The 142,184-nt window shown below is 49.3% G+C and overlaps 1 protein-coding gene across 1 annotated transcript; it reads left to right on the top strand.

The window, feature by feature from the left end:
* Positions 1-49,139: 49,139 nt before the first annotated feature.
* PDIA5 (protein disulfide isomerase family A member 5) lies at positions 49,140-141,920 on the top strand. Its single transcript, XM_065876366.1, has 17 exons — positions 49,140-49,280; positions 70,898-71,024; positions 73,923-74,010; positions 83,442-83,525; positions 83,787-83,832; positions 87,746-87,838; positions 90,806-90,866; positions 95,700-95,767; positions 102,296-102,387; positions 102,482-102,553; positions 108,864-109,000; positions 125,593-125,663; positions 126,200-126,360; positions 130,476-130,606; positions 134,910-134,980; positions 141,083-141,217; positions 141,690-141,920. Exons 1-17 carry the CDS (start codon positions 49,233-49,235, stop codon positions 141,768-141,770), a joined length of 1,566 nt encoding a protein of 521 aa, XP_065732438.1. The 5' UTR covers positions 49,140-49,232; the 3' UTR covers positions 141,771-141,920.
* Positions 141,921-142,184: the final 264 nt, after the last annotated feature.

Here is a 142,184-nt window from a genome sequence, read left to right as displayed (position 1 = left end):
AGCTAACGCTTGAGGACCATGGGGAACATCTAGCTGCTGGGGGTGTGGGTGGTGGGGCATTGAAACTCAGCCCTGGGTCCTTTAAGGCTATATAACAAGGAGACATGCACTTCTAATCAGGGATCTTGTCCTTTGCCTTCTGTGTCCATTCTACCACCTCAATCCTCAATGAAAGTAGTGAATTTGTTGACTCTATGGTATTGACCTGAATTGATATCTTCTGGGCTTTCCCTGTGGGATAGAGGAGGGTGGCCAAGATTAAGAACTGGAGTATCATGGTCAATGTTCAAAAGAACTGGACCCGAGAGCATCTTCTTCCCAAGTGTACACACTCCATCCACCAATCTACAGCCTTGCCAGGCTGATCCTCTCTAAATGTCTGCTAGCCCTCTGCCCCCTTGCTGGGGCTCCCCTTCCCCTTTTCAGACCCACACTCAGGGATCAGGGCTTTCTGGATATCCCTTGGGATTCCTGAACATCCTATGTGAGCTTCCAGTTTTTTCTCATCCAATCCCTGCATAAGGCTTTACTACATCAGGGGAAGCAAAAAGTCATGGTTGGATTATTTTTTTCTTTTTTTGTAAAGAATAAAACTGGTTTATACCCACTGGGCTGGGTGGGGAGGGGCAGGAGACCTGAGTTCCAGTCCTGCCTCTGAGTCTGGAACCTTGTATCAATGTAAAGTGCTAGATTTGTATAAGATAAGATGGCCCCCTGACCTCAAGGAACTCATCATCTCACAGTAGAATCCTAGTGGGCCCTGAGAGTCAGGGTGAGTAGGGGGCCAGCAGGTGACAGGTAGGAACAGGCTGTGGGATGTTCCAATCAATCCCCAAAGTACAGGATAATATGCACACACAGAGATAAGATCACTTAAAACTGTAATTTCTAGATCTGTTGTCTGTAGTGTGATCAAGTGGCAAACTCCCTCTCTCTCTCTCTGATATTTCATCCCCCTTCCTCCTCGGTTGGTAATCTAGATTTGGGGCAGGGTACCGGCGGGTTTTTCCAAGCTGCTTCTTAATCTGCCCCCCTTTTCCTAGTTGTGAGGTCCAGTTCTCAGGCTCAAATTCCCCTCTTCCCCTTCCTCAAGGTCATCTATCCTGGTTCAGAAAGGGTGAGAGCCCACTTTTGAAGGAAGAACGGGGGCGGGGGGGGTCAGTGCGGTAAATGAGAAGGAATGGAAGAGAACAGGCTAAAAGATGAGGGAAAGTAGAGGCGGGGAGGACAGAGAGGCGGGCCAGAAGGGCCTGGAGGGAGACGCCGCTGCCGCTGACGAAGGAGCCGAATGAGGCCGAAGTGGTGGGGATGGGAGGGGGAGCGGAGGTGCCTGAGAAATGTGGAAGGAGATTGGACTCAGAGAAGGTAGGATCGTGGTGGGGTCTAGACACAGGCGAGCTTCCAACCTCCCAATCCCAGTTCCGCTCAGTCAAGGGGCCGGGAAAGAGCGTATCCCGAGGGCGGGCAGCCCTTCCCCGCTCCGGCTGCTCTCATCACCACCGCGGAATACCTGGAGAAGATCGCAGGGGTGGGGGCAGAGTAGGGCAGTTACCTTTCCTCCTCCCAACTCGGGGCCCACTGCAGCCCGGCACGGCGGGGCAGGCGGAATAACCCGAGGACTGGGGACCGAGGGAAGGGGAGGAGGCAAGGAGGGCGCTTCAGGTGGCTCCTCCTGGTTGTTTAAACTTTGCGCTCGAGAAGGGGCCGGCTCTGTCCTCCCTCCGCCGCCCGCCCGCGGCTCCGCTCGTCCGGGTGTTCTCAGCCTCGCCTCCATCCTCTGCGGGTCCTACGCCCACTTCCCTCTCGGCTCCCGCCCGGCTCGGATCCCCATCCCCTCTCCTGTCTCCATCTCTCCCTGTGCCGGAGCGCCCCCCGCTCCCTCCCTCCTCACTGGATCTCCCGCAAGACGTGAGCGGAAAGTGAATGGGCAGCCCAACCACAAAGACAAATTACCATGAGAAAAATAAATCAGGAAAGCGCCGTTCGCAACCCGCGTTCCCGCCGCCGCGCCCCTCTCCGCCCGCCGAGGCGGGAGCGCCGGGCTCCGGCACGGCTGCATCTGGGGCTTGGCGGGGCAGAGTTTGGGCTCCGCAGGGCCCTGCCAGGAGCAGGGGGTATGGTAAGAATCCGGTGGGGACCCCCGCAGGCGGCGGCGGAGCAGGGACGTCCCTGAGCGCGAGATTTCACACTCCGGGCGGGCCACGCGTTCCCACGCGCCTCGCCGCCTGCGCTCTGCCTCCACCGGGTTTACTCGTCCGCCCTCTCGGAGCCTCCATCTCGGCGCCACCCTCGGCGCCTCAGCCCGGCTCTCTCCCAGCCTTTCAACCGTCCGTCCCCTCCTCCAGGCCCGGCCCTAGGTCCCCTTCGCGGCGTGCAGCCCAGACGCACCGACAGCGGCCGGGCCAGGGCCCCGTGCAGCCCGGACCCGGAGCCGGCTGACGGCGGGAATGCGGCAGCACGGAGGGAGCCCAAGCTGAGGTGGCAGAGGGCGGCGTGGAAGCGCGGGGACTCCCTCCTCTCTGCCCGCAGCCTCCGCCACCTGGTTCCAACTTGCCAGCGGCCCCGGGTCCCTACCCCTCTACCCACCCGAGTTGCTGAAGTTTGCAACTTGCAGCCCAGCCCGCGCAGGGGAAGCGTCCTGTGCTCCCGGGACTCACCTCCGGGCTGCGGGCGCAGGTGCCCGGTTCCAAGCGGCTCCCGACTCCCGGCTCCCGGCGGCGGGGAGCGGCGAAGGCGACCCAGGAGGGCTGGCGGCCGGTCTGGGAATGGGGCGGCCGCGCAAGAACGGCCCCCGGCCCTCACTCCCCGCTCCAGTGCAGACGCGACCCGGGCCCGCGCCCGCCACCCTCGGGTTCCGCCAGCAGCCGCCGGACGCGCCGCCGACCCGCCCGGCTCAGCGGAGCTGGGCTCAGGCGGCAGCCCTCGCGCTCCAACTAGCTCCCGACCAGGCGCGCGGCTGAGAGCGGGGAGGAGAAGATGAGGGGGCCGAAGGAGGGAGGGAGAAGAGGTGGGGGAGGAGTTGGGAGCGAGCGGAGAGAGGGAAGGGAGCGGGAGAGAAAAGGAGGAGGGTGCTGCAGAGGACCTGCCGCGGCTGGCGCGCCACCCGCCAACTCGTGGCGCGCGGAGGAGCGCGAGGGGGCGCCCTGCACCTCCGCGGCCCCGGGCTTGGTCCGAATCCCGCCCTTGGCTTGCCAAGTGTGTTTACACGGAGGGTGGACAGAAGTCCCGCCCCGCAGCCGCCGTTTGAGCGGCGAGACCCAGGTCCCTCGAGCACTTGCTGCCTTTTTGCCACGTCCTGCCTTACCGTCCTCGGCAAGCCCCGTCTCGAACCCGGCTTTCTGCCGGGGCGTCAGCGCACCAGAATCCTGCCCACCCAACCGCTGGGGCCCGAGGAAATTCTCCCTTCCCCTCGGCTCCCCAGTGCCCCAGCCCTATCAGCTAGGGACGATCTTCCTGCCTGTGGATTTGAAGGGGGAAAGAATTGCGTACAAAACAAGGGAAATCCGATATAAATTGCAGTCGAAGGGAATGAGATGAGGCTGCTGGGCTGGACTGGAAAACCAGAATCGGCCGGATAAGGGTTAACTTTACAAGCTGCGCGACCTTGGGTGAACCTCTCCAAGCCTCAGTTAATTCAGCCGTAAACTAGGGTTGGTGATAACCTACCCTACTGAGCGATTGGAGTAGGGGCTACAGTGAATAACATGAGGAACGTTGGGAGGGCATCCAATAGATTAGTGAGCGGGGCAGCCGGTGGAGGGCTCTCAGCTGAGGAGGGAAGGTTTAGCGCGACCACACCGAACAAGGCTGAATTGTTTACAAGTTTAAGTATCTAATGTTTCTGATGGCTAGAAAACCTGAGGGAAAGACAACGGGGCAAGCTGCTTCAAATCCTATCTGCCCGGCTGCAAGAGGGATGGGAAGAGAGCCCTCTGCTGAACAAAGAATGGTATTTTAAAATTTTTTTAAAAGGTGACCTAAGAAAAGAAAACGAAAGAATGAAGGAGACAAAGGACCTGAAATATTAAACCAGGAGAAGTATGATTATAAGAGACAGCTAAAGAGAACTGTGAAATAAAAATAGGTAAGTTGGAAGAAGGAAAACATTAAACGACTTTCTAGACTATGCCAGAAATTGAAGAATTAGAGTGAATCATTTTATGCAACAAAATTCTGGATAAAGGAAATCCTAGATAAAACAGAGGAATGGAGACGGTAAGAAACCTAGAGAAGCACCCTCCTACACACACACACACACACACACACACACACACACACACACACACCTCTGAACCAAGGTGAGAAGTAGTTTGGCCGGAATGATGGGAAAGAAAAAAAAGAAAGAATCCAAGAAAGGAGTTTATGAGATGCTGTAAAAAGGGAAACAGTGCACAATCTCAGAAATAATGCTTTTCTAGGGCAACAGGAATGCTGAGATTCATAATGTGCAGAATGGAGAGGAACTTGCAAAGGGAAGACACTCTGAACAAGAGGAGAGAGTTGCAGACAAGAGGGAAAAAGGAAGGAAACGGGTATGTCGGGCATATAAGTCTGGTAGACCATCCATTTAATAAGGGGGTAGAAATCAAGTTGGAAGAGGTAGTGCAGGCCATCGAGTCCAAACCTATCATTTTACAGATGAGGACAATGAGATCCAGAGGGGAAGCATTTGTCCCAGAGTTGCAGGCTGGGGTGGGAGCAGGTCTCCCGATCCCCAGTCTGGGACCCTTCCGCTGCTGTGAGTGTTGCCTGACCCCCCCCCCCCGCCCTCCCCCATTCCCATTCCCTACAGAACCGTGGGGACTGTTTTGTTATTGCAAAAATAAAATGTGTATAAAATATAGACACCTTTTAATTAATACAAAAATCTGAAAATATTCTATATATATAGCAGGGGAAAGGTATGAGCGGGAGAGTTTCCCGTTTGTTCGGTTGGGACAGTAGACAAAGTGCCTTCTGAGTGGTTGTCGGCAGCAGCTGTCTCTTGAAAGGCTATAAAAATCTTTTCCATCCTTCACCATATTCTCTCACCCTCCCTCTCTTTTTCCACTATGTTTTGATTGTCTTTTCCTTCTTCTCTTTCCACCATCACTTCATGCCCCTTCCTGGCTCTCCCCCTCCACATTATGAATGAGTGTGGGAGAGAGTTCAGTGCAGGAAGAGAAGAGGGGAGACCCCAGTCTGGGGACACAGCCCAGGAACGCTTCCTCTTCAGGGGAAGCAGGAGCCAAGAAGGCGAGACACCCAAAGAGACACAGACAGGGGAGCAGACATGCTTGGGATGCTAGGCTAATCAAACCTAATTGCATCCTACAGTATTCTATTGACTAACAGTGATTACTCAAGAGCTCTCAATACAAGAGAGCTTCAGAAGTCCAAACCTCAGGAAGGGACAGTTATTTTACTAGCCTGGCTTATCACCTGCTTCAGGCGTCCCCAGAGTTTGGCAAACCCTGAATCGTTTACTAGGAACAAAACCTGGAGCGTTGACCCCATCACCACAGTGTCACCACCACCTTCCGTCACTTTCCTTAAACCTCTGCAATAACCTGTACAATAATTACTTCTATTAGGAGCAATTCTTCACCTACCAGAACAGTGTTAATTAAGCAGAATGTAAATACAGTAATTAATACAGAATTATCCAAAACAAACATGCTAAAGAGCAGCAAACATAGGGGGTGGGAAGAAGTTCTTGGAATTTACTCTTGATCTAGAAAATTCCAAACTTACCTTCAGCTAAGGTACCAAGAGATTAAGAAGGCCAAATTCTCATGCTCAAAGGTGACAAACCTGGGAGTCCACCTGAGGGCATTTTCTGGGAGATCTAGCTGCCTCTGAAAAACAAGAGTGCAGCCTCTCCCAGGAGTTTATGTAGGGGTGTGTGTGTGTGTGTGTGTGTGTGTGTGTGTACCCACCTGTGTATAGCCCAGGCACAAACACAAATCGGGCCTTGCAGCAAAAGGCAAACAAGCCACAGCCACTCATATATCAACAGGAGAGAGAGAATTGAAAAAAAGAAGACGGCAATCACTTATAATGTCCAAATCGTTTTCTATTTGGTCCCAGAATCACCCGCTCATTGTGCCTGGGGATGGAAAAGAAAAAGGGAAATTCCCACCCCAGAAGTCATTGTCAATTTGTGAAACAAAAGCCCCTTAGGTTAGAGGAACTGAAGTGTCACTAAATGACAGCTTTGCCATTGTCCTGAGCTGATGTGAGAGAAGAGGCCTTCCTTCCTTCTTCCTCCCCAAACACTTAAGTGCCACTCAGTGCGCTCGTTGGAGAGGTCATAAGAGGAGAGAGCCAGAGCCTCACAGTCGGCCAGCGAGGCAGCCTGAGTCACAGCAAATGCAGGACCAGAGCACTGCGGGCACGTGGAAAGCCAACAACCAGCTCCACCCAGCAGGGCAAGGAGGTCTTCACAGTCCAGGGCCCTTCTAGCTGAGAATGGAGAGGGGGCAGGAACTTGCCAGACAGAGAAGCGGGAGGAAGCAGAGTATTCCAGGCAGAGGGAATAGCATGTATGAAAGCATAAGGCGATATAATTAGATTTCTGTTTTGGAAGAATTACTTGGCCCTGGTTAACAGATTCGGAGAGAGCTGAAGCAGTAAATGTGAGCAGGTGCGCTGTTGGAGGAAAGAGCACCGCGCCCGCAGTTAGGGCTCCTCAGTTCTGAGACCAGCTCGTCTGCTGGCCACTAACGAGCTGGGTGTCCTTGCACAAGCCTCTTAACCTCTCCAACCTCAGTTCCTCGTGGCTAAAATGAGAGGGGTCGATTGGCTGCTTTCTAAGGTCCTCCTGGTACAACATTCTATGATTCTAACTCTCCCTGCAGACACTTCTTTAAATTATGTCCTTTACTATGTTGATGCACTGAGTCTTTTCCATGTGTTTAGCACTTCACAGTTTACAAAAGTCTTTTCCATACAATATCTTTTGGCCTTCACGCCATGTGAAGGAGATAGTCACACTGCTGCCTGAGATGGTCTTGTCCAGCCCCGGGGCCTGTAAACACCATCTCTCTGCTGATGACATCTAAGTTTCCATTAGCAGCTCTGACCTTTCTCCTGAAACCCAGATGCAGAGAACCGACTGCCTGCTGCCCTCCATGTAAACATATAATAGGCATCTCGGACTTAACTTCTGATTTTCTTTCCCCAAACCAGCTCCTCCCTCAGACTCTTCCAACCTAGTAAATTAAAACTCCAGTCTTTGAATTCCTCAAGGCGAAAATCTTGAGTTTATCCCACACTCCACCTGTAAACCGTCAATAAGTCCCATTGAAATATGTTCAGAATCTGGCTACTTCTCACCACCTCCTCCTCTAGCACCCCAATTCAAACGACTCTCTTCTCTCACCTGGATGTCTGCTCTGCCTGCTTCCACCGTTGTGCCTACAGTTTGTTCTCCACGCAGTAGCCATCCGCAGTCAGATCCTCGCCCTCCTCTGCCAAAAAAAAACCCTTCCATGGCTCCCCAGCTCCCTAGAGGAAAAGCCACATCCTCTCCAAGCCCACGAGGCCCTTTCTGACGTCATCTCCTACTGCTCTCCCCTCCTTCACTTCTCGTCAGCTTTCCCAGCCTCTCCACTGTTTCTGGAACACCTGAAGCTCCCACCTCCAGGCCTTCGCACTTGCTGTTCTCTCCGCCTGGAAAACTCTTCTGTCAATGTCCACATGGTCGTTCCCTCTCTTCCTTCAGAGTCTGCTCAAATATCAGTTCATTAGCAATGCATTAGTATCCTTTCAAAAATGACAAACCCCTGTCACCCTTTATCATCACCTGACATTGTACATATTATCCATCTGCCCTAACCAGAATATAAATTCCACGATAGCGGAGACATTGCCTACTTTGTTCATTGCTGTAATCCTAGCCCACAGAATGGTACTAGGTAAAAACAAGTGCACAATAATGATTTAAAAGTGAATCATTATTATTATCCCCATTTTCCAGATAAGGAAACTGAGGCATAATGTTACAGTTTTCAGAGCCGAGATTTGAACTTAGATTTCTCCATATCAGTGTTCTCTCCAACTGATTATCAGTTAACATCTGCATTTGCACTTAAAAACTTGCGATAGAAGGTGCATATTAGAGTAAAACATATACTAATTGTTTTCCACCCAGTTCACCACATGTGTCCATTGACCCACACAGCAGCTCTCCAAGTCAAAGCACAGTGGAACGTGAGCTCTGAAGACCCAGACCTCTAAATGATCACCAACCCGACATGAGCACGTTCATTCTGGCATCATTTTTGTTTCTTGTGTTATAGTGCTAATTTTTCTTCTCATCTCCTGAGAAAATAAATTCCCTTCCAGGCCTTCACATATTTGCTCTCACACATTCTCTCAGGCAGCATGAAGATCAGTGTGTACATTCACACACACACACACACACATGCACACATACACCATTTTCACGTCTCCTAAGTCAGGGGTGTGGTGAGAGAAGGCAGGCTGACTTTGTAGTTTGTCCTTGGAATGACACCCAGGGGTGATCACATCTGGCTCCCCAGACGGTCAAGAGCACCTCTTCACCTTCCTCTTTCCTGCTTTTCTGACAAACATGTCAGACTGGGGCTGAGGATGAGTCAGGAGGAAGTGAGGTATGGGAGATCAGAAGGAAGGACAGAGGCAGGGCTGGTCCCCCGGATGACACCAGGCTTCCTGGTAGATGCTCCAGATAAAGGGCCAAGTCAAGTGCTCAACCCCAGGCAAGGGGGCAGGGGTCACTCTCCGGACATTTGGACGCAAGGAAGAACACAAGGTGTGGCCACCCTTCCTGAAGACATTTGAAACAAGAGATCTGTGTCTGTGATTATCTCCAAGGACCATGGTGAAGTCACAAAAGTCCCAGATGGATCAGAAAGGATGGGTGTTGGCCAAGAAAACCTACACCAATGTCCCCAGAAGGGGATCTGAATCTTGTTAAGAAGAGAATCCCAGGTTGTAACCAAGAAGAGGCCCAAGCCTGGCACTTAGAGGACCCCAGCAGGGCCAGACCTCTAGACAGGACGTAGGGAGGCATCTGAAGGAGAACCTGCAGCCTGAGTTGGGGTAGAACACCTCTAACATGGTTGAGAGGTCCGAAAAGACTCCTTTACTCTGGCCAAAATGTCTCTCCTCTGGTGTTCCACGGCCTGTGAAATCCATGGTGGGGAAAAACTAGGTAGGCATAATGCCTTAAGCTGACCTATAAATTAACAACCCCTTAGCAGGAATGCGCGGTAAACAGTAATTCCCTCCAAATTACCTACCGAGCACACCACTGTGCTGGCACCATACAACGCATCCAGAATCCTGGCCCGTGGAGAGCAGTCATTCAATACTTTATTATTGATTGAAGGTATGGAGGGATAGTGGGAGGTGATGCTGAACTGTGAGCAGAGCCAGATTAGGGAGGACTTGAATGCCATGGAAGGGGTTTGGATTTAATCCTACAGGCCAGGGACTTCCCTGCTGGTCCAGTGGGTAAGACTCTGCACTCCCAATGCAGGGGGCCCGGGTTCGATCCCTGGTCGGGGATCTAGATCCCGCATGCTGCAACAAAGTTCCTGCGTGCCACAGCTAAGACCTAACGCAGCCAAAAAAAAACCAAACCTAGAGGCCAGGCAAAGAGAATCATCTGGTTTGGAGCAGGAGCCTGACATGGTGAGATGGGAGACAGTGGGTGGGCTTGAGTGAGGGAGGCCAATAAGAGACCATTACAACAGTCCCTGCAACTCCCTGAGACCTTGATTAGGGCACACATGACAAAAATAATGAAAACCCTTAGGTAGGAATCTAAGGGATTGGAATACAGAATAGGAGGCTGAGATGGAGAGAAGTAAAAAAAAATAATAATAAGAGCAGGGATATGGACGCCCAGAAAAGTTGGGGCTGTGAGCCAAGTGAATAATAAGGGAAGACGTGATGAAGAGAATTTTGCCCCTGTCAATACGGCTTAGCACTGGCTCTGCCCCAAGTCTGAGAAATGAAGGGGGTTGGGATGTGTCCTTAATACATCCTGGTGATGCTGCAGGCAGCTCAGATCTCAGATGTTAGGTGAGAAGCACCACCGATTCTCAGGAAGAGGCAGTATGCTCCTTCATTTCAATTAAATACTAATTTTCCCACTTCTGTTATTTGCTCTGCTCTGCACTGAGGCTGGAGAGGACACAGAGGATGAGCGATGCTTAAGGGATGGTCATCATATTAGGAATGCGAGGTGCATGTAAGAAGTAAATATCAGGTGAATGCCAGATTGGCCGCTTCAGGCAATAAACACCAGAAAAGTTCTGGGGAAAGAGAGAGCCCACTGGAGCTGGGTCCAGGAAGGTTTCTTGCAGGAGGTGGGAATTGCCCTGGACCACACCGAAAATGTAGGTGTGGAAAGGCACAGGGGAAGGAAGAGACACACAGTGGAGCTCTTTGTGAAAGTAAAAAAGGAGATAAGGGAGAAACAGCTATAATCTACCTAGGCTTTTAAAATCTTTCGACAAATTTCTTTAAGGAACGCTTTTTTAAAAGGTTAAGTCACCATGGGGCTAAAGGAGGGAATGATGTCTCTTTTATCAAGAGACATGTGTAGACATACAGCGGAATATTATTCAACCTTAAAAAGGAAGGAAATTCCGACACATGCTACAATATGGATGAACCTGGAAGACGTTATGCGAAGTGAAATAAATCAGACACAAAAGGACAAATACTGTATGATTCCACTTACATGAGGTGCCTGGAATAGTCAAATTCATAGAGATAGAGAGGAGAATGGTAGTTGTCAGGGACTAGGGTGATGAGGAAATGTGGAGTTAGCGTTTAATACGTATAGAGTTTCAGTTTGGAATGATGGAAAGTTCTGCAGTTGGGTGGTGGTGATGGTTGCACACAATGTGAATGTAATCAATGCCACTGCACACTTAAAAAGATCGTGAAGATGGAAAATGTTATGTATATGTATTTCACCAGAAAGAAAAAAGAAAAAAAACCAATATATGTAGAAAGATCCATTTTATATATTAAAAAGTAATATTAAAAAAAGTTAACATGCGAAATGTTCTATTATGTATACTTTACCACCACCACAACAAAAGGATCTACTTCAAGAACTGATCAGATTTAACATCTTTCGAAATGTTCTGGACGGGAAAGTCCCCTGACAAGCCTCCCCGTGGCAGATGACCAAATGTATTCCAGTCACGGTAAACGGAGGGGCTTTGACAGCAGGAGGCATCAGAGCTGTGGTCCCCAATCCTGGGTGGATAATAGACTTGCCTGGGGGAGCTTTGAAAGCTATCTGTATCTGGACCCCAGCCCCCAGAGCATCATATTTAGCTGCCCTGGGGTGGGGTCTGGGGAACTGGTGTTTTTCCCAAGCTCCCAGGTGATTCTAATCGACAGCCAGGCTTAACTGCAGAGAACAGAAAGGTTGAAAATCTCAGCCTCCCTGGGCTCGAGTCTAGGGTCTGCCATTTGCCAGCTGTGTGATGAGCCAGTGCCTTTATCTCCCTGTTTCTTAATATTCTTGTCTTCAAAACTGGGTAATAGTAGCCCCAACCTCAGAGGGTTGCAGAGAGGATTAAGAAAGACACTGCACACTTAGCACAGTGCCTGGGGCCTTTTAAGAGCTCACTAAATGTTAATTATCATTGTTATCAACTGAGTTTGTTTAAATTGGCAGAAAAGGAGCAGATGGGTTTAACGTGGCATGTGCAGATATGCTTAAAAATAAACAAATCCAAACTCTGTGCCTAATGTCTCTGTCAAAAACCAGGAAAGGGCCTGTGTCTTTGGAGGCATTTTTGACTTCCAGTGTATGAGTTTGAAGTAATGCTTTGCTCCAGAGGCCAAGAAAACACATACCGGGCATCAGCAAGGGGTGGGGAGAGACGGAAAATAACTGAGCCCACGCCCTTGCATTTCTCTCAACACCGTACATCCTCCCTTCCTTGATTTGTGGAGAGTTCTAGTCCCTGAACCTCTGAAGGACTGTACTGACTGACAGTGAAGAAGGAACGGAGACAGAACAATCAAGGGCTGCAGAGGGAAGACAGGCCATAGAGGTTGGGATTCTCCAGCCTGGAAAAGGACACGATGGAAAGCAGTAAACTCATGAATAACCAGGAGAATGTGAACAAGGACTCATTCAACCCAAACACTTGCTGGAGGGGGAGATGAGTGATGAACACTTAGAACAAATAAAAGAAATGGGTAATAAACTCACGAAACACGTTATGCCAAGATGTAGTACATGAAGGAAATATAAATGAATCCACAGAAGGTCTGGACAAATTAATGTCAGAAATGTAAATGGATGCCCAGGGGAGCTGATATATACCCACCTTGAAGGTCGGCCTCAGAGAAGGCAGTGGGCATGTCCTTTCCAGCAACGGACTGGAGAGATCGTGGTCTGACCAGCATGTGCATTCATTCCAATTTTCTTAGTGCCGCTAGGGAGGGATTTGGCAGAGGGTCAGGAATGAATATGAGTGTGCTGTGTTCAGGGACAGTAAAAAAAAAAAACAAAAAAAAAAAACTGGCTTGGCTGGAGTAAATGGGCCATGTTAGGGAGTGAGAGGGCTTTGTCTGGATATGCAAGACTGGGTTAGATTGTCAAGCGTACCCAGAACCAGTGCTGAGGGGCCGAAACTAGTCCAAAAATCACAGAATGGGGACTTCCCTGGTGGCACAGTGGTTAAGAATCCGCCTGCCAATGCAGGGGACGTGGCTTTGAGCCCTGGTCCGGGAAGATCCCACATGCCGCGGAGCAACTAAGCCCGTGTGCCACAACTACTGAGCCTGCACTGTAAAGCCCGTGAGCCACAACTACTGAGCCTGCGTGCGTGCAGCCCGTGCTCCGCAACAAGAGAAGCCACCGCAATGAGAAGCCCACGCACCGCAGTGAAGAGTAGCCCCCGCTCGCCGCAACTAGAGAAAGCCCGTGTGCAGCAACAAAGACCCAACGCAGGCAAAAAATAAATAAATTTATAAAAAAAAACAAAATCACAGAATGTTGTAGCTTTTCTAGTCCAAGCCCTTCTTTTAAAAGATGATAAACTCCCGCTCAGGGAAGTAAGTTAACTCTTCCACTATCCTATAATGAATGCATTAACAGCAGAGCAGAGATGAGAACCCTGAGGTTTTCCAACCATGTGGGGGACGGGGTCTGGGAAGGACTTTGCAGAAAGACCATTCCTAAATCAATAACCTTGAGCAAGTGTCTTAACGCGTTGGAGCTGCTGTGGAACAACTCCTCTCCAGGCCACATTAGCCCGGGTGTAGAAGTAGAGACTTGGCAGAAGTCATAAGCTGTATTTCTCGAGCTCCACGCCCATTAGTTCTGTGGGAATTTAGCTTTCCCCAAATTCCTCCCAGTTAATCCTTACAAGCCCCAGCATGGATCTCAGTCGAGTCCTAGACCCAGGTTCTATCAGCTGCCCTTGCTTCATCCCTCCTCCTTGTTTCAGTTGTTTGGGGTAATGTCCCCCTCCTCTCCTGATGTCCCATTTGAGTGCCCTTCTGGTGTCCAACAATGTCTCCAAGTCAAGCGTTCTGGTGTTTGTGTAGAAGGCATGGGCTCCCATGGTGCAGAAACTATGGGCCTTGGTTTTCCTCTCACTGTTCTTTTCTATTATTTCTTTTCTTTTTTTTTTTTTTTAGTATGTGGGCCTCTCACTGTTGTGGCCTCTCCCGTTGTGGAGCACAGGCTCCGGATGCGCAGGCTCAATGGCCATGGCTCACGGGCCCAGCCGCTCCGCGGCATGTGGGATCTTCCCAGACCGGGGCACGAACCCGTGTCCCCTGCATCGGCAGGCAGACTCTCAACCACTGCGCCACCAGGGAAGCCCCTTTTCTATTATTTCTTGAACATGGAATTGAAGCAACGTTTGGTGTTTGTTTTGTACTGCAGCCATCATGTCTTAGGACCGAGGTGAGGGACAGAGGACGGTCTGAGTGGCACACTTGCTGTTGCCCTGAAAGCTGGCCCTCACCCCTAAAACTAGTTCATTGCCTTTGGGTTTTTCACAGCTGTATCCCTGGTGCCTAGCACAGTGTTGGATACACTGCAGGTGCTTGATAAAGGTTTGTTGAATGAATAGTGAACAGATTTCTCTCTTCCAGTGGATTATTTCTTCAGACTTAGAAGATTACTTTTTTCCCAGAAGGCTCAAACCAGTCCTTGCATCCTTGTCCGTCTCATTCTCCCAGAAGTTTCCAGATGGTTTTGTCTGAATGATAGGGTAAACATGACTTAGGCTCCAGCTAGGATCCTATAAATCTAGGATGCATGCAATGAGACAATGTAGATAAGCGTGTCCAGCATAGAGCCTGTGATATCATAGATTACTCAACACCATTTTGTCTTTTCTTTCTTTTGCCTAACTAGGATCACTGGCTCAGAAGGAGGGAAAACATCAAAGCCTTCACACAAAGAAACTGATTCAAAATGAAAGCAATCTGGAGTCAGGAAGATTATGGTATAACCACATCTGGCATAAGGTGGGTTGTTCTACTCACTGAACATTAAAAGGGCTATGAGGATTTTATTTATTACAGTTTTACTTTAAACCTCATCTATTTCCAAAGAGGATTGAAGGCAGGTAAAAAAAAGTTAGAAAACAAACACATATAAGAAAAAGAAAGAATAGAAAAATCAATATATCAACCAGCTGCTGGGGTACCTGTGATAAAAGAATGGACAGTGAAAAGTGAAGATGCGTGGAGGCTGCAACTGTCCATATGAGCACAGTGACAGGTCCCAGGGGCAGGAACCAGTGGCTGCGGAGGGCAGAGATGGTTGTCAGTGGATCAACGTGCACAGGTTTGTGTGTTTGGGGTGGAAACCAAAGAGGTACATCTGTGGGAGTTTCTGCGTAAGGGGGAAGTGATTGGTGTTTCTTTAATCATTCAAAGAAGTAGAAACCTGAGTAAAAGAGATACATTGGTAGATTTGAACCTGGAAATGAAAAATAGTAGTGTTTTGAAGAAGGCAGCTCGTACAGATGCGACAGAATGATATTTGAGATGTTAACAACTGTTCTTTTCTTCTTCTCTTTTTCCTCCATCTCATTCTGGCCCAAGGCAAAGGAAGAGAAAGGCTCCTGTATTTTCTAGACCTTGGGAATGGCATGAGAGGGCACGTCTAGGTCCTATGAGTGGGGCAAGTTAGCTGAGAAAGAGCGCCAGACCAAGCCTCAGCACTGGAAGTGGTGTCTCTTTAGGCTGAGGGGACATGCATCAAAGGGATGTGGTCTGCACTGTTCCCAAAGCAAATCTGATGGGGATGTGACCACAACTCAGGGGGCCCCAGCACTTGCACCGTGCAGTCTCCATTCAGAGGAGAACTAAACATTACCCTAGCCAAGCCAACTCTGAGACCCGTAGAAGATGCAGACACTGACTTCTACCTCACCACCCCACTGTCGGGGGAGCATTTGCAGGATCCCATCTTCCTCCAGGAACTCAACACCATCCCCAAATGGAAAGGAAAAATCATGTTGAATTAACTAAGTATTCAATAAAAAGTGGCCAAGAAATACTGAGTCTTATTGAATTCACTTGAAAGTGACTAGAATACATTTCTTGCATCGAGCAGAATAGGGGCCTGAGGTCAGAAATGAACTTGAGTTATAAGAAAATGTAGTTACATGTTTGCACACCCTAGTCTGTGGATGTGAAATTTGTACCTGCTATTCTGGTTTTTATTGGTACTGTTGCTATAGTAATACATCAATTAACCAGAGAGCATCCTTCCAGGAGATGTAAGCTCTACATGGAGATGAAAGCTATTTCTAATGACAAATAGTCCCTGGACATGGAATGACAATGACAACCGTAAAAGTAGAAAAGGTCTACAGAGCTCACACAGAGACTGGTTGATTTGTATGCCAGAAGCCCTTATATTTTCTTCTCTCTTCCATCACTTCTGAGTTGTATGAACTTGGGCAAGTCATTTAACCTCTTTGAGACCAAGAACTGTGGCAAGAGAGTGGTGAATGTGTTTGGAAACCGTGATGAGCTGCGCATATACAACACGTGATTCCCTTATTAGAGGACTACTTCTGGCCATGCTGGGTTGTATTTGCCTCTCAGTCCCTAAGACAGTGTTCGGCATGTGCTTGTTCGTTCTATGTGTGTTGAACTGAACTGAATGGGTTGACAACAGCTGGAAAGGTCAAAATGCTCCCTAGAAAAGTGACTGGAAGAAGAGGGACAAGGAGAGAAAGGAGAATAAAAAGGTCAGGATCCAGAGCAGAACAAACAGAGCAGGGAAAAGGGGGAAAGCCAGGCAGAAGCACTTCAGAGCCAGACCCACTGGCTGTGTGACCTTGGGCAAATTAACCCATCATTCTGGACCTCATCTGCCAAATGGGGATAATAATAGCACCTACTGCATAGGGTCCATGTGAGGATTAAATGAGTTAGCATAAGTGATGTAGCTGGTGCATGGGAAGAGCTTCGTGTTAATTATTTCTATTATTCAATGTGTCATAGGGAATAAGAAAAATGGGTACTCTCACTAATAATTAAAGAAATGCAAATGAAGACAAGGTACCATTATCACCTGTTGGCAAAGAATTTTTTAAAAAATTATTTGCGGGGCTTCCCTGGTGGCGCAGTGGTTGGGAGTCTGCCTGCCAATGCAGGGGACACGGGTTCGTGCCCCGGTCCGGGAAGATCCCACATGCCGCGGAGCGGCTGTGCCCGTGAGCCATGACCACTGAGCCTGCGCGTCCGGAGCCTGTGCTCCGCAACGGGAGAGGCCACAGCAGTGAGAGGCCCGCGTACCGCAAAAAAAAAAAAAAAAAAAAAAAAATTATTTGCAGTTCTTGAACTCTTCACATTCTATGAAGATATAAAAGAAATTGGGGGATGGCGACTGGGGAGGAAAGATTAAGAGGATTTCTTGGGAGAGAACTGTGCTGAGAATCACACACGCACACACACACACGCACACACTCACACATATCATCAAGGGTAGGATGCCAGTGCCCATTCCGCAGCTCAAGCCTGGTGAAGGGGCATACCACAGGACTCATCTCAGGGGGCCTCGGCCTGCAGCAGCTTAAAGTAGGATTTTAGTTCCCGGCCAGAGATTGAAGTCAGGTCGTGGCAGTGAGAGCGCTGAATCCTAGCCACAAGACCAGTGGCCAGTGACAAGGCCCTGGCCCATCAGCTGTGTAGAAATGAATTTCCACAGAGAGGTGGAAAGTAATGAAACAAGTAAAGTGTTTATTTGGAGGAAAAAGTGTACGTGTGGATAGACACATGGGTGAGCTCAGAGAGAGAATCTTGCCCTCGTGGTAGTGTGAATCGCTATTATATGGGGCATTTCTTCTGGGTTTCTTTTGGCCAATCATCTTGCTTCGCCTGGTTCTGAGTTCATATTCGGTTTATCTCAGGGTCCTCTCGTGTGTGCACGCGCATCTCTTAGCCAAGATGGATTCTAGCGAAGAGGCCTGTGGGTAGGTTCACATCACTCCCTTTCTGACCTCCTAGGAGCATTTCTGCACATGTGTAGTCAGGAAGGTCTCCTTGACTTGGAGAATGAGGACCATGTGGTCTTTTATCTCTTATCTGGGCAGAGCTCAGCTTCTTCTCCTCTTCATCTTGGAGTATCTGTCCACAGGGGACAAACTCCAGCTGTTCAGCCAGGGGCCCATCTGTCTCCTGCCTCAGGACCACTCAGAAAACTAAACATGGGACCCCCTACAGTTGGAGGAGGGGAGCACGGGAGACTGGTACCTGCTCCCACGAACCTAGAGGGCAAGAGAGGGAGGTTGGCTGCTTGGGAGGCTGAGAGCAGGAGAGTTGCAAAGAGACCCAGCAGGGAAGTCTCAAAGAGTACATGGAAGTGCCCACAAGAGAGTCCGTTTTTTTTGTTTTTTTTGGTTTTTTTTGAGAGTCAGTTTTAAATACGTGCTGTGCTATGAGAGCACAAAGCCATCTTGTGACAGTACCCGTTAAAGAAAAACTTTCTTTTCCTCCTTCCCACTCCTTCTTCCTCTGCTGCGACCACGAAGGGATGAGAAGCAGCAGGTAGTGAGAAGAGAAACTAGGCTGCCCACTCTCATTGCCAAAGGCAGGCAGCTTGCTTGCAACTGATCCCAGCTGGGGCAATGGGGGCAAGTCTTATCTTTGAATGAAGATGAAAGTGCTAAGAGAATTAACGTTCCATTACTGACTTTAAGGTTGTGTTTGCATCTTAGAGTGATCAGAGGCTGTTTCATTATTTAAAAGCGAGTAGAGTTTGTACATTCAGACACGGGGAATAGATTTCCTCTACTAAGCAGGTTTAATGAGACATGCGGAGCAGGAAAAAAATTGTTTTCTCATTACATCCAGTGAGTCCTCTTTACTGACGGTGCATTGTTTTCCGGCAGTGCTCAGGTGGTGCTGTGGATGGCTGCACTGGCCTGCCCACTATCCAGCTCCCTCTGGTAGCAGCACCCTGATTTCCCTGTAGGGAGTGACTCTGCTCCCTTGCTGCAGTTTTGGTAGACATGTTAATCAAGGTGCCCACTCCCTCCGGCTAAGAGAAAGGCATGTATCCAAGCTAAGCCAATTAGGCTTCCTCTCCAGACCCTTGGACCTTGAGGACGGAACTGGCATGCTGGGGTTAATTCATCCCAGCAGCTCTGATTAGCTCCTCTACCCAGATCTCTGGAACTTCCCTTGACTCTTTGAGCTTCCCCATGTCTGTCAAATAAATTCCTTTCCACATAAATTAGCCATTGCCAGTTTCTGCTGCTTGCAATGGAAAAATCCTAAGTGTCAAACTGGAGGGAAACCACATGTGCCAGAATAGAGCTGGCGACGTGACAAGTGTCATCCTATGAAGGATTCCCACGTTCCTCTAATGAAAATGTCACAAAATGTCTCAGCTTTTGTGGAATGTGGAGAGTTTAAAAGGTGGCAGGTAGGTAGGTAGGTCAATAGCCAGGCATACAGGTAGATATGGATAAACTTTTTATTTTATGTATCATATAGTCATCCTGTCTCTGGCCCAGTGCTAACTGAAACAGCAAATGCATTTGAATGAGCAAGTGTGGTTGATGGAGTCATGTATTTTTTGAGAAACTGCTTTAGCGTTTCAAAATGAGACACAGAATTAGAAGGTTATACCACGTTAGTGAAAAGTAACCACTGTCCTGAAGCTATAGACCAATTTTGTGGCTTTTTCAAGGAACTCTTTTCTGAATACTGTCTCTCTTGAGCAGTTTTACAGTGTTTCTGAAACCAGTTTATTGTGTGAGGCTTAATGATCTCCCTCCCAGTACATGTCAGTGAATCAAATGTCCTGGGGTTTAAGAGAATAAAATAGATTAAAATCAAGAAACGTGTATTGAGCCCTGTAGCAGACACTGTTGGTGCCCTGCCCAATAGCCATCCCCCCGCCCCCACTTCAGTTTAGATATCAGGCAGTCATGTATTTTAAGGATAGGTCACCCCAACCCCAATCCAACAAGCAACCTTAGTCATTCAAAATGATTCTATTTATTTTGTTAGTGATTGTCCTTGTAAAGGACATGTGACTGAATTTCTGTCCAGTGAGATATTAGTATCCATTTGCTGAGGAGAATATTCCAAGAGAAGTTTCTTAGTCTTAAACAGAGGCACAGGAAAGAGACTTCCCCTCTTCTGCCTCTAAATGGTGATATGTGAGGATGTGATGCCTGGAGAGAGTGCAGCTATCTTGTGACCATGAGGAAAGCTAGCTAGCATACTTAGGTGGCAAAAAGGAAAGATAGAAGTTGGATCATTGATAATTTAAGCTAATTAACTGACCAACCCTAAAACTGCCTTACCTCTAGCCTTCTTGTTAAATCTCTTTATTGTTTCAATCATTTTGAGTTGTTTTCTGTTATTTGAAAGCCTATTACCTTGGGCAGTTTGCAATCTCTTTTTAAAATGTCACAGACTGGATCTTTCAAATATATGGCAACAGTTGCTCTCAAAGATATTTTTCCTAACTGGTACTGTTAAAAAACTAAATTCAACTAAGTAAACTTTTTCTGATTGGCTTTATTCAATGATTCATGAAGCAGGCAGCATCCCATCTAGCAAATAGAAATCTCTGAAGAGCTACAGAAAAGGAAAAGTTTTTAACATCAGAGAGGGGGTGGGATAAGGAAGTCATAAATGAAAAAAGGATTTTTTCGGGCAAGGTCACCTTCCTTGGGGGTACAAAAGGATCTGTTAAGCAGAGTACCTCACTCACTGGTGCTGACTGGGAAATTTCAGACTGATGGGTTAAGATTACATTCCCGGGGAAAGTAGGGACTGCAGTTAGGTTAGGTATTAAGCTTTGGTGTGGTGACATGAGCTTAGCACACGTGATTCCATTTTGGTACCTGTTGTTTCTTTCTTTCTTTCCTTTTCTTTCTTTCTTTTTTTTTTTTTTTTTAACAATTTCCCCTTTGCGATCAAACTCTCAGCTTAACTGAGAGATGTGAACGAAATTTAAGCTATTGGCATCACTCCCAGCTACTACTCACAGCTTTTGTTGATCCTTTGTGTGTTATCTATAGGTCATGACATCTTTGCTTAATCTCTGTGACATTCACAGGTCATGGCTCCGGTTTTACAATCCTTAAGCCGGTCATTCTCTTGGCTTCTTTTCTAATGTCCTAGTCTTAGGGAGATCATTTCCTGGGTGGTCAGTGGTTGCAAACATGCATTTAAAGCCTTTGAGAGAATACAAAGCGCCAGAGAGAGTCCTATGATCATTTATTATAAGCAGGATAATAACCAATGTTTAGAGTGTTCTTTGGAGACAAGATCCCCATCACCCAAACCAGTCAAAATCAAATAAGTCAAAGAAAGCCCCCATTGAAGGAGTCACCTTTTAAAGCCAAGTGGCTTGGTCAGTGATCTTATGTAACTGAGCCTTAACTTCCCCAGAAGAGTTAGCCCAGGTACAGCAGGCGGTGGTGGCCACAGCACAGATACCTCCTTGCTCAGCTCAAAGATAATCAAGGGCTATTCTATTATCAGGAGCAGCTTGGCCACAGAGTCTAAGGATTTAGGGTGGTGGGGAGGCAGCTATTGCTTTAACAGTGGATTCTGCAATATCTTTAAGAATTAAGGAGATGTTTCCGATCGTAGCCTCATGTGTAGTCATTCCTAAACAGGGAAGTAGGGACCTGTCAAAGGAAGTGTATTCTGAATTATAGAAGCCTCCTAGTAGGTCCTTTCTAATTTGATGATGTAAATTCAGGGGAGTTGACCAATGATGTGTCTCTGTGTAAACAGGGGCATAATTAGATAACCTAAGAGGCGTGGCCTGGTTAGGCACCAGCCATCGAGGCATTCATAGACCCAAGGAGAATGATAACCACCACAGACAAGGATAAATCCTGTCAGGGTACAAACCACTTTCACTAAGATGGCACTGTTAATAGATTCATTTGCAGAGACTGTTGCATTTGCCTATTCAAACCAAAGGTCAGTTAGGTTTTTCCTAACCTGAAATAAAAAGTTGTTCTAAATTCCATAGGTTACCCCCCTTATTGTTATTATTATTATTGCTAAGGGGGGTAACCTATGGAATTTAGAACAACTTTTTATTTCAGGTTAGGAAAAACCTAACTGACCCATATCCCCTTAGATATGGATGATGGCATTATATTTCCAGGCCAATACCAGAGTAAAGGAAAGAAAGGGAAGAAAAAATGATTTCATGTTTAGTTTAGGTATGAAGTCTTGATCTGGCATCTTGGGAGGAAGCAGTCTACCTCGACTATTTCTCTTCCTAGTTGATTTGATATGGATGTCTCTTAAAATTTGTGCAGGACCAGATGACGGGGGAGCCTTCTTCAGCTGTGAGATGTACATCCAAGGTTCAAGTCCCTGAAGTCTAGCTGCCATCTGAGTAGTGAGGATAATTTGGCTTAGTTCCTTCCAAGAAAATTCAAGGGCAGTCTTTGTTTTTACTGATTACAAATCAGAAGGGTGGGAGAAAATTGGAATCATTAGTTTGGAGAGTCATAGCCTGATATTTGAGGAAACTGGATTTCAGAATCCAGTCCAATTTATAGATATATAACAAAACCTCAAAGACAATTAACAGGACTAGAATCTAATATAGACAAAGATGCAAACACAATTTTTCTCTCTACAATTATCCCTATTTCTTTTTTCCAAGGACAATAATAATAAAACAATTTGTATGCATTAAATTTGGCTTGATTATTTACATAAATACAGCAAGAATATTGATTGACCATATAGGTTATTTTTAAGATGGCTTTGCTGGAACCTTGTGAGCAAGGTACCAGGTTGGTTTTCCAAGAGGCCTTTATTGGCTCCAAAAAGTCAACTTTAATTCCTTAAAGCTGAATTAACCATATCTGAGTCTATGCATGTCTCTGTCAAATATCACAATCCAGTCAAAGCCTTGGTAATATAGCCAATGTTTCACATTGTGTTCTGTTACAAGGAGAATAGATTTTTATTTGAACTTATGCAAATGACTGTGTTGCCATGAAAAAAATATGTAAGAGTTTCCAAATTTTGGCAAGATCAGGTAGGGGAAAGTAGTAAATGTTTCATCATTGTTCACAGAGTTATATCTTATCGAATTGTTGCTAAGCTTTAAGAGAAAAGAGAAAAAGGTTTTGTTAAATCTGGAAAAATAAAATGTAAAAGAATCAGCAATGTTTCAAACAAAAAGTCATTAAAAATTATGTAATCCTCCTCAGTTTATTCAGTCCATGTTATTAATTCTTGTTCTGCTTGAATCCATTTTTCCCGTTAGTTCTGGAAATTTTTACCCAGCTCTGTTTTATGATCTTAAATTTATCATAAACTTGTACTTGTCAAAAGTCCTTTCCTTAAATTTCCATGAAGATGAAGTATTTTTGTAGGAATGCTTTTGTAAAGGCATCAGAGTAAAACAATAAATGTCTGTAATTGACAAAAGATTTTTAAAAAAATGCCCATTGTTAAAGATCTGATGAGAATTAATTATAATGGAACTGATGAGGAAATTTGTTGTTTCTGTGACACACAGCACTTTAAAATGATAACTGGAATTATGTTGATAACATCATACCAGGTCATATCAGACTTTTGGAATTTTACACAATGTCTGGAACACTCATAGCATGTAACTATACAAATACAACATAAAGAAGGCTTAGTATTACATCTTATTTGGCAATGCTTCCCATGTAATTTTACATATCAAATAAGCTGAATTCAAATTATCAAGTAAGTTTAACATCTCCTTTCCTATAAGGAGAGAACAAATCTTTAGAGATGTTCTGGGGCCCTCTGGAAAACCCCAAAACTAGTTCAAGGTCAGAAAGATTTCACCTGGAATTTGATTTGGGGAAGTTTGTCAAAAATATCAAAAGTTTAAAAATACTTGCCCAGGACTTCCCTGGTGGCGCAGTGGTTAAGAATCTGCCTGCCAATGCAAGGGACCTGGGTTTGAGCCCTGGTCTGGGAAGATCCCACATGCCACAGAGCAACTAAGCCTGTGCGCCACAACTACTGAGCCTGCACTCTAGAGCCCGCGAGCCACAACTACTGAAGCCTGTGCACCTAGAGCCCATGCTCTGCAACAAGAGAAGCCACCGCAATGAGAAGCCCACGCCCTGCAATGAAGAGTAGCCTGCACGCTGCGACGAAGACCCAACGCAGCCAAAAATAAATAAATAAATTTATATTAAAAAAAGGATAAACAGGGGAGGTTTGGGGACTGGTAAAAATGAACTTTGAATTGCTTCTAGAGCTGCATTTCTATTTTTGTAAAGATTTGTAAGGTAAGGACAGTAGCTTTTAATTCCTCAAGGAATTAGGTTGTAACTTAAATGACATCATAGGGGATTCCATTCACAAATCCTTTTACAAGGGCTTTAAAATTTTTTTGTTTCCCTACAGGTACATAGTTTCATTTTACCTTAGTGGAGGAGGCCTTAAAAAAATAATCTTATCAGACTCAATATCAGCTTCCAATATCTGGCTAATTTCTGACTGCAGAGCTACTTAAAAATCCTTTTAAGTATAATCTTGTCAGTTTTCAACCAGGATAAACAGTAAATATTTCTGGCAGTATTGAATAACCCCTTGGATTAAAGAGGGGTCCCCAAAGAGGGTGCAAAAGAAATTTTATTTTTCTCTTTATCGGGTACTACAGACAGTGTTTCAGGAGCGCTGACTCTGCTAAGAATTCTTATCCTTAGCCAGCTTCTGCCAGTTCTTGCAGGATCCCAACTACACATTCTGAGTGGGGTTTAAGTGGAGTGTACAGCTCTGATGCTTACCAAAATTTGGAAAAGTTTTTTATTAATTTCAATTTTAGTTTCCCCTTGGCTGTTTAAAGGGAATATCATAGTAATTTATAAGCAAAATCCCTCAGAGTCTTGTGAACTCTGGGAGAGGCCGATACAAGAGCCCTCCTTTAAAGGAAGATATGAGGATGTCTGTAAGACTATTAACTTGGCTGACTTTTGTTTATGGTCTTGTAGTCTCTTCAGAGAGGAAAGACAATCTGGACAGAGATTGCTAGAACGAATACTCAAGTAAAGGATGATAGAGGGGAGCAGTAGGAGTTGCAACAATCTTATAGTCTTTTTTTTTTTTTTTGGCGGTATGTGAGCCTCTCCCTGTTGTGGCCTCTCCCATCGTGGAGCACAGGCTCCGGACACACAGGCTCAACGGCCATGGCTCATGGGCCCAGCCGTTCCATGGCATTCGGGATCCCTGCGTCCCCTGCATCGGCAGGCGGACTCTCAACCACTGCGCCACCAGGGAAGCCCAATCTTATAGTCTTTTACTTTAGGTACCTCTTGTATCTTTAATTTTTTATTAGCCTTTTGCAACAAATCTTTCAATGAAGGTATTTTGGAATTTTGAAGCCTTTTGGAGCCTTCTGTATACAAATTAAAACATGTATCCCATTCTGTTAGTTTGATTTGCAGGCCCTTGCTTTAAAATGTACTTCTTAAATGATCTTACCTACTTGGAACCTTCCTCATAGTAGTCACTGTAGTTCTAGGTTGTAATTCCCATGAGGGCTGGCAACAATTTGGTAGGACCCTTGGCCACAAATGAAGGTCAACCCACACTTCTGTCAGCCATATCTAGCTGCAAATGGGGTGCAGCCCGCATTTCTTTTTTTAAAAAAATATTTATTTGGTCGTGCTGGGTCTTAGTTGCAGCAGGCGGGCTCCTTGGCTGTGGCGTGTAAACTCTTAGTGGTGGCATGCATGTGAGATCTAGTTCCTTGACCAGGGATCCAACCCAGGCCCCCTGCATTGGGAGTGTGGAGTCTTATCCACTGCGCTACCAGGAAAGTCCCCACAGCCCACATTTCTGCCAGCCATATTTTGGGGACCCCAACCTGACGATTATCAAGCCAAGTTCTCAGGACACAAAATTCTAGGTTGTCTTTAGTAAGATTTTAGCCATTTTCTGTAGTTATTTATAGCTTCCAGGACTGCAGCTCTTAGACATAAAATAAGCAGGTGTGCTGAAAGGTGGCTCACTTAGCTCTTTGGATTTAAAGATTCCATTTCTTAAAAATTATTTATTTATTTATTTAAGCTAAGCCTTTGCATCTCTTGAGCCAAACTAATACCTAAGAGGGGTGTGCTGAGGGGTTGAGGATTATGCTGTGTTTTACAGTGTACTTCTTGCATGGACATTTTCTTGAGATTGGCAGGTGACTTAGCGTCAATCTAACCTGTTCCGTGACCACTTATCCTAACACAGGAGTCTTTGGGCAAGGTGGCAATTGCTCTAACAGCTCTTAAATGCTTGACCTGTGCCCATGAATTTTTGCAGCTTCTTTGACTTCTGAGATTCCCATTAGCAATTAGCCTTTATCTACATAAAACCACAAACAAACATGTGCACCTTAATATATTGGCAGTAACCGAGAGATGTTACTACATCCTAGTCAAGAAAAGGACCTGTGGGTACCACTACCAATTCCCCCCCTTGGAACCTTGGACTGGGGAAAGGACTGAACCAGCGATTTCAACAAATGGGAACTGCAGACTAGGAGCGCCGCATAAATGGGGAACTGTGCACTGTCATTAACAGTTCTTATGTGGATCTTGGGGCAGAATTAAGCTCTGGGGTTTCTACTCAAAAACCTGGGAACTGTGGTCCGAAATAAATGGTAGGGTCTGAGCTCCAGGTAGAACTGTCTACCAGCTCAAGCTGACCTGCTCTACAAAGGAAAACTAGTTAGTTAGATCAGGAGCTCAGTGCAAAGACAGTGGAGCTCAGAACCGAGAGGAACTTACCCCTGGCTCTCAGAAATGTCAAGAAAGACAGGGACCTCAAAAAGAGGTTTGAGGGTATCACACCTGTGTTTCTCAGTATCTCTGAACACCGTCAGATGTTCACTTTGCTGCCACCAAATTTTTGCTGAAAAACAAAATTCAACGGAGTAAATTTTAAAAATCTAATTGTCTTTATTCAGTGATTCATGAATCAGGCAGCAGCCCATCTAGCAACAAAAAGGAGCTCCAAAGAGCTACAGAAAAGGAAAAGCATTTAAAGGCAGAGAGGGGATGGGACAAGGAAGTCACAAAGAAAAAAAAAAAAGAATTATTTCAGGCAATGTCACCCTTGTTTGGGGGACAAAAGGATCTATTAGGTGCATTGCCTCACTGGTGCTGACAGGGAAATTCCAGGCTGAGCAGTTAAGATTACATTCCTGGAAAAGGTTGAAACTGCGATTAGATTAGGTATTGTCCTGATCTGGTGACATGGGCTTAGCACAGGTGCCTCCATTTTGGACCTGTTTCTTTTTTTTTTTTTTAAACAGTACTAATATCCTTCTGAACCTTATATGAAAGATTACTTGAGAACCACAGAGCTATCTAGGTAAGCAAAGCTACCTTATTACTAGATAATTATAAAGTGCTCTCTGAGGTTATTGTCTGATGATATTTTTACCAGCTTCCCGCCATCTCCGTCATCCCCTCCATGTTACTTCCCTGATCTAACCTATGGACCAGGGAAATATTCTGAATATGAAATATTATTACAAAACAAATGTCATGAGCAAGCTGCTCTAACAAGTAGACACTACAGAGGATTTCTGCAGCCTTGTGACAGTATTAAAGATATGGTTTTCATATTGCTTGTGCCTAAGAGTCTGTTGAAAGTCAAACATTAAAAAGAACTTGAGGAGGGCTTCCCTGGTAGTGCAGTGGTTAAGAATCCACCTGCCAGTGCAGGGGACATGGTTCGATCCCTGGTCCGGAAAGATCCCACATGCTGTGGAGCAACTAAGCCCATGCACCACAACTACTGAGCCTGCGCTCTAGACCCCGCGAGCCACAACTACTGAGGCTGCGTGCCACAACTACTGAAGCCCGTGCGCCCAGAGCCTGTGCTCCGCAGCAAGAGAAGCTGCCGCAATGAGAAGCCCGCGCACCACAATGAAGAGTAGCCCCCGCTCACAACTAGAGAAAGCCCATGTGCAGCAATGAAGACCCAACGCAAGCAAAAGTAAATAAATAAAAATAAATAAATAAAGGTACTTTAGCAAAAATAGTATATTTTAAAAAAGTACTTTAGCAGTATTAAAAAAAAAAAAAGAACTTGAGGAAATTGTGACCAATGGCATATTTGGAGAAAAGTGACATCCGATGAAGAGGAGGAGGATAATAGTGATGCTTTGAATAAATTTGTATCAAAACACTGCTGCACAATTTCTTGGCAACGGTGAAAGATAATTTTCCTTCACATCCAAACACAAACCTCCTACATGTGAAGGCACAGTGAGTCCCAATCTAGTTCACGATGGTAGAGATGCAGAAATAACTGATACGGTTGCCACAGCTGCTGAAGGGTTAAAAGACATGGATGGCCACAGTGAAGAGGAAAAAGCTATTCTGGAGGCCAGAGCAATCACTGGGGAGAAGGCGGCTCTGACCTTTGATTCACTAATTAATTTTGCAGAAAGGCAACTTGCAGTACATTGCCCCCAAGAGCAGGCAGGATACAACCTTCACCTAGCTTTATGAGAGAGAAACAAATAGCCAAAAAGCAAGCTACTTTGGGGCTTTTCCAAGAGAACAATTTACAGGGAGTTTCCTGGGGTCAGTGATCATTCACCCCTATGGGCCATCCCATCTGCTACAGTTACCGCAGTGCAGGGTGATGGCCACAGTTTGGGTGGCTGACCAGAGACTGCACGGCATGGAGAGACGCCCAGGCTTGGAAGACACCTAGCTCCTACCACCCTGCCTCCAGTCTCCTCCACCTTTACCTAGTAGTGTGACCTTGGGCAAATTCTGTATCTTTTTTCAACCTTAGTTTTCTCACTTAAAAAGTGCAGATAGGGCTTCCCCTGATGACACAGTGGTTAAGAATCCGCCTGCCAATGCAGGGGACACGGGTTGGAGCCCTGGTCCGGGAAGATCCCACATGCCACGGAGCAACGAAGCCCGTGAGCCACAGCTACTGAGCCTGAGCTCTAGAGCCTGTGATCCACAACTACTGAGCCCACGTGCCACAACCACTGAAGCCCGTGCACCTAGAGCCCATGCTCCGCAACAAGAGAAGCCACCGCAATGAGAAGCCTGCGCACCACAACAAAGAGTAGCTCCCGCTCGCCACAACTAGAGAAAGCCCGCACGCAGCAACGGAGACCCAACGCAGCCAAAACTAAATAAAAGTAAAAATAAATAAATTTATTTTAAAAATAAAGTGCAGATAACAGGCTCACCCACCTTAAAGGTTATTGTAAAGATCAATGGAGATAATGTGAATATTGTCAGTGCCTACTGTTTCGTGAATCCATACTCCTTTATCTGGGGATCCCTCCAACTCCACCAATAAAGTTTCCAGGGTGGTCATCCTATTGTTCTGAGATCCACACCAACCAAACTGGGCCAAATGGAGCCCTATCCCTGGAAGTTTAGGAACTGAAACAACTGAAAAGAAGGGCTAGTCTCTTTCTGAAGCTGAGGACCTATAAATGAAGAACCACTTCCTGGGGAGGGTGGGAGGGAGGGAGACGCAAGAGGCAAGAGATATGGGAACACATGTATATGTATAACTGATTCACTTTGTTATAAAGCAGAGCAGAAAAAGATGGTCAGCAATGAGGGAGAATATGAAAGGAGGAGCCCAAAGATAAGCAGAGAGAAGAAGGAATTTCCTTGGGTACCCCCCAGCCCCCAGGACTCCAGCCTAGTCCCAGTGAATGCCTGGTGCTCAGACTCCAGTTAGAGACACCGTAAATCCCTCTGACTATCTCCATTTTGCCTAGCTTAGCATGAGTCCTTTTCTGATACTTACGACCAACAGAGTTCTTCATAATACGGTGTATTATACAGCAAGGGTTCTCTCTCATTCAACAAACATGTCTTGAGTGCCTGCTCTGGGCCAGGCATGTCCTAGACAGTCCAGTGGGGAATACAGGCATTCACAGATGATCACCCCCCAAATATATAACTCCTGATTCCATTCCCTTGTGTTATTAGAAAAAGTCTAAATTATGTTCCATACAGACACTTAAGAAGATCGAGAAGCATTCTAATGGGGTTAAGGGTCAAGTCCCGGCACTTGGACAGTTAAACTTCAGTCACGTGGAAAATGTATTAATCCCAGCAGCATATTCCTTCCTACCAGATGAGTCAAGCCTCACTGTGTATCCCTGGGCCTCACATTTCCCATCATCACCTTTATTGCTCTCTTTAAATCCTGGGATTTCAATTTCTCTTCCCCTCAGAGTGATTCTGCTTTTAACAACTCCAGACCTTTCTCCCTGTTATTCTGTAGCCTCAGGCTGGTGCATCCACATCATATAAGAGAGACACCTCTCCCGAGCGGAGGGCTGCGCACTGTTGTCACTGATTTATGGCTCCCCGTCCTCTGCCTGTTGAGGAAAATCACTTTATCAAGATGAAAAGTCCGGGTGTGCGTGTGTGTGTGTGTGTGTGTGTGTGTGTGTGTGTGTGTGGAACAGGGCTTCCTGTTTGGCTTCACGCAATCTCCTGCATATTCCAGAGGCACTTACATTTGCAAGTCATCAGGACTATATGTGAGTGATGTGGAAAGAAACTACCAAATATTGAAGAGAGGTGTGTGATTTGCCTTACATTTATTCAGTTATGCTTTTCAGGATTTAAATGTGGGGCAGGGAAGGGGAGAGATTCTGAATGTGGAAATAAGGAACAGAGGTAGCCTGCCTGCAGAGGTTTTAGGGGAGATACTTTTCTGCCTCTTAGTCTGCCATTTAATGCTGCTGAATGCACTTAGGGTTCATTAACATCGTCTTCATTGTCATCAATATCATGCTCACCACGTTTCAGAGCCGGAAGGTTCTGAGCACCCTTCTAGTTGAATCTGTTGTTTCACAGATGAGGGAACTGAGGTTCAGAAAGGAGGAATGATTTGCTCAAGATCAAACTGTGAAACTGGGGCAGGGGCTAAAAACCAGATCTTTGTTTGTTTGTTTGTTTTTTCTTTTTTGCGGTATGCGGGCCTCTCACTGTTGTGGCCTCTCCCGTTGCGGAGCACAGGCTCCAGACGCGCAGGCTCAGTGGCCATGCCTCATGCGCGCAGCCACTCCGCGGCATGTGGGATCTTCCCGGACCGGGGCACGAACCCGTGTCCCCTGCACCAGCAGGCAGACGCTCAACCACTGCGCCACCAGGGAAGCCCCAAAACCAGATCTTCTGACTTCTTATCCACTACTATCAAGCTTTTGTGTTGGGTGAAGTGCTGGCTGAAGCCTGAAGCACTAGATTTTGGCCTCAGCATGGTAGGTGAAGACCTGAACATTAGGATGCCCCAGGTCTCAGACAGACATGAACAAATACACAAGGCAGAATTTTCTTACAATTTGTTTCCATCTAAGTAGCAATGTAAAAACTTCGAAAGTTGTCATCCTAACACAATCTATGTTAGCATTTTGTGCTTTTCCTTTATAATTTTTTCCTTTACATTCAGTTTTCTCTGCATGCAGTTGTGATCAAAGTGTATCCATACACTTGTACCCCCTGTTTTCATTTAACATTATGGCACAAGCAGTTTCCATATCATTGCTTTGTCTTCATAGCAATAATTTTAATGATTACTTAATATTCTAGCAAATAGTTGTACCACAGTTTACTTACCCATACCTGTATCACTGGACATTTAGGTTTCTCCAGTTTTCCATTAATACGAATAATGCTGCAATGAACATCTTATGCATATAGCCTTTCCCCCATATTTATGTTACTTCTCTAGGATGGATTCCGAAAGTGGAATAAGTAGGCCAATGATTTTGAACAGTTTTATGGCTCTTGATACATATTACCAAATTGCCTGCTAAAAGATTCTTACCAGTTTACATAAACGATTTTGAATGAGTCACTGACCAAATAAATACTCAGCAAGGATTGAATAAGAACCACTTCCTGGGGAGGGTGGGAGGGAGGGAGATGCAAGAGAGAGGAGACATGGGGATATATGTATACGTATAGCTGATTCACTTTGTTATAAAGCAGAAACTAACACACCATTGTAAAGCAATTATACCCCAATAAAGATGTTAAAAAAAAAAAAAGAACCACTTCCTGTATGCATCATGCACGCATGCTGGCTAAATGCATTCTAGGTTGTTTGCTGTGGGATAATCCTACCTCTCTCGTAGGGTTGAAACAAGAGGAAGAAAGTAAAGGCCCTCAGGTTTGCCATGCCATTTTTATCTCCAGGCTTCTGGGCTGTGGTTTTTGTGACTGCACAGTAGAATCACTTGAAATAATTATCATACTGGATGTCTTGGGCGAGATCACAGAGATTTTGGTTTAATTAACCTGGGGTGTGGTCCAGCTCTGAGATTGTAAAGTTCCCTAGGTGATTCTAATAAGAGAGTGAGCTTCCCCGCATAGACCCAGAGACAGGCAGGGAGGCTGAGAAGGTCAACAGAGGCAATGACCCCGAGAGATGTCCCCAGACCTACTTCCTTCTCTGCTTCCTGTGCCCTAGGGAGACCTCAACCCACACCACTGCTCCTCCCATCCTGAGGGCGGATGTGCCTGGCTGCATTCAGCTCCCACAAGCCCTGACTTTGGAGGCCCAGGAATTCCGGTGAGGAGGGAACCCAGAGGAACACAATGTTAGGGACAATTGTAGAGTCTCCAATCTGCCAGCCTGAAGGGCCTTAAATGGATGGGAATCTTGAATGTCTAACTTTAAGGGATTGGTAAACATGTCATAGTACGTTCACAGAGTGGAGTATCACACAGCCATTAAAGAGTAGATTTGTGCTAAATGCAAAGATCTGCAAAATACTAAAGGAAAAAGCCAGGTACAGAAGAGATGTACAATATGTTCTGATTTGGAGATAAAAAGAACCTATTGCATGCATATTCACTTGCATGAGCACAGAAGGTGTCTAAGATAGATAAGAAATGAACAGGAGTGGTGGTCTTAGGAGGATGGGATGGGGGCATTGGGAGAGAGAGGATGAAGGGGGATTGAACTGTTCACCTTAGGCCCTTCTCTACTGCTTGGATTGTGTGCTTCAAGCATGTATCACTTTTAATTTTATTTTTTAAAAATATTACAAGGTTTTTGAATAGCAAGGTGGCAAGAAAGAGAGACAATAGTAAAGAATAATAATCTCATACATTCCTCATAGCAAAGTACACTTTTAAAAGTGCTACCACTAACCCTTTTGAGATGAGTTGGGTCAGTATTATTCCCATTTTATAGACAAGGAAACTAAAGCTCAGAGAAGTAAAGAAATAGCAAAAGCATCAGGGCCTGTCAAGAAGTGGACTGATGTCCAGGGCTCTGGACTCCCAGCTTCTGACCCCCCAGCATCCTTTTTACATTTCCATACTTCAGAAATAAATCCCAGAGGAGCAGCATTCTGATGTCCCAGAAACTACTAATTTCCATTGGCCACGGTTTTTCCTGCTCCCACCCTATACATAGTGAAGCCCAGAGTAGGGATCTAAGTGTGCCTGAGGACCCATCTCCCAGAGGAGATGGGAGGTCAAGAAGTGCTGGGGAGCTAACCTTCCAGGAGGCCAATGGCAGAGATGAGGCCTAAGAGGCAAACAGCGCTCTACTCTGGAGGTTTTACTGTTACAGCTCCTCTCCTTCCAAGGGTGTGGGTTGAACAGAGGAGAGAGGCAGTCTGAAGGTGAACTGGCTGGAAGTCACGTGGGGAAAGGAGGAAATACAATAATTGAGAACTGAAAATGCAACACGAACCATGAAGCTTACTGGTAGCCCTTCAGGGAGCCACGACCCGGCTTCCAGCCCAACCCCATCCAAGTACCACCTGAGTCTGGGCCTGGATTCCGCTAGGCCAGGGGTAGAGCCCTTCAGAGCAGGGAAGAGAGACAGAGATACAGAGAGAGAGAGAAAATAGGTCACAAATTCCATCAGAGTCCCATAAAACACCACACCTAAGAGAGAATCTTCTAAGGATCATCTGTGTACCTGGCTTCCACACTGTACCTTCTTCACCTCTCCCCACTATATCTGGAGTGCTTGGGGAGGTGGGAGAGATGCATCTTCCTAACCTCTGTGTCCTCTGCGGCACCTTTCCAGCTGGTTGTATAAAACTCCTCTATAGGGACTTCTCTGGTGGCGCAGTGGTTAAGAATCTGCCTGCCAATGCAGGAGACACTGGTTCGAGCCCTGGTTCAGGAAGATCCCACATGCCGTGGAGCAACTAAGCCCGTGCGCGACAACTACTGAGCCTGTGCTCTAGAGCCTGCGAGCCACAACTACTGAGCCCGCGTGCCACAACTATGGAAGCCTGCGTGCCCTAGAGCCCGTGCTCTGCAACAAGAGAAGCCACTACAATGAGAAGCCCGTGCACCAAAATGAAGAGTAACCCCTGCTCACCGCAACTAGAGAAAGCCCGCATGCAGCACGCGGCCAAAAAATAAATAAATAAAATATAAATAAATATTAAAAATAATAAAACTCCTCTAAAAATGTATATCAAAGTAAAATGGAATGGACACCAACAAAGATGGTGACGGCCAATATTTACTCCATTTTATTAATCAATTTATTAATTTTATACATTGTATAAATTAGATGTATTATATATAATAATGTTATATTGCATCAATTTTATAAATTTCTATAAATTATAGAAATTCTAGAAATTATGAAAGAAGCTAACCATTATTGACTCCATTTACAGATGAAGACTGAGACCAACAGAGGTAAGGGAACCTGCCTAAAGCCACACCAAGAGTAAGGGGAGCCAGGCCCAGCTGGACAGGGTGACTCAGAGTCCTCCAGCTCTGCCACTGCCCATACCACTTTCCAAGAGCAGCGCAATTCTCAGACAACATGTTGAATCATAGTTAAGCAGTAGGAGATTTCCGACTGCAGGATGGGGCAGTTAGAGTGATGGTTTCAGAGGTGGCTTTGATAGGGGAGGATACAGGATCATTAAGTGAAGAATGAACCTAAGGGCTATGTTCATCTGATGAAAAATCAATCAAGCCACACTTCTGAGTTGTGCACTTTTTTGTATGTAGGTTATGCTTCGATAAAAATTAAATTGAAACGAATGAGCCAGCAAACAGTCCCTGGTGCTCCTGGTGCTGTCTTATACAGAAGGATGACTGGTTAATTCTTCTCCCCCGCGGGGTGGGGAGATGGCAGGTGTTGGCTTTTCTGGAACCTCTCCCTGCTTCTCAGCATCCTCCACACTGCCACCGAGCTGTCATCCTGAAATAAAGGCCCAATCAGGTCCTCCTCTGCCTACAGTTCCTCATGAGCTTCTTGTGTCCTCCAGAATAAACTCCAGATTCCTTGGCAAAACCGGCCATGTTTTGTGCCTAACCAGCTCTCCAATCTAATCTTTCAGAGGAGACGAGGCATAAGACCCTGGGTTCTACCATCTCCTGGCTATGTGACTTGGGCAAGTCACTGAACCTTATCTGTAAAACAAGAGTGATGGCAGTGTACAGAGATCATGGTGAAGATAGCAGAGATTATGCACGTGGAATGCATAAAACAGTGTCGGGCTCCCAATTACTACTCGGTAAATGTTTGCTATCACTTCTCATTTTTCACTTGACTACCCAGACACAGTAGGTTATTTCCCCACTATTCTCTGATTCCTTATTGCTCTCTCACCACCCCTAAATTTTCTTTACTTATCCCAGTTCTCCTCTCTGAAGAATAGCTCAGCTGTCACTCCTCCAGTGGAGCTCCTTCCGGCCCCCTCCACCCTACTTCCAATGGGGGACTTCTCAATCCTCTCTCACACTCTCATGATGCTTTTTTTTTTTTTTTTTTTTTGCGGTACGCGGGCCTCTCACTGTTGTGACCTCTCCCGCTGTGGAGCACAGGCTCCGGACGCGCAGGCTCAGCGGCCATGGTTCACGGGCCCAGCCGCTCCACGGCACGTGGGATCCTCCCGGACCGGGGCACGAACCCGTGTCCCCTGCATCGGCAGGCGGACTCTCAACCACTGCGCCACCAGGGAAGCCCTCTCATGATGCTTTGTCTGTGCTTCCACTAGAGCACTAATGCTGTGGTACCTGCCATTAGTGCTTTCACAGGGGCCCTTCTCCCTTGCTCTAGTGTCAACATCTTCTTGCTCATCTCCAGGAACCTCCCAGCGACTGGCACTCTGCGTGTTGGAGATGTTTGTGCAGCAGGTGAGCCAACATCCCAGCCCTTTCTCTGAGGCATGCCCACTGTCCCCAGCAGTTATTTTGGGCAGTGTGACTCCTTGTCCCCACTGTCCCCTCCAGCAGCTGTTGATAGGACCAGGGATGAGCAACTGACCCAAGCTGGGCTGATCAGGATGTTTGGTCCTAGGAGTTAGAAATGGAGGGGACATTTACTGTTGGTCTGCCCCAGTACTGCCCCAAATCTGTTATGAGTTGAATTGTGTGTTCCCACCCCACCCCTACTAAAAAGTAATGTCGAAGACCCAATCCCCAGTACCTGTGAATGTGACCTTATTTGAAAATAGAGTCTATGCAGATGATTAAGATGAGGTCATCGGTGTGAGCCCTAATCTAAAACACTGGTGTCCTGGGACTTTGCTGGTGGTCCGGTGGTTAAGACTGCATGCTTCCAGTGCAGGGGGTGCGGGTTCAATCCCTGGTCGGGGAACTAAGATCCCACATGTCGCGTGGCCAATAAAATAACTAAATAAATAAAGGGAAATTAAAAAAAAAAAACACTGGTGTCCTTATAAGAAGAGGAAATCAAGACACAGAGACAGATACATACAAAGGAAAGATGTGAAGACACAGGAGAACCTGCATCTACAAGCCAAGGAAGGCCTAAGGCTACCAAAAGTGAGGAGGGAAGCGTGGAACAGATTCTCCCTTGCAGCTCACAGAAGAATCCACCCTGCCTACATCTTGACTTCAGACTTCTACACTCCAGAGCCGAGACAATGAACTTCAGTTCTAAGTCACCCAGTCTGCAGGACTTCGTTAAGGCAGCCCTAGAAAACTAACATACACTCCTTTGGTTGAACTTCTGCTCCTGTCTCAAGCATATGGTTCAAGAAGAGGGAATCTCCTCTCGTCTTCCCTTGCTGTGGTGTCGTCATCATCATTACTGCTGACACAGAGCCTACTTTGTGGTAGACACTACTCTAAGCGCTCTAAATTTAATCTTAATAACAATCTCTGAGATGGGTCCTGTTGTTATTCTTATTTTACAGACAAAGAAACTGAGGCACAGAGAGGTTACGTGCCAAGAGTCACACAGCTAATATGTGACAGAGCCAGGCTTTAAGCCCAGGCAGTCTTATTCCAGAGTCTATGCTTTCTGCTCTACCCTTATCTAGTGCCCCTGCCACCTAACCCATGGATGGAGACATGCCCTAAGCTGCATCAGTTAGAGCCCACTCTAAGAATTTTTCTTGAATTAGAATTTGTGGAGAAGAGCCAGCCTTCTCAGGTGGCAAGATTAATCAGGTGTCGTTAGTGTCCTTTAACATGTGGAAGGAGCGGGTCTACCTTAAGCAAAGAACACTCACAGGCATACACGGGAAATGGAGAGATAAGTGACATTCAGTCCCTGTAACCTTCTGTCCAGAAGGCCTTGCCCCAGCCTGCCCTTTCCAAAGCTTGTTTATCAGAGCCCATAAATTACACTTTTGCCCAAGCTAGTTGTGTTGGGTGTCCATTATTTGCAAGCAGACGATTCCTGACTGGCACACCGGCAAACTGGAAACGGGGACTGAAAGACTCCATTTCCACTGGGGACTGGTCTCTTTAGTGCCTTGGCTCCTGTGAGGCAGGCAGGCATCTTCTGCAAGGGGCTGAGTACCCGGGAGAGCTGGGGTCTGCAGGGGAGGTAGAGGAGCAGATGCTGAGAAAGGCAGAGTTCGGATGGAGAGAGAGCACGTGGAGTCCTAAGAGTTTTTCAGGTCTGAGGCTTGGCTGCATTCCTGCCTGTGGGTTCTGCGAGATCTCCCCGTAGCCATGTCATCAGCTCCCATTTTCAGTTTAAACTGACACATGTTGGTTTCAGTAGGTTGTATGCAAAGAATCATAAATAATTCACCTGCAGCTGGTACTTAATACTGTTGAATATAATAGAAGGTTTCTAAGTGAAATGATAGGATAAGGACTGTTCCTTAGGAATACTGCTCTGGAGGCTGTATGTAGGAACAATTCCTTTTGGGGAACATGGATGGGAAGCAGAGATAATAATAGAGAGGTGCCCGCAGAGGCCAGTCTGAGAGGTGAGTAGAGCCTGAGTGACTGGAGAGAGATGTGGGGAATACCAAGGGAAGGGATGTGGTGGACTCAGCCTCTGAGGGGATGGGGCAGTAAAGGAGAAGGACCTGTCAAAGGGGATGGGAGTTTAAGCCTGGTTTCCGGAAGGAAGGATGGTACCATTAATAGAAGGAGGGCAGTCAGGAGAGAAGATGAGTGGCTCTGAAACATTGACATTGAGCTGAGGTGCCAGTGACAGAAATAATAATTAGGTTCAGGAGAGGAGCCGGCTGTAGAAGCAGAGGCTGGGGGTGGGTCACTCTCAGCTGAGGGCTGGAGCCGCCAGCGATGCCAAGGCAGCTGGAGGAGAGCACAGAGGAAGAGAAGGCAGCAGGCTCCTTACTCAGCAAGTGAGAGAATGAAAACCAGAGAAGGAGCAGTCAGGAGGTAGGGCAGAAACACAGCATGGGCAAAGTTGAGGAAACTGAGGAAGGAGATGGTTTCCACAAAAGAGGACGAGCTCACAGGAAACCTATAAGGGAGCAGGGAGTGGGTGATGAGGGGAGAAGGCGGACGGCAAGGCTTGCAGGAGAGGTGGGCTGGAAGTAATTGAGTGCCACTATGGTCTGCAGCTGCGTTTGCCTTCTCAGGGAGTGGTGAGAGTGATTTTGCAGCTAGGAAGATGTTTGGACAGCCTGCTTGAGTGAGGAAGGTGAAAGGTCCAGGAAATAAACTGGGTAGGCTGGTGAGATCATGAGAAACCCAAATCTGAACTACCCTGCCTGATAAAGGGGGAGGGTGAGAGGCTGGGGCTGTGGATTGGGGTTGAGGGCGAAGATGTGAAGAAGTGGTTCCAGTCATGGCTCTTGGTTGTAAACAACAGAAACTGGCTAATTTATGTAGAAATAGAAATTACTGGAAGGCTTTTCGGTGGCTCACAGAATCTGGAAGTATAATAGCTATTTATGCTCCATAACAAATTATGCCCCCAAAAAGCAATGCACATTTATTATCTCCTACTTTCTATGGATCAGGCATTTGGGAGCAGCTCAGGTGGGGCTTCCGTTAGCTGAAGTTTGACTGGGGCTGGGGAGCTGCTTTCAAGACGGCTCACTTGCTTGGGTGTTGGCAGGAAAACTCAGTACTTCGCTGGCTATTGGTAGGAAGCTTTTTTCCCTTATATATGGGCTTTCCCACGAGACTGCCTGAATGTCCTTATGGCATTGGAGCTGGCCTCCCCCAGAGTGAGGGATCCAAGCAAGAGTGTAAGGAGGAAGCTGCGATGCCTTTCATGACCCAGTCTTGCAAGTCACACACTGTCACTTCTACCATATTCTATTCATGAAAAGACTAAGTCTAGCCCATCCTCAGGGGAAGGGGAATTAAGTCCCAGCTCTTGAAGAGCAGAGTATCCAAAAATTTGTGGATGTATTTTTAAATGAAAACCATTATAGGACAGTTGGAGGATTAGACTTGAAAAACAGGCTAGAAGCTGGATATCCAGGACCCCAGCCAAGGTCACACCAAGGAACACCTGGTTAGGGGTGGATACTGTGGGACCTGCTGCCCAAGCATGGGTCCTCCTCTTCTAAATATTCCCTGCTTTTTTGTAGCACTTGCTCCAAAGACAAAGTCATTGGCTTAAGCAGCTGATTGGCTGATTTGGATGACAGAGCCCACACCCTGCCTGCAATACGGCCTTTGGGGCTTCTGTAATATGATGCAGGACCTGACTCTCACCAAGACCTACGTAGTTGCAGATCCCCCAAACACACACACCCCATAAGAGCAATGCCCATCACAGAAAGACTCCTGTCTGATTCTCCAATGGGGGTCCAATAATTCAATTCTGACACCAACTCTCAGAGTTGGCATAAACCCCATAGGTTAAGGGCTCAGTCCCATAAGACTGCCCCCATTTCAGATGCCAGCCAAAAATGGAGTCCCCAGGAGACCCACAATTCTGCCTGGCTGACTAAAAATTTGGCGGTTCCCACAATCACCCTCAGGTTTGCTAATTCACTAGAATGCAGGAAAACACGGTACTTACATTTACTAGCTTATTATAAAGGGCACCACTCTGGCACAGCCTAATGGGCACGGTATTTATGGGGAGGGCACAGAGCTTCCACGTCCTCTCCAGATACACCAAACTCCCAGCACAACAATGTGTTTGCCAATTCGGAAATCTTATTGTTCAAGAGTTTTTATATCTCAGTCTCCAGCTTGCTACCCCTCCCTGGAGCTAATCAGGTGTTTGGTCTTTATACGGACAGGTCCTATTCAGAAGCTTTCTAAGGGTTCCACCCTGAGTCACTCATTAGCATAAACTCAGGTGTAGTCCAAAGAGGCTCTTTGGGAATAAAAAAATGCACTCCCGTCACCACTCAGGAAATTCCAAGAGTTTCAGGAACTCTGTGCCAGAAACCCAAGACAGGTGATGCAACAGATTGGTTGGGCGGGGGGTGGGATGGGGTGGTGGTGGTGGTGGGGGGGGGGGGTGGGCAGGGACTCTGAGAAGCATTAGCCAGAGGAGTTCCCTGGGATGGAGTGCTGCGGGCTTTTAGTATTTATTCCATTTAGGTCATTTGCCATCTGTGGTGTTGCCTAGTAGTTGCGTGGTGATATAACTGTCCTCTGTAATCAATAAATCCTTCAATAAAACTCTGCTATATTCTTGTGTTTGTGCTCGCCTTGGAGAATCAAAGGCAAGGGGGCTGCCTCATGTTCGTGTCAGCACAGGGTGGAGAGAAACCAAAGTGCCAGTGAGATTCAAATGCTTCAGTGGAAACCAGATATTGGAGCTCTTATCCTTGACACTTCCCAGAATCCCATCCTGGATTGTTCCAGGGACTCTTCAGAGGTATTTGGCGGAAGAAGGTGTTGGGTTTCCCATCACATGTGTGACGAGGTTTTGAGTCATTTACGTGTGACTATCAACAGAAGGGTGAGCCCACAAGGTAGAGGATGAGAGGACATCCTGGCTTTTGACACTTGGCTTTAAATACAAACTTGAAGTCGTTAGTAATGTGAATACTATTGTTAAGGGAGAAAATGGTATCATCTAAGGTCAACTCTGGATTTAGTTTTAGCAAGCCAAATTTTTTTTTAATGAGCTCGAGCCTGGGGCCCTGTAGTTGAAGCCATTTAGAGAGCTAAATCCTGAGAAAAAAAGGAGAAGGTGAAAAACATACAGAGACATCAGGGATATGGCCCTCTAGGAGACCTGACCAGAACAAAGAAGTGAAAAGCATAACTTCAGGCCGCCATGGTCTCACTCCGGGGGTCCAGGCCAGGGGGACATGGCTAGGTAGAGTGTTGGAGGCTTAGGGGGAACACAGTCACATGGGGAAGATGACTGTTCTAAGCGAAGGCCAAGGGGTTGGCTTGCGGGGCCTCAGGTTTAAGCATCCTGCTAGCTGGAGCCAGGACAGACAGGTGGAAAGGGGTGTGTGAGACAGGTGGAAGAGCTAAGGATCAATGCCGGAGAGGACAAGCAGGAAGTGCTCTTACTGAGTTGAGGACTGGGCTTTTTAACGTGATGTTTTCTTAATGAAATGTCAGAGGGAGGCCCTGCAATGAGTCTATGATGAATGTTCAATCAATGCCCAATAATGGTTATTAATTATTATTCAATAACCAAGCACACTCTTTCCAGGCCTGCCGTAGAAACAAGGGGCTGACAGAGACACCCTTAAGCTGTCTATTCTATACCCCTGTTTTTATTTTCATTTATTTATTTATTTTTAATAAATTAATTTTATTTATTTATTTTTGGCTGTGTTGGGTCTTCGTTGCTGCACACGGGCTTTCACTAGTTGCTGCGAGCGGGGGCTACTCTTGGTTGCGGTGCGCAGGCTTCTCATTGCAGTGGCTCCTCTTGTTGCGGGGCACAGGCTGTAGGTGCGCGGGCTTCAGTAGCTGTGGCATGTGTATTCAGTAGTTGTGGTGCACGGGCTTAGTTGCTCTGCGGTGTGTGGGATCTTCCCAGACCAGGGCTCGAACCCATGTCCCCTGCATTGGCAGGTGGATTCTTAACCACTGCGCCACCAGGGAAGCCCTATACCCCTGTTTTTAGAAGGATGTACTCTAACCCAGGTCTCTGAGGATTCTCTTTTTGGTCTTAAAATAACTTGGCCTGTTCTGCTGTTTGTCCATATTAATGTTGAGAAGGTTTCCCTTCTTCCTTGTCAAGCCCTCTTGTTAAAGTTTATTTTAAACATTTAAGGAGCCCCTACTATGTGCTGGGCACTGGCCTGACCACTGGGGGACACAAAGAAAAACAAGGTAAACCAGATGCAGTCTTTGTTCTTAAGAGTTCATATGTAGGAACCTAAAAAAATGGTACAAATGAACTTATTTACAGAACAGAAATAGAGTCACATGTAGAAAACAAACTTATGGTTACCAGAGGGGGAAGGGGGGGGATAAACTGGGAGATTTGGACTGACATATACACACTACTATATATAAAATAGATAACTAATAAGGACCTACTGTATAGCACAGGGAACCCTACTCAGTACTGTATATGGGAAAAGAATCTAAAGAAAGAGTGGATATATGTATATGTAAAACTGATTCACTTTTTTGTACAGCAGAAACTAATACAACATTGTAAATCAACTATACTCCAGTAAAAATTAATTAAAAAATAAAAAGAGTTCATATCTAGTGTGTGTGTGTTGAGATGCAGGGGTTAGGGTGGTTGAGGAACTAGACACTAGAGGAAATTATATTATGAACAGGGCTATCAAAGAAGAGAGACATATTTATCCAGTACAAATGCAAGCTAGATATTTTGCATATATAATCTCATTTAATCCTCAGTATAGCCCAATGGGGAAAGTACTATTATTATCCCCATTTTACAGAATGGGGATCTGAAGTCATGTGACCTCTCTAAGGCCACACAGCTAGTAAGTGGCAGAGACAGGACTCAAACCCATGCCTTTCTAAGGTCACAGTTCATATTCTTTTGTGTGTGTGTGTGTGTGTTTGTGTGTGTGTGTGGTAAAATATATACAACATAAAATTTACCATTTTAACCATCTTTTTTTAAAAACTGAAGTCTTTTTTTTACTTTATTTTGAAATTTTCACATTTTCTTTCTTATAATTTAAAATTTTTTTTAATTGTGGTAAAATATACATAACAAAATTTACCATCTTAACTATTTTTAAATGTACATTCTAGAGTGTTAAGTACATTTTCAACCAACTGATTGATTGTTGTGCAACCAATCTCTACAACTCTTTTCATCTTTTAAAACTGAAACTCTGTATCCATTAAATAACAACTCCCCATCCCCACCCTGCAGCCCGACTCCTGGCAACTATCACTCTGCTTTCTGTTTCCATGAATTTGACTACTCTAGGTATCTCATATAAGAGGTCTCATACAGTATTTGTCATCTCGGAGACTGGTTTATTTCACTTATAATGTTCTCAAGATTCATCTATATTGTAGCATGTGTCAGAATTTCCTTATTGTTTAAGGTCGAATGTATGTATATACTGCATTTTATTTATCCATTTATCTGTTGATGGACACTTGGGTGGCTTCCACCTTTGGCTACTGTGCTGCTCTGAACATGAGAGTACAAATATCTCTTTGAGACCCTACTTTCAATTCTTTCGGGTATATAACCAGAAGTGGTATTGCTGGTTCATATGGTAGTTTTATTTTTAATTTTTTGAGGCATCATCATACTGTTTTCCACAGCTGCGGAACCATTTTGCATTCCCACCAAGAGGGCATAAGTGTTCAAGTTTCTCCACATCCTCGCCAACACTTGATTTTTTCTGGGTTGGTTTGTTTGTTCTTTTATAGTAGCCACCCTAATGGATGTGACGAGGTAGCTCATTGTGGTTTTGATTTGCATTTCCCTGATGATTAGTAATGTTGAACATCTTTTCATATGCTTGTTGGCCATTTGCATATCTTCTTTGGAGAAATGTGTATCGAAGTTCTTTGCCCATTTTTAAATCAGGCTGGTTTTTGTTGTTGCTGAGTTGTAGGAGTTCTTTTTATATTCTGGATATTTACCCCTGCCAAAAAAATCCAGAAAGCTTTACTTGATATGAATATTTTATTGAGGGAGAAATAAACTGATCAGGGAGAAATAAACTAAACAGGGAGACTTTAGAAGTTTGCTTTCAGCAGTTATGGCTCAGTTTATAAAGCATGAACGAGGGGTACGTTGTTTTCTGTTGTTGACTGGTTCCTAGAAACTCATGTTCCTTTTCATTGCATTAGCTTGTTTGTTTGTAACTAATTAGCTAGGAAGCCATAAGATCACACTGACATGAAGAAAGTTTAAGCTTTGTTTTTGGGAAAATCAGGACAGTCTTAAGTTTTGGTTATGTGACTGTGAGTGTTGTGTCTCTGAGTATATTCAAACTGTGGTCTCTGTTTTGGTTTTCTTCAGTGCCTCTTATTGGATATATGATTTGCAAATATTTTCTCCTACTGTGTGGGCTGCCTTTTCACTCTGTTAATTGTGTCGTTTGACGTGTAGAAGTTTTTAATTTTGATGTAGTCCAGTTAATCTATTTTTACTTTTGTTGCCTGTGCTTTTGGTTTCATATCCAAGAAATCATTGCCAAATCCAGTGTCATGAAGCTTTCCCTCTATGTTTTCTTCTAAGAGTTTTATACTTTGGGCGCTTACATTTAGGTCTGTGACCGATTTGAGTTAATTTTTGTATATGGTGTGAGGTAAGGGTCCAACTTCAATCTTTTGTGTGTGGATATCTGGTTTGCCCAACATCATTTGTTGAGAAGACATCTTAAAACATCTTAAAACATCCTCCATCTTAAAACATTTTAAAGTCCACAGTTCAGTGGTACTAAGTACATTCATATGGTAGGGCAACTAACCCCACTCTCCATCTCCAGAACTTTTTCATCATCCTACTGAAATTCTATAACTATTAAACACAAACTCCTCATTTCCCTCTCCCCTCAAGCCCTGGAAACCACTGTTTTACTTTCTGTCTCTATGAATTTGTCATGGTCCATGATCTTAAGGACCACATTCCACACAGGAAAGTGTGGGAGCACAGAGAAGGGACACTTAGCCCTGGACTGCTGGGGGTGGTGGTGGGAAAATGATGAGTATCGGAAGAAGCTTTTGGAGGAGGGGATGCCCAAGCTGGGTGGGTATCAGCCAAGTGGGAGTACGGGTGTAGCGGCATGCCAGCAGACTTGATGAACAGAGGCAAAGGCTTGTGAGCAGCACGGGGTGTTCTGGTGGGACTAGGTGCTCGCCCAGGTGTAGGAATTACTAATGATTTCCCAGCTGTCTCTTCTTTAGTATTCTCCTCTCCTTCCACCTTCCCTACTCAGAGCTGACTTCTCTTTCTCTCCATCTCATTCCTCCTCTTTTTTTTAAAAAAAACTGTGAACTACCTACTCAAATATAAGTTAAGGACAGCATAACCCATGAATGTGTGTGATGAATTTTTACAGAGTTAACATACCCAGGTACCCTGTACTCGGGTGGAGGAGAAGAACCTCAGCACCACAAGAGACCCCTTCCTGTGAGTACCCACACCCTTCCCTCAAAGGTAACCACGATCCTGACTTCTAACAAAACAGAGACCTTTTGCCCTTTTCGTAGCTTATGTAAGTGGAATTATACAGAACATATTCTTTTGTGTTTGGAAGTAACATTCCTCCCATTTTGTTCTGGCCAATTCTCCTCCATGCTTGAATGTCAGAACACGGTCATTGTGCTGGTCCTCATCTCAGTTCAGATGATGGAGAGGAACTGGCTACACAAATATAAGGTGGCGTCACAATTCACCATAAACCGCAGGACGAGAAGTTCCTCTGGCCGGGCCCCGTGGGGCTGCTGCTGGAGAATGGATGGTTCCCATCGAGGGCTGTAATGGAGGAGGGACAGCACTTGCCCTGTGCTATTCTCCTAATATTTCAAAGAGAGTGAAGCTTAGAATTGTTAAACATTCCCAGAAGGGCCATAAATCTCATTTTAGCTAGTTTCAATTTCAGGATGAAATGGCTTGTTTTCTTGGCAATTTTTATTTTTCCCTCTCAGTCCCCTGCCCTCTGGTTGTCTGGCTCATAGACCCATGGCTTCCTTCCTTCCTTCCTCTCCTGGACTCTTTCCCTTTTGGCAGTTAATTTCTGCAGAGTTCAGCCCTCCTCTGGACCCAGGAGCTTTTAGCCAGTCTTGGACTCAGGAGATACATACAAGAGTTACAAGGGATCCTGAAGATTAGCTGATTCACTCTAACCTTCAGTTTTTGAACTTTAAAAAAATCAAGATATGATTTACATAAAGTGTACAAATCTTAGCATACAGCTCAACTAATTCAGCTCAATTAATAAATTAATTTGTATACATGTAGACTCATGTAACCATCATTTAATCAAGATCTAGAACATTTCTCGCACCCAGGGGTTTGCTCCTATTTCTTCCCAGTTGATCTCTTCTCCTCCCCGTCCCCACCACGGGAACCCCCATTTTCCTTCTATCACCATAGATTACGCTTACCTGTTCTTGAACTTCAGATAAATGGAATCATACAGTATGTGCTTTTTTGTGTCTGGCTACTTTTGTTCAACATCAGGGTTTTGAGATTCATCCATGTTCTTGTATATATCTGTAGTTCATTCTTTTTTGTTGCAGAATAGGATATCATTTACTTATTTACTTTTACAAGGACATTTGGATTGTTTTCAGTTTAGCCACTGTATTAGTTTTCTAGGGCTGTCATCACAAAGTACCATAGAAGGAGTGGTTTAGACAACATAAATTTACTTTCTCACAATTCTGGAGGCTAGAAGTCCAAGATCAAGGTATCAGCAGGGTTGATTTCTTCTGAGGACCTCGCTCCTTGACTTGTAGCTGGCCATCTTCTCTTTGTGTCTTCACACAGTCTTTCCTTTTCTTTGTGTGTCCTAATGTCCTCTTTTTATAAGGACACCAGTCATATTGGATTAGGGCTCATCCCAATGGCTTCATTCAACTTAATTACTTCTTAAGGCCTTATCTCCAAATATAGTCACATTCTAAGGTACTGGGGGTTAGGACATCAATATGTGAACTTGTGGGGGAGCAGGCACAATTAAGCCCTATTACGAATAAAGCGGCTATGAACATTTTGGTACATATTTTATACATATACTGTTGTCCAAAGTGGACGAACCAATTTACACTCCCATCATCAACGCATGGGAGTACAGGTGCTCTATATCTTTACCAGCCACTTCATTTTACAGATGAGAAACAGAAGGAATTCCCTGGTGGTCCAATGGTTGGGACTCTGCGCTCTCACTGCCGAGGGCCGGGGTTCCATTCCTGGCCTGGCGCAGAGTCACCAAAAAAACACAGAGAGGAGGAGCTGAAAGGCCCACTTTCCCATATGCAGATCATGAGCTTGAGGATGCAGAGCATGCAGAGGAAGCCCTGTCTCCCGCCTGATTCAGGAATTTCTGAAACTCTCCAAGACATCACGTCATTCGATCAGCTAGTTATCAAAAAGAACTCTGAGAACCACCTGAGGCTCAGGTCCTATGCTAGGCTCTGCAGTTAGGTGGCTAACAAGAGAGACATGAACCTACGTTCCACTTGTAGCAGGAGACCGTGGACACACCAACTCAACGAGTAGTGGCAGATTGTGGCAAGCGCTGGCAAGGAATCAGCAGAACCTGAGCTAGAGGATAAGGGGCTTGGGGGTGGAGGTCCTTTAGATGGGTTGCTCCAAGGGCCTTTCTGAGGATGTACATGTAGGTGAGCCCTGAAGGGATTCGAAGGTGGCAGTCAGACCAAGGACCAGGGAGAGTGTTAAGGCAGAGAGGATAGGAAAAGTACTAGCCCTGAAGTAGGAACAGCTCTGATGGTGGGGGATGGGCAGGAAATGATGGTTTGTGTAACTGGAGCCAAGTGGACAGCATAGGGGAGAGGCAGGAGATGAAGTCTAGAGGCCAGGCCCAGACCATGCATGGCTCACAGGTCATGGGGAAGTGTTTGGATTTCATTTTATGGGCAATGGGAAACCATTGGAGGGTTTCAAGGAAATGGCTAACAAAATCCGACTGACATTAACAACTGCATTGTAGGGGGTGCAAGGAGGAAGGAGCAGGCAAATGGAAGGCGCAGTCTTGCCCTTGAGTGGCTGAGACATGTCAGTGACTTAGACTTGGGAGGTGGCAGAAGAGTTATATTTTGGAGGTAGAACTGACAGGATGTGGTGATGGGTTGGATGGGCCTGTTGAGAAGTGAGGATGAATCAAGGATGACTTCTAGGTTTTGAGCTTGGAACCTCCAGACAGTGAGCAAAGGTCTTCCAGCTATAACCTATCAATCCTAGACTGTGCACTTCCTTGTCCATCTCACTACTATATATCTTGAGCCTCAGGATGTAGTAGGTATTTAGTAAAAATTCTTGAATGAATAACTGATTCCACACATGAATGTTTTAGCACAAGGAATGGATTCAATGATGGTTTTTTCTTTTAAAAATTTTTTTATTGAGATAAAGTTCACATAACATAAAAGTAACCATTTTAAAGAGTACAATTCAGTGGCACTTAGTATCTTCACTATGTTGTGCAATCATCGTTTCTGTCTTTTTCCAAAATATTTTCATACTGAGCAGTCACTCCCCAATTCCTCCTCCCCCCAGCCCCAGGCAATCATTACTCTGCTTTCTGTCACTATGAATTTGCCTGTTTCTGGATGGTTCATATAAATGTAATCATACAATATGCATACTTTTGTGTCTGGCTCCATTCTTAGCATAATATTTTCGAGTTTCATCCACATTGCTGCATACATCTGTAGTTCATTCCTTTTAATGACTGAATAATATCCCACTGTATGAATATATCACATTTTGTTTATTCATTTATCTCTCAATAGACACTTGGGTTGTTTCCACCTCTTGGCTATTGTGAATAATGCTGCTATGAACATTTGTGTACAAGTATCTGTTTGAATACCTGTTTTCAAGTCTTTTGCCCAGGAATGGAATTGTTGGGTTATAAGGTCATCTCTGTTCAACTTTTTGAGGAAATGTCAAACTGTTTTCCAACAGCTCAATACAGTTTTCTGAATGAAAAAAAGAAACAGTAGGAGGGAGGCAGGGACGACGGCTTTTCCTATCCTCCACAAGCAGCACCGGACTCTGCCATTTCCAGGCTGTGTGATCTGGGTCATATTAAGTTCTCTGGGCCGCCACCTCATCCTCAAAGTGTGGAAAATAAAACTTACCTGAGCTGAAGGAGATCTTGTTTCTAAAGTTCTAGGCACAGAGCGAGCCCCCCAAATTAACTGCTTTCCCTTACTCTTTGACCCTGACCATGCCGCACTCCACTCAGACTTCTACCTGGCCTGGGGGCCAAGTTCACACCCGCGGACCCCTGCTCAGCCATGCTGCAAACTACAACTCCCAGCACGCACTTCCCCCCGGCAGGCTCTGCCAGCGCGGTGCGCATGCTTTGGCAGACGTGGCACCGGGAACTCGGAGGCGGGGAGCGGCTGGGAAGTGGCGGCGGTGGCTGCCCCCGGCGGAGCTGCGGTCGCGGGAGCCCGAGTGGGGACCAGAACCGGCCGTGGGCAGCTGCGGCGGGGATGGCGCGGGTCGTGCCGGCGTGGTTGCTGCTGCTGCTGGCGGTCTGGGTGAGGCTGTGGCGCTGGGGTCCGGGCCGGGACGGCACGTGCGCCCGGCGAGGGTCCGAGGTCCCTGCTCCCGGCCCTCCTGGGACGTGCGGGGAGATACCGGGCGCCTGGTTGGGGGCGTGCGTGCCGAGCAGGCGGGGACCCGGTGGCTGCGGGGGAGGCAGCGGGGCGGTCGCCGTGCACTCCCAGCGGGGTGCTCCGGGGCTCAAAGGTCGAAAGGAGCCCGGGGTGGGGGACCCCGGGGGCGCTGGGCGATACCTCGCGGGGGTGGGGGGTTTGCGCCGCGGACACAACTTTGCAGGGGCGCAGGTCAGGTGCGGCCGCGGGCTAGGGCCGGACGCCGGCGGCTTGCGGCGGTGCTGTACCCCAGACTCCGGGCCCTGCACCTGTGTGAGTACGGGGTAAGAAGGGGGTGGGTGCTTGCCACCAGCACTGCCGGAAACCTTGTTCTGGAGCCAGCCACCTAGTTCTTGGTTTCGGCTCTGAGCAGCCGCGAACCTCCAGTCACCACGTGGATCTCCGCCAGCCGGCCAGGCTTGGCGGGGCCGGGTGGGGTCACCGCGGGGGAGTTAAGCTCCTTCACCCAACTGAGGCTGGCTGGAACCTCAGCCACTTTCTGGCTTGTGACGCGGCCTATCGTTTAATGTACCTGACTTAATCTTCTCATCCATGAAATGGGGACGCTTTAAATACCACTCTAACAAGGTTGCCAGGAGGGTCGGATGAGAAATCAGAGGACGTAGCTCTAAACTGCAGAACCGTACAGGAGTGGAGAAGGGGTGGGCCAGGGTGATGGGAGTGCAGGCTCTCCGGAGGAGTTTGCTACCCTTGTGGGGTGGGGGAGGAATGCCGCAGGGCATCCCTGAGAGAGGTTGGAATGGGTGTGTCCACAGCACCCAGGGCCCCGGGTTTGGCCTTGGTGTTGCTGTGGGTGTGTGATAGGATAATACGGCCTCCTTCCACACCTCTAGTATAACTTCTGGTCTGCCTTATTTTAGGACAATCTTGGCTCCTTTTTTACCTGAAGTTCCTGAAGGGAACCTCCTGCTGCTGGCACTGTCTCCAACCCAGATTTTACAGGTTTTTTCTTTTGGGTGTGGCGAGGATGCTGGACGAAACGTGAGGAGAAAAAAATGGAGTGTGGCTTGAGTTGCTTTAAATACTTCCATCTCTCAATACCCTGACCTTCTGGGTTCGCCAGTGAGGAGTGGCCCTGTATTTTCTAGTTGTATGAAAATGGGTGGGAAAGGAAGGTCCTTGCCCCTTTAGATCTGACCATTCTCTTGGAGAGAAGCGAGGCTGGAGTGGGGCAGTGTCACTTCCCCGAATCTAGGTGTGTTTGATCTGTTTGTATTCTGTTCCTGCTGCCGGTTGGTCTGGGCTGGTTTCTAGGCCAGGCAGGACTGCTGGACTGTGCACAGGGGGCCATCTCCAGTGCCACCCGCTATCACGTCTTTGCACTTGGGCTGTTTTAGGAGGTCCTACTTTCCTCTCTTCTTCCCCTTTCCTCTCCCTCCTGTGAAAATAAAAGGCTTGAGACTCAGACCAGAAAGAAGTTTCATTCGGCAAACATTTATTTATCAACTCCATTGTTTGGCTGGCACTGGGTTGGATTTTGGGCAGGGAGCAAAACACACATTGTTCCTGCCCTCTGGTGTTGCCCTGCGTTGGGCAGGGGAGTCAGTCCTGTGAGCAGATAAAGACAGAACAGTGAGTGCTGATACTTGAAGTTCTGGGAGCACCCCTGAAGGGGAGCCATACATTAATTTAGAGGGAGGTCACCCATGACTTTCCTAAGGGATGGGTTGAGCCCTCAGGAGGGGCTGTGGGAGTCCTCTAGGCAATTGAGGTCTGCTGATGCCCTCCACCTGGAGGTGTGGAGAGTGGATAGGTTTGCTGAGAGCCCTAGAACCTGGGAGGCCTCAACAAGGAATTGACATCTTCTCCTTTCCCCAAGCCCAAGATTGACTTAGCAGGTGTGAGCCTGAGGTGTAGGGTCAGTGATGAGTGGCGGGTGGACACCAGGGTGGGCCTTTGTAAATATAAACTCTACGTCCATCTGATAAGGGTTCCGAAGCTCCTGGGAGTGGATTGGGTTTCTTTGTCCACTCAGTATTTACTGGGGGCAGATACGCGCAGAGCACTGGGCTGTGACCCAAGAGATACAGAGAAGTGTAAAGGGGTCTACAGAGATTCATGGGCAGGGGTGTACACCCACCACGTTTTTTACAACAGCAAAAATATGGAAGTGGCTTAAAAGCTTAACAGCGGCAGCATGTTTAAATGATTTCTGGCCCTATCCATACCACGGAAAGTAATGTTTATAAAGAATATTGGTAGTTACTACAATGCTGGGTTTATTATCAAAATATGTTATGATGCTATGAAGAATATCTAAGGACATGGAGGAGTATTTGAGTGTGATAACTAGGGGAAAGGCAGGATACAAAACTGAATCCCAGGGTGGCTGAAGATAGCTACAAAAGCGTTTGAGGGATTAGCAGTGCATCAACATGTTTATAGTGATTGTTCTGGAAGGTGGAGGTGTGGGTGACCTTTGCCTACTTCTTTGCTTATGCTTTTTTGGTACTTACCAGGTTTTCTATATGAATGTGCATTAGTTTTTGATCAGAAAAAGTTAGTAAAGGAACTTTTAAAAAAGTTTCTTTGGGGACTCGCAGCCTTCCACACTCTGGGGTGGAAACAGCGCTAGTCAACACTTGGGACAGGTTAGTTCCAGCCCTTCCAGGCTGGGTGTCTCTGCCCTGGGCCTGCGGCTGGGGAGGCCAGGCTGTCCTGTCCCTACCCCTGTAGCCGACTGCCCCTTCCTGCTGTCCCACTCAGCTCCTTCCTGCAGCTGACCCTTCCCCAGGGCCATCCATGCTGATTGTTGTATAGTCTCCATCCAGAGCTCGCTCAGAGTGGAGTAATGTCAGAGCTGGAGAGGACTCAGCCTCACCCAGCTCAAGGGTTCCATCGTCAGGCTGAGGCCTGGAGCTGGGCTGTGATGAAGTTTGCACTGGTTCACGGACAAATTGGAAAAATAACAATGGTGAATGGCTTTTTTTTTTTCGTGATTCCAAATATTTCCGGTTTAAAAACTTCATTTCTCTGACACGGTGTCCATATTGAGGGAGTGCATGTGGGGGGTGGGGTGGGGTGGAGGAGTGGTTTATAATGTCCTTTTGAAAAAAATGAAAGCAGTGATAGTATATTGTGATTTTTTTAAAAGCCTTTAATTGATAAAATTTATTTTAAAATATATAATACACATTATATATTTTTAAACTTATACTTTAAATACATGTTTAAAAATATATCCTGCCAATCTGTGAGCTTCAGAGGTCTGAGAACTACTGACCTAACTCAGCTCCCTGATTTTAAAAGAGAAAAGTGAGGTTTTGAGAGGGAAGGGACTCACCCACTTGAGGCCGCCTAGTTTGTAAAGACAGAGTGGGGATGGGAGCCAGGCCCCTGAATTACACATCAGCGTTCTTCCCCCTCCATCTCTGTCGTGCCAGCTCCCACCTGCTTCCCTCCTCCCAAGCCACTGCTCAGGCCTCTGCCCCAGAGGGTGGCGTGAAGCTCAGAACTTGATGGCACAGTGGGTAGGGGTGCAGGAAGCAGCAGATGTTTGCCCTGTTCTCTCCTGCAGAGCTTTTAATGTACACGTATTTAGGCTCTACACCTCTATATATTTAATAGGCTTTTGTGGGCTGGCATGAGAGCCTAATTGCCATTGATAATGCTGCTTGGAACCTGGAGTGCACTTTTCCCACAGAATTAAACACATTACAGAGGAAGTTTTAAAACAGAACTGGCACACGAGTTGGAATGACTGAGTGCTGTAGGAGTGGCAAACATAGTGCTGTGGATTCGGACCAGGGTCATGCTCTGGGGCACCAAGGGGCCAGAGAAGGGCCGCAGCTCATGCCTCACAAGGAAGGCAGACTCTGAGCTCTGTGACAGCGGGGATCCTCCCTGTCCCAGCACCTCGCCCAGACCTGGCATGCAGTTACCCCCAGTCTGTGTTTGGTTGAAGGAATTAGTGTTGCAGGCAGGGCAGGCAAGACAGAAACGTGGGCAATGAGGAGTGATGGGCTGGGCTGGATGGAAGGGAGGATTTGAGTGTGGGGTTGGGGAAACGAGGCTGGAAAAGTGAATTGGAAAGAATCTTAAATGCCTGACAAAGCTTTTGGGACTTGATTCTTTAGGCAATGGAGAGATATGATGAAAACGGCCCTTTTAATAACAAGAGCAGTTACGCCACAGTGGAGGGTTGGGTTGGAGCGGGAGAGACTGGATTAATTTTCCCAAAACAACACTTTCTTCCTCTTACTTCCTTCTCTGTTATCTACGAGATGTAGTCCAGTGCGATGGTATAGAAAGAACATGGGCTTTTAGCCAGCTAGACACTCAGGAGCTATGTGACCTTGGGCCCTGACTGTTTTCTTGTTGTCAGTGGTGGTAATGATATCCATCTTGCAAAGCTGAAAGGATCAGAAATAATACAGGAAGCACCCAGCACACTGTGTGGCACGTGGACGTGCCCAATAAATAGGAGCCACAGCAGTCACCTCAGATCGTTGGAGAAGGGGCGCCCGGAAGCCAGTGAAGGGCCAGAGCGGGTGTGAGCAGAGGCTGCGAGACACGGCTGGGGGGCCCGTGCAGCCAGGACTCTCCCCGTCACAGTCCCCTGGAGCTGAGCTCCTGATGGCTCCTTGCCCCTCTGCACTGGGCCGCTGCAGAGCCTCTGGATGGGTGTGTGTGTGTGTGTGTGTGTGTGTGTGTGTGTGTGCGCGCGCGCACGCGCACAGGCACGCGTGCATGCGGACAGAGGAACTGAGGATTTAAGTGCTGTGTTTCCCCTTTCTTCTGAAAGTGGATCCTCTCTTGAGAATGGAGATACCAACCACACCGCCTCCCTGGAAGGTATGCCCCAGCTTTGTGGTTTTGTTCTGTGGGGCTCTTGTGTCTCCCTTGGTGATTGTGGTAGGTTTTGGAGGCTAAATGACAGTGGACCAGAGAGTGCGCATGGGGTGTAGGAGAGCCTAAGTTCTCCTACGTTGCGGGACTTCCATGGTTTACTTGCCCCCCACTTCCTTTTCCCCCTAGGGAAACCTGGTGTCCTAGGTTTCAGTGGGAGAGGGAAGGAGCTCTGTTCCTCCTGCCTGGCCCATCCTGTGGCCCTGACCCAGGCCTCTGGCTACCCATTTGACCTGGCAACGAGAATTAGAAGACCCCTGGTACATTTGTAGAGGGCTTTAGAGTTTGCAAAGCATTTCCACATATTTCACACCTGTGTAGTTTTGAGTCCCACATGAGCTGGGTGAAGTAAGCTGGTTGAGTACTGTTACCCCAAAAGAGGGATGAGTAGGCTGACAGAGCAGGAAGAGAGAGACCATTGATGGTCATGGCCTGGAAGGGGAGGACATAGGCAGATGAGTGGGTCGCCTGAATGTTTGAGCAGCCTCCTTGGCAGGTGCTATTTTCTGAAATCGCAGCACCAGCCATTTACCTGGGGAGTCCGTGAACCTTGCCCTTTAGCTCCCTGATGGCCTGAGTAGGGGCCATAGCCAGGCCCTCACTGACCATCCTTCCTGCCCTTCTCATCACCCTCCTGCATGGCTCTAGATAGCTGTCCCCTCTGACCACCTACGTCCAACAGGGCCTCTTTCCACACACCAGTTTATGACCACTTCTAAATGATTAGCTTTGCAGTCATGCAGTGCTGGGGAGTCGGGGTTAAACACTCAGGAGTATGGGATTAGAATAGCCTTTTTGCGTCTTTTTATCCCCCAAGGTCATACTGAGCCCCCAGGTGGATGTGTGCTCTGTTCCCAGATGGCCTGATGGTGAGCTTGTGCCCTGCTTCAGAGTTCCCCACTCCTCACAGCTGGCTGGGGCAGGGGTAGAGAATCCATCGCCCCAAAGAATCCCACCATTTGTCTAACCCCTTGGCTCGAGCAGATGTCTTTAATTTGTGAGCAGATCCTTTAATCCTTCGCGTGGAAAGTATTAATGGGGATCTAGGTCGAGGGCCTTACATTGGGGCTTAAAACATTAGGGTGATCTAGCTTCTGAGCCAAGATGTGGGCTTGGCTGGAAAGCTCTGTTATAGGGCCAAGTAGGGCAGGCTCCCGAGGAACAAGCAGGTTTGCTGTCATCAAGGGGTCTGACCCGCTGGGTCCTGGGCGGAGTGTTGTACATGCTCCTCATTTCAAAGAAACATGGACCACTATCTGCATGTTGCATGTGTCACAGATGTTCATTTATTCCACAGATCTTTCTTTTTTGTTGGTGTTTTGTTTTTAATTAATTAATTAATTTATTTATTTTTGGCTGCATTGGGTCCTCGTTGCTGTGTACGGGCTTTCTCTAGGTGTGGCGAGCGGGGGCTACTCTTCCTTGCGGTGCGCAGGCTTCTCATTGCGTTGACTTCTCTTATCGCGGAGCACGGGTTCTAGACACGCTGGCTTCAGTAGTTGTGGCACGTGGGCTCAGTAGTTGTGGCTCACGGGCTCAACAGCACAGGCTCAGTAGCTGTGGTGCACGGGCTTAGTTGCTCCACTGCATGTGGGATCTTCCCAGACCAGGGCTCCAACCCGTGTCCCCTGCATTGGCAGGCGGATTCTTAACCACTGTGCCAACAGGGAAGCCCCCTTTTTTTTGTTTTTAACAGATACTTCTTGAGAGTATTTTATGAGCCAGACATACTATACCAAAGCATTTGGGACAAAATATAACTAAGATGGACACCATCCCTTCCTCCCATTGCCTAGTGAGAGAGCCACTAATTTATTATTTAATTCAGGTAGTAAGTGCTGGAAGGAGGAAGATAAGGTGGTAAGAGAATGTGTAACAGGGGTCCCTATCCTACTGCAGGGAGTCAGGAAAGGCCTCTCTGAAGACTTATGGACCCTTTCTTAGAAAAATGTTTTTAAATGTATAAAACAGAATGCATAGGATTACGAAAGAAACCAGTGATATTGAAATATAGTTATTAAAATGTAATAAATTGTGACAAAATAGTATGTATTTTTTAAATGCATCATATAAGAAGATCTAGCGGCAAGTTTGATAATTTCTGTAATTTTAAGTAGTGATAAGCATAGACAGTGTTTCAGGATATCTGCAGCAAACCTCTTGTGATGAGAAAATGTGACTTCTGTTGATGGTAAAGTCACAGACACTGCAAGTGCTACTGTAATTAGTTACCTACATTTATAATAAAGGGAAGGCTAAATTTCAGTGAAATTAGTGAAAATAGAGATGTGATATTTCCCCATCCAAATTCATAGACCCCAGCGTAAGGAAAATTATCTCCAAACTTGGAAATAAAAGATGATCTAGTGACTTTCTGATGTCACACTGGAGCATTGTCTAGGAAGCCCACCTCAGCGGCATCCAGTACTTTAGGGAATGTCACTTTGTTTATTATTCCTGAGGACCCATACTCTGTAAAGTTAGAAAGGATGCAAATGATTTCTGTTTGGTAGAGAAGAGAGATCCTTCAGGACATTAACCGGCTTGGTATCTCATTTAGCAATCATATCATACCTGTTTTTCATCCACCACTTGTAAGTTTCTTATAACTACTTCTTTTTTTGGCGGGGGGGAGGGGGGGGCGTGCTGCACGGCTTGCGGGATCTTAGTTCCCCGACTAGGGATTGAACGCAGGCCCCCGGCAGTGGAAGCATGGAGTCTTAACCACTGGGCTGCCAGGGAATTCCCTATAACCTCTTTTTAAAATCTTTTTATTAACCTTTTTCTTCTTATATCCTCTTTTGACCAAGCTTTGTCATTTTAGTGGGTCCCTTATTAATGAGTTAATAACCCTTTGAAATGTGCTCAGTCTTTCTTTGTATGAGAATTGGGTTTTTAACATTTGAGAATTACACTTGACCCTGGTTTAGAGCCGCTGAGTGAGCAGGATGTGAGGGTGTGGCGCTCAGAAAGGAGGTCTGGGCTGAGGATGTTAATTTAGGGGTGCTGCTCAGGTGGGGGACCCCAGGGGAGGGTGTGGGGCAGGAAGAGAAGATGGACTGAGTGAGTGAGCCCTGAGGAACTCCCACATTTGCAGGATGGTGGAGGTGGATTTACAAAGAAGATAGGAAGGGAGACCAAGCGAGTTCTGCCTGGGTTCAAGAGGCTGAGCGAAACGAGAAATGGAGGTGCCCGTTGGGTTATCCATGTGGAGGTCATTGCTGGACCTCCACCAAGAGCCTCTTTGATGGTGGGGGGCTGACAGCTCTGACAATGCTGAGGAGTGGGTAGAAGGCGGGGAGGGAGATGGAACATTCTGGCTGTGAGGGAGAGGGGAGTGGTATGGAGTCCAGGGAGGGGTTTTTTAAAAGATGGAATAATGGCCTTCCAACCTGGCTGTGAATCCAACCGCCTTAGGGAGGTATGCGTAAAAATGGATTCCTGGGCTCTCCAGATCCACGAGGTGATTTTCTTCAAGGGGAAGGCCCAGGGATCTGTATTTCCAAAAAGCTTATACTTATTGCTGTTGTCCAACTACAAACTGGAGACATTTACAAGTTAACATTAATTTTACGTGGTGGACAGTATTTTGCCAGCCAAGGTTGCAGCTTTGGGCTGAGTGGTGTGGCACAACTTCTGCCCATGTTACAAGCCACATACACTAGTGACACTGTGAGGCATCACTTGGCTGAAGCATGTGCCGTTTTTGCGTTTCTCTGCAGGCGTTTAGGAAAGTGTGCACGAGCGGGTAGCAGAGAAGATGGCTCAGGCAGTCATCGAAGCTCTTTCTCGTTGGTTGTGCTCAGTAGCTAGATCGGAAGGGAAAGCAGACTTGCTGGCCTTTCGGGTCTTGTTCTGGGTGGAGCTCTGGGGAGTGGAGAGACCTCGAGGGATACCAGTGGGAAGTGTGCACATTGATGGGCAAAGAGAAGAGCTTCTAATCTGTGCCCAGAAGACCTCTGAGTCCCGGCTCTGCCCTTTTAGACTTCACCCAAGTTGAATTCCTTAAGTTCTTTTTTTTTTTTTTGCGGTATGTGGGCCTCTCACCATTGTGGCCTCTCCCGTTACGGAGCACAGGCTCCGGACGCGCAGGCTCAGCGGCCATGGCTCACGGGCCCAGCCGCTCCGCGGCATGTGGGATCTTCCCGGACCGGGGCACGAACTCACGTCCCCTGCATTGGCAGGCAGACTCTCAACCACTGTGCCACCAGGGAAGCCCTCCTTAAGTTCTTTGAACCTCAGTTTTCACATCTGTAAAGTGGGGATGGTACCACCTCCCACACAGATTGTTTATAGCAGTTTTTCAAACGTTTTTACTGCAACTCCTGGAAGAACAATTTTGCATTTTACATTATAATCAAGTACATATATGTCTATATGAACATAACAGATGCAGATTTTTCACCCAAAACAGTCTTGCTGCTTATGGTACAGACTGATGTTTCTTTTTCTCTTTAATTTTTAAAAATTAGTTAATTAATTTTTGGCTGTGTTGGGTCTTCGTTGCTGAATGCGGGCTTTCTCTAGTTGCGGGGAAGAGGGGCTACTCTTCGTTGCGGGGCGCAGGCTTCTCGTTGCGGTGGCTTCTCTTGTTGCGGAGCACGGACTCTAGGCACGCGGGCTTCAGTAGTTGTGGCTTGTGGGCTCTAGAGCGCAGGCTCAGTATTTGTGGTGCACGGGCTTAGTTGCTCCGTGGCATGTGGGATCTTCCCAGACCAGGGCTCAAACCCATGTCCCTTGCATTCTTAGCCACTGTGCCACCAGGGAAGCATGGATGTTTCCTTTTTAATGTTATTTTAAAAAATGCTGGTGGTAACCCACCGAGGTGATTTTATGACTTGGCTCTTGGGTTAAGGCCAGAGGGGTAGAAAATGCCGGTTTAGACCCTCAGCTTTAGGGGACTGAATGATATACTGTATGTCAAAGCACAGATGTACCTCATGAGTCATGAGCACTTGAATTGTTATTTTCTTTTCAATTAATGGAGCTTTGAGGCAGGGTTGGGTTTCCGGAGTGGGAATTCACCTGCTCTTCCTTCGTCCCTGCTACCTAATTCTCTGCTCCCTCCACCAGCTCTTCCTCGTTAGCAGGCCTGGCACACCAGGCTGGCAGCAACCCAGAGCCCTCTTGGCTCTAGAAGAGGTTTTCCACAACATTAAAAGCTTTAGGACTTAAGTCCTGGTTAAATGCACTGCAGTTGCAATTTCAGGATAAGAAAACCTGTTTTCATAAGCTCTCAGATCAGTTGTCCTGCCTCTGAACTCTCCCTTGTTGACAGCCACGTTTGTGCTGTGGAAACAGGTGGGAAAACTGTGTAGCCCATGTATAAGGTGTGGCTTTTAAAGGAAGCAAAATATAAGACGTGCAGCTGGCTGTGCATTTATAGGAGCAAGCAGTGAGACGTGTGTGGCTCTAGGAATCGGTCTTTCCACTTCATCTTGGGTCTGAGTCACAGCTCTCTTACCTACTTGCCAGTGACGTTGAGCAAGTTTCTAACTGTTCTTTGTCTCCACTTCCTTATCTATAGAATAGGTATAATGAAATTACCTACTTAATTCACTTGCCAAGAGAATGAACTAGATAGTCATATGAGCAGCTTAGCTGGCTCCTGGTCACGCAACAAACACTCTGTACTTGCAGCTCTTATCATTATCATGGCCGCATCCCTAGGCCCTCGATGTAGGGATTAAAGAATCCTCTCTTGGGTTCTGTGCCAGCCAAGCGCTTTCCTACTTCTCTCTTTCTTAAGCACATTTAGCTCCTCAGCTGTAGCTAGCCAGGGGTCCACATCCCAGGGCCAGGCTTCTGTCTTTCTGTCACTCTCACACATACACAGACACACACACACACACATACACACACACACACACACGCACACACACACACACACACGCCATCCAGGCGGTGCTCATTTTTATTTCAAAGCCTGCTGGGTGGTGGACATTTATTTGAACATTGGGAAATATCAGTGGCGAAATCTTCAAACTAGGTTTGAGGTTAGGCCTTATTAGCTCCTTGTGAAGGGGGTATTTAGCCGTAGTGCTCGGTGACAGATGCTTAAAATTTGCCCATTTAAGGGGCATAAATTACCTATATTTAAAAATTAGCATTTCTCCCCCGCACCCTCACTCATCAAAGCCATTCTAGGTATGTGTTGCATGCAAAGTTCTTTGCAGATTCTGTATAATAGTTCTTATTAAAAAAACTACACCATGTCAGGTGAGCAGAGGAGAGCAGTCAGTCAGCTGGAAGTGAAGAAGGGCAGATAAGCACTGCTCTTACATGGGAAAGTGCCAGTGACACTGGATAGATGGCCGAGGATTTCAGGAAGCCTGTGGAAGAGGTGGGGGCAGTATTTGGTTGTATTCTAGGCATCTCTTTTTTTTCTGTCTTATTTTAGGTGTTTTCCCCCTAACTCTAAGTTTGAAATAGCCTTAGAGAAGAGCTGCAAGAAGAATATAAAAGATTTCCATCTGCCCTTCGGCCAGATTAACATTTTATCACATTTGTTTTATCATATTCTCCCTCTGCATATATAAAGTTTACAGACATGACTCTCCTTTGCCCCCATAAACACTTCAGTGTTTCCATTCTCTTACATAACCAGAGTACAATGATCAAAGTCAGGAATGTAGTGCTTGGCTCGGGACTTAATCCAGAATCACATGTTGAACTTAATTGTCATATCTCTTTAGTCTCCTTTAATCTGGGCCAGTTTCTAAGTCTTTGTCTTTCGGGACCTTGACATTTTTGTTTGTTTGTTTTTGTTTTTTTGTTTTTTTCCCTGGGTGCGCGGGCCTCTCACTGTTGTGGCCTCTCCCGTTGCGGAGCACAGGCTCCGGATGCGCAGGCTCAGCGGCCATGGCTCACGGGCCCAGCCGCTCCGCGGCATGTGGGATCTTCCCGGACTGGGGCACAAACCCGTGTCCTCCTGCATCGGCAGGCGGACTCTCAACCACTGCGCCACCAGGGAAGCCCGGGACCTTGACATTTTTGAAGAATGTCCCTCAATTTGGTTTTGGATGTTTCCCTTCAGTGCATTGTATCAGGAGACATAAGTTGATTTGACCCATTACTGGTGGTGTTATTGTTGGTCCCTTAGTTGAGGAGGTTTCTGCCAGGTTTCGCAACTGTAAAGTTATATTTTCTTGCGTGGGGAAATACTTTGAGATTGTTAATTATTTCCGTGACGGTAATCAAATGATGGTAAATTTTTTTTCTTTAAGTATTTCTATTGGACATGCCTATTATGGTAAGTTAGAAAAATACGCACAAGGACGAAGCCTTACTTTGGTGCATTTCTTCTTCCAGTTATTTTCTGAGCATAATTTTGTGTATAGTTGTAATCATACCATGTACATTTTGAATTCTATTTTTAAAAACTTAACATTAAGAAAATATCTTTTCATTGCACAATCTTTGAAAACATCATGTAAATGCACGTTTTATTCTGTTGAGTGGTTTACTCTAAGTAATCACTCCCCCGCTGTTGAATATTTAGGTCGTTTACAATTTTTGACTCTTATGAGTAGGACCGAGCAAGTCATGTATGTGTCAGAATCTCTGCTAATTTCCTCGGGACACATTCCCAAAAGTGGAGTTACAAAGTCGAGGAGCGTAAATACTTTTAAGATACTTGATTAATTGTGCCAAATAGCTTTCCAAAAGAATTGTACTGGTTTAGGCTTTTGCCAGCACTGTATGACAGTTGGGTGCCGTATTTTAAGAGATTCACTAATGGTGTTTCTCAGTTTTTTTAAGAAAACCATGATCCAAAAATCAAGATTTGTGTTGAGATTAATTTCCTATATTTTGAATTATGAAAGCATAGGTATTTATTTCCAAAAGTAAATTATAGTGTAATATGGCACGTTACCCTCTTCAGGCTCTGCCACCGTGCTCCCAGCCTTGGGGTCAGTCACATTGGGAACCAGGAACATGGCGGTGTCTAGGGCAGATCATTCAGGACAGTGAGGGGCTTGGGGGCACGTGAGGAGTCGGGGAATTTCACCGACAGAATCCTAAGAGGGAATGTGTTTGCTGTCTTCAGAGTGTGATAGGCTGGCAGAATGGCTTGGGAGGGGGAGGAATTTGACTTTCTAATGATTGGAGCCATCCAAAATGAAATGGTAGGACACCGATTTCTATGTATTAACATGTTTAGTTTCCACAGCCTTCCGGGCTCCTCTGTACTGCGCAGCCTCAGGAGATTTTGAGGCCTTGGCTCTGGAGGGCCACCTGGAGGCTGGAGAATGGCACGTGAGGAATGTTGAGAGGAGTCTTGTATCTGGGAAACCAACCAGCCCAGCTCAAGCCTGTGAACCACAAGGAATGTCCTGGCCTTCTGGTGGCCTGCAGTGGTCCCCTTACTAGTAAAGGGCTGAGGTTGTGGGGAAACTGGAGAGTTACTAGCTAATTTTCCCTTCACTTGTGGGTTGCTGCCACCAGGTGACCAAGATACTGTTAGGAACAGGCATAGTGCAACTCGGGTAATTAGGAGGAACACAGTAAATCAGATCCTTGATAGTCTCGCTGTCTCCTTCCTTGTAACAGTTTATCTAAAGTATAATGCACGATTCAATGATTTGAAATATCCCAAGTGGAGCAGATGTTAGTATTTCTTTCTAGTTAAAGCTTTTGTTTCAGTAGGCACACAAGATCTATTTGCATGTGTGCCAGAAAACCCAGAATGATAGTGCCTTAAAGCGACTGTTTATTTCACTCGCATAGAAGCTGGAAAGGGGTGTTCTAGGGCCAGTATATCCATCTGTGGTATCAGGGTCCCGGGTACCTTCTATCTTGATAACTCCACATTTTTAGCAAGTCCTTCTACCTCATTGTCTCAAGGTGGCTGCTTGAGTTCCAGCCATCTTTCCAAATTCTAGCAAGCAGGAAGGGGGAAGAGGCTAAGAAGACTTATACCAGGTGTCTATGAGGGACAGTTCCTAAAAGTTGCCACATAACACTTCTGTTTACATGCCAGGGGCACTTGCTGCAAGGAGGACTGAGAGGTTTGACTTTTAATGTGGGTGGCCACATGCCCAGGGCAACTCAGCAGTTCCTTCATGAGGTGTAATTACCTCACCGTACTTCTCTGGTAGTGGTCATGAAACTAGGTTTGCAGAATATCACAATTGGAAGGGACTTTGGAAATCACTTTCAACCCCTTCATTTTACAGAGAAAGGAGAGAGGAGACATGGCTTGTCCAAGGTCACATAGTCAGTAAGTATCAAAGCCAGCACAAAACTTGGGTCTCTGACTCTTTCTAACAAACCTCTAGCTCTCAAATACTCAGCCAGCTGGATTCTCTGACCTTGGGTTCAAGTCATCTGTTTTTAACCTTATTCCTGGATCCCTTTACCACTAGCTTCCTAAGAGTCTAGACTTAGATTCTGACATTTCAAAACTATTTTGAGCAAAATGTGGGCTACACTAAATTAAACCAGTTTCTTCACAGCTCCCAACATTAGAAGGGTATCTTTTTTCAGGTGACAGAGCAAAAAAGGTCAAGTCCCACCTCCACCCTTTTTCCGTAATGTTAACCTTCTGTCTTCAACTCTTTTTCCTTTAGCAAGTTGCTTTGACATAATAGAATACCTCTGGCTTCATGATCTGCATTGAATAGTGAATCTATAACGACAGACAGCCTCCCGGGCTATAGAGAATGTGAGGGTGCTGGCATGCGCCCCAGAGATCTGGAGCTTTTTAAAGCTGAGGGTGTAATGTGGCAAGGACTGTTCTCCCTGTTATTTTCCAGAATTGTATGACTCTTTATGTCTAGGCTGGTGGTGATGGTGGGTGAGGTTAAGTGAAGAGAGGAGCTTGTGAGTGTGGTGTGTTAGAGGGACAGCGAGGCAGAAGGGAGCCCGGACCCCTGTACACACCTCTGATTAATGGCAGATCTGGGCTGACTGCCCCAGGGTCCCGAGAAGGGTGGTCGACAACAGGGTGCTCTAGGCTTGCGGGAAGCAGAGGGTTAGTGCAAATCCCTGCTGGGACTCTCCTTGCCAGGGGATTCTGGAAGATTTGGGCTTTTCCTGGCTGCTTTGATGGGCCTGGCTGGGGAAGGAGGTGCTCCTGGGAAGGAGGTACTTCTGGGAAGGTGGTCCACTTGGGTCGCTGCGAGTCCAAGGAGCTTGTGGGGTGGAGGGAAGCAAACACCTCTGGCCAGGACCCGAGAGGCCCGAGCTCTAGTCCGAGCTCTGCAACTTGACCTACTGTGTGTGACCTTGGTAAGTAAGCTAACCTCTCTGAGCCTCAGTTTCCTCATCTGTAGGATGAGGCTAGTGCCCGCTCATCAGGTTATTGTGAGGGGCAAATGGGCACAAAACCTGGAAGGACCGTCCTCCATGTGCTGTGTGGCCCGTTGGTTGCTGTGCTGACGGGTGATCCTTTGAGGTTTTGATGCTGCATGTGTGTACGTGCGCATTTCTTCCTGCCTGGATGTGCTGTTTTGCCTGATTGCTGGCAGGGCCCTGGAGAGGAAAAGGTGGTGCCGTTTCTCCTCTTGCCCTTGCTCTGTGATTTGTCTCACTAATGGTACTAATACAGATAATTACCATGATTGTGTACTGTGTGCCAAGCATTATGTTAGGTTCTCTATGTACTTTTCTCCCCCTCCTTTAATCCTCAGCCAACCCTGCAACCGCGCAGATATCAGTATTATCTTCACTTTATAGGCAGGGAAATGACACTCGTAACATCTGAGATCATTTAGCTATAAGTGATAGTGCCTGGCTTTGACCCCAGGTCTGTCTGACTCCAGAAGCAGTGCTCTTTCTGTGGTGTCTAAGGGGTGTGGGGAAACCACAAAGGGAGGAGAGGAGCGTGAGCCTCCAGGCTGGAGGACCATTTGTCTGGTGGGCCCTGAACAGGGCAGAAACCTGTTAGGAGAGCACTGCAGGGAGTCTGGAAGGTGAGGGGGAGAAGTCAGTGTCCTCGACCTCATTGCCTGCAGCCGTGGTGGACCAGGGTGGAGGTGAGGACTTCGTGCCAGGCACCCTGAGTGGGCTCTGCAGAGCACCTTGCACTCTGATGGGGGAAGGGGCTCAGGGTGGAGGGGGCTGCTTCTCTGATGGAGGGGCCCAGTGTTCTGAGGCGGGTGTAGTACTATGACAGGGGTTGGAGGCTGGGGGGACCGGTACTTTGATGGCGGGGTGGGGGGACGGGCACTGACTCTGATGCAAGCAGGACCTGGCTTTGGGGGCCTGTATTCCCTAGCAGTAGCAGAAGGGAGCCGTTCTTCCTGGCAGTGTTCTGCCCTGCACCCAGGCAAAGGTTTTATGGATCTCAGCCCAGCCCATGGGGTAGCTCAGCCCTGATGTAAATACTGTTAAGGCTGGGGCAGAAAGAAAACAATTATTGGGGGAAAGAAGAAGTTTGCATAGGGCACAAAGGGGATTTTTTTCCTCTCCTCTACCTCCAAAGGGAAAGACTTAGAATGTAAAGAGCCTGCGGAACCCAGGAACAGTTCCATGGCTGGCTCGGAAGGTGGCTGGCTTCCTTCTCAAACATTGCCGCATCCCCTCCGAGGACTTGACAAAGCAGAGAGTTTGTGCATCATTAATGTTGTTATAGTCGCCTTAGTTGTTGTTAGCAAGGTTTGTGGGTTGTGCCTTATGAAGTCTGCAGGAAGGCTCTTGGCAAGGAGACCCAAGGCTTACTGGAGCTGTATCTTAAGGAAAGGAAGGAGCGTGCACACTGGAAAGGTTAAAATCGACTGAAGTGGAGGAGAAAGGAGAATGTTAAGTGGCCGGAGGAGAGTCCCCTTGGGGTTAGGGGAGGGAGGAAAGGGCCTCGCTCCCTTTGCCCCTGTGGTTGCTTGCTAAGGTGAGGGTCTGTCTAAGGCCAGACACAAGGGCCTTTCCCCCTCCTCTCTCAGGGATCTTACACTGAGCATCTTAGCTCTTTGCACACCAAAGTCCCCTGGTTCCCCCTAGTTCCCCCTGGACCTACCTATCCTATTTTCCTCTTGTTCCCAAATTTTCAAATCCTCTCCAGTGCCCACAAACGTCCATGCAGCTCCCTGTCTTAGGTGGAGACAGCCCATCCTTCTCCCGACCCTGCGGCCGCCTGTGCTCCCCGCTGCGTGGGGTGTGCTTCTCTCTGCAGCCTGGCTTCCGGCCGGCCTCCCATCACCAGAATGCTCTCAGAACATCCCTGGGGACTTGGCCCTGACCTTCACCTGCAAATCACACCTGATTTCCTGTGTGTCTCCTCCCTGGTCTGTGTTGACCAGGTACCAGGTCTGTGGTACCTCCTACCTTCTTCCCACCTTTCTCCTGGTCCTTCCTCCTCCTCCTCAGCTGAGGGTTTTCCTGACTTCTTCCCCTGGACCCTGACCCCTGAGACTTCATTGACCTTGAGGCTCACTCTCCAGCCTGGAGGACACCTGCATTGGGGCGTCTTGTCCACATGTCTGTACCCAAGCTTATTATCACCTTCCTCAACATAAGACAGAAGCCTCTTCTGCTGCTGCTGCTTCCCAGTTCTTCCAGTTTTGGTTCTTGTTCCATTTCTGAGCACAGAATCCTTGGGTCATTTTAGCCTCTACTCTCTTTCTTCCTCGCTTACATATGAATAATCATTGAGTTCTGTTGTTTTTCCCTTGAGGCTCTTGGATTAACCCATTTCGCTCCACTTGGGCAGCCACCCAGCAGGTCCCTTCACTCCAGCCTTCTGACGACTGTCCAGTCTGAGATGGGGCCAGAAGGGGCTCTTGAGCCAGGCTTTGAATACCCCACCCTCCACCCCAGCCTGGCCCCATCTGCCTTCTCCCACCACTCTCCAGCCCAGACCCTCTTGGACTGCCCTAGGTCTGTCTGGTTTCCGTGGTCCCTCTGGGTCTCCTGAGAGCTGTCATGGACTTACCTTGTAACATGCTCCCAGCAGGGCACCTCTGCAAAGCTCAAGAGTGTGGCGGCCAGTGTGTTTGTCATGTTTATTATGCTGGACAAACAGGGCTTTCAAGGGGCCAGGTGCTCCTAGTCTAGGGGGTGGAATAGGGATGGGACGAGATGAAGAGGAGATGGACCCTCCATAAAGGGTTCTTTTTTTTTTTTTTTTTTTTTTTATTTTTGGCTGTGTTGGGTCTTCGTTTCTGTGCGAAGGCTTTCTCCAGTTGTGGCGAGTGGGGGCCACTCTTCATCGCGGTGCTGTTGTGGCCTCTCCCGTTGCGGAGCACAGGCTCCGGACGCGCAAGACCAGTGGCCACAGCTCACGGGCCCAGCCGCTCTGCGGCATGTGGGATCCTCCCGGACCGGGGCACGAACCCATGCCCCCGGCATCGGCAGGCGGACTCTCAACCACTGCGCCACCAGGGAAGCCCTCCATAAAGGGTTCTTAACCAGGCCGGCCGCAGACCGTGAGTTTAAGCCCCCAGCATCATTGTATTTCTGGCAGAGCTGAAGTTCTCTGCTGTGTGAGGGTGAACACTGGCTCAGAGGCTTTGGTGGCTGGCTGAAAAGTGGTTTGTTTACTCTGAGAGTGGCTGTTGGTTAGATGACCTGAGGGACTCGCTGGGCTTTCTAGGAAGGAAGCTGTGGATAAGCCTTGAAACTTGGTGCTCTTGTGGTTTTTGCTGTAGACACTTTGCTGTCGCTTGGCCCAGCTCTACCCTGCCGTGCTACCCAGGCAGGTGGGCACTGGGCCTGCCCTCCCTTCCCCTTTCCTGCTCCCCTGTCCAGAAGTGCAGGTGCCGGCCAGCCTCAGGAGAGCTGCTCTTCGGGTCAGAGTCCTGAGGCACTGGGCAAGGGTAATTGTTTTTCTGACTGACCAGGTTATTTGAGGATTTAAAACAGCAGTGTCCAACAGATTCTTTTATTTTTTTCCTTTAACCATGTGCACTGTGCTATGGACCTTTTAGTCTAAAGTGCGTTAGCTCCCTGGGAGCAATGGAATAACGTGATAATAAGGTGGAATGAGCTTTTTGGTGAGCTCTCAAGGTCGCCGCATGAGGGCAGGGGGTCCTCAGGCATCATGCACTGCCCTGCTGGGGCAGAATAAGGGAGAAATCATTCTTGGACAGCTCCTCCTGATGGTTTTACCCTGGAGAGAAGGGTAAAGTTGCATCCAATGGCAGATTATATTTAGAAACACTAAAATATGGCCACATTTCCATCTCCTACTCTGCTGAGATGGAAATTTGTATTATATATTACGGTAACTGATCCTATTAGAGTGCTTTATGATTTATAAAGCATTTTCGATAAGTTACCCCATTTCATCCTCACAGCTGTCCCATGAGGGAGGTATCATTTTCTCCACATCAGATGCGAAGCACTAAGCGTCTGAAAGATTGAGTGATGTTGCCCGGGCATCTTAGCTATTGAGTGGTAGAGCTCAGACTCAATGCGAGACTTCTGGCTACAAAGAGGCAGTGGCATGAGAGGGCCTGGGGTCAAATAGAGAGACTGGGGTTCAGATGCTGGACCTGCTTCTTATTAGCTGTGTGACTTTCGTCAGATTATTTAACTGATCTATAAGATCAAGCATATAGGATAATCTGTGGTTGCCTCTTCTTATTGACCACGTTCCTCTGTCCTCTGTCCTTGTTCCATTCTGGGCTGGTTGCTCCATGGGGCCAGGACGTTTGTTCTGGGACTTCTCTTCACCATCAACATGGTACTTCTTGCCTCTCTCCTCTGTTCGATCCTTTGTTTCCTAGGTTCCATGTCTTTCTCATTTTTTATTTCTTGTTTTGGTAGAGCATGAGTTCCAGTTGCTTCCTGAGAATGGGAGATTTGGTGGTAAATTTTTCACATCTGAGACCTTAAGTCTGTCTGAGTCAATCTCTACTCACAATTGACAGGTAGTTTGGCTGGTTATAGAATTCCAGTTGGAAATCATGTTACTTGGGGAATTGTGGAGGCAGTGCTTCATTGTCTTTTGGTGTGCTGATGAAATGTCCTATGCCAGTTCTGACCCCGATCTTTTGCGTGTGGTGGTTTTCTTGTTTTGTTTTTTTTCCCTTTGGAACTTTCAGAATCTCCTCTTTGTCAGCAGTGTTCTGAAAATTTTCAGTGATGTACTTGGTGAGAGTCTTTTTTTTATTGGTGATGTTGGGCCCTCTCACCTGGAACTCAACATCCTTCAGTTCTGGGATATTTTCTTGAATTATTTCCTTGATAATTTCTTTTCCTGTTTTCTTCTTTTTCTTTAGTTCCTTTAATTTGGCTCTTGCACTTAGTGAATACCTATTATTTGTCTTATCTTGTTCTTCTGCTTTTTATTTCTTGATCTTTTTGTTTTTTAGGAGTTTTTTCAGTTCTACCTTCAGCCCTATTGAAATATTTTATTTCTGCAAGGATTTTACTTTCTAAGAGGTTTTCATCATTCTCTTTGACTATTCCTTTTTCATAGCATTCTATTCTTGTCTTATGGATGCACCATTTTATTTCTCTGAGGATAATAATTTTAGTTGTTTTCTTCTGTTCTTTTTAAGTTTCATCTTTCCATTGTTTTGTTCTCATCTCTGTCTTTGTGTTGAGGGCTTCCCTCAGACGTCTGGTGAATCTTGGTTATCTGTGTGTAATGAAGATCAAGACATGGGCTGTGGGTTGCAGACTCTTGAGTGTGGTGAGGGGGTGGAGGGCACTTGTTTACTGGGAGGGCCTCACAGTGGGTATTTGAATGGGAAGTCAGCTGTTTCATTGGAAGAGTCTCCAAATCACTGTCTTTTGGTTGTTTTTCTTATGCTCCTCAGTTAACCTAGAGAAAAATTCTCTAACCTGCTTGGGGGGGATCAGATTGGCAACATTCTGGAAAAGGGAAGGGAGATGCTGGGGGGTAGGGGCTTAGGGGAGATGGGTGATCTCTAGGTTCAATTTGTCCATACTCCCTCCCACCTTTGCCTGGTGTCTCCTGGCAGAGCTTTCCTTATTCAGTCTTTGTAGATGGTAACCCCTGTGTTTTCTGCCGGCTAGGCAGGGGGCTGTGTGGATTGGGTGAGGGGATCTGCTGTGTGACAGCTCTTTGTTCAAACATTTAACAACCTCCCCTTCCCTGCCGCTGCTTTTCAGCCCACCTCTCTTCATGCCTGCGGAGGTGCCTGGTACTTCTAGGGCCCAAGGCTTTTTAGGGTTTTCTCTGGGAGAATTGGCTTGTTTCTTGTTGGCTGATCTCCTGAGATCATTGGCTCAGTGGGGAAAGTGGAAAACCCCTCACCCATCCATTCCCACCCTAAACGGGATCACATTAAGAGGTGATCATACTTCTCTGTGGACTTGGGGCTTTGGTGCTGCTAGGTGGGATGGAGTTTTCACATTGCTCCAGTGTGTGGTGTTTGGGTGCAGTGTAGGGTACAGACATTGACCTCCCAGAGAGGTCTTGATTGAAAGGATGGCAAGAATGTCCATGCAGCATGCTTATGTACCTGTGCAGTCCATACGGCTTCATAAAAAAGATGAAGGGTGAGCTGGCGACTGGAAGTGGTCCGGAAGAGTCCCTGTGGGGGGGGCGGCGATTTGGAGAGGGGATGAGGCGAAAGGCAGGTGTAGAGTTGAGAGAAGGAGGGGTGAGCCTTATCCCTCCCAAGGCAACTGTGCCTAGAGGCAGCACATCTGGGGCACCCCTTCTTGCGCAGCCTCAGCCGGGACCTGAGACTCATGGTCCTTGGCTCCTTGATCCCCAGGTGGTCCTGCCGACGTGGCTGTCCTCTACAAAGTTCTCCTCACTCATCGAGAGAATCTCTGACCCCAAGGACTTGAAAAAACTTCTCAGGACCCGGAATAACGTACTGGTGCTTTACTCCAAATCTGGTGAGTGCCCCTCCTGGCCTTGGGGACATCGTCAGGGATGCGGCGGGATGGAAAGGAAGGAACGGGGACAGAAGTGGGAGGCAGAGACCCCGGGACTAAAAACCTCTCAGGGAAGGTCCGTCAGAAGATGCAGGGGTGTCAGTTCTGCTGCTTTTGGATCCCTAAGAGGGCGTTTCAGTTCCCTTTTACCAGTGTTTCTTAGGAAAAGCCCTCTGGAGTCCCTCAGTACCTCAGGAGGGAGAGGATGTGTGTGTGAAGGAGGACAGAGGACAGTGACCACCTGGCATGGACGCTCTGGCTCTCTGGACAGCACGGCCGGCCCTGCCAGGGCATGCTTCACCAGAGCTGTTGATTAATTGACTGGGCCAACCTGTCGCCAGCTGAATTGGTCCCAGGCTTGGGGCAACGCACCCAGGCTGGCAGCCCTGGCCCTGCCTGGCCCCAGTCTGTCCCGCTCTGGGGTCAGAACAAGAGGCTGAGTTTGGAGTGGGCTTCACGCTCAGGACAGGGTGGCTTCAGTGTGGGTAGGACTAGTGGTTTGCCTCTTCTGACCTTGAAGCTGGCGAGGGCATCACGGATGGAGAGAGGTTTGCTCAGCTCTTGGCCGCGACTTTGAACGTCTGACTGTTGATGCTGTTCCAGTAGAGTTAAGTGTTTTCGCTGCTCCTAAGGATGCCAAGTATTCTGTGCCCTGAAGGAGCAGTAGCCAGTGGCTGGGCTGGTTCCGGGCACAGCTCTCCCTGGCAGCTCATCCTCGACTCCCATTGGCATGGGGGACCGATGGATGTTTTGGATGTGTGTCCCTCCTGAAGCCTGCATCCTCCAAGCACCCGGGCACGTGCTTGCCCTTCCCAGGGCCTGGCACACACTCCCCGGGGTTGTTGTTGGGAGCCCAGCATGTGACTAGCATTCCTTTCCTGTCGAGAATAGGGGGAAACTGAGGCAAGGGGAAAGCAGAGTTGCTCCTGAGGCCTGGGGTCTAGGGCCCTGGACAAGCGTGGCTCAGCCCCCTTGGCTGCTTCCGGAGCTGGGGGGGTCGTCAGTGCCCTCCAGAGACTCGCTCAGGTCCTTTCCTGGGTGGGTCCTCTCACATAAGCTCATCTTCTTAGAAGGACTCTGACAGGAACTTGTGTGACACGCTCTCACTTGCTGCTTTGCTGTGAGGTTGCGGGTAATGTCCAGTTGAGGGAGGAATTAGAGTTCAGAGAGAACAGCTGCCTGATCTGAGGTCCACCAGCCGGTGGGCGGTAGAGCTGGTCCCGCTGCTGCCTCCGTCTCGCTTCCTCTGCTGGAGCGCGCGGAGAGATGTTCTGAGTCTGCAGCGACAGGAGGCTCGCCACCAGGAAAGGATTCGGAAAGGAGAGAGTGGGAAGGCGAGGTGTCCAGACCAGGGCTTGCAGGGGCCGGAGGCAGGGCTGGGAGCACTCTTGTTTTCTCTCCGGCCGTCGCCCAGCCTCTGTCTCTGCCTCTTGGTAGTGGAACTCTCAGTGCTGCCCGTGTGCCCGGCTCCTGCCTGCTTTGGACCGCTGGTCGCGGGCCGGGTGATTTTGCCTCCTTGCCTCTTGCCCAGCCCTGCTCCTGAGACTTGGGGACCTCCAGGGGCTTTGGGAGCAGCGCTGGGAACTGGCTTCTCTCCCCCCCGCCACCCCTTCCAGCCAGTGCCTCCCCTTCCACGGCTGAAAGGCAGTGTTGGGAGGGCCTTCACATGGCTCTACATTCCCTCCCCTGCCTCCCAGAGCCCAGCTGGAAGGGTGGGGGGCGGCCTTTCCCACCTCGGCTACGCCCCCTCCTCCTGTGGGCCTGGGGGGGTTCCTGGGAGGGCCTCCTGCAGGTGGCTCCGTGCACGGCTCTTGCGGGATGCTTTCCGTTCGCTGCGTGAAAGGCTCAGCATGCTTTGTGTTCACAGACAGCTTCCGTTAGCCGCACTAGAAGAGGAGATCTGAGGAGACAGCTAGTTCGCATATCACTTCTGCTTGGCTGTGGAGTGTGTCCTGTGGTTTCTGCTGGGGGAAGGCGGCAGGCAGCCTGCGCTCTCCTTAGTGTCTGCGTGGAGGCCCTTGCCAGGGAGCTCACAGGGGTGACGGGGCAAGGTGACAGCCTGGCCACAGCCGCCCAGCAGTGGACCGCTGCAGGCTGGCAGCGTGGAAATCCTGGCCACAGAGGCCCCGTTTCTAAGCACCCGCCCTCCTAGTTTCCAGGGGCTTTGCCCAAAGCCTCTTCCTTTCTCATGTTCATCCGCCCGGCCCCGAGGCGCAGTCCACGGTCCTGCGGTTGTCCCCCAAGGTACTGCCAGTGCTGGGAAAGAGGGCCGTGAAAGTGACTCAGGTACATTTAGTATCAGTCCATCAGAGACTAGTGTCACACGTAAACCTCATTAAATCACCACGTTGTACCGAGTCCCTAGGTGAGTGTGTGACGCACAAGTGAAGGAAGGGTCTGGTCCCTCCCTTGTCAGCTCCCAGGTTGGGCACCAGGGCAGACCAGTGTGGAATCAGCAGACTCGGTCCCCCTTAGTTATAGAATTGTAATTGTTCGGTTATAGAATTTTCAAAATGTGTCCCAGAATGGTAATGAGTCAGAGATTCTACTGGAAGTTGAGGATCCGGCCGAGAGATTCTGGGAAGAGTGAGGCATGAGGTGTGGCTTGAAGGCGGGTTAGGGTTAGGGTTAGGGTTAGGGTTAGGGTTAGGGTTCTGCATCTGTGAGGATGGCGGGAGCAGAGCTTTCTGAGAAGAGCTGGGCTGTTCTTACAGAACCGTTGCCACAGGGACGGCGTTCTAACTGGTGCTCAGGACCTCACCTCTAGGACTGGTCTCTGTCCTTCCCTGCCCCTGAGGGAAGATGGCAGGGGAGGCCGTGGTGCACTTGGGCACAGATGTTTTTTTTGTTTTTTCACAGAGGCTGCAGCTGAAAGTCATCTCAGGTTATTGTCTACTGTGGCCCAGGCAGTGAAAGGACAAGGCACCATCTGCTGGGTGGACTGTGGGTATGTCCTGGGGATGTGGGGTATGGTGGCTGGAGGGCCGGGCGTGGGCTCTGGTGGGTGGGGTGGGAATTGTTCCTGATTGATACTCTGGGAGAGGGGATGTGATGGAGAGATGGCTGCAGAAGGACCGCCCCCCTTCCCCGGCCCAGCAATGCTGCAGGACCGCCGTGGGCTGGAGGAGGGGCAGGTGTGGCTCCCGCTCCTGTCTTTCCGGCCCCACCCCTCTTCTTCCCTCTTCCGTAGTGCTTTTACTTTTTTCTGTTGTCATGTGTCACTTGATTTTGCCTTCTCAGTGGGTGGCAGAGGGGGCCTTGGTGCCCAAAGAGGCAAGATGATTTCCAGGGCCACTCGGGGGGCTTGCTTATTGGGTGGGGGGGTCTGCAGCAAGAACTGTGGGCTTTGCCTGTAGCCCGGGCCCTTAATAGAGGTCTCCAGTGCCCACGGTGCAAAAGCGGTGGAGCCAGCTGACGACCTGTCTGTTGCCTTGGCTCCAAGGTGGCTCCATTAGATGTGTCAGTCCTGAACAGGTGGCTCAGTCCTTCCGGCTCTCTCCTCTGGCCTGCGTCCCTACCCCCACGCGTCCTGATGATGATGCTGTGAGCTACTTCTCCTCCTGCCTCGCCTGCCCCTCCCGGAGACTTCCTTGTCGGTGTTGCGGTGGCAGAATCGAGCGCCGGCCCGTGGGAGGGAGAGCTGCTCCTGAGTGTGGCGAAGGGGGCTCTTGCTCGAATTCCTCTGATGCTTTTGAGTTTGGGAGTTTTGAGTCCACGGTGTGCTCAGCTTCCCTTTCCTTTCAGTCATTAGGAGTAATTGCCACATCTCCCTGTGTTCAGTGCTTTTGCTGCTGGGATTTCCATACACACACCTTTTGTCACATAATTAACTCCCAGTTGGGCATAGATCGGCAAAAACAGAGCAAAGACACACAGACCGTGAAACATATGGAAAAGGTCGGGAAGAATAGGTTTATTCGTTGCACGTTTGTTGAGCACTGGCTGCACGCAAGGCACTGCACTGCACTTGGTGGATGCCAGCATTTACATGTCCTTTTGACAAGGACAGGAGGTGTTTCCAGAGCCGCTGAGTGCAGCCACTCCTCACCTGGACTTGGGGTTTATCGGGAGTGTGGGCTTGGGAAGAGGAGAGGAGAGGAGCATGGGCGGTATGTCAGTCTTGTTAGTACGGGGATGAGGTGGGCTCTCCTGGGAAAAGAGGCAGTTCTTTTCCTGCATGGCCCATAAAGATCTTTGTAACCTTTACTGTCTCTGTCTTTGCCCGAGTCACACGCCCTGCTACTACCCTGTGGGGTTCAGTGAGCTTTTATGGGCTCCACTCCAGTGCAATCTTCTTCGTCTTTATTCTGAGTTCTAAGTGGCTATTTTGCAAATGAACTTCTGGGACACAACAGTTTTATAAGTTGATAGCCTCAAGCTGGTCCTGCCCATCGTTGGAGAGAATTGAAGGAGATTCATATTTTGACAAAGCACTGAATGAGACCAGGAGAAGTCTTAGCCAGTCGGTGTTTGCTGTAGGGTGTGTGAGTGTGTGTGTGTGTGTGTGTGTGTGTGTGTTTGTGTTTGTGTATGTGCGCGCATGTACACACACACGTGCCTGTCTGGCCTCACGCCTCCCAGTTGATTCAAACACCAGCGAAATGGAACAGACGGCTCACTAGACAGTTAGCGAGATTGTAGCTGTTGGTTACTTCTAGTTCATAGTTGGTCTGGAAGTGTGCTTATCTTCCAGGTGTGTCTCTGTCTCCCATATTTTACCAGGCGTGATCTGTGTGACTGGCAAAGTACTAAAGCCTATTAGAGGGGACAGGGTGCTTTGGAATCTCCATACCCGAAGATGACATCAGTCCTGCCAAGCTGACAGAGCCTCATCACAGGGAGTTCTCATCAGGCTTGTAGGTGGCAGAAGTGGGCGGAAGAGCTTCGTTTAGCTGTGCCATCCATCTGGGTCCATTCAGCAGACGTTCCCGAGCACTTACTCTGTGCTTTGAGGGACACACATGGCTAACAGTGTCCTCGAGGAGCGCTGTGTGCAAGGAGGAGAGGAAGCAGACACCCGGCCAGGTGATTAGTCACTTCGTTCTGCCTGGAACGAAGGTTGGAAAGGTTGAGGAAAACTTCACAGAGGAGGTCGAATTCAAATCTGGGGCAAAGACCTCCGAGTAGCAGGTCTTTAAAGTGCCCTGGCTTTCCCTGCAGGCAGCTCCCTGTGGTGTGGGCCCCTCGGGTCATCTGGCCCTGGACAGGCAGGACTTTATGGGGCCGGGGTTAGTGTGTGAACACAGACCAAGAATAGAATTCAGGACTCATTTGGAGACATGCTGTCTGGAATCAATAAAAGTGCAAGTGGGAGAAATAATCCTGTGACTTTTGATGTTCTAAAATGAAAATCTGGGGACCTTGGAGCTTAAAAGAGGCAAAACCTTAAGACAGAAGGATTGACTGTGCGCATAATTGCTACTCCATTTATGCCTCCAAGAGGAAGTATAAACCGCAATATTAAATAGCTTTCAAAACTTTAGATGGGTAGGTGGATTATGGAGCTATAATGGATGATGTTGGAAGCAGGAATACCTCGGTTCGAGTTTGACGTCAGAGGCAGGATACAGCTACATCTTCCCAGAACAGTCAAAGGGATAGAACTCGGAGCTCTGGTCTGTGCAGGCCACCCTGGGTGGCAGTTCACGGATCACCGTTACACAGAGAGATCCCCAAGGACATGAGCTGGTTCTGCCCGTCTGCTCAGCCACTCCTGCTCTGAGACTTCTGAATGTGCCCCGTTAATTAAGGGAACCCACCGTGTGCACTCCGGGCCCTGTGATGACAGCCCTCAGCTGTTGTCCTAAACGCACTCAGTCTGTGTTTGTGAGTCTGAATGAGACGCCCTGGGATGGGCAGAAGCGCTCCGGTGGGTGCTCTCTGCGGGAGAGCGGGCAGGGGAACAGCAGGTGGGCAGCCAGAGCGCAGCTGCCCTCGAGTAGGCCCTGCTGTGTGTGGTTCCCCACCTCTGCTTCCTGCCCTGCCAGGGAAGGGTCGGAGCTGGGAATGGGGATTCCAGGGCTTGGGGTGGGCGATGGCCCCTCTGCTTTCCCCCCTTAAAAGGCAGGTGAGGGGGGCAGAGGGCATCCTAGGGGGAGAGAAGACAGTGCTCCGGGGTGAGGCGTCTGTAGAGGTGTGTGTAGTAAACACAGGCCCCGGTTGAGGGGTCAGCTCCACTACTTACTAGCCCCGTGACCCTGGACAGGTCGGTTACCCTGAGTCTGTTTCCTCATCTGTGAAATGGAACAATAATACATATTCTGCCTTCTTACCGGGTCTGTGTTGAAGATCTTCGTAGAATCGAATTTAATGTGAGATCCCATTCTACTCTCGTTGTTTTTCATCTGGGCCAGATTGTCAGGACATTCCAAGAAGCTGGAGGGAGGGAAACGGTGTGTTTGTCTTCAAGAGCTTTTCCTTGAGTGAGGACCCCTTGGCCATTGTGAGGATGCTCCTCACAACTTTCGGGTGTGAGAGTCAGCCCCAGCGGACAGGGGGTTTTGCTTTGGCCCTTAAGAACTGTGCGGTGCTGTGGAACTTGTAGGACTGCAGGTCAGGAGGCCTGGCTCTGAGTCTAGGCTCTGACAGCAAATAGCTGTGGGACCTTGGGCAAGTCACTGCCCCTCTCTGGGCTTCAGTTTGCTCTTGTGTGAAATATGGAGTTGAATCTTCCAAGTTGCTCCCATCCCTGCATAGACTGGTTCAGAGCGTTCCAGAAGCTGCCAGGCTCGTACGTGTGTACACGTACGTGCTCACGTGTATGCATGTGTGTACAGACCCATGTATTCATGGAAATGTGTGGGAGGGTGTGTCTTCCAGGCTTCGTGTCTCTCCCCACCCTGGGTGTCTGCCTCGTACGTCTCTCCGGTCCCTCCCTCACAGCATCTCTCCTCTCTCCCGCTTTGTTCCCTCTCCCTTGATAGTTTCTGTTGCTCCTTCCCTTCTGGGGTCCCTGCCTTCCCCATTCTTTTGGTCTTTTTCCTCCTCTCTTCTGTGTGTGGATATTTCTTCTCTTTTTCTTGCTTTTCTGGTGCTTTCCTCCCCGCTCCTGCCTGCGTGCCGGCAGGCACACATACCCCTCTCCGTTGGGCCCCGGGCCCCCGTAACCTGTTGCTCTGAAGTGTCCGTAGGGTTTCTGGCTTCTGTCCAGGGATTTGTCAGCTCTCCCTTCCCCTCACTCCACCTCCTGGCTCAGATCTTAGCAGCCATGCTCGGGTTGGCTGGTGGTAGTTGTCCAGCTCTTAAGTGGGTTGAGTGTGAGGGAGTTGGTATTCCCCACGTGCCCTGCAGCCTGGCATCGGGGCTCGGCCTTGGCACGGAGGGCTGCTTTCTGGGCGGCGGAGCTGGAGCCAGCAGGCGGGAGCCGTGCCCGGGGTGCTAATTCCTGGGGCTGGTTCTCACGGGGCTGAGGCTGCCCGATGGGCGCCTGCTGCCTTCCTTTCCTGAGGGTTTAAGGTCATTACCTTACTACCTGCTCTCATTCTCCCATCTGCTTTCTTTCCCCTGGAGCAGTGCTGGCTTCCCAGATCCAAGACGTGGGGCCTGCCAGGGCAGGCATAACATATTTTGAAGCCCATGTTTTCTTCCAAAAATTATTCGAACTTAGCATTTGCTCCTTTACATGTGAGCGTGTTGAAATTACCATGGGATAAAGCAGGCTTCCAGAAGAGGCGCCATGTTTTGTGTCGTGGCTTCAGACACCTTGTGGCACACTGCTGTACCCTGGTGGGGGCGACGTGTCCCCCCTAGAACTGCTGGGCCAGGGAGGCAGGTGGAGGATGAGAAGGCACGCTCTTCTTTCTCGTATTCCCATCACTTTCATGAACTCTGCTACGTGATTCATGTGCCTTCTTGAGGTTGGCATCAAGGAGGACAGCCAGACTCCTGTTGTGGGGGTCCCTTCGTCATCAGGGCTAGTGACCAGCCACCCAGGTCCGGGCAAGTTGAAGGCCCAGCTGTTCTAGGCTGTTCTCTGTCTCCTGCCTTTGCCCTCCGGCTACCTCTTTCCACATTGTCCTCTGCATGGGGCACCTTGCAGGCATGCTGACGGTGTTGTTTTGCTCACTCGCTCCTTATCTTGCATTTTCTTCATGTCTCTGAAGTGGGGGCACGTCCCACCTCTCCTCTGCTACCCACCCTCTGGGGTCACAGGTCCATCCACTCAGAATCCCATGTTAGACCCAAGCAGATGGAAGAAAGGGATTTACCCCTTCTTTGATGGGGAAAGGGACCCCAGGAAGGCTGAGTTGGCCAAGGCACACAGTGTCCAAGACAGGCTGGGGGCCTCGCCTCTGGTCCTCAGTGTAGTGGTCCTCACCCGCTGCCGGAGGCGACCCAGTCTCCACCATCTGTCCTGGCTTCTGGCTCCTGGTCCATCCGTCAGGATACAGGCAGCCTGCCTTGATGCTTTAGTAATACTTGACCCTGTAGGGGAATAGAAAGCTCCATCCAGCTCATATGGACAACTCCTGCATTTTGCAGCTCGGGAAACCAAGGGCCCTGCCAGAGGTCACAGGCTGGCTAGCGGCAGAGCCAGATCTAGAAGCCATCAGCCACTCCAATTGACAGTGGCTCCGGGGAGGGTCTGATACTTAGGCTGCGACTTCTCAAAGTCGAGTACCTCCCCTTCCCGAGCCTCCAGCACCTTATTTCTTCTCTTTCTTCCTACTCTTACCCCCCACCTTTCATCCCTGGGTCTGACTCCCAGGAGTGTGAGTTACCAGGCTCTTGAATGATCGCCACTGCACGTGTACATCTGGTAAACACAACAGCACGTACCTGCAGCCACTCTGCACTGCTGGCCAGCAACCCACATCAAAGTCAAACGAAAACGCCCGTGTGTATGTGTCTGTCTGGGCCAGGGATGGGGAGGGAAGTGTGAAAAGGCCTCGGTGACCTTTCACATTCTCTGTAGAGGAGAGCCCAGGGAGGTGGGGGAGGAGGGGATGTAGCAGGTCATGGGTGAGTAAACGGGCAGAGGGTGTTGAGGCTCCAGCCTCCCCAGCAGAAAAGGCTGGTTCCTGCAGGACAGTCGGGGGTGGCAGACGAGGGCCTCTGCATGGCCAGTCCACTCTCTGTGGTTGTCCCCTCCCTCTCCATCCCCGGCAGAACAGCTCATTTTCCTGCTCACTGCCTTTGTCCTTTCCCCCCAGAGCCTTGGTCACTGGCTAGAGAAGGGCGGCAGCACAATTAATTGTGCATAAACTATCAACCCAGATCCTTTTAAGTCCCTGAGCTTGGGTAATTTCTCCCCTTCCTGAACTCTTATGACTTTTATTGTCCTGTGCAATTAGTTCTCTCTCTCTCTCTCTCTCTCTCTCTCTCTCTCTCTCTCTCTCTCTCTCTCTCTCTCTCTCTCTGACAGAATCATAGGAGGGAGGGGAACCAATCTGAGAGCGCACTGGCAGGATTCCTGGAGCTCAGTAGGCAGAGCCCAGAGAGCCAGCAGTGAGTGCCTCATCCCAGCGCAACAGCCGGCATCATTCACTCACTCACTCACTCAGGCTATTTATAGAGCGCCTGCTATGTGCCAGCAGCTGTTGTAACCCTGGGGAACCAGCTGTGAACAAAATAGAGCCCTCGGCTTGGTGGAGCAAACCTCTCTGATGGGGGGTGACAGTGGACATGCTGGTCAGGTGTGGAGACAGCGGGGAAGGGCATGTGACAGTGCTGGATGAGGGGGGCTGAGGCTCTGGAGTCTGTGCCAGAGATGCTCGGAGAGGACGGGAGGCTGGCTCCCCACCTACCCCTCTGAGAATGTGTGCGTGTGCGTGCGTGCGCGCGCGCGCGCGTGTGTGTGTGTGTGTGTGTGTGTGTAGGGGGCAGGGAGGAGGAGAGAATCCTCGGGGAGTGTCCTATAACTTAAGGGGGGAGAGGGTTGCACAGAGTCTGCCACAAGGAATCCTGTGGCAGTGACAGAGCTGTGGTCACTGGACAGCCGTGGGGGCCGTAGGCTGCGGGCTGGGCTGGATGTGCTCTCGGGGAACCTTCGTGCCCCTCCAGCTTTACCCAGTGTCTTTGGAATGTTGCTTCTAAGCCTGGCCTGGGCTCACCGGGATAGCGACACTTTTCCATGGAGTGGGTTCCCACACAGCCGGCAGGGATTGGGGTTGCAATGATGGGCCCCATCACTTCTCTCTCTGCTTTGTAAAGTCATAGGCAGAGGCTGCCAGCCAGGCTCAACGGAGGAGAGAGCTGACATGGGGCTGCCTTGCAGTCTGGGTGCCCCTGCTGGATGCCAGCATGGGGCGAGGGGAGCCGTGGGCACCTGGACCTGGTTCCTGCTGCAGCCACTATTTGATGTCACATTTGGGTGGACGGTGGGTGGTCACAGAAACAGTTGCACGCAACAGAACAAAGCCGGACAGGGAAAGTGCCAAGGGAACAGTTATAAACATCTAAGTCGAGCCCTCCTGTCTCCCCTGGGGCAGGGGAACGGCGCCTCATACGCAGTTGTCACACACAGACCCTCTGCCTGTCAGTGTGGCTTCTCCACAGAGTGCCCTCAGGACAGGGCAGACCGAACTGTAGTCGCCACCGTCAGTGGAGGTGAGCCCAGCAACCCCACAGGGCTCTAGGGTAAGAGTTCAGCCACTGGCTGCGTGGGCTGCCCTTATAGGGCCTCCTGATGCACGCTCTCAGCCCTTCTGGGTCCCCTCCGCAGCCCAGCTTATCCCTTGTCTCTGGACTCCCTATCTCAGAAGGCCCTTTCCAGCCTGAGGGAGAGGCCACAGCCTTTCCTTTCTAAGTTCTTCGTGTGTTTCTTTAGTCCCCTGTTTGCTGGGGGTGCCGATGGGGGGTGCTGGAAGCTGCAGCGGCTGCAGTGATGGCCACCACAGGTAGGACTAGGCAGGAAGGGAAGGCTCTGGGCCTGGGCTGGGCTGGGGGGCCCCTGGGAGTGCCTGACACTCTCCCTCTCTGACCCACACACCTGTCCCGCAAGACATTCTTCTTGAACTGCAAATTGCACGTTTACACTTAAAATGAGGTCCCATAATTTTGCTTGTCCGTCGATGAGTGTGGCTTTTAGAATTGAGCTGAATGGTGTAATTAGTCCATCTGCTGTGGGGCTGGTGCTCAGCTGTGTGAAGCTGGTGGCCGTCGAAGGTGCTGAGGTAGGTAAACAGGTGGGAGCGGACAGGACTTCCCTCAGGTGGCTGTCATCCCTGGCAGAACAAGTTTTCTCATGTGGTGTAGACACCGGGGACCAGTGGGGGTGGGTGTGGGCGGAGGTGCCCTCGCTGAGTCCATTGAGATGTGGGGAAGGGTCCTGCAGTGAGGAGCACGGCCCTGCGGGCACGGTAGCTGGCTGCCTCTGGCTGGCTGGCTGTCGGGCAGACCTGGCTGAATGTGGTGAGGTGGTGGGGAGGCCGTGAGAACAGGTGAGGTCTCTGGGGGCGCCGGCGTAGGGCACACAGGAAGCCGAACCTCGTGGTGGGGTCAGAGATGTTGGGGAGAGGAGGAAGAGCAGAGCAGGGCAGGGGCAGGTGTCAGAATCACCTGGGAGGCTCCTTAAAACACAGTCGCTCGAGGACCCGCCGGGAGTTTGGACTGAGCAGGTGTGGCATGGGGCTGAGAATTTGCACTTCTGACAGGTTCCTGGGTGGTGGTGATGCTGCTGGTCTAGGGACCACATCTTGAGATCCCTGGTCTAACGGAAAGGGAGCCAAGATTAGAGGAGGTCGTGCATAGCTCGCGGTAGACGGTGAATGGCGCCCGGCAGACTCTTCTCATGAGAAGAGTTGCAGGAGTGTGATATTGTAGACGCTGGCACTTCACCAAACCTTTCCCCTTTGTCATTTCGGCTTTTGTCAATACCTGGTCAGATTTCATAACTCCTTCAACATCGCAGAACATTTCCCTCCTACTCTGGTTTGATGGTATATAGCAGGTGGCATATGGCACACATCAGAGGTGTAAAAACAAAAACTTGCTGGGGCTGCCGGTAGAGCTTCTGAAGTCATGATCTGCGGGAGGGTCAGGGAATCAGTATGCTTTAAAACTTCCCCAGGTGATTCTAATGAGCAGCCAGGACTGGGGACCACTGTCCTGAGCTTATTTTCCTTCTTAGAATGGACCATCTGCCTTGTAAGCTTCTGGGGCGCTTCCTTTGTCTGGATCCATCACGTTGCCCCTTACAAGTAGTGATGTGTCCTCCCCATCTGCTTGCCCCTGTCTTTCCAAATCAGTCCAGATCCTGTTGGTTTCTCTACTTCCTCCTGTTCTCTGAGAGCCCATGCGTAGTGAGGGCCTCACTTGCTACTGAGAATTCCAAGCCAACTGCCTTACTCTTGGGCCACCAGCAAATTTTACTCCGTTAGCACCTTCGTGAGGGCTTCAGGTAACAAGTGTCTTTTTCCTGACATTTGTGTCTTTCAGTGACGCAGAGAGTAGAAAATTGTGCAAGAAGATGAAAGTTGACCTAAGCGCAAAGGACAAAAAGGTCGAATTATTCCATTACCAGTAAGTACATGTGGGCATTTCCAATTTCCAAGTAAATGCTGAAAGCTTTCATTGGTATTCTCAGCAAACCGCGATTTTTAGTGAGATTAATTTTATTTCAGAATGGTTCTTTTTCTGTGTTTACAATTATTTCCTAAAAAAAAAAACACTTGACCTGTGTTCAGTAACTGGATCTTATTAAGATGCTGCAGGAAACCACAGGTAAGTAAGTGTCTTCACAACCATTCCTAAAGTTAACACGTTTTTCTCCTCATTTGACAGGGATGGTGCGTTTCATACTGAATATAACCGAGCTGTGACATTTAAGGTAAATTTCCCTCCCTCATTCTCAGCAGAGGAGGAAGGGCAGAGTGTACAAATGCCTTTCCAAATGACCTGAGGGATTCTCATCTCTAGAACATAGATCAGCAGAATACCTGGAAAAGTTTGTAACTGTTAAACGAGTGGGGATAACCGACCTTGTAGACAGTTTGTGACTCTATCAGCAGTTGTCCAGTGATACGTATGACATCATGCCCTCCCCTGCAAAGGCCTGAGTCTCCCTTCGCTGTGGCTTCAGAGCCCTCCCTCACCTCTGCAGTGGTGTCCACAGGGGCCGCCCACAGGCTGGAGGGGGCCAGCTGTGCCCAGGTGAGCACAGTGTTGTAGAACCCTGGCAAAGCAGCACCTTTGGGGCTGATGCAGCTCATTGCAGATGAGATGCCCATGTCAGTGAGATCGTTCCCTGCTACAAATGCAATTCGGAAGGAGATGAAAACGCATCAGTGAAAATAAATATGGAGATCCTCTGACCTGCAGGTGCTGTCCTGTTAATCACAAAGCAGCTCCCCCAGCCCTGAGTCCTTGCACTGCCCTTGGATTCTCCTCCTTCAACATGTGCATTCCCTTCCTCAAATCAGTCTTCTTTTGCCTCTGGTCCAGGCAGCATCCGCCTGCCCTGGCTGGGGCCATGTGTTTCTTCTGTTCCAGCGTATGCTGAACCCACCCTCTCTGACTCTCCTGCTTCTCAGACTGTGTTAGACCCTGGGCTCCTCTCTCATTGTCTCTCTCTTTCCATCTGTTTCCTTCCGTTCTTTTCTGTCTGTCCATCTGTCTGTGCAGCTGTGCCCCTCTCCCTCTGCCTCTCTCCCCCCACCTCCCTGGTCATTTCTTGTTTATCCACTAACACTTGTTCTTTTTTAAGTTGCTGCAGCTTTTACTGTACACAGGCTCAGCCTGATTACTCATCATCTTAACACCCACTTAGCCACTTAGAGAAAATTCTCCCAACTAGAATTACTTAACCCCTCTTATTCTGTGTTAAGACGTCAGCTGAAGTCCTTGGAGGGAACACGTGCTCCGCAGGAGTCAGACTTCGCTGGGTGGGGTGGGGGAGGTGCTGATGGAGAGAGGGGGCGGGGGCTTTCCGTTTTGTGTTTGGAGGTTGTGTTCAGTTTATATTTAGCTGGCCCTCTGAGGAGTCTGTCCTGGGCTTGTGGAGCAGAGAGCAGCAGCTGCTCAGAACTGCAGTAGCAGGAGAGGAGCCCAGGTGGTCTGGACTTGCCTGGGTGAGGGAGGCCAAGTCCTGGCCTCTGTCTACCTCCTTACAAAGACCAGGTGTGTGGGACCCGCTTGCTCCCGTCCTTCCTGTGATTTCAGCATCAAGAAGCTGGAGAAGTGGGCTGAGCATTGTACGGGGTCAGGGCCTTGGGCAGAGAGAGGGCATCCTTGGTCCCAGGGTCCCCGAAGTGCGTGGGACCATCGAGGACTGGAGTAGAGTCCCTGGGGTTCTCCAGGGTGCGGGGCGATGGCGGAGCTCCCCGTGACTGCCTGATGGCTCCTGCTTCTTACAGGGAGCAGCCACGAACAGAGCCCTCCTTGGTCACGGATCAGTTTTCCTTTCAGGGTTTCTCCTGAGCCTTTAACTCCGGAAAGATGAAGGAGGCCCCCAGCAGGGTGGGTGCACAGGCTCAGGCTCATGGTCTGGCTGTTGTTGCTGTCACCCTGTACGGTCCTGTGGGGGCCAGGTCACAGGGACTAGGCCAGGGTCCCTAGAGTCCAGAGGCCAGATAAGTGAGAGTGTAAAGAGTGGGGAACTCAAAGAGGGGGCCTTCCTGTATAAGCGGGCTTTTGCTTGTCAGCCGACTGTCCAGCAAAATCCTTACTGTATATGAGTGGTGAGGACCAGAGGTGCCTGGAAGGCGAAATTCAGGGGGCCCTCGGGTGACCTTCTCCCAAGGCCTGTGGCCGTGGGTGTGGTTTCCCAGCCATGCAGACCAAGGTGCGGAGTGTTGGGCAATCTTCCTGGGATTCAGAGCACCCAGAATAGGACAGCTGATGGCAGTGTCCCGGGTGCCCCTCCCTGCAGACCTTTCTACCCAAGGTCTTGTTGGTTAGACTGATTTGGAGACTAAGAACCTGTGGATGGAATTATTCAACTTCAATTAAAGAAGAATAATCACCTGAAAAGCAAAAGATTGGTAGTATGAACGTTTCAATTATTACATTAAAAGAAGTGATTTTTTTTCCTTTTTCCATCCACATTCGTCTTTTTTCCTTGATGCTGTGGCAGCGGTGGGGGTGGTAGCCCTTTAACTTAGCTCGTGCTGGGATGGGACAGGAGCCTCCCAGAGCAGTAGGTCCTACCTATTTTGGGTTCCTAACCCCACTGAGAATCTCCTGAAAGCCGTGGACCTTCTCCCTAGAAACAGTGTGCATGCGTACATTGAAGGAAGTGTTTTCCTGTGAGTCTGGGGCTTCACAGACTCTTGAAGTCCACTGTGTACCCCAAATTGAGAGCACCGGCACTGGATCTTCTGGAACAGCGGGCGGGTGGGCACTTATAAGCGTCTTTCTCACATGGCTCGTGGCTGTGAGTATGGGTTTCGGGACAGCCCTGCTGCTTCCACTTTGGCTTGTATTGTCACGGTGAAGCTCTCACTAGGGACTGAGAGAAGGCGATCTGCCTTTGCCTGGTGGAAATGGCCCACTTTTCTTACCAGCAGGCATTTCACAGCTCTGTTTGGACAGAGAGCGTTACCTGAATGAAATTCTGCGAAGTCCTAACTGTCTCCCACTCTCCCACAGTGCTCTTTCCAAATAGGAATTTCCAGAAATAACAAGCGTCCCAGGTTCTCTGTGTGTGACCGGTGGGTGGGCTGCATGCACAGGCTCACTACGGGGGTGTTTCCTTTCTCACTGCAGACCTCCTCCCTTCTCCACCCCAGCACACCCAGTTCCTCATCTGCTCCCTGGAGCTTGGTCAGAGTGGGCAGAAGTAACAGAATCTTGCATCAAACTGGGGGACACTGAGGGGTCATCTGTTGACATGGATGGCCAGCCACTCCCTTCCAGGGTTGGAGGGATGGAGCCTCGGCTGGTTTCTGTTACCCGTTTCTGGCTCTCACAGGCTTTGAGCAGCATTTCCCACATGACTGTCTGAGAGGGAAGGGAATGCAGCTTCTGTCCTGGATCAGTGAACTGTGGCAAGTGGGGAGGGGAGCAGAGGGATGTGCCCCCTGTTCCCTGCTGCATGTGTGTCCTGCCTGAGGGGAGCAGAGATTTGCATGTGCTCACTTGTCCACATGACAAAGGCTAAGTAAGCCCTTTATCCTGAAGGTCTTGGTCTGTCTAGAAGGGGGTCCTTAAGGAGAGAAATCCAGCAACCAGGGGGCCACAGCGATGAGCACCCTGCCCTGGGGGCTTCCCACCTGAGCCTCACAGGATGATCAGGATTTAACACACTCCCAAACCAGTTTAGATCATGAAATACCAAGCCGGTTACAAGCAGCTGTGATTACTTGCTTATGCGATTGACAGTTTTAGTGGCTGCCTGATGTGTAAGTATCTTACTTTGCACAGGATTGAAGACCTCTATTCAAATTGATCAGGGAGACTTTCTGGAGGAGGTGAGATTTATTAGAAGCACGTGCCTTTGTTTTGAATAAGCCAACTAGTTGTCTCAAATTTCCTCTCTTGTCCATGAAGAAGCATTGTAGGTGTCAGTGGACCAGAGTTAGGTGTCATGTGGCTGAAAAATCCTGGTGGGGTGCATTTTTAGGGCCCTTAGTAAGCTGTCAGTGGGTGATAGTATGGCACACCCCCAGTCGTTTGCCCATAGGGCACAATGCATCCCGTTCCAGGCACTTGGGTCTCCAGGTAGGGAACAGGGCAGGTTCCTGATTCCCCCACCTCCCTCTTTTCCTGGCTAAAACGAGTTTTCCCTTCTCTCTTTTCGTCAGTCCATAGTGGCATTTCTGAAGGATCCAAAAGGGCCCCCACTGTGGGAAGAAGATCCTGGAGCCAAAGATGTTGTCCACATTGATAATGAAAAGGTAATTTTTCCGTATCAGTTCTGATGGGCTCTGGAAGCTTCCCCCCTAACCAGGGTCTCCCAGGAGAGATGCCCAAGGAACTGAGAAGTGGGAGTATTTGGGGGCCTCCAAGGGAGCTGGGCCAGGGCCCTAACATTTGGTTCCCCTTCCCAGCTCTGTGATGGAACGAACAGGAGATTACAGGCTGACTGCCTGAGCCCTTCCCCTGTTTTTTGCTGCCGTATATAATGTATTTTAACGTGTTTAGACTTTCCTTATAGGGATGTTGTTTAAATGTTTTCTCCTCATTAGGTTATTCAGTTGTTGGGACTGCCTTTGTGTTTTTTGGGTTTTATTTTAAAGTGGGTTTTGGTTTTTTGTTTGTTTAAGAATAATCTGTGAGGTTTGGGTTGGATTGCCAGAGACTTGGGTCAGGTCTTCACAATTCTGGGTCACTGTGTTAACTTTGAACAAGTTATTTACTTCAGTTTCTGCATTTGGCTGGTGTGGGGGGCTGGGGTCAGAAGGATGGTTCCAATGTACGGTCTCCATACTACCCTGACCCTCCTCCTTTCAAAGCCTGCCCCGCCTGACCTGCATGTGCCTCTTTATCCATGTGTACCTGTGTTTGTGTCATGCACACATGTGTGCCTTACTTGCTTGGCTGTGCCTTTACATTAGGATGGGCAAGAACTTCTCTGTCACATTTCAAATGGCCTGTGAGACAAGCAGGGCTTTTTTGTAGATGGAAGGAGAATGTTCGTTTTTCTCTTGATAACATAAAATGTGCCTTTTATCTTCCTCTGCCTCCCCTTTTCATTTAAAATTATTGACTCTTGATGCTTGTTAGCTCAGAAGAAAATGATGCCATTTATACTTTCTGCAGGAGAGATCATGTGTGATCATCGTGGGCTAACCCAGTGGGCCTTTCAGCTGAGGGGTGATTCGGTTTAGGGGATGGGCATCAACGTTTCTGGGATAGAAAGTGCCAGTGTCCTCAGCTTGAAGATGAAGCCTTTTTAATAGGCATGTTGGGGGAAAGGAGGAGGGGCAGGTGTTGAGAGGTGGCGGCACCTGTGCCTACAGCCAAGAAAAGACAAACAGCCTGAACTGATGGTTTCTCCCGGGTAGATTTTGTGGTAATTCGTGCTTTCAGCCTCTCTGGAAAGTGGTTGCCTGCCGCCTCCCTCCCCCAAAATGTTCATGTCCTGAAACTCCTGAAATTGCTCTTCTGTAACTAGAAATATTAAGCAGAAATATTTTTTCTACACCTGTAGGCAATCCTCTTGTTATACTGTGTGCTGCTGCTTTTCTGCTAATAGAATCCCCGTAAAATAACAAGTTCCAAATTCAAGTTTGAATTGCCAATTTCTGTTTGTAAGCGTAGAGTTCCACACTTAAATAATTGAAGGTAATTAAGCATCTATGAACGTAATGGGATATTGTTACTGTTCAGGGTGTGAAACCAAATTGCTCCAGGCTTAGAAAAACCTTTTCTTCTCAGATCTTTTACCGGTTTTAGCTCCAGGGATGCCAGAAGATCATTTTCAAAGCATTCTCCACCCCTAGTCAGGGTCAAAGATCTTCGTTACTAATTCTGTCTTAAAATGAGTGCCTTAACCCGCTAGTTATGTAAATAAGAGTAAACATTTTCAGAATTTGTTATGCAGTGTTATAAATTCCCACAAAATATTTGTAATCTTTTTTATCTAACTGAAAAATTATAAGTACTATATGTTTATTGTTGAAAATTTAGAAAATTCAGCTTAAGCATAGAAGAAAAGAAAAATCATCCCATCCCTCCCCATTGAGAGATACCCACTGCCAGTATTTTCTGTAGCCTTCCAGGCTTTCTGCTTAATGCACACATAAATACTGTTACTCACAAAAGTGTCATCACATTTTACATGCTGTTTTGTAACTTGCTTTTCACCCTTACTTAATGTAACATGCACATCTTATTGTGACATTAAATATTCCTCTTCATCATTTTTAATAATGCAGTCGTATTCCATTGTGCAGGATGTACCATCATCTATTTACCTAATGCCTTGTTGCTGCCAGAAAGCTGCATTCTGAAATTTCCTCTTATTTTCCTTATTATTCAAGAGAGAAAAACCTCTAATTTTCTTCCATGGAAACTGGTTAGAGGAGCTTATTTTAATCAAAATATGCTCTGTCATGGTGCTACTCCGCAGTCCTTAACAGATTTGCTTTTTCCCAAACATCATTGACTCTGGTTGGAAGAAAATTCTCCTACCCTGCTTTACACTGAAGTATCTCCATTAGCACTGTTGTGACCATTTGTCTTTTTACATTTCTTATATTCATTTAACAAATGATTATATATTGTCTGATAACGAGCCAGGCGCTGTTCTAAGGGTACAAACACAAATGATCCATTTAGCTTGTAGCCTCCTGGGAATGGGGGCGCATCTCATCCTTATGCCCCTGTGTGCACCATGGTCTCCTCGGGCCCTGGATGGTGGCTATAGGGCTGGGCTGGGGAAGATTCATAGCGGTGGGTTAACCCTGTGTTATGTGATGAGCAGATCCGCACCTGGCCAAGTTGGGCCTCCATGAATACAAACACCACCACAACAGAGCCACTTCATAGATCGCATAAGAAGAGACAGCCTCACGGGACCCAGTTAGCTCCTTGCCATATTCATTGTTCAGTGGGAGCTGAAAGTAACGCTGGTAACCTGGTACCGACTACTTCATCCCACCAGGTGGCCTTTGGAAAGCCATCTGTCCCCTCGGGCGCTCAGTTTCCCCATCTGTAACATGTGAGGTGGCTAGAATAGATGGTCTCTGAGGGTCTTTCAGCCCCTGACGTGCCAGGACTCTGCACTGCACCCCCAGCCCCCAAGTCAGATGATGGGATTTCCAAACGCCCGCCGCACTCCTCCTGCCACTGTGGTTCCCCCGGGAATGTCCTCTCCCTTCCTGCGTTGTCTGTAACCTGCAGTGTTCTCTGTGCCTCAGGACTTCCGACGGCTCCTGAAGAAGGAAGAGAAGCCGATCTTGATGATGTTTTATGCTTCCTGTGAGTGACTTTCTCCTTTGGGTTCAAGTCAGACATTCAGACTCTGGGTGGGGCCGCTGGGGGCGCAAGGGGGACTGGGAACTAGCCCCGGGCCTCCACTTAGAACGCCCAGTCACGGTGCTCACACCGTCTCTCCGCCAGCACCTCTTTTCCCTTGTCTTTGCCTTTTCGTCTGGCTCCGCCTCTCCTGTGGTCCACATCAGTTTTTCTCACACTGGCTTCCGCATCCTTCTGCCCTCTTCCCCCAGCAGCAACATGGGTCTCTGCTCCAGGTCCCTCCGCCTTCCCCGCCCTCTGCCTCCTGCGGGCCTGTGGCCCTTTGCTGGCAGCCGTGTGCCCGGTGGAGCCGCACCTCGGCCCTGGCTCGCTCTCCTTGGCAGCTGCTGCTGACCGCCCGGAGCCTGGCCGGCCTCGGGGCGGCTGCACGTCCAGCTCTGGTTCCTGCAGAGCCACCTGGGAGGGCCGAGGGATCAGGACCAGGGAGAAAGGGGCCCACTGTTGGGGCTCAGTCTCTATATGAGGCAAGAGGTCGTGGGAACAGCAGTAGGATCATTGAGATGACGACCAGGAGACGTGGGTTCTGATTCCAGCTGTGCCACCCAGCAGGCTGGGTGACCTTGGTCAAGTCCTTCACTGCTGTGTGCCTCAGTTCCCATTTCTGTAAGGGAAGGAAGGGGTTGGATCAGTGCAGTGGCTTTCAAACTTTTTGACTGTATTTGTAGTATTAAACATATTTTACATTGCAGCCCAGTATATAAGTAAGCTGAAAAGTTTCACTAAACCATTCTTACCCTTACTATTTGCCGTCCACTCCACCAGATACAGAGCACGTTGATATTTTCTTTTTCATTGTTTTATTTAAACATTAATTGGTTTTTCCTACTACTTCGTAACCCTCTAATAAATGGTCAGCAAGTCATGGCCTGTGGGCCGGCTGCCTTTTTTGTAAGTTAATTTTTGTTGGAACACAGCCGCCTCTGCATTTGCATGTTGTCTGTGGCTGCTTTCAAGCTACACCCGTGGAGTAGAGTAGTTTACAGTATGTCCTCAAAGCCACAGATACTCCCCGATCTGGGCCACCTCTGAGGTCTAACTGGTCCCCCCCACAGACTGAAAAACCTCGGATTAGAGCCTGTGTGTGGCCTTAGAGCTCGATCTCTGTGAGCTACATGCGCCTTCAGGAAGCCAAAGGACTAAAGGCCGGAGCGAGGGGGGGGGTTGTATGTGATGGGAAGTGGGTGTGCCCAGGCAGGTCTGTGGCTCGAGTGGGTACCACAGGCTGTGGCACAGGGTTCTGTTTCCTCTTAAAAGCCTGCCTCCAATCCCCCTTCCTGAGAAGTTCTCCCAGCACAGGTTCCTCCCATCTCAACCCTGCTGACCATGCCTCCCCAGGCTGGATGCCCTTCTGTGGGTTCTGCCTGACTTGGGCCTGTGGCTTGTTCACTATGGCAACAGCCTCTCCCCAGCCCATGTTGATTGCTGGGTGCCCCCCACCCAGCCTCCCCCACCCCTCCCTGCCCCAGGGGTGTGCCTGCCTATGGAAAGAGGCCCTGGAGTCCCACTTCCTATTAGAGCCGGCTCTGCCCAGGCGGTCTGCTCTTTAACCCCGGGTCAGTCTCTCTATTAATATTCACTTGTTGGTTTCACCCCTTTTTGTTTCTCCTTGGAGGGATCTTACTACCTGCCCAGCTGTGAATTGCTTCAGGAATTATCCTGCCTGCGTAGTCCCTTGAGGACGGGCCTCCCTTCGTTTATCTTAGAACTCTTCAGGTCTCAACACGTTGGTTAAATGAGACTAAAACAGTGATGTCAGTATACAGTACGTGTCACAAGGCAGGGTCATGGTATAACCGTGCAGGTTTCAGCGTAACGACAGTAGGTAATCACGGGGAGAGGTCCACTAGCAATGTGCACCGAAGTGTGTGTGCCAGTCCCCCTGCCTCACCCCGACTCTCCAGGCTGTCAGGAAGGGCGACCATCCTCCTCATCACAGCAGGCAGAGCTGCGAGCAGGCTTATTATCTTTGTAGAATAGGAAGCTGGGGCAGAAGAAGCTAGGATCCTAGTAGGTGTCATAGAACAATGAGTAGTGGAGAGGGAGGGAGAAAACTCGGGGCTGTTAAGTTTACACTTGTGTGGGATCAGATTGGTTGGCCTCCTGGGTCCCAGGTATCCCCAGATTGTGTTGTTGCTGTTGTTTTTAATGAAACAAGCTTGTGCTTTTAGTCCAACGAAGCAGTCATGGCCTCATAATTCAGCTTATTCCTGGGAAACACCAATTCCCTAACTGGGAAGTCCTTTAGGATTCTTTGATCCTAACAGATCGAAGATTGGGCTGAAGGAGCCTAAAGGCAGTGGAAGCCTTTAGTTGTGACAAATCTGGGTCCCAAGGACCTACGGATTATTCAGTGAATGTTCGTTGGCTGAATTAATGAGAAAATAAAAGGGCTGGTGCTCTCACTTTTGGGGTTTGAGAGTGATAATTAGTCTTCTGTCTTCCCCTTCCTCCCGAATGAATCAGTTGAAAGATAAACTCAAATAGGGATCACAGTACGAGCTCTATTTTTGGTAAAGCTCAAGTGGCAACTGGCTTGGCCCAGAGCTTCCTGTTACTCTTCATCTCTTCTTCCCCTCAATAACTTCTTCACCCGGTACTCCACCCATGGGGACAGCTGGCTGACTGACACTTGTTTAGGAGTCACGGGGGATACTGTTGTTGCAGGCTGTAGACCGGCAGAGCTGGGGGAGAGAGGCCAGGCAGTAAACTCCTGAGTGTGACCCAGTGGGTGTCCAACTTCCCCCATCTCATCAAGTCACTGACTAAAGCGGGGCGGGGGGGGTGAAGGGCTTGATGTGTGCCCCCTTCATCCTCTCTCCTGGGGAGTGGAGTGACATCCTCATTCCCGGTGGAAGTGTCACCCCACCATGGACGGGGAGGCAGGCTCTCAGGCCTTGTGCTGGTAGAGGCCCCCCTGCTGGTGCCTAGTTCTGCCCGCCCTCCCAGGTGTTGGCTCTACCCTCAGCCTGCAGGGCAGGTGTTGTCTCCACCTTACAGATGGGGAGGCTGAGGCTCAGACCGCTTCCATTGCTAGCCCGGGGTCACACAGGCAGCAGTGGTCAAGGGGTGATGTACACCTGGGTCTCATTCTCCCCAGAGCTGAGCTCCTTCCTCTGCCGTGCGGCGTCCCATCCCTACCACGTGGCATCCACCTGGTGGAGCTTGGGCACCCCAGGGAGTTGGCATTGCTGTCTCTGGTTCCATTCTTCTCTCCGAATCCCCACAGAGGGAACAAGGCCCCCTGACAAGTGTCATATTCCTCCCTTCCAGTGCTTGTGGGGACCATGCTGTGGTGGCAGCTGCTGGGGAGAGGTGCCTCTTGTCTTCTGAGGGCAGATGCTATGGGATTGCGCTGCAGGCTGACCTCACAGCAGCTCCTGTGTCTCCTTGAGTCTGAGCCTGAACTAACAGCATGTACTTAAGCCGAGGCGTAATGCACTGATGTGTGTGTGTGTGTGTGTGTGTGTGTGTGTCCATCTGTTTGCCAGGCAGGAACGTCAAGGAGGGGGCTGTGGGCATTTTGAGAGTTCTATGTCAAAATATCCTGCATTGCATCTTGTCTAGTAGACTTGGTGCTGGGAGGTTCAGGTGGTCTCCGGGGAGTTTTGACCTGCTCACTGTTCTCCAGTGTCTGTATCTGGCCCAGTGGCTGAGAGCAGCTTTCTACCTGCGTTACTCTGCCCACAGCCTGCCAAGGCATTAGCTAAATGTGGGTTAGAGCTTGTTAGTCTGCTGCTGCGTGGCCCTGTCCCCACTGTGCCGTGTCGAGATGACATCCAGACTGACGTGGGTTCCAGGCAGCTTTGGTGTCTGTGGCCTTCAGAAGCATCTCAGAGCCTGTTTTGCAGCAGGGCGGCTGTCAGAAAGAGTAACAGCCTTGTGTGTCAGAATTCCTCCTGTCTGAGGAAACTGGGGCTCGTGTCCTGCGGTGTCGGTGCCCATGTGTGGCTTGTTCTGGTTGAAGGGAAGGGGTGGGTTTAAATCAGAGTCTCTCTGAAGTAGGAGTGGGTGTTTGGGGCCTGGCTCTCTTGGCCCTGAGCCCCCCAAATTTGGAGGTTTCACCACCCAGGAGAGGAGTGTGACCGTGGTGGACCAGAGAGGGTTGAGTCAAAGACATCACAGACTTCCCCAGTGTCAGTGCTGGAAGGGGCCTGAGGCCATCTGGTCCAACACCCCTCATTTGCCGGAAGGGGCAGCAGCCCAAAGAGGTGACCTGTCGGGGCCATCCAGCAGGTCGAAGGAAGATGAGAACTTGAGTGTCTGATTCTGGCCAGCGCTCGGCTGCCTCTAGCCATGGTGTGATTCATTGTTAATGAAGGAAAAGAGGCAGAAAATCCTCAAAGCCGTTGTTATGTATGGATGCACATTTTTCCTCCTGATAGCGTTCGCTTCAGGTTCATCTGCAGGCCCTGGCTGCGCAGCGAGGGGAGGCTTTTAGTTGCGCACAAAGGGGGTGCTTTCCTGGCACCTGCTCCGGCTCCCTGAATTCCCGTTGAACTCATCCTCAGCTCTAAATTATTCAGTGCTTTGCCCTCCCCCAGCTGCGTCACATTTGCTTGTCAGTCCCGCGTTTATTGAGTGACTGCTGGGCTGGGGTTTGTCAGCTCTTGGGGGTCTGGGGCCTCTGCCTCTGGCCCCATGTGCTCCCAGAGCCTGGGGCAGTCCTGGCTTCTGGAGGTGGGATAAGTGCTTGTTGGTGGAGGTTGGCCTGAGGGGAGAGAGGGTGGAGCATGGGGCCAGTTGTAACCGTTTGGTTTTTCTCCTGCCGGTGACTAGGGTGCAGCGTGTGCAAGAGGATAATGCCGCATTTCCAGAAGGCTGCGACCCAGCTGCGGGGCCAGTTCGTAAGTGAGGCGCCATGGGCCAGGCGGGGCTGCCTGCCAGCTCCCTACTTCTCCCTCTCTCCCTGCGAGATGGCGGAGGACGGGTGCAGGGCGAGGGGAGAGGGCAGGTTTTGAAATCACGGGAAGGACTTATTCTATTACTGCTGCCCCTGCTGCCCCAGGCGTGTGGTTCAGAGACCTGTCCTCAGTGGATGCTGAGAACTGGCCAGAATTGCTGGAACCAGGAGAATTTGGCGCCTGTCAAAGACCAGTAATGAAATAACCAGGAAACCAGCAAAGCACGTTCAGTGTCGCTGAGAGGCCAGGGGCCAACAGCAGACCGTCAGGGGCCTAGAATGACGGGGGCTGGGCTCCAAAGCAGGCCGAGGCTCTCTCGGTGCTCGGGAAGCCCAGTGGCAAAGAGAGGGCGGCACAGTGACACCAAGGTGGGCCCAAAGCACAAGAGGGTCCATGAGGCAGCCTCCTGCCCAGGCTTGCGGGGCTCTGTGGTTCCTGTGGGGCAGGAAGAACGTTGGAACCACAGCGGGGAGAGGCGGTGGGGAGCTGGAAACCTGAGCCCACGGGTTCTCGGAAGGAGAGTGTGCTGGGGAGCAGGCAGGAGACAGGGTTGTCTCAGGGATGCCCACCTTTAGGAGACAGGAGGGGAAGGGGAGCCACTGAGGAAACGGGCCTTCAGAGAAGTAGGAGCAACCGGGATGGTCAGTGAGGGAGGAGGGGAGGCCAGGGCAGTCAGACCTCACCCAGGGCTGAGCCTCAGTCGCTGACGGGCCTGGTCGTCTCTGTGTGTCCTTCACCTTGCCAGGCTTGTCTCTTCTGTGCCATAGGTCTGTCCATTTTTGCACTTACCCCGAGCCACAGAGGTTTGGGGGTTTTTGTGTCGTTAGTTTTGGGTGTTTGTTCTTTTTTTTTCTTCTTGGTGGCAACAGAAAAATAACTGCTAGCTCCTCTGAGAGCATGGCAAAATCCATATGCCTTTCATGAAAGGTCATCAGGTGCCATCTCAGTGGGGTGGGCCAGAGTCCCACCAAGGGAGTCCTGAGATCTTAAAACTGCACCATGATCTTTATGGATCAAACTAAGTTGATTAGTTCAGAGTCAATTAAAAAAGGTTTAAAGGGCAGCCCCTGAGCACCGTGACAGCTAGCAGCTGGCCCCAGGACTGGGTTGCAAAGAACCAGGTGCTTTCTCTTTTGACCTCATTTCTGGGGAGACACCAATGTCCTGCTTGTTTCTCACTAATAAACTTTTAGCAACTTGCCTGGAGACGTTTGGCCCCGGGGCACACATATATCACTCTGGCGAAGTTTCACTTCACATTTTGTGGCCTCAATAGATACCATATTTTAAGATTATTTCGCCTGGAGAAGAGACTTAATTACCCACAGAGTTCTTTCTGCTACACCCGTATACACTTAGACAGACGTTCAGCTCACCCTCCGAACTCTGTAGTGCAGTGGAGGGTAAAGAAGTCCAGCCCCATTCAGATGACAAATAAGCTGGCCAGCTCCGTCAAAGCAGGTGAGGTCTTGGTGCCAGTCTCGTGCACTTTCTGGAAGATTCTCAGCCAATGCTGCCTCTCCCTGCCGAACTCAGCATTCCTCCAGGCCCCTCCTGTGCTCCCCCAGAGCCTGTCCCTGCCTTGCATGGTCGTGTCTGCTCATCTTTGCTTCTGTTCTGGATCGCTTTGCCCACCAGTTGCTACTAATTATAATAAGGTTTTCTCACTGAGATGTGAGTTCCTGAGCATTTCTTCAGCACAGAGCACAGGCCAAGCTCAGAGGAGGTGCTCAACACATGCTGATGAATGAATGAATGAGCATCTGGCTTGCTGGGTACATTTTATTTTAAGCTCTATATTTACATTAAAAGCGATATTCTCCTTTTTGAAAGGAATTCAGAGCATCGGTTCCTAAGGACAGAGGCAAAGTGGGAAGGATGTTTGTGGGACAAGGGCCCTGGGTTCTTTTCTGGCCCTGGGTTCACAATAGGCTCACTTGCAAGGTTAGCCCTGAAGATTACTTGTTAAGGGTACCTGCTTCCAAAAATGGAAAAAAAAAAAAAACACCCAGTACCTGCTTCTCCTGCTTGGGCCCAGGTCAAGAAATAGAAAAAGGTGACCCTCCCAGTTCCCTAGACAACGTTATAGAAAAGTCAGTGGGATTGTTCAGGTACCCAATGAGGCTGGCCGATTCAAGCCCAGCTTTGACCAGGTGTTAGTTACCTCTGTGTTATGTGAACTCATCCGTTACTTTGCTTCTGTATTTTCTTACTTGGGGTTTGTTTTGTTCTGCTTTCCCGTTAGTTTCTTAGGAAAGCACCTTTTGAAAAGTTCTCACCCTTTCCCAGCTCCATAAAGGAGGAAGGGTCCGAGCCACCGGGACCATCACCTACTTCAGGAGGCCTCTAGAGGCCAGGGCTCATGGTGCAGCCACAGCTTCCCAGGAACGGGGCAGCCAGAGGTGTGGATTCCTTTTTGTCCTTGCACACGGGGCAGAGATGGGCTGCTGGTCCCCTGAAATCAAAAGCTTGCTCCTCACCACCCTGCTGAAATCCAGCTGGGTTAGCACCTCCTGTTTCCTCTTCATCTCTGTCATCTTTGGGCCCTTTTTGGCTGGCCGTGTCTGTGGCAGGGGTTAGAAACCTTCCTCCTCTACAGATTTCTTGGGAGGTGTCCAACCTAATGATGTCATTGAGTTGGAAGCGAGGCTGGGTCAGGGATGCACAGCCTTTGCCATTTTCCAGACTCAGATCTGCCTCTTTTTTTTTGCTGTCACTGACGTCTGGTGAGTCATCGGCATCTGTCCCACCTACTCCTGCTAATGGACATCCTCGTCAGCAGCCACTCCCCGTCTCAGAGCAGAGCCCATCCTTGTCTGTCTCCTCTTCCCAGCCTTGCCAGTTATTGATGTTCACACTGAGTCTTTTGTTAACCTTGGCCATGACGGGCCATCTGGGTGTAAACAGTGAAATGTGTCGGTCTTGGTGACAGATGTGTGCAGATCAGACTGTGGTGCTGGCTGTTACTAACCACTGGGAGATCTTGGGCAAGTTGCCTTGGAGCCTTTACTTCCCCCATCCTTAAAATGAGGATGATAACACCAGCCCTGCCCACCTCACTGGGCTGTTGGATGCGTGAATGGGCTGGTGCGTGGAGACAGCTCTATAGCCTGCAGACACTTCACGGGTACAGACGACTGACACCTCCACGCGGCTCCCACTGCTCTGTGCTTACTGTTCCTTCCACTCACCGAACGGGGTGCTGCCAAGGGTCTGCTTTACACCCTCCTTCCTTTATTATTAACACATTGGAACAAGGGCCTGGCCCTGTACTCTCCTTGTCTCCTATGGACTGTCCCTCAGTGATTTTTATCTACATCTGTAGCTCAACAAAATGTAGCTCCATGGAGCCTGAGTCTCTAAGCTCCAGTACCACGTGGCAGACTGCTTGCTTCCCATCTTGGGCTGCATTCTTCTCCCTGGGTCCCAGATGCAGGATGTCTAAAATAAAATTCAGTGTCTTTCCATCGGGCAGGTGGCCAGCTTTCCTTCACGGCTCCTCCCGAGCGCCGCAGGCTCCTCTGCCAATGTGCCTTTTTGCCAGGCCATTGTCATCCACCTGTCCCCCTCACGTGCTCCATCCTCTCCCTGCCCACCAGCCCAGGTCAGACCCTGGTGAGCCCATACAGGGTGGTTGCCAAAGACTGCCGACTTGTCTCCCTGACCTGTGACTTTCCCCTTACAACCCCCGATAGCTCTCCGGCACTTCCTGAATAAAGTCCTGGTTTCTTAGACCTTAAAGCCTGGTCCACAGCGACCTCAGTGAACTCCCCCTACTCCCTTCTATGTGTCCTACAGTTAAGCCAACATGGTCTCGGTTCTTGAGCCACGTCTTGTTTTGTCTTGTCTCCATTTTCTCTTCCTGAAACGTCTGTGGAAATCTTACCCTCCTTGACCACTAGCTCACACGCTCCTGCTTTGTGGAGTTTCCTTGATGGTTCCTGTCACAGCATGGGCTGGACACGAGGAAGATGATGTTGTGTCAGCCGACTGGCCCCAAGCCCACATGGCTCGGTGTCAGGCACGGTGACCCTAACTTCTCCTTAGGTTGAGACCAGTTTTGCCTCATTTGGATTCACAGACTCCAAAAAGTGTTTGTAAGTAGTCGTTCAAAAAACAGTTATCTCATTAACTAATAAATGACCCCAAAGTAGTCAGAAGTGCTACAGAAACTCAGAGAATTAAGAGTTCATCCCAAGCAAAGGTGGTTTAGAAAGGCCACCTAGGGGACTGGGATGTGATTTGCCTTAAAAGATGGATGAGTCTTCGGTGGTAGCCGAGAGAGGGGGAGTGGGCAACATGGGCAAAGGGGGTAGAATACTCGAAGTCAGGGCCAGGAGAATACAGCATGTGTTCTGGGAGCGTGAGCACATCTGCAGAGCTTCTTAGTGGTATTAGTGAAGACGGCTAACAGATTTTGAGTGTTGTCGATACTTGTACCATCTCATTTAGTCTTCACAGCAACCAGAGGAGGGGCTGCAGATGCGGAGACTGGGGCACAGAGGTAACTGTGACTTGCTCAAGGAAAACATCTACTGAGAGAGGAGTTAGGATTTAGACCCAGCATCCAGTGGCTCCTAGCCACTGTGGTATATTCCCATCTGCAAGGGGCCCCAGACGGCAAACAGTCCAACTTCCTCTCTGTGCAGAAATCTCAGACTGTCTCATTCCTGGGAGAATTAAAAACCTAGACCCTAGCAGGTGCACAATTAAGGCTTTTGTAGGAAAGAAGAGTTAAAAAACAAGGCAGGGACCATGTGGTCTTTGAGTGTGGAGTTAGACTTTAGCCTGCATTCAGTGGAGTTGAAAGGTTTTGCACCGGGAAGTGATGTAATGAAAGAGGAGGATGTGGAAGATTAACCTTGTGGTGAATGTGCACTGACACTGGGGAGACCAATTAGACATTAAAAAAGAACTCTAAAGTAGACAGTTATTACTGGAACAGGCTGCTGAATCAGTCTGGGGAAGTGAACAGACGGGCTTTTAGAGTGTTCCAGGGCTTCTAGTAAGTTCTGTCTCAGGCTTATTTTCCCTGTATTCCTTGTAGCATCCCACAAGGGGGCGGGAGGAAAAAAAAACAGATTTAGCAAGCATTTATTGTGTGTTTGCTGTATGCCAGGCACTGTGCTAGGTACTTAAAATGGTTCATAAGATAACGTTTAGATGCCTCTAGAGATGGAGCTGCCAGAGGCACAGGTAGCTCCCATCACCCAGGATTTGGTAGGAAATAAAGAACTTGAGCACCAGTTTTGTGCTAAAACCTCTGACTTGGGTCATCCCATTCAGTTCTCTCAAGAGCCCTGTGATAGTCTCCTCACCCACATCTTCCAAACAGGGAACCTCAGGGAGGGTGAGAGACTTGTCCAAGGTCACGCGACTGCCAAGTGGAAACAGTCCTCTGAATCAAGTTCATTGTCCACTGAGACTGCTCTTTCCCGTTTTCTCTCCCTGTGCCTCCTTACGTATTATTCAGCAAAATTCCTCTTCCTGGTTTCTTCTGTCTGCCTTTGTAACTGCTGCTGACTTTTTTGAACTTCCTCTGCCTGCCCCTCTATGCCACCCGGCGTTGTGGAACAGCTCTCTTACACCTGGCCACACTGTGTTCTCTCGTGAGAACAGATTCAAAGTCCTTTGTCCAGGCACCTGATCCTGCCATACAGAAAAAAGTTCCTGCTTCAGGAAAGGAGTTCTAGGGGACTCATTCTGGGTTGTTCTCAGTACATAGGCTTGTCATCAGTAATACAAGCTACTACAGTTTTCCTTTCCCATTCAGGGGTGTTGGATATGTGGACCCCTGCCACCAGAACATGTTCAGACTTCAGAGATGATGCTTAAATGATGCTGTAGGTGATGGTCACCCACAGGAGGCCTAACAGGGTTTGGAGGGAGGAGAGTTAGGCAGGTGGATGGTCATGAGAACCGTGCAACCTCCTTGGCCACATTAACTGTGAGGTCTGAGAATGTTGCACATGAAGCCAGGGCGGACAGACTGAGGTATCCAGGAAGGTGTCCAAGGGTGCCTTAGAGTGGCAGAGTGGCTCAGTGGTGATTCCATAACTTGGGAGAAGAGTACAACCTTAGTTGACATGGGCAGAGAAAAGGCATAATATGTACTTGGGTGGCAGTGAACCCACTCTAGGACCTGGTTGACCTTGGTAACAAGGCCAGGTTTCTTCTTCAACCCTCAGAACTTCGTTTTGCTCTGGGATGGTTTTTCCCACAGGGCAGGCAGGAGGGAATGCCTGTATGGGGGGCAGCCCTCGGGCCCAGATGACTGCTTCTTCCAGAGCACGCAGGCATCGTTCCCAGCTGGCTTGGCTATCCTTGATCCCCCGCTGCCCTGGGCTGTGCGTCAGACTGTGAGGCTTCGTCCCCATCATCTGTTTCTGGTGGGACGGCTGGGCAGGCATGGACAAGGTGAGGGCGTCTGTGGGCGGAAAGTGGACAGGTCTGTTCTCCCTTTGCTCCCAGGTGCTGGCCGGAATGAATGTCTACTCCTCGGAATTTGAAAACATCAAGGAGGAGTACAGTGTGCGCGGCTACCCCACCATCTGCTATTTCGAGTAAGTCCCCTGCTTCCCTGCTGACGCTCGCTCCCCTCCATGATGGCGTTTGCCTCCCTGGCTGAGCCCCACAGTGTCTCCTCATGTTTCACAGGAAAGGACGGTTTCTGTTCCAGTACGACAGCTATGGGTCCACAGCTGAGGACATTGTGGAGTGGCTGAAGAAGTAAGTTGGCGTTTGCCTTGGTGGGGCGGGGGAGGGTACCCAGAGGGGGAGGGGCATCTGCCGGGCCCCAGGGTGTCCCTGGGCACAGGGCTCCGTCTGGTGGTTGGGAAGAGAATGAGGAAAGAAAGGACCATTGTGTGCTGCCCACGCAACTGTCTATGGGCTGCATCTAGGTGAGGGTGGGGATCTGTGCGTGCAGAATGTGCGAGTCGGGAGGATTTTGTGTGACTGGCCGTGACGACTGCATTTCAGATGGGTTTCTTCCCCTTAGTCTACCTGATGGCTAGAAGTATTCCTCACCCAGGACGGCAGGTTTGAGACAGGTTCCACTGCACGTCTCTCTGAAAATAGAGTTGTCAGTCAGGCACTCGTTTCAAACATAACACTTTGTATTATGTGCCATGAAGCTAAGAAGTGTCCTCATGCCTTAGATTTGCGGACTGCTTTGCTGTTCACCACGCAGCCCCGCGGAGCTGCTTCATAGCAACCTGTGGTCCTGCTTATAATGTGATTAGATCCTTATAACCCAAACCGCCCGTGCACCTGGAGTCCCCCGCCTCCCATGCTAGGTGTGTGACTTTTGCGTGACGCTTGGACCCTGACTGGTGTGTTGGATGGTGAGTCTGTCTCCCCAGCACCTTCTCCGTGGCCGGAGCTCTCCTGAAGCCCACCCCAGAACACTCACCTGCTCTGGGCTCTGCCTGTCACTGGCCTGGCACTTACCAGTCACTGCCAGTGTGTGGTTATTTGTGCACGGTGCTTAGAATAAGAACAGCATTTTGGAGCATTTTGGGAGCTTCACTTTGTGGCTGACCCTGTTCTAAGCACCTTATGTCTCATGGAATCCTCAGGACAGCCCCATAAGGAAGATATTATTATGACCCTTATTTCCTGAATGAGGTAACTGAGCAGAGAGATGGAGTAGCTCGTCCAAGCTCCTGCAGTGCCAAGCAGAAGGGCTGGGGTCGGCCCCCGGCAGCAGCTCCCCCGCGTTCTGGCCAGAGCCTCTGCCCTTTCCCCAGCTGCCAGCACGGTGGCTGTTTATTGACATCGTTACCGCAGGGGCACAGGGTTAAAGGATTAGTTATCCAAAGCAATGAGGTTGAAAATGTGTATTTTCAGAATGGGAAAGGAAGATAAATTTTGTACTAAAAAAAAAAAAAAAATTACCCCCAAACCCACAACAAACTGTTTGATTCTGATGGTTGAAACTCTCAATCTTCTGTTCCATGGGTTCCCGGGGGCCCAGGAGATAAAACACCGTGGCAGAACCATGTTTGCATGGTGTCCTTTATTTCTTGGAAGCATTTTCACATCTCTGTCTCCATCTATTACCTCATTTCCAGCCCCTGCCCAGGAAGGCAGCTCCCCATTACCCTGTAGTCATTGTCTTAACCTGGGCCTTCACACCCCTGTTTTCATTTTTCACTTGATAATAAGCATGTCCTCTCCTCCAGCCAGACATATCTCGCTCTGCTTTGGGAGAAGGTTTCAACAAATGGCAGTCTCATTTGTCACCAGAGCATAAAATCTGCTTCCCTCCCCCTTCTGTAACCTTTTCTGGCTTCAAAATACACTCGTATCTTCTTGGAAGGATAATGTTTATTATTTTTTTTAGAAAGTGTTCAGAATTGCTTGCTAGCCCTGGACCAGGGGAGCACGTCAGTGGCTTTTCTGAGACGGGGTATTATCTCCCCGCTGGACTCTGCCACTCTGTCCCCCACCCCACCCAGGCCCACCGCAGCTCCTCCACCAGACCCTGTCCCGGGCCCCACTCCTATCCCCAGGGCTGCCTCCTGATCCCTGTCCTGGACTGGCCCTCCCCACTTCCCACCTCTGCCTTCCTCTCCTCACCCCCATGGGCAGGAGATCTTGTTAACAGCTGTTGGTTCACCCTGGGTCTCCAGTCGGCTGAGGTTGGTGGGGTAACTCCGGGGAAGGGAAGACAGCATCCGGGTCCCGCTGGGTAGCAACTCTGGAGCCGCCCAACCACCTGTGGTCCCTGTGCTGGAGGTGCACACATGGGGGCAGCTTCTCCAAAGGCATGACCATAGCGCACTCCCCCAGCGCAGCCGAGGGCAGGGAGGACCCCCAGTGAGCTGCCTCAGCAAGATCCAGCGATGTCACTGTGCTGCCAGCCAGCTTCATTTTTTAAAAGTCTTTTCTGATTTTAAGGCTATCAGTGAGCTATATCATTACTGAAAAGCGTAAATATTTAAACAAGGGGAAAAGTGGCCCCCTTACTCCACTACCCAAGGATAATGTGTGGTGATATTTGGCAAATTTCCTTCTAGATTCCCCCCAACATATACCCAGCTGTGTGCGTGCGTGTGCGTGCGTGTGTGTGTGTGTGTGTGTGTGTGTGTGTTCCTGGTGCCAGGTGTTTTAAGTCTTCACCAGGTTTCCACCAAATCCTGGTGGGTAGGTAGCAGTGATCCTACCTTTCCTGCTGCCCTGCACTTCTTCCTTGGGCCTCTCCATTGGCTGCTCATGGCTTATGGTCACCAAATGTAGAAGGATGAGGGTGGATCCAGCCTTGCTAATTCTCTAGATCAAGGGGTCCCCAACTCCCGGGCTGTGGATCGGTAGTGGTCCACGGCCTGTTAGGAACCGGGCCACACAGCAGGAGGTGAGCGGCGGGCCAGCGAGCGAAGCTTCCTCTGGGGCTCCCCATCGCTTGCGTTACTGCCTGAACCATCCCCCACCCCCACCCCACCCCCATCGTGGAAAAATTGTCTTCCACAAAACCGCTCCCTGGTGCCAAAAAGGTTGGGGCCGCTGCTCTAGATGACTTTCAGAAGCCCAGGAGAGAAGAGCCAAATCCTGCCGTCTGACATGTGACTGGCGAGTGGGCCAGGCAGGGCATCCCTGGTGTCGGAGTGCCCCAGGGCTCTGGGGTAGATGCGATGATCCTGGCAGTGTGCCCCTTTGTGCTTCTGGCAGCTGCGTTTCTTATTCCACTCTCTGCAGATTTCCTGCTACTCCGTTGGGCTTGGCAGGTAGAGGGTGCAGAAGTGGCAATCCATTTTGACCTAGCTACCTGTTTCTGCCTGTGTATTTTTGTACTAACCAGAAGTGGACTGAAAACAAGCACAAAGCATTCTTGACTTGTCATATTTTGAGTTGCATCTTCTTATCAATGGCATGTGCACCTCCCTCAGGCAAGGACGTGCTTTGTGTGAACTTCCCAGTCCTGGAGAACCTGCAGAAGTCAGAGTTGCAGGATTGGAAGGGAACGTGAAAGTCAGCGAATCTGCCCCCAGCAATTCCCTTTCAGTGTCGTGTTACCACTAGGACAGATGTAGTTCCTCCGTCCCGCTTAAACACCTCAGAGGTCAGGGCCTCGACTCATTTTGAGGGTGTCCACTCATGTTTGAATGATTCTTATTGAGGTTATGAATGATATCTAGGAACATTTGGGTAGGACTTCGTACATTCACGTCCATTATCTGTCTAGATATACCTACAAGGCAGATGAAGAAGGGCCTACAAATATACTGCCTTGTAGATGTTTTAAGTCAGGCTGGTTGCCTAAGCCCCTAGAGCCGGAAGGTGGAGGAAACAGGACTCAAAACCAGGTCTTCTGACTCCCAGTCCGGCTCTTTCTCTCTTATCTGTTGTAGATAGAACATTCTTAGTTCTGTTGAGCTAAAGTTTCTTTCTCTGGAGCTTCCACTTGGTGTTGGTTCTCCTTTATGGAGCCATAGAAAATAAATCTTAGTTTCTCTTCCCGGTGCAGTCTGAAATGTTCGAAGACAACTATTGTGTTCCCCATGTCTCCTCTTCTCCTGGTTAGACACCTCCAGTTCCTTCAACTTTTCTTCTCTCATTCCCTTGTTGATTCAAAAAGAGTTTATTTGGTATCTGCTTTGTGTTAGGCGTAGGAGGTAGAGAGATAATCTAGAGGGAGCCCCATTCTTTAAGGAGAGAGACAGTAAAAAGCATAGTTCATAGTGCCTCTTACTGCTGTGCCCAGCTCTGCAGGCCTCTCCAGAAAGCAAACTTCCTGCTGTCCACTGAGTGAGAGAGGGGCACCCACCTGGCTGCTGGGGAGATGGACAGGATCTGAGGGCCTCCCATTCAGCCCCAGGCCACAGCCTTGCTTTAAGGGGGTCCTCCTGGTCCTTCGGAGCCTTTGCATATTAGGGTGGTTCTTGGGCCCCTGCCCCCTCTGAGCACCCAGCACCTCAAGTTTCCACCCTCTAAGGAAGGCAGAAGTTTTTTGCTAAGTCGGTTTTCTAGCTTCTAAATTTGCACTGACCTCTTTTTCTCTCTTTGCTGCTGTCTTCCTGTTCTTTTTGCTCTTGTGGGTTCATACTTTTTTTTTTTTAACTCTTGTACTGTCACTTTAGTGGTTTTGGAGTATGTCCTCCATGTTTAACTAGAAATTTCTCAGGTACTTTCATATCTTGTACTTCTGCTGAGGCATGGCTTCACCATTCTGGGTGTATAATCGTGCTGGATTTTTAAAAATTATTTTAATTTTAGAATAGATTCCTTTCACATAATTAAAATAATTTTTTAAAAGATACTTAAAAATTATACATTGAAGGTTTCCTTTTATCTGGTTCCTCCATCCTATTCTCCCTCCTACCCCTTAGAGGTAACAACTTTAATTAGTCCTTATGCAGATAACACGCAAACATGAATAAGTATTTTTTATCTCTCTATTTTATGCAGAAGTTAGCACATTATGGCCTGTTGTGTATATCCCAGCAGTCTACCCACATCAGAGTGTAGGGGAGCTTCTTTGTCCTCCTTTACCACGCTCAGCCCTCCATCTTGCAGAAGGACTGCAGTTTACCTACCAAGGGACACTGGGTTCTTCTAGTCTTTGCTATGACAAATCATCTACAATGAATACCTTGGAATGTACGTAATTTTGCATGTGTCCAGGTGTATTGGAAAGATAGATTCCCTGAAGTGGAGTTGGTGATGTTTTCAGGGATTGGTGTTTTGAGCCCAGGTTTTGGAACCTAGGTTTCTTGGTGTTGGTCTGGGACTGTTGTCTGGCTGGTGACTCGTTCTAAAGCTTCCTTTTACCATCAGCGCTACCTGCCATTGGATGTGCACGGGCTCAGAGTGGTTTGCCCTCTCCCTGCCACTTCCCATTGCTTCACACCAGGGTGGCTGAAGCCACCGGTGGGGCCTCGTCCAAAGCACCGGAGAGGGCTTCTGAAGGTGCCGTCAGACCCAGGCTCTGCCGTAGGGTGGGGCTGGCAGGTTCCACCGTGTCAGCTGAGTGGGAGGGCTGCAGATTCCATCGCGTGGGCAACATTGGTCTCACGAATTCTCAGCCCTGGCTGCTGGAGCTTTACACTTCTTTTCTACTGTAAGCTCTCAAAGGCAGGAAACAGTGGTTGTCTTTTCACATTTATCATCCTAAAGCGTTTTTTCAAAGTAGCGATTAAGGTGCTCTGGCAAAGGTGTTCATAAAGCATCAGGGAGTTTGTGTCACTAGCAGCCTTATCCTCAACTTTGGAGCAAGAGAGGGTGGCTGTGAGCCTCCCCCGTCACAACAGCTGGTGACATGGATGTCAGCACATGGCTGTCCCAGGTGGAGGCAGGCTCCAGGGAGGTTAAGCACCAGCCCGAGGTTTTGCAGCTCGTGGTGGCAGAGCGCGGATTTGGACTGACTTCTGAGCCTGGCCCTTTCTGCTCCAGCATTCTGCCTCTGGAGAACCAGATAACTTTGTTCCAGTCTCTAGGAAGGGTTCGTGATGTAGCCTGGATGCTGTCATAGTTGGGGTGCCTTGTTCCCCTGGGCCCCACCCTTCCTCATTACGACCCTCCTCCCACCCTGGTCGGTGAACGCCCTGCACCCGCCTCCCCGGCCCCCAGCCCTTCCCAGGTATTTGGTCTTTCTCAGACACCTGGCCTCTGCCTTTCCTCCTCACCACCACCCCTCCCCTCTAACTCCCTCTCCCCGCTCCCCGCCCTGTGGGCACCAGGCAGCACAACAGTTAACCTTGCCAAAGGTCACTCTTTGCTGTTGCTGTTTATTCTTGCCAGTTGGCTGAGAGCTTGAAAGAGCTTGAGATGCTAACGAACGCCCCCGATTCTAGGGAGGAAGTGAGGTTTCTTGATCTGCCCAGAGGGCTGCAGCTGAAGCGACTGTTTGCCACAGGCTATCAGCTGAGCACCTCTGGGCTCTGAGGGGACGGTGGAGGTGGGCAGGGCCGAGGAGACCTGCTCCGCTCCTCCGGGGGGTCGTGGTGCGCCCCTGAAGCAGGCCGTGCGAGCCGCTGGGGGTAAGGGCTGCGCGGGCCCCCGCGCGTGCTCTGAGCTCTGCCTGTTTTTGGTCTTCCAGTCCACAGCCGCCACAGCCCCAGGTCCCCGAGACTCCCTGGGCAGATGAGGGCGGCTCCGTTTATCACCTGACCGATGAAGACTTTGACCAGTTTGTGAAGGAACACTCCTCTGTGCTCGTCCTGTTCCACGCCCCATGTGAGTGGAACCTTGCTCCTCTCTGCCACCGCCTCCCTCCCTCGGCCGCTGCAGGGCGGGCGCCGCTCTGAGCCTTTAGATATTACCTAGGACGGCAGTCATCCCTCAGCTTACAGGTGGGGAAACTGAGGCCCCAAGAGGGCCCGAATCTTGCGCAGTAGTCGCAAGGGCACAGTGAGGCCAGGGCTGGAGCCTCAGACCCCGCAGCGTCTAGAACAGCTGCTGTCTGCTTCAGCTGGCGTCCGTCACAGCCTGAAGCAGCCTTTGTGCATCAAGGAAGGAAAACGTGAATGCTGTAAAATGTGTTGGCCGTATTGGTTGAAAAGCCCTGTAGCTCGGGAGTTTTCTAGGCCAGTGTCCTCCCTGTTCCCGTGGAGAATGGAAAATTGATTGTAATTCGTTTCTCAGAGGGAGAAGGCTGCTTCTGGAAAGGTGAGCAAGGGGATGACAGCCCCTGGGCACAGAGTTCCAGGGAGCAGCTCCTGGGAAAGGTGGGCCCATCCTGATGGGTGAAGAAGGTGGGTCCCCAGCACCCTGGGACAGAGTGCATGTGTGTGGGGTGCTCCTCTCTCATAGCTTCTTGCCAGCTCTTGGGCCCAGTGATGGTGGGTAAGAGGAAAAAAAAAAGCAAAAAGAACTACTTCATGGATCAGTGTCATAATTGCCCAGTCCACAGAGGCATCTCTAGTGAGAGAATACTTTATTAATCATCTTTGTCATAGAGACCCTTACGCTGTTCATTGTGTATTGCCTTACGGTGGCCAAGTGGCTGCCCGCAGGGTCATCTCCTTTTATCTTACCCACAGTGCTGCAAAGCGAGCATGATTAGCCCCACTATACAGACAAGGAGACTATTGCACGGAGAAATGGCACTGCTCTGTGAGTCCTGCACTCCTGAGCCCTGGCCTTCCCGTCTTCCGCTTCCCCTGTAGTATCACATGGGTTTGGTTAATCAGGAATTGTTCATATACAGACCACTACTGGGGATTTCCCCAAGTCCTCCTTTCTTATAAGTGCCAAATTCTTAAGAGAATCCAAAGGAAAATTATTTTTGGCCTTTCTTCTTCTGACTATCTAGAAAAACGACTGCAGAAAACCTAAAAAAACCCCCAAAACACGAAATTTCAAAGGGCCTCCTAATTAGGGGCAATGACACAGAGGGCCTTAGGAGCACATCACGCCCAGCCCTGCAAGGGCTCAGTGAGGGCATCCCTGTGGTTGAAGGTACCTGATGAATGCCCGCCAGGCAGCACTGCAGTGCTCTCCCCGCTGAGGTGTGCTCTCCCGGCCAGTCTCAGCGTTGCTGATGGAAGCGCAGGGAGTCATGCTGCATCCAGAGCTGAACTCACCCTACCTGCGTCCCTGTCCCAGCAGTAGAAGCAGATACCAGCTCACTGTTTTCAGTTCCCCCCTGGGAACTTCCCCCCCTGTGTGTCAGTGCTTCCAGTCTGTGTTGAGAGAGCCGCCTGGCTCCTGGAAGAGCGCAGAGTGGTTTGAGCAGTGCTTTGTGGTTTATGCATCACAGCGTGGAGAGTGCGTATCCCCGTTGATGAATCCTAACAGCATGTACCTGATAGATTGGAATTGTTTAATAATTGTTTATTAAGCCCTTTCTTTATAGAACCCCGGTTGCAGACCTGCAAAAATTTTGGTCTGTGTTCTTTCTTGTACTCTTAGGTTGTAAGCAATCCATTGTAGTACCTGATGCTTGCAGGGTCTGGACCCCAGAGCCTGGCTATAGAGTTCTTCCCTGCCCCCTCCCCTTATAATGCACCCTCCTCACTCTCTGAACCAGAATGATCATCACTCCCCCAATCCAAGTCACCTATGCGTATAGAGTAAGGGCTTAATGAATGAGAAAACGAACAAATGAGGTTGTTGAGAGCTAAATTAGAGAATGAGAACTAGAAACCAGATAGCAGCTTTTGTTTTCCCCATTAGTCTTTGTTACTGAGCGCACTACCCTTGTTGAGAGGGTTCCGATTCAAATTTAGGAAATGGAAATATCTGAGGCTTCTATTGGTGGGTATCTGCCTGTTAGGGACCCTGCACTCTCTGATGAGGTGTCTGTCGGCCCCCCGGCTTTGCCTGTGTGTGTGTGTGTGTGTGTGTGTGTGTGTGTGTGTGTGTGTGTATTTCTGCTGGACTGGCAGAGTGAGAGGGATCAGGGCAAAAGCCCGAAGTGAAGCTCCCTGAAGAACTGCCTGTTTAAATTCCCATCCGATGGGAGTGGCTTTGCATTAAATAATCTCTCTACACAGTCCTCCTCCTTTATCTGGGAGTGTGGGCTTTAGAAGGGATGGACTGTACATGGTTTAGAGAGGAATCTGAGCCCAGGAGGGGTGAACTGACAGCAGGGCCCTCTTAGCTGCCTAGCTGGGCATCTCGTGCCGGAGTGTTCCCGAGAGCAAACACTGATCAGAAAACCACTTTTGTGGTGTTTGAGGGACCTAGAGAAAAGGACAAATGTCAGGAGGCCAGAGACTGGCAGTGTTGGCTCATGTTTCCCAAGCTAATAAAATGTGAATTCCGGAAATTACAGTGTTACAGGTGCCGATCCCAGACCAAATAGGGAGTGGTTAAGAAACAGACCATTTTGGAGACCTAGGAAAACACATTGGGATCTATCAACATAGAAGACCATAGATTCTACTAAGGATTGCCACATGTGCTTGGTTTGTTTCTTGGGATAGGATTGCTAAGTTGATGAATTAGTGTGTCTTTCTTTTATCAAAAATGAGTTGTTGTTTTCCTAAGTGCAGTAGGGAGAACCGGGCAGGATGCGGCCACCATGAGGGGACCATCCCCTTGGTGCTCTGTGACTGTGAGTCTGGCCTGGTTCTGTCTGGTACTTGTTTTTTTATAAGCAGTTTTGTTGAAACTAAAAAGCAAGGCAAGCTTTCAAATCTGCAAGGGTTAGAGTTGGAAAAAGGAAGCTAGTTAAAATATCAAACAATGGTATTAAGATTTTAAAAGATCCCCACAGACTGAAATAGTGGAGCTCAAACTAAAAAGCTGAATTTATCTTGATGACTTTTTGATAATTAAAAAGGAGTGTGTGTATGTTTTTTGTTTTTTTTTGCGGTACGCGGGCCTCTCACTGTTGTGGCCTCTCCCGTTGCGGAGCACAGGCTCCGGACACGCAGGCTCAGCGGCCATGGCTCACGGGCCCAGCCGCTCCGTGGCATGTGGGATCTTCCCGCACCGGGGCACGAACCCGTGTCCTCTGCATCGGCAGGCAGACTCTCAACCACTGCGCCACCAGGGAAGCCCCATGTATGTTTTATAAAGGGATAATATAGGAAAATATAGAGAAGAGGATTAACATTATTCCTGATACAGACTCCCAGAAAGAGCCATGGTCTCTCTTTGCAGTGTTATTTCTGTACAGAGGAAGTGCTCAGTGTTCGTTTCTTTCCGGGTCCCACTTGCCTGGAACCTTGTTTGGGTGCCTTCGGAGGAGCCGTACTCCTCGGTTCTTGGCAGGAAAGGCACCTGGGCCGCTGGTTGTTGCATATTAGTAAACATCTCCATGGGCCCCCTGCTTCTTTGCCCTCTTTTCCAGCTTTCCTGCCACTTTAATTCCCATCTCAGCCTTTCCTCCCTTCCCCTCCCAGCTGGAGTCCCTTAGAAACCCCACACAGATTCTTCTGCAGCCTGTACTCCTGGTGCCTGAGTTGTCATTGAACAGATAAGCTCAGCCCCCCAGCACAGTGCGGGGCCCTCCACGTACGTGAGCTCTAGTCCCGGCCCCGCTCACACCAAGGGAGCAGGGAGAGCCAAGATTCGCAGGCAGGTGTGCCCTCCAGAGCCCACTGTCCAGGGTCCTGGGCCTCCTGGGAAGGACAGTGTGATGCGATGGGAGCAGTGGCCTCCTAGAGGGCCGTGGGCACCATGCGGTGCGAGGACAGCCTGGGCCCCTCTGCCGTCCATCTGGCCCTCGGCGCGGGGCCCGGAGTGGGTGGGGGAGGCCACGGCACCAGGCCTGGCCTCCTGATCCCACAGAGCACTGAGTGGTGTCCGAAGAGGGCGAGGCAGCAGGACACCAGTGGCCACCGCCCCATGGTGACTTTTGTTTCTTTCCGCAGCGTTCTGAACGAGAAGAGTCACTGTACATTGTTACTCGTCTTCTCTTATCACTGTCCGTTTTGCTGCAGTAATGTTTACCTGCTTCTCCCTCTCCCTGTACCTGCAGCCCTGCGTTAGGCCCGGAAGGACATGGTGCTGTAATGACCCCCCCCTCCCCCGAGTGAGTGTCACTCGCGTGGGGAGGTAGAAGGGACAAAGTGGGGCTTCCAGGAAGGGGGACCCTGAGGAGCAGCCTGTCTCTCCCATGTGGGTGCTGACGGGGCAGACAGGGGCCTAAGAAGAAGCTGCTGGGGCACCAGGGCACCCCTGCTGCCCCTTCCCCAGGGCTACGGCGGCCCGTCCACAGCTCTGCCCCTTTCCTTGGCAACGGGCCGCCTGGGATGAGATGTTTCCTTTGCCATAACTCCCAGCAGCAGGTGTGTGCTGGAGGCCACAGGGCCTGACCTGCCTTCCAGGGCTGGGCTGCCTCTCTGGATTCGGCAGCAGGTCCCTGTCATACTCCAGAATTTCTGCTTCTTACTTCATTTATGTCTTATTCCCAAGTAATAATGTGATCTCTGTAGACAACGTAGACGGTACAGAGAAATATAAATGATTAAGGAAAAAAACTACCTATAATCCCATAGGTAGGAACCACTTTCCATTTTTTGTCATCATTCTTCCTAGTTGCATTTTCTTTTATCATTCCCTCGTTTTTAACTTCTATTTTTTTAAATTACCATAAAGTTAAATTGATTTGTTTTCCTAACATGTGGAGATCTGTGTAACCATCTGGCTGTAAAACTCTTTTGTGCTACCACTTTTATTTTTTAATTACGCAAATAATTTAAGAACAATATTAACAACATTCCTGTTACTGGCAGTGCAAGGTTCAAGGGATGCATGAGAATATGGTGCAAACAGTGGAAGTCCCCTCTGCGCCCGGCCTCCCTTCCAGGTTTGACCAGTGCTGCCAGTTGGTTATCCTTCTCCTCCTGTGCTTCTACCTAAACAACAGGGATCACTTCTTCTCCATTTTTCTGTGCTTTGCATTTTTTTTCACTTACCAGTAAGTAGGTCTTAAAGATAATTTTGTGTAAATGTAGATGTTAGCATATAAATCTACCTCAATCTTTTAAACGAACAAATAGTATTTTATAATTTACATATGCCATAGATTTTAAACCATCCCCGTCATAGACCTCTATTTCCAGTCTTTGTTCAAACAATGCAGTGAACATTTGTAAACATGTATTTGGGAGCGTGTCTACACGTTTAGGCACGTTAGCCTCCCAGAAGGGAAGGTGCTGTGCCCTGGGGTAAGTGTGCTTGAGCCTTGATAGATACCTGCCGACTTCCCTCCAGAAAGGGCTCACCACACCTGGCAGTGCATGGCAGAGCCTGCATCCCCGCCAGTCGTGGATGCTATCAGCTGTCTACATTCCTGCTAAAAAGGGCAAAGGGGCAACTTGTCCACAGCTCCCTGGCTTCCAGGGGTGGTGAGCATCTCTTCATGTGGTAATCAGCCTTCCATGTTTCTTCTGTGAACCACCGGTTCATTCCCTTTGCCCATTTTTCTACTGGGTTGTCTTTTTCTTCTTGACCTAGAGCTCCATACTTATGGATATTAATCTTTATCTATTTTCTGTGTTCCAGATGTTCTCTGTTAGTCTGTTGCTTACTTTAACTTTCTTTATGCTGCCTTTCAGTGTACAAAAGCATTACATTTTCGGGACTTCCCTGGCGGTCCAGTGGTTGAGACTTCACCTTCCAACGCAGGGGTGTGCGGGTTCGAGCCCTGGTCGGGGAGCTAAGGTCCCGTGTGCCTCATGGCCAAAAAACCAAAAACATAAAACAGAAACAATATTATAACAAATTCAATAAAGACTTTAAAAATGGTCCACATCAAAAAAAAAAAACTTGAAAAAAAGAGCACTACATTTTTGTAGTCAGATAAAAGCTAGAATGTTTATTGAGCACTTGCTGTGGATCAGACATGGTTTGAAGCACTTTCCATATATTAACTCGTTTAATCTTCACAGCAAATCCTGTGAAGTGGATATCGTGATTATCCCCATTTTACAGGTTAGGAAAGGGAGGCACCAAGAGGTTGAGAAGGTTGCAAAAGGTCACATAGCCAAAAAGGTAGAGCCAGGATTAAACCCAAGTTCTAGAGGCCACAGCCCCATCACCAAGCCCTCTGCGAGCCTGCCTTTTCCCATCCTGACATCCAGGATATAAAAATAGTGCCCTGCATTTTGTGATAATATTTTTGTTTTTCTCATTTTGTTTAATTCATCTGGATTTTTTTTTTTTTTTTTTTTTTTGCGGTATGCGGGCCTCTCAGTGCTGTGGCCTCTCCCGTTGCGGAGCACAGGCTCCGGATGCGCAGGCTCAGCGGCCATGGCCCACGGGCCCAGCCGCTCTGTGGCATGTGGGATCTTCCCGGACCGGGGCAGGAACCCATGTCCCCTGCATCGGCAGGCGGACTCTCAATCACTGCGCCACCAGGGAAGCCCCAATTCATCTGGATTTTTCATTTGTTGTGCCACGTGGGAGGAAGGGATTTCATTTCATTCGTTAAGTTCTTTTTTCCTTGCTTTTTCCTTTACGTTTTTCTTAACATTATCTTGTAAGTATTTTCTTATGTTATTAAAAATGCTTATTTGTACATACTTTTTGTGGTCACATAATATTCCATTATATAATGGCACCGTAAATTACCTAACCAGCACCATAATGTTGAAGGTTTGAGTTGTTTACTGTATTTCCCCACTATAAATCAGGCTGCAGAGAGCATTTTCATGCATAATTATTTGTCCACATGTCAGATTATTTCCTTAGGGTAGAATCCTGGAAGAAAAAATTTTAAAGCTTGTTATCTACATTTTACACTAACGTAAAGGAAGAAAAAAAAATCCCAACTTTCTCTTTGTGCAAGAAGAGGGCTGCGTGGTAGATGAGGCATTCATCAGTGTGTGTCTGCCCGAGTGTCTGAGTGTCTACAAGTTAGCTTTGGTGCATATACAGCGGGAAACCTCGAAAGAGCCCAGAGGTTTCTGGGGGGCCCATCACAATGTTACAGCATCATTGTTTCTGCTAGCATCTGTAGGAGCCCCACCTCCCTGGCACACCCAAGCCAAGGTCCAGGCAAGGCAGCAGGAATGTGGGTAGGAAAATCCAGGCTCCTCTTGAGAACCAGGTACTAGGGAGCTTTCCAAAGTAATCTGGTCTCCTGGAAAATTCTGGTTACAGGAGCCAGGAGAGTCTCCATAGCTGGCCTGCAATAAAATCATAGGTGTAACTGAAGTTAACGGAATCCAGAGGGATCTGAAGATTTGGAATTGACGGGAAGCCAACATTCCCACAGCCAGAAAAGAGTGTGGTCAAGGAACTGACGGGCAGCCTCTTTGCCAGGTCGTGAAAGTCAGTGTAAGTGCACTTACAAGCTGATAAAAACCCAACAAGGAAGTTTGGCAGTAAAACTTAATGGCCCATCAAATCACAATCAAGACAGTAAAACGCAGCGGGCTGGAGTCCTGCTCCGACTTCTGACCGTCCTTCTCTGGCTCTCCTGCAGCCCACACTGCCAGGACAGCCTGAAGGCCAGGCCCGGAGGCTGGGGTCAAGGCAGTCACTGCTCGTGACCCACGGTTCCCCAGGCCAGGCGGGTGCCAGCGAGGGAGACGTTTGCTCCGCCAGACCTCTCTCCTTCTTGGGGCCTGGCTGGTCTCATCGTCACAAACTCTGTTTACAGAGGTTTGTTGCTTAGCCTTAGTACCTTGTCTCAGGAGCAGAGGGAATTGATGTTAGTAGTGAAAACCATAATGCTATCAAGAGAACTCTTGGGAATATATGGTAACTTCAGAACAACATCCAGAGATGTTGGAGATTTCCAAAGATGTTTTCCAGACCTAGTAAGGATCAGGGGAAGTGTATGTAAATGGTGGTGTGGAGAGGAGCGTACGCACATAGTAACTGGTTTGGCTCCTGGTTTTACTGAGTAGAGGTGTTTAGTTAAACTAGCAACTACTTGGTGTGACTTTTGCCCCAAAAGGATTTAGTTCAGTTAAACCTTGTGAGCACAGGTATAACCTGAACAACACAGCCGTGAGGTTCATTCATTCACAAAGTGTGTGGGATGCCATCCTCAGTGGTGAGTGAGACGGACGTCCAAGCCTGTAGAGAGCTTACATCCACTTGGGGGATTGGAAGTTTCAAGTAAGCACATTACTCCAGCTGTTTTGAGTACAGTCAAGGAAATAAGCAGGCTATTGGAAGTGAGTGTGATGGGTTGAGGCTTCTTGGGGTTAGGTGGTCAGGTGGTCAGGGAATTTCTCTGAAGAAGTGAAATTTGAACTAAAGCCTGCGTGATGTGAAGTGATCAGCCATGCAGAGTCCTGAGGGAAGATTGTGTTCCAGGCAAACAGCCCGATAAGAGCCATGGGGGTAGAAATGAGCTTGGTGAGATAGGAAAGCAGAAGGAGGCCACAGGCTGCAGACTAGAGGACAGGAGGGAGATGGCCTGAGTTGAGGTTGGAGGGTAGGAAAGTCCGACAGTGTGGGACTTGTGGCTGTGAGAAGGAGTTTGGATTTCGATCCACTTGTGATGGGAGCCATTGGAAAGTTTTTTTGTTTTTGTTTTTTTTTTAATTTTATTTATTTATTTTTGGCAGCATTGGGTCTTCGTTGCTGTGTGCAGGCTTTCTCTAGTTGTGGCGAGCGGGAGCTACTCTTCGTTGCGGTGCGCGGGCTTCTCATTGCAGTGGCTTCTCTCATTGTGGAGCATGGGCTCTAGGCTCATGGGCTTCAGTAGTTGCGGCTCGCGGGCTCAGTAGTTGTGGCTCACGGGCTCTAGAGCACAGGCTCAGTAGTTGTGGCACATGAGCTTAGTTGCTCCGCGGCATGTGGGATCTTCCCGGGCCAGGGATTGAACCCTTGTCCCCTGCATTGGCAGGTGGATTCTCAATCACTGTGCCACCGGGGAAGCCCCATTAGAAAGTTTTGACCAAGGGAATTTGATATGATTTATGATTTGAAAAGATGCCCTGGCCGCCCCTGAATACCAAGAGACAGCAATATAATAGTCACAGGGCACTACAAAGTGAAATGCTATAGGAGGATATGAATAAGATGTCTTTTGTGAGTAGAAGAGAAATAGGTAGTTCGGTGGGGCTGGAGTGAACTGGAGACTCAAAGTAGGGGCCAGGGCCCAGGTGGACACTCCGCATGGAGAGGTCTCATCCATCAGGGCAGGGGCTGTGATGAAGTGAGCTGGGTGCTGGGGGACAGAACTTCAGGGAAAAGGTCAGCTCATGTGGTCACAGCTCCAGCCAGAAGATCCACCTTCTAATCCCATCTTGCTTAACGGTGCCTCTGGGATCTCCAGTTTATCACTATCTCCCAGAGCCGTCATTTCTGATGATCCCTGCCCTGTGTCTCGTGGGGCTGCTGAGATAGTGTGTGGAAGGCCAGTGCAGAGAGCAAGCGCTTTTATTACTTGGCAGAGTCCTGGGAGATGGGGCCAGAGGTTCAGGAGAGAGCTGTGAGTACAAGCCAAAGAATCTGGCACCTCCTGGCATGTCCTCCAGCCACCCCTCCTGTGTCCAGTGCAGACATCATGGGTCGATCACAGCTCTTCTTCCCAGTGAGCCAATTCTCTGTCTTAAGAGGCCATCTCCCGCCCACCACTAATAGAAGTTGGCAGGCGATGTGGAGTCAATTTGCTTCCCCAGCGGGCAGTGGCATCCAAGGGCTGAGCCTGGCAAAGGTATGAAGGTGAACTCCCTCATCTTCAGGGGTCCTGCCTCATTGACTGGGACATTTTGGAAAGAAACAGTGGTTTTCTATGAGTGGGTTTGTCTTCTTTCCCCCCATTCCCACCCAGTCCCACCACCCACCTTGACCGTGGGGCCTGCTAGCACTGGCCTGACAGCACCAATCATAACGTGGTAGAGGAAAGGGTGCTCAGGGGAGCATCCCCTTCCTGCCCCTCCCGCCTGCCATGGAGACCACTTGGAGCCCGAAGCCCGGGTCTCCTGAGGCCTGCCCGGGCATCCTCCCTTGTGCTCTGATGGGCTGAGCGGCTCTCACTCAGGCCGCTCACTTCCTACTCTCCAGGGGAGACCGAACTCTTGGGTGACAGACCCTCCATCAGCAGGAGAGCCTCTGAGCTTCCTTTACTCCGTGTCTCTTCATGCAGGGTGAGCTCCCTCTGCCCCTGTCAGGGGAGGTCACCTCGGGGCAGGGTGCAGGGAGCGGTCAGCCTGGAGGCAGGCCTGGGGGTTCCTTTGAGAGTTGTAGAGCCTCCTGACTGTAAGCCCCAAAGAGTGATTTATTCTTTTTATTTTAGTGAGAATCAAAAAAAAAAAAGTTTAAGTCTTAATATATATGTTAAGTCAGTAGAATCCTCCTTAGGATATCCAGTTTACTCCAGACATGCAGATGTTCGTGGAAGGATACCTGAGCCTGGACACCTGTGGGGACAGCTTGTTGTTCTTCTACGGCCCCCCGCCGGGAAAGTGACTGCCTTGCAGTCAGCCCTTCGTTGCCGTGGCCTCTTAACCAGGAGTCTATGAGCGGGTCAGGGCATTCGGAGCCCTCTGAAGTTATTCATCAGTATGGAACATATATGCATCAGTACGGGAGAAGTGGGGGAGAAGCTTAAATTCTCAACAATGTCAGTGACCCAGAAAAGCCCAGAGTCTGCCCTGAGCTGAGGAGGATGCTCTCCCTTTTGCTGTTGTGGGCGGCTGCTGCCTGCAGGGAGAGAGACCCGCTGGGAGTCCCGAGCTGGACCACGGTCTGTGTGCTTTCCATCTGGGGCACGGCTCAGTGAAACAGAAATAGCACTGCATGCTCTACATGCTTCAGGTACATCCTGTTAAATGGACTTTTGTGGTCACTCTCGAGACTCTGCATAGCATCTGTGTATAAGATTGGTTCTGTGGGGAAATCACATTTTCAGTTCCAAACAAACAATTTACCAAAACAAAACAAAAAATGCTTTTGTAACTCAGTTGTTTAGAAAGTGCAAATGGGTTGTGATAACACTAAGTGTTCATTTCTGGAAAATAATGTTCTTACATTTTAATATCATGATGACTTTGATACCTGTATGGTTCATGGGGGTCCCAAATGGGCTCTAGTCAGACCATGAGCCCACAGGTGTCCCTCCCCCTTGCTTGGGCCCATTTGAGAAAGACCAACATGTTGGTACAGCTGAGAATTGTAGCCACTCCCTGGGCTGCATTCCATCAGTGAGTTTCCTCCACCGAGTCATCTCACGGCTCCCCCAGAGCACTCTGTCCAGAGGAGGGCTTGACAACACTGGCCAGGGTTTTCTGTTATCAGCGTGTGTGTGTGTGTTGAGGGGGGCAGTTAGGGTAGCCACTGTGAGGCCCCCTGTCTCTGGGAGGAACAAGTTGAGAATGGACTAAGGAAGTTGGAACAGGCAGGAATGGAACGGACCTGTTTGTGTCTCAGTGCCATGTGGAGCTGAGCTCTGCAGGAATGACCTTGGAGGAGAGAGGAACTTTTGTCCCAGCCAGGTGCTCAGATGGAGGCAGGAAAGCTGTTTACATGGCCCAGTGGCTCCTGGAGGGTGTGGGAGGTCTTCTCTGATAATACTGGTGTGTGTCTGTCTGCCTTCCTTTGTTTCTTTCTCTTTTTGGTCCAGATTCTTTTTTTTTTAATTAAAGTATAGTTGATTTACAATATTATATTAGTTTCAGGTATACAACATAGTGATTCAATATTTTTATAGATTGTACTCCATTTAAAGCTATTACAAAACAATGGCTATATTTCCCTGTGCTGTATCCTTTTTGCTTATTTATTATATACATAGTAGTTTGTATCTCTTCATCCCATACCCCTGTCTGGCTCCTTCCCCCTTCGCTCTCCCCACTGGTAACCACCAGTTTGTGCTCTATATCTGTGAGTCTGTTACTGTATCATTATATACATTTGCTGCTTTTATTCTTTTAGATTCCACATGTAAGTGATAACGTAGAGTATTTGTCTGTCTCTGTCTGACTTATTTCACTAAGCTTAATACCCTCCAGGTCCATCCACGTTGTTACAAATGGCAGAATTATTTTTATGGCGGGGTAATATACCATTGTATGTATGTATCTATCTTCTTTATCCATTCATCTGTTCATGGACACTTAGGCTACTTCTGTATCTTGGCAATTGTAAATAATGCTTCTGTGAACATTGGGGTGCATGTATCCTTTCAAATTAGTGTTTTTGTTTCTTTCAAATACATACCCAGGAGTGGAATTTCTGGGTCATATGGTAACTCTATTTTTAGTTTTTTGAGGCACCTCCATACTGTTTTCCATAGTGGCTGCACCAATTTACATTCCCACCAACAGTGTACCAGGTTTCCCTTTTCTCCACATCCTTGTCAACTTTGTTATTTGTAGACTTTGATGAGGGCCATTCTGAAAGGTGTGAGGTGATAACTCATTGTGGGTTTGATTTGCATTTCTCTGATGATTAGCGATGTCTTTGGGAAAATGTCTGTTCAGGTCTTTTGCCCATTTTTTAATCAGGTTGTTTTTTTTGTTAGGGTTTTTTTTGGGGGGGGTTGTTTTTTGGGTTTTTTTTTTTTGATATTCAGTTGTATGAACTGTTTATGTATTTTGGATATTAACCCCTTACCAGTCATATCATTTGCAAATATTTTCTCCCATTCAGTAGGATGTCTTTTCATTTTGTCAGTGGTTTCCTTTACTGTACAAAAGCTTTTAAGTTTACTTAGGTCCCATTTGATTATTTTTGCTTTTGTTTCTTTTGCCTTAGGAGACAGATCCAAGCAAATTTTGCTACAATTTGTCAGTGTTCTGCTTGTGTTCGCTTCTAGGAGTTTTACAGTTTCAGGTTTTACATTTAGGTCTTGAATCTGTTTTGAGTTTATTTTCATATATGGTGCGAGAAAATGTAATTTTAATTGCATTCTTTTACATTTAGCTGTTCAGCTTTCCTTGCACCACTGCTTGAAGAGACTATCTTTTCTTCTTTGTATATTTTGCCTCCTTTGTCATAGATTAATTGACCATAAATGTGTGGGTTTATTTCTGGGATCTCTATTCTGTTCCATTGATTCATTGTGTCTGTTTTTGTGCCAATACCATACTGTTTTGATTACTGTAGCTTTGTAGTATACTCTGAAGTCAGAGAGAGTGATACCTCCAGCTGCTTTGTTCTTTTTTCTCAAGATTAGTTTGGCAATTCAGGGTCTTTTGTGGTTCCGTATAAATTTTATGATTATTTATTCTAGCTCTGTGAAAAATGTCATGGGTATTTTGATAAGGATTGTATTAAATCTGTGTAGATTGCTTTGGGTAGTATGGACTTTTTAAAAATTTTTTATTTATTTATTTATCTTTGGCTGCATTGGGTCTTCGTTGTTAGGTGCAGGCTTTCTCTAGTTGCGGCGCGTGGGGGCTACTCTTCATTGCGGTGAGGAGGGCTTCTCACTGCGGTGGCTTCTCTTGTTCTGAAGCATGGGCTCTAGGCGCACAGACCTCAGTAGTTGTGGCACACAGGCTCAGTAGTTGTGGCTCGCGGGCTCTAGAGTGTAGGCTCAGTAGTTGTGGCGCATGGGCTTAGTTGCTCCACGGCATGTGGGATCTTCCCGGACCAGGGCTCGAACCCGTGTCCCCTGCATTGGCAGGCAGATTCTTAACTTCTGCGCCACCAGGGAAGTCCCAGTATGGACATTTTAACAATATTAATTCTTCCAATCCATGAGCACAGGTTATCTTTCCATTTCTCTGTATCATCTTCGGTTTCCTTTATCATTGTTTTATAGTTTTCAGAATATAGGTCTTTCGCCTCCTTTGTTAAGTTTATTCCTAGGTATTCTTTCCTTTTTGATGCAGTTTTTAAACAGGGTTGTTTTCTTGCTTTTTCTAAGAGTTCATTATTAGTGTAAAGAAAACAACAGATTTCTGTATATTAAGCTTCTATCCTGCAACTTTACTGAATTCATTTATTAGCTCTAATAGTTTTTTGGTGGAGGTGTTAGTGTTTTCTATATATAGTATCATGTCATCTGAAAATAGTGACAATTTTGTTTCCTTTCCAGTTTGGATGCGATGCCTTTTATTTCTTTTTCTTGTCTGATTGCTGTGGCTAGGACTTTCAATACTATGTTGAATGAAAAGGGCAAGAGGTGGGCATCCTTGTCTTGTTCCTGATTTTAGAAGAAAGGCTTTCAGGGCTTCCCTGGTGGTGCAGTGGTGAAGAATCCGCCTGCCAAGGCAGGGGACACGGGTTCAAGCCCTGGCCCAGGAAGATCCCACATACCGCGGAGCAGCTAAGCCCGTGCGCCACAACTACTGAGCCTGAGCTCTAGAGCCCTCAGTCCACAACTACTAAGCCCGTGTGCCACAACTACTGAAGCCTGCGCGCCTAGAGCCCGTGCTCCGCAACAAGAGAAGCCACAACAATGAGAAGCCCGTGCTCCGCAACGAAGAGTAGCCCCCGCTCACCACAACTAGAGAAAGCCCATGCACAGCAACGAAGACCCAACACAGCCAAAAATAAATAAATAATTAAATAAATTTATAGAAGAAAGGCTTTCAGCATTTCACCATTGAGTACGATGTTAGCTGTGGGTTTGTCATGAATGGCCTTTGTTATGTTGAGCTGTGTTCCCTCTATACCAACTTTGATGAGAGTCTTTGTCATGAATGTATGTTGAATTTTGTCAAATGCTTTTTCTACATCTATTGAGATGATCATGTGATTTTTATCCTTCCTTCTGTTAATGTGTTATATCATGTTGATTGATTTGTGGATACTGAACCATCCTTGCATCCCTGGAATAAATTCCACTTGATCATGGTGTATGATTCTATTACAAATTCAACTTCACTACTGGTGATCAGTCTGTTCAGATAGGCTGTGTCTTCCTGATTCAGTCTTGGAAGGTTGTATGTTTCTAGAAATTTGTCCATTTCTTGTAGGTTGTCCAGTTTGTTGGTATGTGATTGTAGTATTCTCTTATGATTTTTTGTATCTCTGATATCAGTTGTTATTTCTCCTCTTTCATTTATTTGGGTCCTCTTTTTTCCTTGATGAGCCTGGCTAAACGTTTATCAATTCTGTTTATCTTTGCAAAAAACCAGCTCTTGGTTTCACTGATCTTTTGTATTGTTTTCTTGGTCTCTGTTTTATTTATTTCCTCTCTGATCTTCATTATTTCCTTCATTCTGCTGATCGTGGGGTTTGCTTGTTCTTCTTTTTCTAACTCCTTTAGATGGTAGATTAGGTTGTTTATTTGAGATTTTTCTTATATTTCTTGAAGAAGACCTGTATCACTATAAACCTACCTCTTAGCTGCATCCCATAGATTTTGGAAAGTTGTGTTTCCGTTGTCATTTATCTCGAGGTATTTTCTGATAGCCTCTTTGATTTCTTCATTGATCTGTTGGTTTTTTAGTAGCACGTTGCTTGGTCTCCACGTGTCTTCCTTTCTTGTCTTTCTTTTTCCCAATAATCAGTAGTAGAATTGTGATGCTCTAAGCTCCCAAGCAGTAGCACACCCCATGAGAAGGCCAAGTCACATGTCCACCGTCCATTTAACCTTGTCTGTGCCGCCCTACCCCCCGCTCCCAGCCAGGTTTCCCTTTAGAGTCATCTCCAGCCTGAGCCAGTCTGGTCCTACTCGCCTCACAGCCCCTTCAGCGTAGATGCCAGAGAGTACTCTTTCTACTAAAATGAAAGCAATTTACAAATGTCCTGTCATCACTGACATAAAGTGCTTGCTTCCTTTTTAATGTATCAGATGTCATTATTCATAACATATTACTGCATTCAAGTGTTGTAAGGAGAGGAGGGCAAAGCAGTCTTTGTCCCAAGAAAATACCATTTATTTGGGAATGACAAGTCAGATCACTGTGCCTGTCATATCGTACCTCTTCCCTTATTGGGACAATTGGAACTTGACGTTTTCCCATACTCTTGCTTATGTGAATTCTTATTCCCAGTTCGAGGCCCCGAATCCCTTCTGCCTGGAGAAGATGATAGTGGTGACAGTAGCATAGTGCTGGGAAGCACACGCTGCCAGTGGCTGTGGCCTCCAACCAGATTGCTTGGGTTTTCAGCCCAGCTCTGTGACCTGTGGCTGTGTATGTAGCCTTGGGCAGTCATCCACCCTCTCAGTGCCTCAGTTTTCTCATCTGTAAAATGGAGATAATGTAGTTCATACCTTGTAGGGCTGTTGTGAGGGTATAAAGCACTTAGAGCCACGCCTGGCACACAGGACCTGTATGCATATCACCAGTATTGTTGATGTAATTATTTCATTTTTGCCTCTTGTGCCCCTCCCACCCCCCCACCCCCAGTGGATCAGGCAAAAGATTTCTTTTCTCTGAGCTGGTGCTGTTCTTCTTTTCTCCTGGGTACCCCTGGTATCTGGGACTAGGACCCAGCTCTCTTACGGAGGCAGGGGACATCCCTGGAGCCTCTGTGCCATGGACATGGTTTCTCTTGATTTCTTCCTGCAGGGTGTGGACACTGTAAGAAAATGAAACCAGAGTTTGAGAATGCAGCAGAAGTCCTCCACGGAGAAGCAGATGTAAGCTTCCTTTCCTTAACTCCTCCACCGCTCTCTCCTAAAGAGTCAGTGATAGGAATCATTACAGTGACTTTCCCCTGCAAGCTCTGTAGCAGCTCTCCTGGCCCCTGGAGGCCTGCGGAACTTCTGTGTCCCCGAGTAGATGTGTCTTAGTCAGACAGGTGGGGCCCCTACCAGGGATGGAGGGGTGCAGAGAGATTGGGGTCACATTCCCATACCCTTCCAGGTGACCTCTGCCAGGTCATGGCTCTGGGGTGAAGCCCCAGGTTTCTCCCTCTTTTCTGTGGGAGCCTGCCGATTGGGAACAGCCACAGTCTACACAGCCTGGTTGGTGGGGGAGATTAAAAGGCTTCGTCTCAGCCCACAAATGAGAATGATGGACGTGCCCGTGTCCAGTTGTTCCCGGGATGTATGAAGTTCCCGCCCTGTGAGGTTTCGGCAGGCCCTCGGTGGGTTGGTGGCTGGTGTCCGGGCTCCTCTTCTGCCAGCACCGCATCTGAGGCTGTCATGCATGGTTGGCCTCTCCCCCGTCCCAGAGCTCTGGTGTCCTTGCAGCTGTTGATGCCACCGTCAACAAGGCCCTGGCAGAAAGATTCCACATCTCCGAGTTTCCTACACTCAAGTATTTTAAGAATGGAGAGAAGTATGCAGTGCCTGCGCTCAGAACAAAGAAGAGCTTTATTGAGTGGATGCAAAAGTAAGTCTGCTGGTCTTGATAGCACATCTTGGTCCCTGGCTGTCGGCCACTGGAGAGGGCCTTGAGGAGATGAAGTAAACCTTAGAAGCCACTGACCTTGGCTCAGGGCCTGAACGCCAAGACAGCTATGACTTCCCAATCCTGACGCCACCTCTGGTGTGCTGATCACGTGTACTCGTCCAGCAGGTCACGGGTAGCCTTTCTGGGTGTGGTTTCATCAGCTCCAGTAAACCGTGTATTTCTATTTTTAGGACTCCTTCCCCAGTGTCCTGGCCCCAGGTTTCATCATCTACATTTTATTCCATTCCCTTTGAGTGAATGAAGGAAACACACAGCTCTTCACATCCAGAGCTGAACTCACAGGGACCCAGGTCTGGGCCTTCAGTAGTGTCCACAGTGTAGCCTGTGGTGGTTTGGGGTTGAAAATAAAGGTTTGAAGAGCTCCCTCAGCCTGGGTATTAGTTTGCTAGGGCTGCCACAACAGGGAACACAGAACCGGTGGCTTAACAGCAGAAGTTAATTTTTTTCACAATTCTGGAGACCAGAAGTCCAAGATAAGATGTCAGGAGGGTTGCTTTCTCTGAGGCCTCTCCATGTCCATCTTCTCCCTGTGTTTTCACACGGTCTTCCCTCAGTGTCTGTGTCCTGATCTCCTCTTCTTAAAAGGACACCAGTGTGAAGTTGGGTTAGGGTCTACCCTAATGACTTAATTTTAACTTAATTACCTCTCTAAGGACTCTATCTCCAAATACAGTCACATTCTAGGGTAGTTGGCATTAGGACTTCAACATATGAATTTGGGGCGGGGGACACAGTTCAGCCCACAACAGCCTGCAAGTCCAGAGAACACGAGGAGCCTTGCAATTGCTCATCCAAGGACCGTGGAACCCGCAGTTCTTAGCATTTCCCCCTCCTGTGAGGGGACTAACTGGGCCACCACACAGGTGCTTTCTCCTGTCCACACCCCTCCCCCGAGACAGACAGACAGACACACACACACACACACACACACACACACACACACACATACACATATAACTTGAATATTTGAGAATACTGCCTTATTTCAGCACTGGGGGGAACATGAAGTAAAAGAAGACAGACTCCAGCCTTTGCAGAGGCCCCGGTACATGGCATAATGATGTCCACGTGAGAACCAAGACTTTAGGGTCACAAAGTGACGCGAGAACTGTGCAGAACAGCAGCATCCAGAAGGAGTTACTTTGTTAGGACATCGGTCCTCGAACCTGGGTGGACGCCAGCGTTACAGGTGTTGAGGTGCTGCTTAAAGTACAGATGGTAGGGCTGCCGTCCCTGCAGCTTTGATTCAGGAGGTGTGAGTGAAACCCTCAGCCATGGGGTTTTGAGAAACGCCAGCTTATGGAATGGGATGAGCCACTAGGTTCAGGAGAGGCCCTGGCAAGAGGTGAGTGGGCTGGCCAGGTCCAGGTCTCAGCTTGCTCCTGATCACTGCGGGTAGATTCTAAGAGTAGCCAGCCCTTGTCTTAGGGACCAGAACGGAGCAGTGGTTCATCTCCAAGAGGGGCGAGGTGCTCTCTCCTCCGGGCCTTTGGTGCAGGAGGCAGGTTGCTCTTTACACCCGCCTCTGGCCTTGCTCTGGTGCCAGTGCTGGTTTACTGGGAAGGAGGAAGGACTGAGCAGGGTGGGGCCTGAGGTGAGGTCCCTGGTGCTTGCACTGTGGTTAGAGAGCTGGGGAATCAGAGCATTTATCGTTGCTAATCCCCGCTCCAGAAGCCTGGACACAAATAGCGAGCATGGAGGGTCTCTGTCCTTCCTGTCCATAGTCACCACTGCTGAGCGCCTGAAAAGCACTAGGGTAAGGGCATGGACTTTTTTTGTTTTTTTTTTTTGCGGTACGCAGGCCTCTCACTGTTGTGGCCTCTCCCGTTGCGGAGCACAGGCTCCGGACGCGCAGGCTCAGCGGCCATGGCTCACGGGCCCAGCCGCTCCGCGGCATGTGGGATCTTCCCAGACCGGGGCATGAACCCGTGTCCCCTGCATCGGCAGGCAGACTCCCAACCACTGCGCCACCAGGGAAGCCCAAGAGCATGGACTTTGGAGTCTAAGAGCCCTGCACTCAGATCGTAACCCCATGCCATTTACGTGACCCTGCTAAGCCCCAGTTTCCCATCTGTGACGTGGAGACTGTACTTTTCCCATAGACTTGTCCGGAGAGTTAAATTGGGTTTTTGTGCTTTAGCACAGTGCGTGGTGTGTGGAAATACTCAAAGAGAGGAAGCTGTGGGGACGCGGGTTCATGCCCCGGTCCGGGAAGATCCCACGTGCCGCGGAGTGGCTGGGCCCGTGGGCCACGGCCTCTGAGCCAGCTCTCATACAGCACTGTAACTGCCAGCACCAACCCCTAAGTGCTAGAACCTTCCCAGCTTTTGCAGCGTGCTTTGATAGCTGTTGCCCCATTTCGTACTCAGATCCTACTGAGGCCAGAGTTTTTATTCCTATTTCCTTGGTGAAGAAACTTAGGTTCAGAGAGGTGAAGGGCCTTGCCTAGGGACAAATAGTGGTTCTTTGGGGAGCTTGGAAGGAATCCTCCAGGCAGAGCATAAACAGCAGATGCTCTGAGATGAAGGGTTGAGGTCACCAGCAGGAGGGCAAACAGACAGTGTCGGGGGAGGCTGATGGCACTTCCAGGCTTGTGCACAAGTGGCCGCACTTGGGTGACTGAGATGTGCCCACCAGCAGGCCAGCCCGGGGAGGCAGGATGCAGGGACAGGGCAGAGCAGAAGGTTGGTGTCAGCCGAAGAGTCCAGGGTGTTTGACAGGGCACCTGGAGGGCAAAGAAGTGGGGAAGACAGGAACGGTGGGAGGGGCCGGTCTTGGTCACGAGAGCAGGGGTGCCATTAACCAAAACGAAGAAGTTGGGGAAGAAAGCTGTTTTTGGGAAGTGTGGACGAGAGGGAAGAGTTCTAAGTCTTGTTGGGATTGGGGTGACAGTGGGACCTCCAGGTGGAAATACCTGAAAAACACCTGGAAATAGGGGGCTTGGGTGAGAGGCCAGGGCTCGAGTCACCCTCAGCCTAGGGGATTATGGAAGCCGCGCAGAGGGATGAGATCTTGTGGGAATTGCAGGGGCACAGAGATAGAACCAGAAGAGAGAAGGCTGTCGGGAAGGTAGGGAAGGGGTCTCTGGTAGGAGGGCTTCTGAAAGGTGAGAGAGGCCGTGGGGTGCCTGGTGCTGCACTCATGCTGCCCTCGCTGGGTACAAGGCCTGAGGCCTGGTGGTCAGAAGCGAGGTGGTGCTGGCATGAAGGAGGGAGTGCAGGGGGTGCATGTGGCAGCGTGGGGTCCAGACCGCTCCCCAGAGACACTTCTCAGAGAAGGGAGGGAGAAGTGTGGTTGTAGGGAGGGGGACAAGGGCAGCAAAGGCTTTAAAAGACCCTGAAGATCTGTACTTTTGTGAGGCAGAGTGGAGGGAACTAGTGAACAGGAGACTGAAAAATTATAAACCCTTATCGAATGCCTGTCATTTATGAGAGCATATAGGCTCTTAGCAACTGTTAGTTGCCTGACTGACTAGGTGCTTCATATACACTGTCTCTGCTCTTCATAAGGAGCCCAGGAAGTAGGTCTCAACTGTACTCATTTAGCAGAAAAGAAAATGGAAGCTCAGTGGGGTTTGGTAACTTACCTAAGGTCACACAGGTGATCAGTAATCTGGATTCGAACCCAGACCCACCTCACTCCATGGCGCATGCTCTGTCCACCAGAACAAAGGCTCAGGAGCAGAAGATAATGGAGGGTGCTTCAGGGTCCCAGGAGAGGCAGGAGGGAGGGGAAGGGAGCCCAGGTGCAGGGGCTTCTCCCCATGGCAAGGAGATGACTGGAGAGGTCCTAAAAGCGACTCGGGTCTTCCACACCGTCACAGGATGGCTTCTTAATACGCTCCTTAGAGGGGATCTTCGCAGATGGTTCACAGTTCTTCATGTTTAAACTGAGGTTTTAAATTCAGTTTTAGAAAGGATGCAAAGTGATTTTTTTTCTCACGTGCTCCCCGAGTGGTTGGGGGCGGCGGAAGCGCTTGCCTGTACACGAGCTTCTCCTAATGACTGTCTCCCCTCCACCCCCGGTTCTTGCAGTCCTGAGTCCCCTCCACCCCCAGAGCCTGCCTGGGAAGAGCAGCAGACCAGCGTGGTGCATCTGGCTGGGGACAGCTTCCGGGACACCCTGAAGAGGAAAAAGCACGCCTTGGTCATGTTCTACGCCCCTTGTAAGTAGCTGGGGCGCTCGCTGAGGGGCGAGGGAGAGGGGTGGGCCTGACTGAACTGAGAAGATCCCCCCAGGGACCAGGGCAGCCGCAGGCCGACTCTGGGCTGTCTGCTGTGAGCAGGTTTCATTCCAGGCCGAGGTCCTTCAGGATCCAGGTCCAGCTCTGTCAGGTTCTGTCTGCACATCAGTCCTGAAGCCCGCTGCTTCTGTCTGTGCCAGGGGCCTGCCTTGTAATTGTTCAGTCCCCTCAACTGCCTGGAAACTCCCACCCAGCCGCCTCCTCCCTCCTGTCTGCTCCCTCCATCCCTGCAGGCACTGACTTCACCTTTGAACCCTGCAACTTAGCAGCTGGGAATTCAGCCAGCCCGGTTAGGCCTCTGCTTCCCTCATCTTGCTGAGCACTCCCAGCCCAGCCTCCTTTCCCTGACCTTCCCAAGTGGCTCTGAAGCCATGGATTTGAAACGGGGGTAAAAGTACCATCATAGTCACTCAGAGGTCCTCACCGTGATCCCCACTTTAATCCAAGCCTAAGTGGAAGGAATGACACGTCTGCTAATGTTGGTGTTTGTGGTCTCAAATTTTGTGTATTCCCATTTTAAAGTTGTTCATTGATACCTAAAGGAAAGGCTCTTGGTTTTCTCACTCTTCTGTTGCCCTCTCTCTCCCCAAGGTTACAGCTTCGTGTAATGGAATGGGGATAATAAAGCTGGGCTCCACAGAGAAGCAGGCAGCTCAGTCGTGTCCTAACCTCCTGCCCCTACCTCTCCAGTGTCAATAATCTGTAAAGTCTCTCCTCAGTTCTCACTGTCTGGGCAGGTCGCCTCCTGGCCCAGCCTCAGACCCCGCCCTCAGGCAGCTGACACTTCCCTCTGTTTTTGCCTTTTCTTCCGCATGTGGGCCTTGTGCCCTGTCGGTTCCTTATAGAGCTTCTTCCTGTCCTCCTCTGTCCTTAGAGTAATCCTGGAAGACTGAGTGGATTTTAAGAAGTTGTCTTCCCTCTGGGCAGAGTTGGGGGTGCAGGACTGAGACTCGGGGGATGCCTGACTTGCCCAAGCCATGGCAGCAAGTCAGTGACAGAGCCCTTCCTGCAGCCTGGGCTGGTGCTCTCCTTTAGTCACAGTCCCAATTCAGAGGGTGATTACTTTCCCGGCAGCCGGCGGGAACCTGGCCAGAGAAGTAGGAGTCCTTGACCAGCCACTGGGTGGATTTGAGAAAGTCCAGACTAAATACTTTCCCTAGAAATGCTCCCCGGGCTTCCCTGGTGGCGCAGTGGTTGGGAGTCTGCCTGCCGATGCAGGGGACGCAGGTTCGTGCCCCGGTCCGGGAGGATCCCACATGCCGCGGAGCGGCTGGGCCCGTGAGCTATGGCCGCTGAGCTTGCGCGTCCGGAGCCTGTGCTCCGCAACAGGAGAGGCCACAGCAGTGAGAGGCCCGCGTACTGCAAAAAAAAAAAAAAAGAAAAAGAAATGCTCCCCGCTTCCCCCCCAGACCTCAGGGGATGCTTACCCTGCTGGGGTGCTAATGACCTGCCTCAAGTAACCGCTGTGTGCTGGATGTTTTTGGGGACCCAGGATACAAGGGAAGGAGGCCTGGTCCCTGCCGGCTTCAAGGGCCTCACAGACTGCCCTGACAAAAATAACTAAACACGGTCCACACAGGGCCCCGTCACTGAGCGACTCACCTGTTGGCAGAGGGCTTGGTGCCTGGAGTCTCCCATCTCCCCTGCTGTACTTTCCTGTCCTGAGCTCTGCTCCAGGCTCCTGAGACGTGTGTGTTCATCAGTGGACAGAGGCAGGGAAAGAGGGAACTAGCTAAAGACAAAAAAAATCTTTAAAATGTTTTCAGTGATAAAAATAATATATCCTTATTTATAATTTATGTAGTATATAACATATACTTTTATATAAAGAACCTAAATACTACAGATAAAGGTAGGTATAAAGTAAAAAAGCAAACACCAACCCCCATTTCTCCTCTCCCCCCACTTCCTACCTGCCCAGTTTCTCCACAGCTCTTCCTCCTGCTGTTTCATTGTTCTCTTCTGTTCCAAGCCCCCCACATTGCTCTGAATCATGGTCTGGTCGTGGTGACTGCCCTTTTTAGGCCAGCTTGGCTGAGTCTCTAGAATTGGAATTTTCTGTCCTGTCCTTGGTCTTTGTTCCTCTTTCCCCACTCTGGGAGGCTGCTTTCATTTCCAGTTACACAGAGGTGGTACCTTTTTAAAGAGCCCAAATTAAAAAATCATGCCTGTTCTGGCCCAACTGACACATCTGGGAAACATCTTCATGCCCTTTCTAAAACAGCCTCCCCTCTAGTTATTCATCTGCCATCCTCTTTCTTTTGGATAATGAGAAAATGAGATGTACCAGAAGGCCATTAATCTGAGACCTAGATGCTTTAAATTGATGGCAGCAGGAATTTGCACTAGGCTGACAGTGACCTTTATACTTTCAGTAAGCAGAGAGGTTAGAAAGGAGAAATGAGTAGTGACACCAGATTTGGGGGGAGGGAGTAGCTTATTTCCGGCCAGCCTGATGTCTTAATGGGTGTCCGTGTGCCGCTCACAGGGGACCTCTAGGTGCCACAGGGCACGCTTTGACGCGCTCTCAGCCAGCACGTTGTGCTCTTCACACGTTTTGAAAGCTGTATACCATCACTCCTTTGTAGTATGCTGTTTTCATGAACTTGAGCCATTCTTCCCTCTGTTGGGCCAGTGTTCTTGTAATTGCCAGTAGCACCTGCCGTGCGTTCGGCTCTGCGAGGTACTTTATCTCAGTTCTGGTATAACACGTAACCAGCCTAGCTGTCTTCTCTACTCCTGTGATGGATGCTGGGAAAATCCCCTGAAGCCGCCTCCCCATCACCATCCACGCTGCTCTGGGGCCAGCTGGCCACTCTGCCAGCCAGGCCACATGGGTGGTCCCGCCCATCTCAGGAAAAGGCTCAGGTGCTAAATTCACATGTAGCTCAGCCTTAATTTGGATTCACAAAGCCCTCTGAAACGCCAGTCATTATTACCTTATTTTGAAAAGGGAAAGAGCAGATGAGCCAGGCTGTCTCGGTTCCCTCCCTGCCTGGGTTTCCCCAAGGCCATGGGAGGGCTGTTTGTCAGGAAGCTGGCTAGAGCCAGGTCTGCCCATGGGGCATCTGGCCTCTCCCACCTGTGTTTTGATCAGAATTAATCACCACAGTCAGGGAACTCCTTCCCTCAAAGCAGTGCTGTTCTCTTGGCAGTTGGGTTCAGTGTCTGGAGGGTGGTTGGGAGGGGTGGGCTTGGGGTTTAATTGGCGAGCACTGAGGGAGGGGCCAGGGAAGCGGGTCTGGGACAGAGTGACCTGCAGCTTCCTGGGCTTTCTGCTCAGTGGACGCTGCCCCGGGCTTGCTGAAACAGGAGGAGAAAGTGGTCCCACACAGGTCCCAGCCCCGGGCCTGAGACCTGTCACTGGAGCTGAAGGGGCTCAGGGCACCACATACACCTCTGTCCCGTCCAGGGTCTCCAAAACTACGGATCCTCGCCCCTGGGTTGGGAACCCAGGCCCTGAGAAACGTCAGGGACTCCTGGCAGCTTATCCTCCTCTTAGCCTGACCTTGAGTCTCCCTTTCCTGGATCTGGGGTTCGGGTGGATTGTGGAGCAGGGAGGAAGGACAGCATGAGGACCAGGGGCCTGGTTTGGCTGCTCAGTCTGGGGTGAGGGCTGCTGGGAATGTGGGAAACAGCGGCAAAGCGTGAGTTGCCGGGGTCAGGCAGAGGGCCTGCTCCCAGCCCCCTACTTCCCCAGCCCCACTTTCTCAGTCATGAAGTGGAGAGATTTGCTACTGTCCCTGGGGCGAGAGAAGGGACCTTGTGACAGGCTCAGAGAATCCCGAGCATGCGTCCTTCTTTCTAAGCCCAAAGCTCCCACTGCACCCTGGACCAGGCTCTTATGGACCCTGAGGGCAGCCCTGTGTGGAAGGAGCTTGCAGGGAAAGACCACAGTGTCTGTCTCCCTGACCCCCAGCCTCGTGGGTGTGTGTGTGATGGGAGAGTGTGGGGTGGGAGGTCCTGGGCAGGAATGGACCTGGCGCTGGCACAGGCCTCCTGCAGAGCCCTCTTGCCAACAGCAGACGCGCAGTGGAGGGTCTGAGTGGTGGAGTTGATACGTGAACCCTGACAGTGGGGTGCGCAGGGGGTGGGAATCAGATGAACCCCAAAGTCTGTTGGGTGGAGAGAAACTCCTGGAAATGCTTCTCTGGAGGTTCCAGGCAGGGCCCCTGGCTCTGCAGCCTCCCCCACGTGTGTAACTCTCTCCTCCCTTCTCACGCAGGGTGCCCGCATTGTAAGAAGGTCATTCCACACTTTACTGCCACTGCTGATGCCTTCAAAGATGACCGAAAGGTAAGGACCCCCTTCCTCTTCATCTCTCGTCCCACCTCCAGCTTCCCCCTGCCACCAGTGCCCACACCTTCCTCCCTTCTGTTCAGGTGCCCTCCCTCCCCAGACAGGTTCTGCTGAGACCCGGGGATTCCTGGCAACCAGGACATCCTTTTCACAAGGCAGGATAGAGCAGGCTGCATTTATGCTGCAAAATCAACTAAAAGGGATACACTGAACTGTTACAGCCCTTCCTTGGAGGAGAGGGTGGTAAAGGGGTCATTTTGTTTATTCTTTAGTGTTCAAATCTTTTTATGGTAGGATTTGTAGTCATGCATTACTTGTATAATTAAAAGTACAAATAAAAAAAAATCCAACAAAAGTCAACCGGAGGCGGCCAAGGTGGAGGAGAGCACGGCCGTGTGTGCAGAGCCTCATCCCACCTAAGTGAAAGGCTCCTGCAGCTGCTGATGGATGAAGCATAAAATTAACAAGCTAGAGCTACAGATTGGATTAGAGAGCGGGGAGGGGGCCCCGGGCACATTCCCCCAGGCCGCCCCAGCAGCCAGGGCAGACTCCAAGGCTGAGGGAGTGTATGGCAGGGAGAAGACCCCGGAACTCAGACTGGTGCATCGGGGCTGCTGTTAAACTACGTGAGCTGGAAGACTCTCCAGGCCTCGAGTTCCCTTCTTCTAAAGTCAGGGTGCTGGTCTAGATGGTTTCAAAGGCTCTTCCCAGCCTGGGGCTCCATCATAGGAACCTGTCCCCTGAAAGACCCCCAAAATGCGCTCACGCACACCCAAGGCCAAAGTCCGGTGCATCTCTGCCTGCTGCCCTATTTTCCCAGGTGGAATTGTTAGGTGCAGCCAGGGCAGGTGGGATACAGATGATGAGATCACCTTGCATCAACCCTACGGTGGTGGAGATGGGATGGTGAGAGCTGTACAGGGACAGTGAGTCAGAGGAAGCCAGGGTAGGCCACGGGCATGTATGTGAAGACTTAGACTCCGAGCCCCTTCCCTGAACTTGGGGAGTCCCGTTGTCACCCAGAAGTCCTGCCTGTGCCCTTGAGGCACCCTTCACCATCAGGAGGGAATACAAGAACCAGAAAAATTTTTCTCCTTTCCCTGCCACTTGGCCTGCATTGAGAGGGGCACGGCAAGAAGGGACTTCCTGTCTTCCGTCTCCCTCACCACTCCAGCCGATTCTGCCAGCCGGGGCCTGAGCACAGTGGCTGCCTCCAGTCTGAGAGCTCCGGCACAGCCCAGGCTGCTCGTCCCTGTGGGGCTGGGTGTTGGTTGGTGTGGGGAGGCCTTTACTCCCCGGGGCCAGGACTAGACTGGCAGTCTCTCCATATCAACTCCCATCATTCTTCACCCAGAACACTTGGTGCTCTGGACACACAGGAGAGTGACAGGTGTGGGGGCTTCCTGCCCCACGAGATGCTCAGGTCTCCGCGCTCCAGGGTCTGTGAAGGGAACACATCAGTCCCAACGAGGCCAGGCTGGCCGTGCCCACGGTAGGCAGCTGAGGGCCATTCCTCCTCTTCCCTGTCCCCTCTGCTGATGCAAAGGGGTCCCATTTCCATGGTGACCCCCTCCTTCTCTGAGATACTGATATGCCTTTGCTTCATTGTCTTAACTTGGGCCAGTAATGTTGCTGACCTTTTCCTGGAGTCATTCCCCCTGTTATTCCCTCTGTCCCTCCTTCCAGCTTCCTTTATTCCAAGCCAGGCATCACTCTCACTCATTTTCAGGAACACACTTTAACTTTTCTGTCCCAGGCAGCCGGCAGGCCTGGGGTTCCTAGAGGCGGCTCTCAGTAATAGCAGGGAAGCCTTCTCTCTCTGGTCTGGGGTACTGGTGCCATGATGGCTGGGTGCTATCCTAGAACTGTCAGCTCAGAGCCTCTGGGGGATGGTTCCAGGAATGTGTCATTTTTAAGAGCTGGCTTCTGCTGGCCACAGGCTGGTGTTTGGGGACCACTGGCCTGTCCAGCCCTCTCCTTCTCCTCAAGCAGGTCAAGGCCCAGAGAGGAGCTGCGTCTCTTGCCCAGGGGCGCGCAGTGGGTCACCGGCAGCCGGAACTGGGTCTCCTGACTCCTTCCTGACACCCCGTGCTGGCACCTCTGAGCCAGAACTGCATTTTTTTTTTCCCACCCAGAATTTGGTCCCTGTTCCTTCCCCAGTCAATATGCAGTTGGTTGTTCACTTCCATTTTCATAGCCAAAGTCAATATTAGCTCCTGCAGAGATTTATTTTACTGAATCAATAAAGCTGTGTGAGGCAGCCCATATTTTAACTGGGGAGCCTCCCCCTCCCAGGAGGTTACTGGGGACTTTAGCAGTTGACATGCTGCGGGGGAGAAAGGGCTGCACACTGTTAGTGTTGGAACAGAAGCATTCTGGACGTGGCGTGGAGGACAAGGGTCTCAGGTGGAAGGCTGGTGGGTGCAGGCGGGGGTCGGGATCACCGGGCTGGCAAAGTGGGGCCTCTCTCTCCCTGTACCTCAGGGTGTCCCAGCCTGGGGGTAGGGGCTGAGGGAACAGCAATGCAGCACAGCTCCCGGCCAGGTGCAAGGTCGTCCCGGGAATGGGCTCTGGGGCAGCAGGAGCCCCTCTGTGATTGGCTGACGAGGCTCTGGCCGTGTTGCGTGTGCTGTGTATGGTCCCCCGAGTTCCATCAGAAGGGAAAGCTCCCTGAAGACAGGGACCTCGTTTGTCCTTGAATCCCCCACAGTCTTGACGCCTGAAACCTCTGTAAACGTTGGCTAGATGAAGGAACCAGATGATGTATTTGATGTTTCCTGTGAGCGCCTCTTCTGCTAGTACTTTTAAAGCCTTACGTTGTGTTGTCCTCACAGTCGTTTAGTCAGCTAGGTATTATTACTCATTTTACCGATGAGGAGATTGACTCTCAGAGATGTTAAATGATTAGCCCAAAGTTACCCAGCTGGAAAGGGGCAGCATCAGAACTGAAAGAATAGGCATCGTCAGAGGTCTCCCAGATGTGGACTCAGGGCCTGGGACTCTTATGCAGGGGATTTTGGGGGAGGTGGTCTTAGGAAGCAGTTGAGGGGATGGAGGAAGGGAAGCCAGAGCAGGTGTGTTAATGAGCAAATTACCGCATGGGTAACTAGGCTCAGTCCCTGGAGACCTCAGCAGGGACAGAGCCATCCCCCTCAGAGGCGAGAAAGCCAGGGGACATGTCTGCAAGCCCCGTCCATTGTGGGCCTTACTTCTAGCTCCCTTCAGCCAAGAGTTGCAGGTGCCAGTGGCAAGTCAAGTGCTGGGCAAAGGGGACATTGCAGGGCACGACAGCCACCTACCATGGAACGAATCTAGAAGTCAGTGTACGTTTGGTGCCGTAGGTGAGTCATTGCAGGTCTTGAGTGGGTATAAAGGGGGGCAGGCGCTTCGACAGGTGAAATTGGGATAGATGCGAAGAGGTTTATTTGCTGCCTTCTTTCCAAAGAGTCTCAGTCACTTCCTGTAGAGGGGCCTGTGCTTGTCTCCCCTCTTCCTACAGAGACTGAGAGCAAGGGAGCCTTTGCAGCCAGAAGAAGCATATTGTATATGTGGCTGGCAGCTAATTCGAGGGGATTCAGAATGAGGACCCATTTTTATTTCAGTCGATTTGTAAAACTGTACACGACATTTCCCACTGCTTCCCACATTTCCCCATTTTAATGTATACAAATTAAATTCATAATTTAAACCGGATGCAGGGAGAGCAGCGGCCCGGAGCAGCGCTCATCAAACGCTTTCACAGCCTAGCAGGGGAGTGACAGCCCCTAGCCGAGGGCTGGACACAGAGGCTGCTCCATGTGCATGGTCCCCCACCCTGGAACGGCCGCTCAGCACCTGCCCCGAGAAACAACCCTGAGGACGGCCAGAGGAGGCTCTGCCTCACGTTTCTGAATAATTCAGGAGGGTCTTTGGAGGGCAAGCTGGGGTTCTCAGAAGCCTGCAGGGGCGCAGGCAAACAGCAAGTTGACCCTGCCTGAAGGAGACAGCCGCCCTTCTTTTCCAGCCACACGTTGCCTATGGGAAGGCAGGGCAAGTGCCCTCAGATTTGGCTTTTAAAGAGAAGCTGGAGAGCCAAACTTTACATAAAATCTTCTGGCTGTTTTTCTAGGTTGGCAGCTAATTCAGATTTATGTTTTTAAAATATTCTGCGTGGGCCAAATAGAACAGGACTGAGAGCCAGATAGGGACTGTGTGCAGAGTTTGCAGACTCTGCTCTAAGAAGTCTCATCATGTAGAACGTAACGTAGCCGAAGAGGTAGAAGGGGGGGCGTGAGGGCGGGTGAGGGAGGATGAGTGACTGGTAACCAGAGTGCAGGCCACAGCTCACTCTTCACTGCCTGTCAGCGCTGCTGCCTGCGGAACGGTAGCCCCGCTCACCTGGGTACAGGTAAGAGACCGGTAAGCGTTGACTGTTGGCGGCCTGCAGGGCTCTCCTACCTGGAAAGGGGGCCTCCATCCAAATGGAAATAACCAGCAGCCAGAGAACTCTGTGAGACACGGCTGTTCAGTAGTTTTAAACCTCCAGCGTGGTAGTAGTTCTGCCAGGGCTCCTGCGTGGGTTCCAGCCCTCGGAGGCACCGCACCCATTCCTCTCCCAGGCAGGTCCCAGCATGAGCTGGTCCTAGCTGGGTGCTCTTTCCTCGGGCCTTCACGCAGCTGGCTGCCTCCTCATCACTCAGGTCTCAGATCAAATGTTATCTCCTTGGAAAGGCCTCCTTGGCCATCGTGGCGAAAGCAACCCCTCTGGCCATGGTCTTATCCAAGCACCCTCTTTTGATTTCTTCAGAGCGTCCCTTGGACTTTGCAGTGATCTCACTTGTTATGTGTCTGTTAACTGCCTTCCTGCAGTAAGAATGTCAGTCGCTTGATGATGGACTTTGTCAAGGTCACCACTGTCCTCATAGCATCTAGAACAGGCTTGGCCCATAGCAGGACTTCCATCAATGCCTCCTCTCATCAGAAGCTGCTGGCCCCTCTTCTGTACTGCTTGTGGATTGCTGTTGCCTTTAATTGACCCTCTCCCCTCCTTCCCTGCTCTGTGACCCTCAACAGGAGAAAAGTTTCCCATGTCTGCTTTTTACCCTCTTTTTGGGAAAGAACAATAAATAAGGAAAAACTACCCTGCATGTGGAATTTGTTCAATGGGCAAGAATAGGCCAACGGCCAGTTAACCTCCTTCTGACCAAAAACTGTTTGCTTTACTCATGCTGAACTCTGTCCCGGTTTCTGGAATGTGCTCCCCTGGCTGGAACCTGCTTCTCCTCCGCCATCAGGCCTTGGCCCACGTGGCAAACTTTGCAGAGCGCCTCTGTGCCACTCCCTGGGCCGTCTTGGCACCCTGGACCACCTTCACACACCTCCTGTCATGCCTTGGATTCACCTCTTTATCCAACTCCCTGACCAGATGCTGAGCTCCTACTGGGGACAGAGCTTGTGTCCGGGGCCAGTAGGAGTCATTATAACAGCAGCTAACGTGTACTGACCATTAACCATGTGCCAGGTCCTGTGCCCTTTCACCTCACCTGACTTCTCTCACTCAGTCTTCATAATGTCCTGATAGTCTAGGTACTGTTATCTCCATTTTACAGACGAGACATTGAGGCACCAAGAGGCTAGGTAATTTTCCTTAAGTCTTAATATGCAGCCAAGCCAAGAGTTGCACATGGGAAACTTGACTTCAAAGCTCTTATTCTTAACCTTGGTACCACCCTGCCTCCCCCAAAAGATGTTCAGGAAATATTAGTTGATGAACGAATGAGTCCCACAGTGCCTCACAGAAAGCATCACAAAACTTGTGGTGTTTACAGATGCTTTCAAGTCATAATTTCCTTTACAGTCATCATACTCTTGATTTTAAAGGGTAGTCTGAGGCCATTCCAAGCTAAGTCCCCTAACCTCACCTGTCTGCCTGGGGAATTGAAAACAGGCACTGTCAGTCTCGGTGGAGCTCTGGGCTGGGGATGCTTTGCTTCAGCGTATCCCTGCTTTTGGGGAGGAGATCAAAAGCAAATGATGTGGGTCTCAAGTACAGCCTGGTCCAGGCCTCAGCTCTCAGACTGGAGACCCCCGTGCTGACCCTCCCTTTCTTCGGCCCCACAGATTGCCTGCGCCGCTGTTGACTGCATCAAAGAGAAGAACCAGGACCTGTGTCAGCAGGAGGCCATCAAGGCCTACCCCACTTTCCACTACTACCACTACGGGAAGTTTGCAGAAAAGTACGACACCAATCCGACGGTGAGTTGCAGGGAGGCACCTGCCCCAAGCTCTGTCTGCTGACGGGCAGGGAAACAGCCACTGAGGAGGCTTCCTGGACAGCACAGAGGTCAGCTGCAATGCTCAGAGCTGAGAAGGCAAGGCTCTGGCCGGGCTGAAAGAAAATCTCAAGGGGTTTTCGCACAAGTCTTGGCCCCAGAACCGGGGGGTGCGGGGGTGTGGTGTGGATTCCAGGGTGCGGGACAGTTTCCTCACCCACTTTTCAGGGCTTCTCTGTAGCCAAGCAGACCCTCCCCACGTGGCCAGCCGCCACCCCCCCCATTGGCTCCCCCCTGCCCCCACCTCCACCCACTCCCCCACCCCCCGGCCTCCTCTCTGTGTCCCGAGGAGTGAGCACGCCGCAGTGTCGGTCAGGAAAGGGGAGTGAGGAGGCGGGGGGCACACATCCGCATCAGGTTAAAGTTCCTTTTGTTTCTCTTTCCCTCCGCTACAGGAGTTGGGATTTACTAGTTTTATTCGAACACTCCGGGAGGGAGACCATGAGAGACTAGGAAAGAAGAAGGAGGAGTTGTAATTTCTGCCTCAGAGAAAGCTTTTCCATTACACTGTGAAGGATACCTGTTTTGCTGTTGTTTCTGAATTTCAACGTGTTCTGAAGATGAAGTTTTTTATAGCCGCTTACGGCCGTTTTGTACAATTTTGAAATAAAATTAAACCAGTTGTTTGGTGGTGTGGGTTATTTCCAGGGAGCCTGTTCTAACAGATAGATACCCGTGTTCTCCCTCCTTCCACGTCCTCTCCTGGGAGGTGGAGAGCCCCACGCCAGCCCAGAAGGGACTGGGGGGCAGAGGGATGAGGAGGGAGGCATGGGCTACGGGCCCCTGTCAGCCACTGGAGAGCAGGACAGCGGAATCAGACCACAAAATATCCTGTTGGAAAATGACTGATTTTGAGGGGAAACACGTTAAGATGATCAGGGAAAATGGGA

This window comes from Phocoena phocoena, chromosome 4, assembly GCF_963924675.1.
Source record: "Phocoena phocoena chromosome 4, mPhoPho1.1, whole genome shotgun sequence".
NCBI classification, from domain to species: Eukaryota; Metazoa; Chordata; class Mammalia; order Artiodactyla; family Phocoenidae; genus Phocoena; species Phocoena phocoena.
This window is presented reverse-complemented; position numbering and strand designations above follow the sequence as displayed.

Excerpts from the sequence above, each read along its gene's own strand:
- PDIA5 (XM_065876366.1), top strand. The coding sequence starts at position 49,233 with ATGGCGCGGGTCGTGCCGGCGTGGTTGCTGCTGCTGCTGGCGGTCTGG. Across the intron at positions 126,361-130,475 it reads TTTATTGAGTGGATGCAAAA|TCCTGAGTCCCCTCCACCCC; the intron begins GTAAGTCTGCTG and ends CGGTTCTTGCAG. Across the intron at positions 141,218-141,689 it reads AGTACGACACCAATCCGACG|GAGTTGGGATTTACTAGTTT; the intron begins GTGAGTTGCAGG and ends CCTCCGCTACAG.